Raw genomic sequence first — 104,139 nt, forward strand, 5'->3', positions numbered from 1 at the left:
GGTCGATGCTGCGTGCACGGGGAAACACGGGTGTTGGCTGCGTGCACGGGTGTTTGCACGGGTGTTGTCTGCGTGCACGGAGTTTGGACACGGGTGTTGGCTGTGTGCACGGGTGACCTTTTTGGATCCGCACGGGTGTTAGCTGTGTTCACGGCTATTTCAGTTTTTTTGATTTCAAATTTTAGTCGTAACATTTATAATTTTCCAGGTCTTATCAGTCACAACAGGTTTTTCGACCGGTTTCTGACACATTTTTCGTGTGCCATAATCTACTCATAGAAATAGTTACAGATGCTTTGTTTTACGACTCAGAGGTTTTCTACGCGGCTCGATGCAAGTGTGAATGGTGTCGGTTGTATGCTTCATAAGCGGGCCAGCGGCCACAAAGTATGACAGAAATTCTTACTTGGCTATATTACACAGGAATGGCGTTACCTTAATACAAAAATCTTCATGGAAAAAATCTTTACAGAGATTCTCACGTCTTCGAATCTTCTTACGGTGACTTTCAAGTACTTCGTGGGACTGCACTAACAAGTACTTCTATAGATATTAACTGGTAACATAGTACTCTGTAATTGCTATGTACAGCAAATTTCGCAGTACGTGCGGTAGGTATTTTCGTTGAGAAATTGTGGGTTAAGTGAGTAGGTTTCCTAAGTAGTAATTATGTAAAAAATTTCTAACAAAATTATATAATTAAATTTAAATTAAACAATTTAAATAATTTCCCGCGCACGCAGCCAACGCCCGTGCAGGAATCCCGTGCCCCCAGCCAACACCCGTTCACAAACTCCGTGTACCCAGCCAACACCCGTGCGGACTCAAAAATATCACCCGTGCACGCAGCCAAAACCCGTGTTTACCCGTGCACGCAGCCATAATGTTATTTTAATATGCTGTTTGGCCACGCCCTTTGAGCCTTTGCAGATGAAATTATTTTTTAAGCAAACCAGGATAACACTTTACCAGGACAACCAAACAAGAAAAACAGCAAGACGCCTGTTCGTAAGAGTCTTACGGTAAGACTCCGTTACGTTTTATGATTCAGCTCTCCAGTTGTTTCAGGCTGGGTTTTTTATCGTTTCGTGCGATGCAGCTTTAACGGCGCTAAAACTAAGAGCCAGTTGGCAGTGCGCCCGACCGAAAGAATTCTTAATTTCTTCTCTTTTGCCAAATGAACCGTTTTGTCTATCGTGCGCCTCTACTAACGGCCAGTTTTAAGCTGATCCTGTTTAGGTAAGTTTAGGCCGCAATTACTGAGCGTCGCGGTTATCGCCGGTTTTATTGCTAAGGAACCGAGCAGTGGGTCGACAAACGATTCGATCGCATACACGGGCTCATTTGATTTTTTATGCGATAGCTACGCAGCCTACGCAGCGAAACCTGAAACCTCGACAGCAATGTTATAACACGAGCGTGTCCAGAACTGAGCTTTCATCATCTATGGTTAGTTGGTTACTGTTCATTGCTATTATTAATTTTGACCTTTCTACATAACAATTTGCTTGAAAAATGCTCGAATAAAGTGCAATGCTCACTGCTGCCGCAGTTTTTCAAATATACAGAAAGTTAATAATTATTAATAAATAAACTGTTAACGAAATAAACTCTCCAGTAGCCAGAAAATGCACTTTACAGATATACTGTATAACGTTGAAAGCTTTACGGGAAAATTTCGCCGACGCAAGGAAAATCCGAATGCATTAGCAATTGGATATCAATCTGTCTCTTCACAGACGTACAGTAGGCACCGTGATGGTACAATTTAAAACGACAACCTTCTAAGCTAGAAAACAGGAAAAACTTTCACCCCAACAACACGCAGAGGTTTCAAAAGTGCGTAATGAATCCTGTAATTACGTAAAGTATGGAATACGGTACTGAACTGATGTGCCTGTATCGTATAATAATTGTCAAAAATTACTGCACATACCGCAGTACGTTTCGGAAGGCCTGTGGATCGAGATCGTCTACCCGCAATGGAATATCCTGCTGGTTGTTAGACTGGGTCAGAAGATCCTTGAAGACGGTGCTCCCGAATGACAGGATGCATCTGGACAACGCCATTTTATCAATAAATATGCGGTTAGAAGACCAAAAGTAAACAATATTGAACTACGCACAAGTAAAATAACATCAGCAAAATTAAGAAAAATTATTTGGCAGTAAATTTGTAGGTACGAGGCAAGTAAATGAAAATGAAACGAGGTACAGTCGTAGTTTTAATTATAAGCGCTTACGGTATTTTTAATGTAAATACAGTACTCATTGCCATTTATTCTGCACAGTGAAAAATTACTTCAATTTTTTTACTCTGAAACTGATTTCTTTATTAATATAGGAACTTGCCTGTGGGCGAGAATTTTTCGGCTCTCTCCTCGGTGAGCCCGACAAGAACGACATCCGCCAGTACACCGGTCTCTACGGCGTACGCCAATCGGTCCGCCACACATGTTGCCTTCTTTATCCAGTTATCTTCCACTGGTTCGTCGTGGTGCTCTTCACTGCATGACGGCTGGCTTAAAGGGGATGGGACCTCGTTCTCGGGGGTTGTCTGGACAAAATAAGAGTTCGAAGAACTTAATAACAGAATATAACTGTATAAGTACTGCAAAAGGTCACTCCCGATACAAAAATCAGCGCGCAGTGTAAAATCCCGACGACAACTTAATTTCACTTCACGCGTAAGAAGAAAGCGGTTTTCCCACGCTTTTTCGCGTGAGTACTAAACAACAAAAATAATAAAAAACCCAGATTTGTGCTGTTATCAAGAACTAGAAGTGTATTACAAAATGCAAGCTGCGCAGTGCGCACACCTAGCTTCAACATCGAGAAAAAATTTAACCGAGTTTAAAGTTTCAAAAGCACGCGTTTATCTGCTCCGTGACCACTCAACAGACACAATCGTCATTAATGATTAATAATTAATATGATAAATTCCTTGAAAGCTGGTAGATACTAGGTCTTTTTTATGGCTTCGGGCATTGGATAGCATTCCTGTACTCCATCTTACTTATAATATTATAGTCAAAACAAAATTTAAAAAACGAACAAACAAAATTCCCGAATGCTTCGATAACTGCAAGTTGCAATGATCAATTATACACTGCCTAGCATGCACGCAGGTGTGCGAGCAGTTCTGGGTTCTTCCGATCTCTGCACCTTATTATCAGCACGACTAAAACTGAAATGGCCTTCGCAGGTTAGCCGATTTATGATCCATGTTGTCACCATACCTCATGAGATTCGGGTGAGTCAGGCCCATCCATGGTCGTATCGATAGGAATGTGATGAACTCTCAACAAAAAATTAATATACTGAACAACAATAAACGATTATCAATCCTTTGAATTTACTGCGCTGACGGCAGTAATAGCGCTGGATATCAATTTCGAATTCGAAATACTGTAAGTACAGTACTTTTAGGCTAAACGTTTTAGCCGTGCAGCTGCGGAGTGGTGCGTAGCGGTGCGGATTCGAAATTTCAAAATGACGATGACGGCTAATAAGTGCTACGAGTGCAAAAACTACGGTACATTAACTCGTCAGTAGCGCAGGATGCGGCAATTATCTTAACTTACAGGAGATGCAGCTGCCTACTTAAACATGACAAATAATTTTCGCTGGCTTTCTGCACCTCATACTAAATTTTTTGAATATTTTATTCTCGATAGTTAGCTTACATATTTAAATAGTTGGCAATAAGTAAACAACATTTTAATGTACTGTAAACACGCTGCATACCGGTATTTATATACAGAATAATCATTTCGCTAAAAGAATTCATCCATGCAGTTATAAAAAAGTTAAAAAAGGGTAATTGTTTACTGAAATTATGAATCGCTGCGGTAATGAATGTCATCGGTACATGTGCGTTGGACGTTGGACGTACTCATAATTATCTTACAAATTGGAACCGTCAACAGGTTATTGATATTTCGCCCACGTTCTGTAAGAACAAGGATGTACCAGTGAAACCAACGGAGATGACGCAGACTGATCAGGTGTTGAATACCTGACGGTTTATTTGCAACAATGAAATTATGACTTTATAACTGTAGCCCTGTTTCTACAGTTCGAGGGATTCATTGGAAGTATACTCGTATGTCTAAACTCTAAAGCAAATCGTCTGCCAAATAAGTATGCAGTACAAGCGCATCCTCCCACCGTCAAGCAGTGATCAAGCAGCGGCGATTCAACGGCTATCAAATGAACCATTACCATTACCAGTTTCCGGCTAGCACTGGAATTTTATGATGGACTTTTGGAGCGCTTACATAACGTTTGTGCGTACTGCATCGTCGTTTAAGTTTATATTACACCATGGTTCGCTAATTATTAACTTGCTGACATAGTACCAGTACATACTAGCAGTGCTTACTAAAAAATGTGCGAAAAACTCAGTAAATGTTTTTGATAAGTCCTTAACAAGCCTTCTGTCCAGTAGCAGAAAATCAGTTCGATGCCTTCGCAATGCATTTTAACTAACGCAAAAGACAACATGAATAGTTAACGAAAGATAGCGATATTTACGCTAGTCACAAACACTGGATTTACTCAAAATAAAACATCGAATAGCCATTTGCCGACCAACTGTGCATTCTACGATACTTGTTTGAATCCCAGTCACGTAGCGCATCAAACACCGTACAGCCGTAAAACTTGTAAATCTTTACCGGAAAGCGCATTATAGCGGCTGCCATAAACCATCCGCGGTGGCACCCACAAGGTTGGGCCACCAGGATCCCGGCTTGGCGCGGGAGCAGGCGTACCGTACAGTTTGCCGGGCAGGTTTCCTTCGCACCTTTCTGTACATATAATTTTCGCGACGAGCGGTATCAGTTCCAGATACAGGACCGTCGCGTGCCGCTTCTCTTGTATAGTTTCTAACTGTTGAATTATCTGGTCGGTCGGCCGCGTAGCCATCATGACCTTTTTCGCTCCCGCTCGTCGTATCGTACTCAGTGCGGCACTGGTCAGTGCGCATGTACTGATTCTCGCTGTCGATTGGATAGACTTTTTCGTCAACGGTACCGCGGACTATCCAAGTGCCTGTGCGCGGCTCAAGTACAATCCTGTCTTATTTGTCGTTACCACGACCTTCTCCGAGATGACCACGACAATCGCTTTGGCGCATTTGCTGGTGTTTCTTTACTTTTATGGGAAGCAGCGGTCACTGTACCGGATATTACACTTCAATGCCGGTAGCGATCTCCCCTCCACCGTTCCACGTGGCCGTCACGGCGGGCGGACGCAGCTGCTGGCGTTGGGTCCGACCGGCGTCCTGCTGGCCGTCATGCTGGTGCTGGCTCTCCGGCCTGTCGTGGCTAATATCTTCACTGCCACCACGGTGCGGTACGCTTATGTCACGCTACCCAAGGTGCTGATGGAGGCGTGGTATGCGGTGATGTTGGCCATGAACTCCGCCATCGTCACTCTCAGCTTTATTGCCATAACGACCATCGTCTGCAATTTCAACCGGGCCGCGCAAGAGATCCTCGATGGGCTGAACAGCTTGTCCCCGCGTCTTTCCCTCTTATCTGTCGCGGAATTATTACCTCTGGTCAGCCAGTTTGAAATGCAACTGGAAACATTAGGTAAATTCGGTTCTCTGTGCGCTTCGAATAATTCGATTTTTTGTGTTCGGCATTGAAATAAAAAAAATTTGAAAAGGTTTAAAATTAATTAAAAACTTATTTCAAAATATACTTGTTTATAATAAAATGATAATTCAATTCTTTTGAAAATGACAAATTGGTAAGCATGTTTTGAATAATACGAAATTATTAACGATGAATTACGGAAGAAACTATTAATAAGAAATCCATAAATTAAATTTGTAAATCAACGATAATTATTGATTGAAAAATGATGAATCAATTCTTTTGAAAATGATAAATCGGTAAACACGTTTCGACTATTACGAAATTATTAATGATAAATTACAGCAGAAATTATTAATGATAAATTAATCTGTATGGCTGAAAGAAAATCGATTCAGCGAAAACAAACGTATATAATGTATATATATATCTTGATAGAGGTATTGCTTTAACGCCATATTTACCAGAAATTTGTCGTACAAATATTATGAAAAACCATAAAATTAATGACCTTTGAAATCTCTGATTGCATGTTTTTGCTTCGATTTGAGTTACACTCCGAAACATTTCAACAACGCATTGAAACTGCTTTCTACTTGATCCCTTACGTTAGGCGGCATCCATGAAGACATGGAGACATCGGTCGGACTGCCGTTGCTTCTGATCAGCGCGTCGACCTTCTATTCACTAACCTCCACGGTAGCCCAAATGATGGTGGAGACGGACACTCCGCGTCATCCATTATTTTGGGCCTATTTCGGTGCGCATAATTTATTGCACTTGAGCATGATGATTACCCTTATCGTACTGGTGGACCGAGCGACAAACAAGGTATTTTCCTGCCCATGAAGGCTTTAATTTTTTAGATAATACCTAATTGCCGTACGTCGGAATGAAGATGTGATCGAGTTCTGTCGTAGAAATCTCTAAATAATGCAGTGTAGGACTAAAAGTTTAAAACGAGCTCGAAGTTAGTGCCGGCGATTCTTGCGCACTGGCGCTCCTTTTGCACATTAACTGCTGATTTTACTGTTAATTTTTCAACCGCGAACCGATTGGCCAATTTTCATGATCCAGCTGTTTAAGATAAAAAGTGCGGTGTACATTTACATAATATCTTGGCAATTTTTATTCATAACACTTTGCGCTTTGTTTGAAACGTTCGAACCGCGAGAAAGCAAGAAGTTGCTGATTAGTACCGTAATACGCTAATCCAGTTGTTACAATAAAAAAAATTATAAGAGCCACGCCCCTTTCAGTAGCTGCCATCATCCTCGGCCCATCCCACGCCGCGATCGCGGAGCGTACAGTCCATTGTCATCGTAGGCCATGTGGCGGGCGGAGTTCAGGGTGGGACGGGGGTACTGATAGTAGGCCGGATGCGGTTGGTCGTACAGCCAGTTGGCGTCATCTTCGCCGTAGTAATTGCCCATTACGCCTGCGTTATGGACCATAACTGTCACGCACAAGGCTAATAATGCTGTCCACAGAAACTTAGTCATGGCTTATAATGTCTAGTGATATCGATAAATGACAGAACGTCACTGCCAACACTGAAACACTGAAATCGTGGAACACTGGAATTGACCTTTACGATCTCTTATCGTACACGCGTGCGCTACAAGACGAACTGCAAGAATGATTATGATTTTATCATAATTCGAGTTTCAACACACTAACAGCAAAAACCATAAAAAAATTTGGACTAGGTTGCCACGCGAACAATGTTCTATGTAGCATTGCTAGAATTTAATGCAGGAATAATATTGGAGGAAACAGAGATGAATTATAAAAACTATAATAATATTGTAGGAATAGAGAAGAATTATAAGAATTATAAGAATTATAAGAATTATAAGAATTATAAAATTATAAAATTATAAAAATTATAAGAATTATAAAATTATAAGAATTATAAGAATTATAAGAATTATAAAATTATAAGAATTATAAGAATTATAAAATTATAAGAATTATAAGAATTATAAGAATTATAAGAATTATAAGAATTATAAGAATTATAAGAATTATAAGAATTATAAGAATTATAAGAATTATAAGAATTATAAGAATTATAAGAATTATAAGAATTATAAGAATTATAAGAATTATAAGAATTATAAGAAGAATGTATTGCCCTGTCTCCGTAGCGGCATCCGATTTCTTAATAAATAGTAATATTCTTGTAATACGTACAAAAATCAGGGTCAGCTTAATTGCGTCTCCTCTGTTTTCCGTAGAACAACAACATTGCAAAGATTTCCCGCCGGTTGTTGGGTGACTGTATTAGACTGCGGCAGGAAGAGGTTCACAAGCCGACCCAGACAACGGAGGACGAACCGATGGCTACCGGACAGGTACCGTACACAATAATGATCTGGGACTGGCACAACCAAACTGGCTAGTGCAACCGTACACGTGCGCGGTCAATTTAATGCCGAATGTGCGACTCGCACATCTACTATTTTCAGGCTACATTGTACGTACCAGAATCTTTCTTTACTCAATACTATAGAAAATACTTGACTGTACTCGCACAGTAGATCGTTCGCCGGGCGAACTTCGCCCGCTCGTGTTTGTAGATGTTGTGTAACTCGCTTGTGTTTTAGTTTCTCATGATTCATGTAGAAAGTGTGAATAATTTGTTGCTAATAGCGCGAATAAATATAGCGGGGCGTAGATCGTTTGCTATAAAGCACTCTGCTAAGCCCAGCATTTTGTTCCTAACCAGTACTGGCGACGACAGTGCCGAGTGACGGCATATGCGCACTAGATGCGTTCGCGATGCGCTGTTTGTTGAATTTTGTTACGATATTTTTAACCGCGGAATTGTAAGCTGATTTCGAGTTTTTTGGTCTTATATTGCGTCTGATACACTAGTTAATTTGACATTTATTCTTATGTCGTACAGAGCACAAGTTCGACAACGGATAAGAGCGTTGCCGCCACCGGAGTGCCGTCGCGCAAAGGTCTACCTTCCGTTATGAAAAGAGTGGTGACCGCCGCCAAGTCGCATTGCCACATGGAGTTTTATGCTTTCCGTATGGTCAGCGTGGAACGCGTAATGATCATTACGGTAAGATCAGTTCAAAGTGCCGATGCGATGCACTACTGAACGACATGTAATTTGATGATGTAAATCACAATTTATACTCGCACAGCGTACTTAGAACTCGTACTACGTTGTAAAATGTCATAGCATTCATTTTACTGCTTAATGATTTTAAAAATTAGCTGATAAAGTTTTCCGGCCTCGTTTGACTCATCTAAGAAGCATAAAAAAGCTCGTATAGAAAGCGAACGCATACTTTCGTAGTTTTGCGCAGTTGGTCTAATGGTCCATATGATGGTTTGACGGAACGTCTTAATTAATTTTACGCAGCACTGCTGCCACAATGAAATGTGACAGATCATACGCAAAACGCAGTGATTTAACGATAGTGCATTTGCAGGTTCTCGGTCTGGTTGCGCTGGCTGCCTTATTTTTTTGGGATCGCAGGGAAGGGTTCGCAGGAGGAGGATGTCCGGCGTTGACCGGAAACCAGACAGGAGTTCAGGCCAACAGCACGGCAACCATGGATGTATAACATGATTAATTTATTCTTTACACCTTTTACAACGCATTTGATGTGGATTCACCGGAGCACTCCCATGACAGTCCCATCAATGTTTTTTGGAATTACTAACGGGCTTCTTCAGTAGAATTATTTTTCATTTTTAGCATTCCTGGCAGTATTGAGCTTGCATATATATTGGCACAAAACGTTACACATAAACTGGAATTTTAAATCAGCGCGCCTGTGTTAAACAAATACCATGCTTTTTTATTGGCCTTTGTAATTACTTGTGATATGTGACATGGATGTGGTGTGTCTCATGCATCTACAGACACTCAGCAAAATTAAAGCTGGCTACTTAAAAAAAGTATTTAACTGCTTTTTACTGTCGGATAAAGGAAATGTTTCTGCACATTGTAAGGCAGCTTTTTGCACCAAAAATGAGCATATGCTTGTACGACGTACTTTAAAAGATCTGGTGATCGTTCAACGTAATCCTTTTCGAAACCGTATCAGGAATCCCATCATTTAGAACAAGATACGGTGAAACTGTAAAAAATATAATTGTTTGAAATTGTGTTAGTAATAAGATCAACGGCTGCTCCATCGTTTTTTTAATGTCAGAGGGAAGTGCAAATATGCCTTCTCTGTGTCAAGTTAGCACTGTGCCCGTATTATCGTCTTTCCCACTACTCGTACGTCATACATGTACAACTGCATGGCTGCTACGGAAAGCCGTGTATCATCGCCCGAAGACAAGGTAGCCATGCTTGTAAAACGGTGAACTTAATAATGTTATCTGTACTGAACAGTATACATGACACCGATGGTGCTAAGCGGTATGTCCGCCAAAGCGACGGTAAGACCACGTGAAGTACTATGTTATGTTTTCATGCACTTGTGATTTGGCACGGCGTGCCCGGCACTCTGCGGCTTCTCCTGGCAACCATAAATTTTGCGGTTTTATCAGTGGACTTTTTATGGCTAATCATACCAGCTGTATGCGGATAAGCCTCGAAATTTAATTAAAAAATATGCTAAGCTTGCGCTTGCCTGATGCTGAGTGGCACAATGCCTCATTGTTCGTTTGTCTTATTAGTAGCACGGTCACCGACAGTGATATTCGTTCTCAGTGCAGTGCCACAGCTGAATGGTGTTTTAGGTATTCCCGACAAAATTTCGGAGCGGATTACGCTGAGTGATGATCAGCCATATACTATCAAATCACTCTTGTATCCAGCAAAGTATCCCACTGGTACGGAGTATGTGTATTCGATCGACGCTCCCGGCCATGCCATTAAAGTAAGCACGGATACCGGTATATACCGTACACGTCTGCCATGCAACATGTGCAGTTGCTATCAACGTCATATTGTACGTTGACAATAGGCGCTGTAAAATTTGTTAGTACTCTGCCGAGTAGAGCAAGCTATGCTCGCCGTTTTTAATAAATCACGAGTTTCTTCATGTTTCTTCTTATCTGAAACTGAATAAAACTTCGAAAGTAAATCCCAGACTTTTAAAGCTCAGTTTTTTCTAAGTAAAACCGGTCTGGTACAAGTACTAAAGAAACAGCCACTAGCCTGATGAAAAATGCACCTTCTTCTGAACCGATTTTTGCACGAGACACCCGGTTAAACGCATATAAGGTTGTCTAAGTTTCCTAACAATTGGACAACTAAAATGCCGCAACAAAAATCTTATCTAGATAAGTTTTTCTTGAAACTCACTGATAAAATCGCGTAAACGTGAGATGCGTTGCAACCTGTACGCAATCTAAAGTTTTCACAATTCTGGGTGAATTGTCACATGCTTTAAAGCCTAATTAAAGGTTTACAAGTTTACAAGAACTGTTTACATTTACGTAAGTAACTCCGGGTTTACGGGAGTTATTCAGTCAGTGTTCCACTTCAGATCGAATCGAGGGAATTTTTGTTTGGATCACGTTGGCCCAACAAAACTTCACAGAACGGCTGCCTGGGAGAGCGACTACAAATCTGGGATGCCAGGCGTATGTTGCAGTGCTTCATACTACGAGTAGTACGACAATCGCAGTTTCAGAGGCACTGACAAGCTTATTTGCAGTGCCGGCATCACCTATTGCATACGGTTGCGGTGCGGATCGAGTAGACATTCTATCGTACAGCGATGTTATGGTAAGTAGTTAGGTTCTGGCAGACCCGTTGTGTAGGAGAAATCATTTTGCGAACTTTCAGCAAGATACCCATACCAGGGCGACCTGCAATCTACGATGTCCATTAAGCTTTAAAGCTTCCTTGCATTATCCGGCTGTGAGAGTATCACTTCTGCAACTCGGCGAACTTTTGATTGCAGTTTATCGAAGTAGTTCGCGGTGCCTGGTACGGGACCGAAGATAAATTCCAGCTACAATTAATCCGTAGGTCATGTTCAGCCACTAAAGGTGTCTGTTGCGGTGAACATACAGCTGAGACAGCGGCTAAGCTGCAGGTGTTCCATGCGGTCGGGCCACACCCCATCTCTGCCCCTCAGACAAGACCAATCAGTCTTGCATCACAAGAGAACAGATCTGCGACGGTAACCGCCAGATTAATTGTATTACACTTGATACTGTTGTCTGCAGTATTATATTTATACAGTCAAATTTTTATTTATTCAACCATAATTATCATATAACACAATTTGTCTGATGAGTTGCAAACGGATGTTATTGATTTAGCTGCCTTTAGGTGTGACGAATTGTCCGGAAGGCGAGGACGAGATCTGCAGTATGGACTGTGGCCATCATGCTGGAATCACTGACAGCAGGGAGAACCTGCGCATTTATGGTGGTACACCGGTAAAGGTTTTAAAACCATACTAATCAGCTTTGTTCCATCGCTGTTTACCGGTATCCGAAGACAATCTTTATGTGCAGGTTCGACCGAACAGCTGGCCTTGGCAGGTACAAATCGATAGTCCGTATTCACGGTGCGGAGGCACTCTGGTAAGCAGGCGTATCCCCTGCACGTCAGTTGTTCGTCAATGCGTTCATTCGCAACTGAATTAAAATATTTTGTAATGGGTGGAGCCGGGAGCGATAACAGCAGAATGATTTGTTGCATTCGAATTTATGGGCCGTTTTAAGGGAAAAGCCACTCTATATGAGAGAATGTCCAAGTTAGGACACCAGTGGTTCACTGGTTCTGAACCTATAGAACCACCCCAGAACCAGCTACACACGCACTTGCCGGCACGCTGTCACGCTACCACTCTACCCCGTGAACCAGGTGAACCTATAGAACCACATAGAACCACCATTGAACCACCACAGAACCTAGTGCACACGCACTTGCCCGGCACGCCTTAACGCTCTCTCTCTACCATTTTTACCACTTTGAGCCTTGCTGACTAAAAATAAAAAGGAATTTTAGGATCTTCTATTTTGGGACGAAGTTTAATCCGCCCGGTGGGGCATCGTGAATTGGATTACATTTTGAAAATTGTCAAAAGCTTTTTTTAATTTTTTCAGTTTTTGATTTTACTCATATTAATAGTGTGGATAGTGCTATATTCCTCTCAAATTGACACATACGTCACTGAGTATGATACAATCTATTCTACTACGTATAATAGGTTTTTTGTCATCCGGTAAAAAAATCCTTTAAAGTGAGTACCTGAAAACGTTCGAGGAAATCTAAGCGCGCAGATCTACCGTACGATGCCGCCCATCGCGCTTCTTAGTTAATTGTACCGCTTACCCTTTCTAAGCTAAATTTGTGCAAAACCCAGGGCTTTGCCTGCGCTACGCAGAGTAAAATGCGCAGAACAACTGTTGTATCCTAGCACAGCAGTAAAATTTGTGAAACGAACTTTTATTGTTGTGCGAGTTTAGATGTCTAATGAAGTGGCACCATCAACAGGATAAACTAGGAAAATCTTTAAAAAATACAAAACTTAAACAGAGCAATTTGCATAATACGTGTGTCTTTATTACCTGTGGTACAACGGTTATGCAACAGCTTAAAGCAACATAATTTTACAACATCAAAATTTCATTAAACTTTTCTGCTCCTTCCATCGTTCCCAAAACTGATGCAGCGTTTCCCCGTTGTATCACTAGTGGAAGTCTTTGACGCAGGAATTCGTGGGAACGTCATTCGCCTGTGTGTTGCTCCAGGCCCAGTTCTTTAATGATGGCAATAGCTGACGGTCCCCATGGGCCCATTGTTTCGAAAGCAGTTGGAGAAAAAAGTATCTGCCGTTTAAGTACGAGTATCTGCCGTTTAAGTACGAGTACAACCGAGACTTCTGTTCTTTTTTCCACCGCAGCCGCACCTCCGTGAGTTGCCGTATTCTTAATGTGGGAAGGCGCAAAAGTATCTAAGCAAGTGACATCCCACGCTAACCACAACCCTCTCTGCCAGGCAAAAGTTGTGCAACCGTCAGGGCGTCGTTCAGACGTGCGCGACGTGGCTCGAGCTTTGCCGGAATCCCAGCTGAAACACACGCGCAACAAACGATGTCGTGTAATGCACCATGTCGCGGGAGTCTACCAGCAGAGAACGCGCAAGACAGACCATGGTGTCCGTATTTGTCTACATCCTTGGCACTTCATGCAATCGTGGGGTTCAGATATTGCAACTCCAAGTCTCAGACCGACGGAGATTTTTTGAGTATCATGATCAAGGAGGTTGCCAATATGGGCGGAGGGCAATGCATTTAACCAGATGCCGGCTTCCTGTGTTGACTGGGCAAGAAGGCGGGCCTTATTAATTTCGTCGTCGCGGTAAATCTCCATCAGCTTGGACAAAGATATGTTACACATTGGAATGTCCCAGGTCTTGTGTTGCTTGCGGAAATTAGGTTGAGGCAGTCCAGATTGTCGAGCGTTTTCCTTCCATAACTCCAGAGGGCCTGTGAGGTCGACGGTCGCATGACCAGGTGGTAATAAGGATACCATATCGGATACGGAGAAAACCGAAGCCAGAAAGCCGGAAGCGCTAATTCCTCCGACCGACGTATCCCAATACCGCCTTTGCAAACGGGAAGGCTAGCCCTGTCGCCAACACGGGTAGTCATCATGAGCGGTTCTGACGTTACACAGCGTATGGAAACAGGAGCGTAACTTTTCATCTATCTCGTACAGTTTTTCTGGATACTTCCACGCGTTACAGCATCGTAACATGTATATCACTTTTGGCGCGCCAAGACAATACCTGAGCAGGTACAACGCATGGTGACGTGGAAGCAGTTGAAGTCGCTCGCACATTCTTGTCAGTATTGCAGCTTTTTCAATAAGCGATGGCCTAATCGCGTCATCCAGCACGGGTGCTCCGAGCAGCGTCAAAGTAGAGCTTGATATAACACGCAGCTGGGGGTGTCTTACATTAAACTCAGCAATCACATTCTGTTGATTGCATTCTGTCCCTCAGCAGACAAATAACTCACACACACTTGGCAATGTTGACATCCAGCCCAATAGAGCGTGCCTCTGCAATAATCCGATCAAGTTGTCCAGCACACTAGCGAGAACCGCCTAACGTCCCGTCATCCAGAAACCATGCGTTGAGCTTAGTGGTGAGAGTGATCCCCAAAAGGCGCAGAACTAGGCAGAACAATAATGGCCCCAGTGGATCTCCCTGCTGTACACCTTTGACATAGGCAGATTTACGGTATTATATGAAGTGGCACTATCCATAGGATAAACTAGGAAAATCCTTAAAAAATATACTGTTAATCTGTCTATGTCAAAACTACCGGACACTGCCTGTACGAAATATGGCCACCGAACTGCCCAGTGATCGCCCAGTGTGTTTTGTGCATGTGATCGAACAACGGCTCAACGTAAATCGTACAAAAATTCAGCTGGTAAGAAATTCTGCCAAAGAACGGCCGTTCGTCTTATATCTGTAGATATACTTGCCGAACGCTCGTCTTATAAATGTACGAGTTACAATACTTACGAATAATGTACGAGTTATAATACTCGTACTTGCCTAATATCAAAGTTTTCGAACAGGCAAGCTTTCGAATGCTTTTTCAATATGGCCGGGTAAGAACTGATAACCTATCTCACTATTTTAATCGTAATTAAAATCTGTAGATGAGGAAGCTGTCTGAAAAAAATGCGGCTAAACAGCACCTTTTTGGCTCAAGAAACTTTGTGATGGATTTGCAACAAAGCTATCCATGCAGAGAATTTAAGTACTCCCAAAATATTAAGGTAGTCTGTTTTTGAGACGGTTATCAAACGAGCAGCAGGGTATAAGATGTACGTTAGTGCCTGCTGAGTATTTGTTTAACGTTTTCTTTGTCATTCCTTTAGAGATTCCGGTAAAGGTAAAAATCCGTACCAGTACGCCGCAAATTTTAGCATTATTTCTGCACCATAGTGCAAGCTAAGTACGATAATTGTCGTCGTCATTTTTGCGCCATAAAAAACATTGCGTACCAGACGATCTGCGTACTTCAGGGCTGCTACATGTCCACAGAGCACCAAAATATAAGACTTACACCACCTAGTAGGATAAAATGTGCAGTATTTTAATAAATTTTTTATTTTCCGGTAAGTATTACTGTTTTTATGTAATTACCATCTAAAGTAAGTATGGGAGAACGTTTGATGACGTGCACGCGCACATCAAAATGCCGCCCATCGCGCACCAGAGATACAAATCTTCTTTAGCGGATATGCTGCATCGCATGGTTATCAGTTGGCAGATCATATCCGCGTGATTCAGTGCGAGCCGAAGCGAAGTCAGCTCTATCATCTGAGCCCTGAACGGCATAATTTTTGTTTCTGGTTTGCAGAACCAGAAAAATTGCAGAACCAGAAAAATTTTCAGATTTAAAAATCCAGAAAATAATAATAACGTGTCGGCGCCCTATGTAAAACGAAAATGGAACGAATAAAAATTATTTTTTTGTAACTAACGCAGCTGCCGTACAGGCAGGCCAGCGCTCAGGATCGAAGTGAAGATCCGTATCTCAGGTGCGCGCTGGGCGGCATTTTTGATGTGCGCGCGTAGACGTCATCGAACGTTCTCCCATACTTACTTTAGATGATAATTACAAAAAAATAGTAATACTTACCGTAAACTAAAAAATTTATTAAAATACTGCACATTTTATTCTACTAGGTGGTGCAAGTCTTATATTTTGATGAATAAGCGCTGATTTCAATGGTCAAGTGGGCTTCAAAATACTGCATTAACAAAGCATTACAGTACTTTGGAGGTAAACAATACTTTAAAAGTATTGTAATCAAAAAACTGTAAATGCGGTGACCCGTCATTTCGTCGACGAAAATCTGTTTACCCTCACTTCGCCGAAAAGGCAGAATGTCGACCGACCACAAAGTTGATCCAACGCTTAGCTAAACCATCTTTGTTTTCTGATTTTTCATAGGCTTTCTTAGGTTTCTTAGTTTTCTTAGGTTTTCCTGAGTTTGGTTGGATTTTTAACCGTCATCCGCAAGACCGTCAAGCGTCAAGCGTCAAGCGCATGTAGCCGGCAGGAAAGTGGACAGGTTAGACGCTGTAAAAAAAGTTTGCACAGTGCGACAGGCAGCTGTGATTAACAACAACTCTCATCAGTTCAAACCTGAGAGGCGCTCAGGCGGTAACTGCGTTAGTGAGTGATCTGTGATAGTGGGACAGCGTGAGTGTCAGCGTGCCGGCAAGTGATTGTACACTCGCTTCTGTTGTGGTTCAGTGGTGGTTCTATGTGGTTCTATAGGTTCACCTGGTTCACGGGGTAGAGTGGTAGTGCGACAGCGTGCCGGCAAGTGAGTGTGTGCTTGGTTCTGTGGTGGTTCAGTGGTGGTTCTATAGGTTCACCTGGTTCACGGGGTAGAGTGGTAGTGTGACAGTGTGCCGGCAAGTGAGTGTGTGCTTGGTTCTGTGGTGGTTCAATGGTGGTTCTATGTGGTTCTATAGGTTCACCTGGTTCACGGGGTAGAGTGGTAGTGTGACAGCGTGCGGGTAACTGCGTGTGTGCTTACGGGTGGACTTATGGTTCTACGATGGTTCAGTGTGGGTTCTAGGTGGTTCTATTGGTATCGCTTCTCATTCTGTTGGTGCGTTGTAAACACTGTTTTGGTTTTATTGGTTCAGAACCAAGTGAACCACTTGTGTCCTGGTCTATGGGTTCATTCCCATAGAACCACTAACTTGGACATTCTATGCTCTATATACTCTTACTTAACACAGGAGGAAAATAGTTCACAGTGTTATCAATGTACTCATTAGTATCCAGTACAAATATATAGTAAAAACAAACCATTTTTATTTCAGATAGCTCCACGATGGATTCTCACGGCAGCGCACTGCATATCTCTATATGTAACAAACCGAACGGCGCTTTTAGAGTACGTAACCAAGAACAGGCCCGTCGCTATACTCCTGTACAGTTTTCAAAAACATACTCTTTCCACATTTGTCATCGTACATGCATTCCGATTCAACTTATAATGTGCAAAGGCACCGCCGACATTTTGCCGGGGGCAACTAGTCGCAAGACATTTGGTTGCCGACGATTCGCCGCACGGGGCATTACATCTACCAGAAGAATGGTTCAATGGTTAACGAAAATAACCAGAACATCCACGAAAACAAAGGAAAATTAGAAACCAAAGATTACAACAAATTAATCACAACTACAAGGTAGTATAAGAAAACAGGAGAAAACATAAGAAAGCATAAGAAGCGTAACAAAAGATTAGAAACATATGCAAACCTAAGAAACAGCTTAAGAAAACTTACAAACATTTATGAAAAACCTAAGAACAAAGCAAAACAAGAACCATGGAAAGCCTGAAAAATCTATGATAACTCAGCGCGTAGAATTCATTTGCGTTGAATTGTAGTACGATTCGAAAGTTCCAAAACGACCAGATGTCGCGCGTCAAAATGTCTCAATTAAGCAATATGTTCCTAGGCGAAAAGTCATGTCCCGCGGCGAAACGTCTTTACGACGAAAAATCGCGCGTCGAATTTTAGTACGGCGAAATGTCATACTCCAGTTGAATGGTGCGCTGCGTTGCCGTGTATAATGAGCTGGTTGCCGGTTGCGCAGCTGAATGAGCGAATGGGATAAGAAACAGGAATTAAGCGGGTTACGCGATCACCGGTCATTGTAGCGATGTCTTAAATGAATGGGTAACCCAATCGTTCAGAAATTTCCTGATACTGCTTGGTTTGTAAAAAGGACATGACAGTAGTCCCTATAAAGCCCCGTAAAACGTCTAAAACGCAAGTTCCTTTCTTCTCAGAAGCGGAAGTCTACAGCACGTAACCATAACACTCATGCCACACCGCTGTGGAAAAGTGCCAAACGCCACGGTTATTGCGGTACAGAAAGTATTCCTGCCTCCACAATGGGAAACACCAACGGCGGAATCGTTATACTTTGATGCGGCTCTTTTACTCCTGTTTTCCGTGAGTTAATTATTTAAAAAAACTGATGGATCAGTGTGATCCACTTGATAGACCAAAACTTTGCAAGCTAGAACTATAATATCAGGTGCTATATTATAATGTAATTTGCATCTTTTCTGAAGGATGTTGACCTGTCAACCGTTCAGCCAATATGTCTGCCACGTTCGGATATGGTGATGCATGTTGGAGATAGGTGTTATGCAGCTGGATGCGGTCGCACCGGAAACCCAGACGGGCCATCCGAGCTACTGCAGCTGGCCATGACCATACTGGATATTGGTTGTGGCTCCGCACTCTGTCCGGACACCTTGTACGCCGGCCAAAACGTTAGTGGCACTGGAAAAAGCGTGTATGGTTTACCGCTGATTAATGACGTTAGGCGAGTTATGTGGAAAACATATTCTGCGGTTGCAGCTGTTCCGGGGACAGTGGAGGACCTTTAGCGTGTAATAAAAATGGTAAATGCCAGCATTTTTCCTAATTTGTGCTTTAAAACACGAAGGAAAACCAAAATTTTGTAAGCTTTCCCGTCAATCCTCTTCGAGCGTAAAGATCTGCAAACGAAAAGCGAAAGTAATCAAATGCTCATGTCCATGTGCTTTTGCATTGTACGCTACTCGTTTCAAGGGGATGACTTTCGTTGTCGCTTTTTGTAACTACTAACTACTCGTAGCAAATCTGTTTTTGGCTAATTACTCCACATAGTCGGCTTTTTAACCAGGAAACGATCAATGGACTCTATTTGGAGTAGCTTCTTTCATAACAGGGTAAGAGTACCGATAATATTCCATGGAAAATTTCTAGTCAAGAGGAATTCCAAATTTTTTAGAGAATGTGGCATCGCTGTGACCGGCTATCAAGCAGTAGAAAGACTCATGCCCTTCATTATGGACACAGTGTACTCGCAAGATTTCTACGGCTGGCTTCCAAATCGCACCGTACCAAGAAAAGCAACGATTGGCCAGGAGGACGCTATTCCAAGTGCGACACAGGCAGAAGATGAGAAGCCATTGCCGTTGCGCGTGCAAGTATCCGTGCAGTCGACAGCGTCTAAAAAATGCGGCGGTTTGCTGTGGCAAAGGATACGAATTTGGTTGCTGATGTTTCTTTTGAAGCCGACAGAAACTTTATGACATACTCCAGGATAGCACAATTTAAAATAAAAAGAAACAAATAAGAACAAATGATACAAAATATAAGAAATGCTGAACCACTGACTAGAGATACTTGTATTTGTAGAAACTTTCAATGTCAGAAATAAAGGGCTATTGAGTCGCCTTGACAAGTGTCAGAATCGCTTGGCTAATAAAAATAGACACCCATGCGTACACGTAAGTAGTTGCGAACGGGAAGCGTTGCTAACTTGCTGGAAAGGGTTTGCGGAATTACGACGTACTTAAAATTGCACCGGTAGCACTGCATTCTTCCGTGCTTATAAATCGAACGAGCGTCAGAACCTGCTCTACGAATTTTCAACATTGACATTTAATACGAGATTACTGTACAATAAACTGAATTTGGTACTTACTACTTTGTTATGTATGTATCAGAGTTGCCCCATTTCCATTTTCGAATGGAGATGAATTTTTGAATTATGGATGGAAATGGATGGAAAAATTAGCGAAATGGACAAAAATGGGAAAAGGCCAAATGGGAGAGAAAAAACGGAAAGGGGAATGGGTATGGGAAACTCTGAAATGGGGCAACTCTGGACTATGTATTAGTTTATAGACTGACGCGTAAGTGGTTGTCCCGTAAGCTGACACGTTAGTTGTTTATTTTTGTAGCAGTAAAGAAATCAAATCAGGCAGGAGAAATGCTGAAATTAAGATAAAAAATGAGTTAAAAACGGACCTAAATCCACCAAAACAGCTGACATACCTAAAAATAACTAACATACAGTAACTATTTCCGTTTATACGATAACTTTGACATAAAGATATTCAAAACGGATATTGCACCTTTTGCATTAATCTAGATACCGGGCAATCTAGATATTTGGTTATCGGTACTCGTATTGGTTTTTTGCATAGTGCGAATTCTCATAATCATCTTTGTGACATTATTATTAATAATTATAAAATCCATCTGCACTGCACAGTACGTAAGTTTACTAAGCATTACAGTGACCTTTAAATGCTAAGCAATCACAGTACGACATAAGTTGTAAAGCCGACTGCATAATAACACTTGGTAAATAAACTGTCAGTCTTTTGTTGTACACAGAATCAATTTGAAATAATCCTCTAACGTGCGATACTATGAATTCTGTAACCATGTTTTCTCTCCTCACTAATTATTCGGCGTATTGCACTAAAACACATTACTCGTTCTATTAGCAATCTTTGGGCAGTATTCCTTCTTCCTGTACCAAATCCACTAACCCTGGCAGTAAAGCATTATTTTACCATTGTTATACGGCCACAGTGACATCATATATTTGTATTATGCCCCGAAGAACTGTCGTATTATTTGTGTCAATAATTGCGCTCTGTACTGAGCTGGATTTGCATTCTGTCCATGCTATTAACCTACCACGCCTTCGTTTCGCAGGAGACGATTCCGACGACTTGGTCATGATTCCTAAGGCAGACGACTCGGGCATAACTATTATGTCTTTCGAGCCTTGCTGGGTCTATCGCGATGCATATTTCACTGATGGAACCTTTCGTGATAGAGTAATCACAAGTACGTAGCAGATATTTTTTTTGCGCAAAATAAAAAACAAGGTCTACGAAGGCTTTCTCCGAAGCTGTCCATGTTTATTTTCCAACAGACGGGGGAGTGTGTGTACCCGACAGCAACCTTTCGACTTTCTGCGAAAATTATTATGGACTGAATCATACTAAATCCAACATAAAATGCGAAGCCTGTAATGTCCGTACACAGTCGTGCTGTTTTCGCACCAGAACCGACATAGAACTGCCGAGAATTTTCATGAGGAGTTCTCTTGAAGGTATGCTAACGTGCGCGTCTTAGTAAACCGAGTAATCTTTAAAGTTTAATAAAAGGTCAAATTACCACGAGTGCATCATAATTCATAATAATTGCTTGAGTGCCAAAGTGTAAAGCGTGAAATGCTTAAGAAGCCACAAATCCTCGTTTTTATGTGGTTACATAAGCCGTTGGTGCTTATTCAGAGCCACCGGAGAGATGTTGTGTATCTAAGCCCCCCTCGACCACTCCGCCCCCACCAGCCTCAACAACGCCCCGAACCCCGGTAACGGAGCCTCCTAACGCTACCACCACCACGATAACGCCCCCTCCATGGACGCCTACAGTGACTACTGCTGCCACGACGCCAACGCCACCGAACGCGTCGTCGACTGGAACGACCACAACTTCTACGCCACCTTTAAACACATCAACCACCACGATTCCAACGACGACCAGTGGGACACTTACTCCACCAACAAGGTCGTCGACGACATCATGGTGGCCAACGACCACTCCTCCCTCGCCAAATACGACCCTGACACCGCCGAACCCTCCAACCAACTCGACAACGACGCCACCATCACCACCGCCACCACCACCTGCACCGTGTAATACGACCTCTACCACCACTTCGACCCCGCCTAACACCACGACAACTGCAACCCCGCCACCCGTGACGGTACCAACGGGCTCGACCACGCCGTCGTTACCATCCACAACCGGGACGGGGACATATCCGCCCCCGGGTCAAACAACTACACCGTCGATTCCAAGTACCACGGGAACGGAAACATATCCCCCACCCATCGACACCACAACACCGCCGACTCCGCCTACCACCGGAACGGGGACATATCCTCCACCCATCAACACCACGACACCACCTGTTCCACCTACCACCGAAACGGAAACGTATCCGCCACCTAGCCGCACTATGACACCGTCGACTCCAAGTACCACTGGAACAGAGACATCTCAGCCACCTGGCAAAACTACCACGCCGTGGCTACCACCCACTACCGGAACGGGAACATATCCACCACCCATGAACACGACGACACCCTCGATTCCATCTACCACCGAGACGGGGACGTATCCGCCACTTTTTAACACTACCACACCACCGACCCCATCTACAACCGGAACCGGGACATATCCGCCACCAAGCGATACAACCACACCGTCGTTACCACCAACCACCGGGACGGGGACATATCCACCACCGAGCAATTCAACCACACCATCGACTACAACTACCACTTCAACGACATCAAAGACTACAACGCCCCCGTCGTCAACCACCACCGGGTCGGTACCACCTCCTTCGTTAACTCCATCCATTCCGCCACCAACGGTAACTTTAACCCCAACCACGACCGCCCGTCTTACCACCTCCACCAATATTCCTCCGCCATTCACCACACCGAACACCACCGTCCCACCCTGTGATGACAGCGTCCCTAGCCCTCCCTTGCCGCTGTATCCGCGATGTGGTGTCACACTGGACCCAACATACGCCGCCCCCGACTGCTTTCTTGTTGACATCGGCTTCTATGTGACACCTTCCTGTAATCCCTTCGAAGCCCAGCGCTGGACTAGGAACGGAAACAGCCACGTCGGCGTTATAATCAACGAAACCGCTGTCTTGACAGTCGCCAGTGGTTTGTAAGTAGCACTTTTTGTAATCTTGTTTGAAGCGAATGCAGCATGGGGTATACTGTGCATACTGTGCTATGTATGCTGTGTTGTGTGCGCTTATAGCAGCATACTGTGCTATAAGCGGTATGACCTTTGTGGAAATTTAAAATTTTATACTGCGCACTGGATAAACCTAACATCCTCGAACCTTACATTAATCAGGAAAAGATAAAGCAGAATACGCTTTAACCGAATATATGACTAGTTCTAACCTTTGGCTATTTTTGCCGCCACTTTTCGGATACATTTTTTATACACCTTGCGTTTGGGCTTTTCTGCATTATGTTGACTCAGATTTTGTCGATCGTTACAAGGTCGTCCACCGACCGCTCGACGTCAAAGCGAAACCTAAAGAAACCTAAAAACCTAAGAAAACCTAAGAAATCTAAGAAAACATAAGATAAATAAGAAACCTTAAGAGTATCTGGAATACCTAACAAAACTAACACGGATTAGCAGAGCGCTTGATCCGCCTTCGTGGCGGGACGATATCGTATTTGATTCACTTAGTGTCAATCGCTTTACTTCATTTTCGAAACCGAAATGGCGAATCATCTTATGTGTTTGCGCTAAATCGAACTAAATGAAGTTAAACTGGATAAAATTTTATACAGACGGGATCCCAAAACCCGCAGAGCTATGGCCAACATCGCGGTTCGGGCCACCTCCGGCTCAGCGGAAATAGAGGCCCAGTACATTCTGGCCAAGCGGATGTTCTTCCAGGACGACCACCTCCGCGCCACCAACCGCTACCCGAACCGTCTTTTCGTCCTCCTGGAACTGGAGCAGCCCATCAACATGGAGCGCGCCTGTCCGGTGTGTTTCTCCGATCGGCGTCAGGATAAGCCGCTCTCGGACAGCAATTCCTACGAGAACCGCGCCTATCTCGGAGAGTGTACGATGTACGGACGCTACAAGGTGCCCTGGAGCTGGCTGTTAACAGCGAAGGGGCTGCAGTTTGGGCCTGTGGGGTACCGGCTGCTCCTTGGGATATCCGGACCTGCACCGAGACCCATACGGATTTTCACAAAAGGATCACCCACGCTACCTGCATGGACCCTCGCTAACGGGATTCTGTGCCGTTGGACCTACACAGGCGCCGTTTTGTCTCGTAAGTACAACATCTATGGCTGCTTGATGTGTTTTTTTATACTGATTGATTTTTTTATTTTTAGGCGGACACGGGAGTACCATTGTAAGTAACAGTTATAGCACCTCCACCTTACGATATACATAATTATAAAAACCGAAAGAAATTCGAAATAGTCCAAACAAATTTATAAAAAAAAACAAAACAGTAAAGAAGGTTAGAAAAAATGAACAGCTTACTTGCAAACTGGACAGAGATGGCATGTCGCTACTCGCTACGTTATCAAAATTTAAACAGAAAACCTGTACATAGAAATGATAGAATAAATTTTACAGGGCTTATTACACAAATAATTGCAGATGCATTATGTAATCCTTGCACTACGAAAACCTAAATAATTGCTTTTTTGATGTTTTGAAGAGAAAGCAAAGTACGGAGCAATAATCGAAGATGTAATCGACGCGCCCACTCCGCTGGATCCAGACGGTGACCGACGGCAATGCCAAATATACGTATTTCCCAAGGAACTGTACTTGTGGACTGCGTAATAAAGGCCGACTTCATGCTGACACATTTGACAATCTACGGTATGCTACGGCAAGAGGAGATAATTATTTTGTCTGTTAATAAAGTAACTGAGGCAAGCAGTTTATGTTTGGCTGGCTGCTGTTGTTACCCAGCTGGAGTTGTAAATTGTGGGGTCCATGTCGAAACGCCGGCGGAATTTTTGTAACTTTTTGAATTCCTTCACAGTGCAATCTTCAAAAAATTTTGCAAGAAAAGGTGTCTTCAAAGATTTGATGGTTCCGCACCCATTACGCGCACTTATGTATCTGTACTGTGACTACTGTCCACTGTATCTGTGACCACACAAAATTTCCGCCGGCGTTTTGGCATTGGCCAAATTTGGCCAGACCGCGCCAAATTTAATCGTATGCACTGCCGCAAGGTGATACTCCAGGCGGGTGACGGCAGCAAATACAGAGACTATCTGCGTCAGCCACTGACAACCCCGAACATAAACAATGCAATCTTGAATAATTTCTGTAGCTTGTTTTGCAGAATGTGGCGCGATATCACCCTGTTTATCACCCCACCCACGCAACGACAACACGTCCCAGTTTAGGTGGACTGGAAATCGCTTGGGCATGCCAGGGCTAAACGCCTTCGGCAGAGTGTGTCTTCGGGTATGCCTTTGAGCCACAGGGTCTCGTCGCAACCTTGAACTACTACAGGGTGTTTCTGAGGCGGACGGTTCGTCGGTTTCGTTATCGATTATTTTTATGGACCGCACGCGTTTGCAGAGTGTTCTGAATCAGACGGTTCTGCCGAAATTTTCCTTGAAGGCGATTGTTATTGCCGGAAGGTCCTTTCGAGCCGGGCGCTTTGCGGAAGTACGGCTTTTACATTTTACCTGTAGGCAGGCAATTTTGCTCGAACGTGGATTGCGCGGTTTGGTTTTCTCGGCGTGTTTTCGAGCTGGACTTTTTCCCATGGAGCTGTTTTCAGCCAGTCGCTTTTGCCGGTTGGATGTTTTCAGCCGGTCGCTTTTGCTAATGTTGGGCTGGAAATTGGACGTTTCGTAGAAAATGCGCTCCACTCTAGGTAAACGATATGTATTAATACGATACGATTATTGATGGTGCAATATATGTAGGTACTTCGTGCAGCGTTCGCAGGTTTTGAAATCTGTGTTTTTCGTACTTTCTTCTACAGGATATTGATTATCGACCGTTTCCCACCACTTTTCAAAAGCGAACTACTGTACGGTTCCCTTTCCATTCCACTGTAATGTGATCATCCTATTCCTACCGGCTGCAAGCCAGGAAAATCATTCGCTTTTTTTCATTGAAATGTTTTAGCACTATTCATAATATTTTAGAGTATTAAATATTTTTTATACAGATGGTTGAAGATTAACCCTCCAGCGGGCGGTACCCGAAGGAGCGCGAGTATCCTATTGAAAATCGGGATTTCCCGATGAAAAAATTCAATTAAGAAAGGGAATTTTTTGTGAGCTTGTGCTGACCATAGGTCAGCGGTGGTGACTATGTCGCCTTCTAAACGCCAATGCCCATGGACGGTCTACAACATAAAAGCGTTTAATTCTGTAATAGCTAGGCAAACAGGAATTAAGTAAAACCAATAACTTCATTAAATAGCACAAAAGCAGTACTTTAAGACAAAAGTGTAAAAGCGGTCAACAAGCTGACCACTGGTCAGCAAAAAATTAAAAACGTCTAAAACCCGTTTTTATGTGTTTTGACCACTGCTACAGATGGAATACTGAAAACAGACGATGCTAACGATGTTTCTTCCTAAAACTTTCAGTATACTCTCATATGACACTGTATGAAGCATTATTTTTGAAGTTAAACATTACATTTTGTCGCTTTTTTACTGGCTGCATTGTCCGCGCTTCACGTTCCCCGGATGTGACCGTAGGTGCCAATGTCAAAAAAGGTGCGCGGAAGGTCCAGCTGCAGTGGTCGTTAGCGCCAAATCAGATATTAAAGGTCACTACCACTTTTTGGAACGCGTTTGCGGTCGGAAGTAACTAGTAATGCTGCCGCTAAGGTCAACATCATCAACGTGCCCGCTTCACTGTGTATTTACGTACTGTAGTTTGCAACCGCCCGAAACTGATCAAAACTCAGAACACATGTTTCTTCAAAGCTGCGCAGCGCTCTCCCTTAGCTTGCCCAAGCGATGCATTGATGTGTGCAAACGCGGCAAAGCGCACGGTGTTGTGCTGCCATTTCACAGTGTTATTGCAATGGCGGTAGAATTACAGTCAGGACGATTTCCCTAAATGTTTTGTTTTCCGGAAGCCGACCGGCCGGGGTGTTGATTAGCAACAGCGTTTTTCGCCCGCTTCCGGTAAAGGGAACCGTGTGGTATGTAGATGTTTTGCATCTGAACCGACACTAACTTATTCCGCCTATGTAACAAGAAGAATCTGTCGAAAGTGCACCCGCCCGTGTATTCGAAACCCTTCATGCGCAATGGCGTTTAGCAAGCAACATGTGTTTTTGACGGACAATGGCCATGTAATCTTTGACTTTCAGATACCATGGTGGACATTTCTAAATAAAGCATTATCAATTGTACCTTTCTGATTTATTTCAAATTTATCGAATCATTAGCTAGAAAGTTATTGGCCAAGTCCTCGAAGAGCTCAAACCAGTCAAAATACGCGATTTTTGCGCACCTGTAGTTTTTAAATAACTTGAGACACAGGTCCAAATAATGTTTTTATTGCTGCTTTAAAGTCACTTATTGCTTATTACGTCATGGGATAACGAATAACTGTTGGCGATCGCTGGGGAAAAAATCCCAAATCCCTTGTCGCCTCCAGAACGCCAATGCCCGTCAACGGGTTAAGTACTTAGCTAAGTGTGGACAGCTGCTAAAACGTTGCTTAGAAAGTACGTGGTCTAGTCAACTGTTGTCTACACGCCTGTCATGTACCGTAATTATCGAATTTGTGGCTCCCCCGCAATAAGAGCCCCCCCCCTGTAATAAGCCCCCTCCCAAACCCTGTTTGAAAAATAAGGCCACCCCGAAATTACGCCCCAGGGGCCGTTAATAAATGTCAAGCGCTGCAAAATGATAGGTGTACTGTAAATGCTTTATAAAAATTGTTTTGATTGTGAGCAAACATGAAACGGACATCAACATAATGCGATATTCGTTGGCAAAAAGTTTTCTAGGAACCTGTTGTTGGGAAGGCTGCGCTGCGGTGTATATCGGTAACTAGTGCGTTCAATTTCACTAGAACAGGATGCGCAATTGTTTGAAATATAATGCCCCTCCCAAAATATACCGTTCGAAAAATAATACCACCCCCCGAAATTGCGCCCCCTCCCCGAAATTGCGCCCCCTCCGCCATAGCCTTCGAACTATTTGTACCCCAGGGCCACAAATTCGATAATTACGGTATCTAATTTTTTTCCGGTACACAGAATGTTGAAACTTTAGCTCGGGCGAATTCATATTATGGCTGAATGTTGTGGTTGTCTGTTAAAATGTTTGAAAAAGTAGTGTGTTCTCGAGGCGGCTTAGTAGAATTTTGCAAAAAATGGTGGACATCTTGAAAACTGTCCGTAGTTTTCAAGGCCACTTGATTATAAACGAAAATGCCGATACCTCCCCGAAAACCTAACTTTCAATCCCGGACCCGAAGTGTGACCGAGCCCATAGGGTAGTCGATTACGTTTTAAAGTCTGCTGGCTGCACTGTAGAGCTGCGCTAGTACAGTACTGTGATAACCGGAATACTCTTTGACGGTTTTAAAATTAAAAAAATCACATCAGTTGTTTTCCTATTGATGTGGGAGTTTCAAAAAGATGTTTCCTGTTCCGTGTGGATACGGTGCCACTTGGTAATTCGGTAACTCTCGACTCCAAACCATCAACTTGCACTACACCTGTTTTACCGACTCACTAATGTCGGTGAGCCCAAGCATGATATATAAAACTTAAGCAAAAGGTCATGGCAAAATACAGCAAAGGGTTAGAGTTTGTCATCATGTACACGGTAGAAAGATGTTGCATATACGTGATTCCCTAATTAAAGTAAAGTTTAGGTGAAGGCTCCAAATATACCACCATTAACCACCTTTGGCTCCTAATACCACCTTTGATACCACCTTTTGCACACCACTTTGACTCCGCATACCACGATTCTGTCGGGCGGTCGCCTGGCGTGTCTTTTTAAGGGAAGTGGGCCGGTACATGGCACCAAATTCGTGTACGTGCACAAAAATTTTCGCTTTCTCGCACTCCTAAACACATTTTTGTTTCGGTTTATGACGTTTTGTAGACAGAAGATTTGTATACATACACTGGTGTGGAAACCGTTTGTGCGCGCAACATTCGGTTCGGAGTTATGGCTGTTAGATAATTCCAAAAAGTTTAAATGCGTGTAGGTGTACCAAAAGTCTCATTATGGACCGATCTCCCCCAAGTTTTGCACCTAAATGCTAATAACCATGAAGATCGTTTTTACACCGATCCAGACTTCCATGATTTTTTCAAATTTTAAAATAAATTTTAAAACTTTTGAAATTCATTTTAAAATTTGAAAAACATGATAGAACAGTGGATCGGTGTAAAAACGTTCTTCGTGGTTATGTGCATTTACGGGCAAAATTTGAAGGAAATCGGTCCATAATGAAACTTTTGGTTCACCTGAACGCATTTAAATTTCTTGGAATTTTCTAACAGCCGTAACTCCCGAACCGGATGTTGCGCGCACAAGCGGTTTTCACGCCAGTGTATACAGAATTTACAGATCTTCTGGCCACATAATATCATAAACCGAAACAAAAAGTGTTTGGGGGTGCGCGAAAGTAGAAGTTTTCGTGAATGTACACGAATTTGGTACCATGTACCGGCCCACTTCCCTTAATTGAAGCAATTCCTTTTGTTACAAAAATACTCAGGCAGAGCAAAATATTATGGGCAAAAGATCATCCGAGTAGTAGTGTGTTTATTAGTTATACGACAAGTAAAGAATCAGGCAGAGCAGAAAAGTAGAAATGGAAGTAATTAATGTGTGCGTGTAGCATAAATCAAGCCGGTATAAATAGGCAAAAGTGGAACCGATGACAAAGTCTAAGTGAGTAAGTACATTAATCATACAGAGAAAAGTCCATTACGTAACATTTTTTTTAAAGCATTCTAAAATCCATTTCCTTATACATTGGCCGGTATACGATACGACGTCTCTGCCGGACTTCGTTTATAAAAAAGGTCATACGAGAATGCCGCAGCAAACAGTCCGCAGTCAACAACATTTTTTGATTTTGCACATTCTCCTATCGGACTTATTATTTTTATTAAAAATTTAAAAAAAATTAGGGTAGTACGCGGAGTCAAAAGTGGTGTGCAAAAGGTGGTATTAGGAGCCAACGGTTGTATGCGGAGCCTTCAAGTAAAGTTTTGCCTAGTAGAATCGAAGTAGTCCAAAGGCGATGGCCGACCGTCCAGGAACCCACTTTTTAAAAAGCGTTTCAGTTGGTGTTCGATTGAGAATTACTCTAGAACATTCACTATGAGGTGCTGTTTGGCAGCAGCAACACTTCGATATTTTGAGACGGGCCAGCTTTTTTTGGAAGTCATACAGTGAAATGTATTCAGTACGAAAAACACCCAAAATGCATACCAAAAATTCGTTTTGACTCTCAATCCAAACAGCAAAGCTAGAAATAAAATCAATATCAGTGCGAACTACGAAGTATCAATAATATGTCTGCCAGCCTTTGTCCAGCTCTTGGCCGATAATGTTTGAATGATATTTGAAAGATTTAATAACATTAGTTATATTACCATCGACGTTAACAACCACAGTGGTACGCTAAACATCAAAGGATACCCACACTCCCTTGATGCTGCCGACTGCATGGCAACCTGCGTGCGCATTGGCACCGGGATCACCGGATTTTGGTTCAAAGCCTGTACCACATCTGAGGGGTGCATTTGACCAGCCGCCAAACTCATTGGCACGGTGCGATTCCGGAGCCAGCCGTGAAAGTTTTGTGAGTACACTGTATTCGTGATGAACTGCAGGAGCATTACTACCGGTTGGTAACCGGATAGTGCATTGCCACATTGCCTAAATAATTCAAATTAAGTTTTGCTGGCAGACTTTAGTAATTACTAATTAAATAGTAATTAAGCATCCATACCCCGTCCCATATGAAAGAACTCCAAACAGGGCCCACTGATCGCGCCCTGAAACGAAAACGCTGGATGCCGTCTACGTGCTGCTTGCCTCATACCAGTAAACAACAAAACGAGAACTTCGCAAAGTCATCAGGCTTGCAAGTGGTAGTAGATATTTCAGCGCTAACTGGAAGTATAGCAGGGCACAGAAAATTTTAATTACCATCTCTTCTTCCTTTTCGACACGCCAAAGGTCCACCACTATCTCCAAAACAACTGCAAGCCCACAGTTTTTGCAGAAACACCTAGCCAAATGGCATTTCGCCTTACGTGCTCTTTCCATTAACGGCGCCACTATCTTTTTCCCCGGCGAGAATTCTGTCTGGACAGAGAGCGGATCTGCAACCAAAATCCTTGATGGGCATGGCTAGCTGCATTAGCTCAGAAGCCCCATCCGGGGTCCCGGTGCGACCGCAACCAGCTGCGTAGCATACATCTCCGATGTTTAGCACCATATCCGGACGTGGCAAACAGATTGGCTGGACAGTTGAAAATTCGATGTCCTTAAGAGCCGGGGACGATGGTTTAGATATGGTCATATGGACGACTTCGTACACGGTAAATTTTTCGCAGCATGTTTTTTGCATTTATCCGCAGTATCCCACCATATCCTACGGTATGCTCTACGTATCCCTTATGTATCTTCACAGTTTTTGTCAATTTTTTGTTTGTTGCTGTATCCTACCGTATCTCTGCACTATCCTTTACGTATACCAGATGCACACCGCTAATTAACCTCAGACACCTAAATAACATATGAATACCTAAGAAAAATACGGGGATACATGGAGGATGGAGGATATACGTAGGATACTGTGGGGGTGCTGTGGGAGAAGCTAGTTAAAAAGAAAGCTCACATCAACAATATTCGCAATTTGTGCAAAACATTAGGTGATTTTTGGACGAGCATCATCTTCAAAAACCATAGTATCCCACCGTATTCTACAGTATCCTCTAGTACGTATCCTTGTGTATCCTGCTGAATACAGCTTCAGGGGCTATTAGTAACTGCAGTATCCCATTGTATCTCACGGTCAGCACATCCTTACTGTATCCGTCGAGTATTTTTCAAGTAAGTATCTGGATAATGTTCTTCGGTTTCCTAGTGGAATACATTTGTGATGCACAAAGGATACTACAGAAAATACGGTGGGATGCGGCAGCGATCAAAAACACTTAGAAAATTTGTAGGATACAGAAGGATACAGTGGGATACGGTGGCATACTGTGGATACAAGCCAAAACACATCCCCGAACAAAACTTGACTTGTATTAGCCGTGCTATAGGTGTAAGTTTAGCCCGTTAACAAAACTGTCCGGCACGTGGCACCAATTTGCCGTGCATTTATAGAGAATATAATATAAAATATAATATAATGTAAATAATGTAATGTAATAATGTAAATATAATGTAAAGAAATTAGTTTTGTGTGATAATAATATTATTATACGATACTGATTCCTTTACCCCGGTCATTTTTCTGAAACGAATATTTCTGTTGCAGTGGATGCCTAGTTTTGAGCTTACGGAAAACAGAAGCAAAAGAGCAGCATCGTAGTACATCGAGTCATACGAGCGCGTTTCCCATTGTGGAGGAAGGAATATTTTCTGTACCATAATAATCGTTGCATTTGATGCTCTGTGGCATTGGTGTGGCATCAACCATACTTCTAACTCATGTAGACTTCCGCTTCTGAAAAGATACGTGCTCATAGGTAAGCGACGAAAATGGTGAGATTTTGCATGACATCCGGCAAACGTTTTGGTTATTCAGCCCATCGGAATGCCCGGGATAAAAAATGTCAAGGCGGTTGGCAAAAACTACCGCAGAAATCGGACAGCATTAAGTAACCACCTACTCAAGAAGCGCCGTCCGATTTTTTACATATTGAGATACGCAATGCGCTGCCGTGAGAACCCAGCGTGGAGCTATCTAAAATCAAAGCAATAAATGCAATAATCACATTAAAAAGGCGGTCGAAGGTTTCGAGCTTGGAACTTGATATGGGTACTGGAGCATAGCTTCGCCTTGTTCTACGCTCTCTTTAGAACACCGCATTCACTTTCCACTAACCAAGGTTCCCCCGCAAGAGCCGTATCCATAGACTTGTACCTGCCAAGGCCAACTGTTTGGCTGCGCCTAACAACAACGAACGTTTTTTGGATTGCGCTAGTCGAACATGCCACAATAAAGACGACTGTTTTTACTGTCATTGCCGGGACCTACTGTATACAGTAAGTATACAGTATACAATAGGTCCTGCTGTTGTGCACTGAAGCCTGTACAAGTACCTAAGATAAATCTGACCTTATTCCCATCTTTCCCAGCCCGTCTGTTTTCCCTCCCTCCGGCTCAGACTGATTATGCAACAGCTACCAAAGTTAATTTCGCATCCAAACCGGTTTACGATCCCTGTGATCTATTTTTTGCGTAAAGAACAGCGAGAATACAGGTTCATGGGTTACAGTAAGCTCCATACCACGGCCTGCTCTTTACGCGTTACGTGCATTTGGCACGCTGGTGCAGGTCTAACACTGATACTGTAAGTATCGTATAAATGTATTCATCCTAAATCGAAGCAATTATCAATCCAGTTAATTTTTCATAATAATTCAAAATTATTATTATAATCATATTTATCATTGAGATAATTACAAATTAGTGTAATTCGAATCTGTGTGCACTCTAAGCGCCGCCAGATAAGTACTTACTACTTTAGTACCTTTACCTTTCCGCAAGAAATTACTAATCACCTGGCTTGTACCGATTTCTCGGTTATAACGGTTGAGCTGCTATAATCGGCAAGTGCAAGAGGGAAACGGAGTCGACCGCTAATGAATGAAAATCTAATTCATTGATGTACCTCAGTGCCGCCATAGATGCGTAGGTTCTCGTTGCTGTCTATAATTCCCGTATGATGGCCACAGTCCACGCTGCAGATTTCGTCTTCGCCTTCCGGACACTGTGCCACACCTTTCAAAACAGAAGTCATAATTATTCCAATAGCCAACAGTAATTACGCGTTAAAAATAGTTGCTGAAGTGAGGTTCAACGTGGGCATACTTACCGTCACATAGCTGTTCCCTCGCAATGCATGATAGCTTGCTCTTATCAGAAGGACAAGCTACTGGTGTTGCCCGGCCACATGGCACACCTAAAGTTTTGTTTCAATTTTCTTTGTAGGTGGAGCGCTACATCAGCTGGATATCTGCGATTAGAGAAAGTGGTCGCGCACGTACGAGTTAACCATAACTGGAATTTATTCTCGGTCCCTTGAGACGATCCGGAAACTGCTTCGATGAACTACAGGTACGAGCAAGATTCAACCAATTAGAAACGTGCCACAAGCGTCGAGGGGTATTTGTTATCATGTATTTCTACTGAAATTTATAAATGTAAGACACACAAGTTTAATGTAAAACACTTGCGGTTTCAGCAACGATGCAGCGATGGCAGCGGGATAGCGCAATAGCGTAAAGTTTGTCAAATGAACTTAGTGATTTTATGTAATGCAAGTTCCAAGCTAGCTGTTCAAGCAACCATTGCAATGCTGAATGCTAATAAGTAATACGTAATACACCAGTACAGAAACAATCAGACAAGTTTCAATTCGCGTTCGTATTTCGAGTGCTGTACTTACAACCGAATCACTGTATGATAGGATATCGAATCTGTCTTCTCCACAGGCGTATGCAATGGGTGTAGCCGGAACTGCAAATTAAATTACACTGATTACAGTGTATCCTGTGACGCACAACTACAATAATTGTCGTATAAACCTTGTAGCAATGGCTGAGGCAGCCCTGCCGTGAGTGCCGTCAGCCGGGTGAACTATGACGTGCATATGTACTCGTACGTGCATATGTATACTCATCCTTAATTACTTTGAAATCGCGATAGCAATACCAAGGCCTAATTCCGGCTAAACAAAATCAACATTTTCAACTGTGCAAATCACGGAAACGCTATTTTTCTCGTTAAATTGCTCCGGCATAGTACGTATCCAGTTTCAGCTCAGTACTTCGAAGCACGACCCATCATTTGCACTGTCGCAACGTCATACTCCAGCCGGGTGGCGGCAACAAGCACAGGGATTGCTTGCTCTATTCACTGGCGGTCACGCGTATATTCCGTACATACATTTAGTATCCCAAATGTTTATTCGTTCTCCCAAGCAACCATCCAGTAAAGTTCTATTCGCCTTACGTACTCCAAACGAAAAGTCTTTAGACTGCATCTGGAATGGAAAAGCGCTCTTCAGCACACGTGAATTAAGCAGCAAGGCGGGCCGCTTATGTAATCGATTTTGACCAAATAGCTCTCCGTTAACTTTGCCAAGTTCTTAACATTTCGTTCAAACTGTAAAAAGAAATAATGCTAACAAAATTTAAATTTTGATGCCGAAATGCTTGAAGCCTGCAGAAACGACGGCCAGGGTGGCAAGTCAGTATCTGGTGATACCGTAGCACCCTCAGGGTGCTACGGTATCACCAGATACTGACTCAAGATTCAGAGACGAGTAGCAGCCATCTTAGACCATGAACCATCCAAGCCAAGCAAATTCATCAATTACATATACTGCGAACCTTAATGGCCCCACCGGATGCATAAATCGAATAAACATACGTTGTGCCAGTAGGAAACTTTGCTGGATACAGCAGGGACTCAAGGATATATGGCTGATCATCGTTCAGCGTAATCCTGTCCGAAACCTTGTCTGGGATATTATTCCCTATAGCAGCATGATGTTCTGACATTGTTCCGAGCAGGAAAAGCAATGTGTACAATTGTAATAGCAAAAGACGAACGAATGCCGAGCCATTTGTTTCCGTTCTATATCAGGCGTATGCTCAAAATTTAATGTGCACATTCTCACAAGTATACCAGGGAAATTATTATCTTATCTTCCAAAACGCCATAATAACAAATGCTTCAGGGTTGCTATGAGAAGCCGTCACGTGCAAAACTTACACGATCATTTCAGCGCCTCAGAAGATGGCTCCAGTCAGCAACCCGCAAAACCGCACGGCCAGAAAAACACCCCGTAAAATCGGAAAATTTAATCCCTAACGTCCCAGAAATTTCGAAACGAATTGTAAGAGGGCACCGCGGCATTTGGCCGAGACCAACTGGTGCAGCTTGCAGGACATTTAGTCGCAGACATTTCGCCGTGGGTTATCTCGCCACGCGACGTTTCGTTTTTGCAGGAGACATTTCGCCGGTATGTCATAGCGCAGTGACACATTTCGCCTCGAGGCCTTCTCGACGAAGAGACTTATATCGGATAAATTTTTAAAACAGTCAAAAAACCCAAGAAAACGAAGAGAGATATGTATGAAACCCAGAAATCCAAACAATTGAAAGTGGCCTGCAGCTGCCACACAGAAATGTGCCTCTACGCGGCCACAACCAAAATGATCTTTATTGTGAAATGAAAAGAAACAATAAAGGCACGATGCCCGAACAAATGCTCTATATCCCGGAAGGGAAATACGACGGCAAAGACCACCACAAAGGCGAGACTGGGACAAATCTGGAATTTATTCCAGATTTGGAAGCGTGCAAAAAACCAACTGAAAATGCAAAGCCTATCAAACACGGCAGAATCGGTGCTGCCCCAAAGCCCAAACGTAACCACACCATCCTGGGCGGTGGCACCGATCGCCTAGCATGCCACGGGGCGGAACGGCCGAGGCCCCCCGAGGCTGCCACAAATCGCAAAACAAAACAGTGAGCAACATTATGAGCAAAATGCGACCGAATCGGCGGCATATACTATGGTTAACAATCACAAAAATTCAGAAAAAATAGCGGAAATTATGAGATCCATTCCAACATGATGCGTTCCATTCCGGAGGCTTGCTTTATCCTCCAATGACGACTTTATTCAGCAGCTTCATCCGCACTCGCATCCGGCAGCATGTCAACGTCAGCGTCAGCGCCGGTAGTGTCAGGAGCGGTTTCGGCTGCGGCGACTGCGTTCAAAGCATCGCCAAGTACCTCAGAAAGTGCTGGTCGCACCGGCAACTCTTCCACTGTCTCGTGGAATACATCGGCTTCATCGCCTTGCGGCGCAATCGGCTTTTCTGGCGATCTACCCGTCCAGGCAGGTAATCGTTCCGGATTTTCATATCGAATATAAAACATATATTCGGGATCGGTCATCTGTCTCAACGTCTTCTTTCTCAACTCAACGAGCATGGTTTCCACATACTCATTGGACGACGGCTCAACATGATCTTGATACGACTGTGTCGTAACATAAAAGTCACGTTCGGCTTTATTCATACGGGACAACGGCAATTTCGCAAGTTCCCTCTCGTCGAAGGTCTCACAGGTCGGCGGGTACACAAGCACTGTCTCTACTTGTGTCGGCTGCGTAGTAACTGCTGATTGTTGTTCAACATTAGCTGCAACAATCGGTTCGGCTGGCGCGGGAACAGTCGGCAATTGCTGTTTCCGCACATGATCTACAACATTCGGCTAGTCATTAATTTTATTGCCATTATTGGCCGGCAATCGCAAAGTATTTTACCTTGCTTATCGGTATTCGTACCAGATGATTTCACAGTCGTTGTATTCAACGACGACGGCGCAGACGAAAACTTCGCCATTGGCAAATTCGGCTTTACCACGGGAATAATAATCGGCTGTGTAAGGGGAGGAAGCTTGACAGGCTGTTTCCCGCCCATCACTCCCAACTGCGGCGATGCAGGATCACCTGCCGACTGTTTATTCCGATTATTTCGGAATTTCTGTTCCGGCTGTACAGTTTTGCTTCCTGTAGGAGCATCTGGCGAATCGGGCAAAGGGCGCTTTTTGTATAGCTGGCCCTTATCGAACTGCGTCTTGCGATCACCGTATCGCTTCATACGGGTATTAATGTCATCGTAAAAACGATCGACTTCGTCAGTGTCCATCTCGACATGACCGGCGGCAGCTAGAGTGTCTTTCAACAACTCTGCTTCTTGCTGTTCAGTAAGCGGCTTCCCCAGTAGCTCAATCAAGTCTTTCAGCTGGGAATATTCGGCTCGTTCCTTACTTTGATAAATCGACTTGTGCGCACTATGACTGCCAAGTAACGCGGCAGCAATACTCATAGCGGCAAATTTCGGCCCGGTATTGTAGGGAATTGACTCCCAGGCAATACTCCGTTCGTTTAATTCCTGATTCAGGAAATGAGCGACTTTACAAAAGAAGAAAAACTTCGCGGGATCGGCTTGTGGCAGTATAAACTGCATTAGGAACTTTTCAGTTACCGGATCGCCATAAATCTTGAATTGAGAAATAATCTCAATGTCAACGGCTGTGATCGGCATATACAGCTGCTTTTTATCCAGCACGGTACGTAAATTATTTCGGCGGGTTGACGCGTAAGTGATTATCTCTAACGAACGCGACAAATCGACTGTGGAGTAGTCAAACTCCATCATCCGGTCTCTCAATCCGGTTTTTTCCAACAACGCGACGGCATTATATATCATTTTCTTCAAATACAACATTTCCGGCGCATTTGTCTTGCCTATATCGGCAACGGTAGCTAACTTGTGTACATAAATACCCAAGTCGCTAGTATACTGCGTCACATCGCGCAGAATCCTATTAGGATCGATAGTCGGCTGGCGTGGTCGTCGAACACCACGATTATCGCGAGAATTACTCTCGCGCGGCGGCGGTTGCTGAGATTCAGCCGGCTGATCATTCTGTGGTTTACTCGGCTCGTTGCGCTGCTGATAGCCAGCAGAACGGATATTCGACTGGTTTCCACGCTGTCTGCCACGTTTCTGCAAATCAGCGGACTTTTTAGTATCATACATCGACAAGTCTCTCCCGGCAACCACTATATTCTTGCCAGAATGAGAGTGATTTTCAGACGGCTCTAACGTATATTCAATACGGTGTCGAGCACCAAACACAGATCGGCTACTGTCCGTAGAAGACGGCTCTTTAATCGACGTATTAGAGTCGTCGATAGACAAACTACCTACTTGTTTCGACAGTCCGACACGCGCGTCTGGCTGTACACGCGACGTGCTGGGTTGCGGTTCGAGTTTACGCTGCTGTGATGCAGCTCGGCTGGGATACTGCTGTTGTGCAGTATTTCCTCGGTACCCACGCTCATGCAGCCAAGGATCAGAAGTCCCTGCACTGCTAGCACTACTCGGCGCCTGCTGTAAAAGCAGTGTATTAAACGGCTGTGTTATACATAATCGACGAGCAGGAATTATTGGACTATTTACCTGTTCGTTCTGCTGTCGGTAATATTGATATTGCGGCTGGTTAAAAGCCACATCGGCTTGCTGCTGGTACTGCGCATATTGCGCCGGCTGCTGGTACTGTTGATACTGCATCTGTGGATACTGCAGCATCTGCGACTGGTTGACGGGATTCACGGGATATCCCTGCGGCATATTTTCATTTAAATTTAAAACGTCTATTTCCCATTGACTGGGATTACTATCGGAACGATTTAAAGGAATACATTCCCAAGTACTTAGGGAGCAACTCTCAGACTCAGAATCGGAACTAATTACCTGGTTCATCGGCGTCTGCACTTGTGCAGGGTAACTGATCGGTAACTGCATCGGCACAGCATAATTAGGCTGCGGCGGCAAATCGGCAGGCAGTGGCATATCACACCACTGTGGTTCACGAGCGGCTATGAGTTTCCTGGCGGCGTCGTTCATCCTGATACGCAGCCAAGGTTTGGCTTGGAATACCGGCTCGAAATGCGTTTCACCGAGTGTGACATACGCATCCAGGTTGCAGTTCAGGACTTCGTTAACCAATCGGCTCACGACGGTGTCCTTCTCCTGTTCGCTGTACAGTTTATCTCCGAAGAGACAATCGGCGCACTTTCGGCGGTTAGTGTTGTAACGGCAGCGATAACACTGCGTCGGCTCCATGTTGTCTACAACAATTACACTAGTTAATTTTTTAGATTTATTCGACACTAAGTTCGGCTATTTTATTCAATTAATCGGCATTTTATCACTCAATTATGAGCGACAAGGTACGAACCACAATTTAGTGGGGACATCATAGCGGCTTTGAAATATTAACATAATAGCGGCTTTGAAATGTTAACATACTAGCGGCTTTGAAATATGCGAGAGGCACAGACCACAATTAAACGGGGAAATAATACGGCTTAATTATTCTACAGCTTAATAGTAACTATTTAATTACTATCGTAAATCGGCTATGAATTATCAATAAATTTATCGGCGTAAATCGGCTATGAATTATCAATAAATTTATCGGCGTGATGGACCGGGTGCATCTGCTGGATTAATTCGCCAAGTGATGCCCCGTTCCGGATCATTAACGGAATTATACGCGGGTTGAATACCAACCTTTGCCTACAACACAGTAAGCCTGATGAATTGTACGGCATATTAATTACATGAATAATTCGAAAATTATTTCAGTAATTAATCGGTACGACTAATCACTAATAATTTCAAGATTGGTAGTGAAAGATCTCTCCAGATTAGACGGCTACAGTAAATATTTCCGACAAGCGGTATGGACCACACAATTGGTAGAGGATTTATTCGGCGAGAGAACATGGACCTCATGATAGTGGGGATATAATCGGCGAATTATCGTACATGTACGTATCCGTTTTATTACGGCGTACACATGTAATTTCAATTAGTCGACTTTTTTCTTAATATTTTTTACGGTTAATAGTTTCGGCAACCTCGCTTTCGGGTTCCCAATGATCATCGTCATTGACGACTTCAACATTATCTTCGACGGTATTGACATGCTTCAACGGCTTCTACGGTATCGGCTGGAATGAACGGTTCAGCTTTATTCACATTTAACCCATTTTCGGCAGATTTCGGCAAGAGATCGTAGTAGTTATTCCTTTACGATCCTCTTCGGTTGTATTAAAACGTTTGAGACGCTCGCAATTGACGATGCGAGTTTCTCCCAGCTTATCTTTATTTTCGATTTCAACGGCATTGGTATACGGGAAGCCAGTAACTTCCCATCTACCTCGAATTTATCTCGAAAAGATTCGGTTTCACCCTTCTTCTTCTCTCGCTTTAGAAGAACTAGTTCACCGATCTGATAATCGTCTTCTCGACGTTTCTTATTAAAACGTTCGGCCGTTTTAATAAATTCCTCTCTCATGTAGATTTCGGCTAGCTCATGCGCTCGCGCTAAATTATGGCGAAATTCGTCCATGTATTCAGCTATCGACGCATGTTCGGCTGGTATATTGGTCTTAGTGACCGTATCGGCTGGAATAACTTGTTCACGCCCGTACAACATATAGTACGGCGACATATGAATAGTTTTATTCTGAACTCGGTTCTTAGCGGCTAGCCTTTAGTAAGCCATACATGGCTCGGGTTCGGCTAGCGAAGTCCTTGACGAACTTACGGTAGTAATTACATAAACCGAGGAAAGATCGAAGATCTTTCTCAGTTTGCGGCTTCGGATATTGTTGAATCGCGGAGATTTTCTCCGGATCGGTTTTGATTCCGGCTTTAGACACTATGTGTCAAGGAAGTGCAACTCGGTTTCACCGACACGGCACTTGCTCGGCTTAAGCGTGAAGCCGACCTTAACAAGGCATTCACACATTAGTCGGATTTTACGAATCAAATCGTCGAAATCCTTGGCGGCTACAATGATATCGTCTAAGTACGCAAAGATGTTCTCATTGCGTACCCCAAGAGCCTTATTCATGGTCTCTTGGAATGTTGCCGGCCCATTACACACGCCGAAAGGCATGCGTAAAAATTCGAAAAGACCGTCCTGCGTGATGAACGCAGTCTTTTCAATCGAGTCTTCGGCCATTTGTATCTGCCAGAACCCGGCATTACAATCGACGCCTACATAATATTCATTATCGGCTACGGATTGAAGCAATTCATCCGGTGACGGCAAAGGGTAGTTATTCTTTTTCGTTGCGTCGTTCAACTTTATATAGTTGACGCAGAAACGCGTGCCGATAGTACCGTCTGGATTCTTCTTAGAAGCCAGCACAACTGGGAAACACCAGTTGCTATTTGATCGGCGAATAATACCTTTTTCGAGCATTTCTTTAACATGCTCTTCGATTATCTCCCGACCTCGCCAAGAGGTACGGTGCGGCTTACATTTAATCGGCGGGGAATCACCCGTATCGATATGGTGCTTTACAATTGTAACGTCACCAAAAGGTCGGCGTTTAGTAGCGAATAGATCCGGATATTCAAGGAATACTTCCTTAATCTTCGCTATTTGTTCGGCTGTCAGCTTAGAGTTAATCTTAAGCGTATCGACGGCTTCTCGGATTTCCTGTTGCTCTTCCGGTGTTCGTTCGGCTAGTTTGACGGAATTAATACAGATCTCATCATCTTCTATCTCTTCGTACGGTTCGAGATACCCGATGAATTGACCTTTCTTGATCGACTTTCGGCTATTATGGAAATTGAACAATCCCAGTTCAAATTTCCCATTAGCGGGTCTTACGACACCTTCGATCGGCTTAATATGCCTCTCCATGTAAACATGTGGGCTCGGCAAGAACATAAACTTATCGGTCGAAAATTCTTCAGTTGGATCGAATCGTGCTACTACTGCAGCCATATTTATACCAGGATTGATTAGAATTTTATCGGTAGCGAACACCTTAATCGATTGGAGGCGTGGGCTACGAGAAGTAGATTCAATAGTAGGCGACTCAGAAAATTCCCAAGTCTTATCAATAGCTGTGGGATCAGTTGACTGATCAGGTTCAGCTGATTCCCTATTAATCGGCGTAGATTCAGTATTAACTACCGGCTCTACATTTGCAATGATTAGATTAGACGCGTCAAAGGATTGAATACTGGATAGAGTTTCGTTTAGGTCTGGTACTTTATTAGCTACAGTATCGGCATGATTCGGCTCGTTTGATTCGACATTCGCATTATTACATGCGACATCGTCGTTCGGTTGCAATCTACATTCTATAGTCGGCTCGTCTTTATTAAACTCCATTACGGACGCCATTGGGTGAAAATGTGCCCGAGGCGCTCGGTTAGCTTTAGTTATGCCTTCCGTTTCGGGAGGCATATTATTCAACTTATATTTCGGCTTTAATCGGTAGGGCAGCTTGACAGCTGACTCAGGTTTTAGTTGAATCATGCCTTCTAAGTCGGCTCGCAAAACATATGGTACGTTAAATTTGAAGTACTCAAATGCTTCCTTCAACTTCTCTTGTTTCTCTAACATCAAGAGATACTCGGCTGTGAAGGCAGAATCTAGGTTATTCGCAATTTGTTCGGCTTCCTTAGGACTAATGCCTGAAATCGGCGTACTGTCGTCTCCTAAGACAAGAATATCTTGTCGGGTTTTATGGAACAATTTCGTCAGTTCTTGTACTTCGGATACAAAAACTTGATACTCTTGCCATAACTTAGCAAACGACTTTCTCGGCGGCGGTAGTTTAATTTTCCTTTTGCTCGTGGCTTTTGCCACGGGTATCGGAACAATTTCGGCTTTAGGGTCGGCTCTTTAGGAATATCAATAGCATTAATAGTTGGTTCCGATGCCACGGGTATCGGAACAATTTGTTCAATAGTATTCGGCTTTATAGATTCAACAACTGTTGGTTCGACTACAATAGTGTGGATCCTACGGATCCATTGTAATTCATTATTACGGACACCATAGTTGGCACCGGCCAAGAAGTCCTGACCTAATAGCACTTTAGTGTCGTCGACAGTCGGCTTAATATAGAAAGAATGGTTGATTAGTTCGCCAAATACTTTTACAGGTACCGTGCAGTAGTGGGTTACTAAAAATCCGCACATACCACCGATTCCTCTAATGTTTAGCGGCTTAACTAACGGTAGTTTTTCTAGTTTTAATTCGTCGACGAACTCATTCGAGATGAGTGACGTCTCGGCTCCAGTATCGATCATAACCATAACGGTTGTGCCTACAATGCGTGCCCACACCATTAACGGTGGCGCCCGCTTCGGCTCTTTAGTTGAATCGACTTTAGAATCATCAATATTGATTTCGTTTATAATCGGCTCATTTAGTTCGGTCGGTTCGGTGATTCGGATACCACTAATAGTTATTATTTCAGTAGTATCCGGCATTTCACCAGGCAACCGGGGAGTACTGCCGGAAGTTACTCCCCGTTGTCGTTTTCCTGGCTACTTGCTGATGTCGCGTATTCATTTTGGTTCGGCGGCGGTGAACGTGACGTCGGCCTTGGACCGATCGGTCGGCCTTGGCCTTGGACACGCGGCTGTGAATTATTACGGGAACGGCTGCCATTAGGCGTGCTCGTTCCACTACCGGTTTGGCTTCGGCTCCGGAAATCCCGGGCATATCGGCGACCTCCGGTTACCGGGTCGTGATACGACAAATAGATTGGGTTTTCGGCTCGGGGCACGTCTTTAAACTGACATGCCTCAAAGTAGTGCCCGCAGACATCGCACTGCTGGCAGTACTCGACTACTCGACCATTTCTCATTTCCTTCTCCAAACGTGGGGCCCGATTAGTATTCTCGGGAATACGCCCGGCGTTCTCGGCCCACAGCTGGGAACGGTTCGACTGTTGATTATTGTTGTTATTGCCGGCTGGCCTAACATTGCTGTTATTAGCATTACTTGCCGGCCTAATATTACCAGTATCGTTGCCATTATTGGCTGATCGGTTTGGTCGGCGATTCCCCCCATTGATAGGGCGCGGCGCGCTAGCAGCTGCTGCCGCATAACTCGCCGGCTTCGGCTGGGTCTGTACCGTTCGAACGGTCACAGAGTCGGCATCTTGGTTCTTACGTTTACTGCCGACCGGAATCACATACTTTTCGGGATTACTCGCCGTCAAGTAGCGAATCTTCTCTAGAAATTCTTCCGGCGTACGAGGGTCCATGCCCACGATTTTGTCATGCAAAGTTGCATGCGGCTTAATGCCCTTCATTAGAAAGGTCACGAATTGATCCGGCGTACCGGCATACCCGGCCTTATCTCTCAGCGTCATCATCGCCTGAAAGAAACTCTCAAGCGATTCCTGACCTGGTCGGTACATTCGGTTCGTGAGTTCGGACAACGCATTTACAGAGCGTCTGGTATCTCCGAACCGCGCAACCAATTGGTTACGCCACTCCCGGTACGTAGTCGGCGTATTTGGGGACGTGAGCAGGCCGTTGTACCAGATAACCGCCTCATCCTTCAGGCAGTAGGCCAGTTCGGCTATCTTACGCTCATCGCTTACCCATCGGTTTTCTTTTGCGGCTTGCTCGAACTTGATAAGGAAACTATCAATATCTTCCTTACTGCCATTATACGACGGCCTAGGAACTGGCTGTCGTATGGCATCGGCTAGATCGGCTTTCCTTAACGGACTATTGGTTCGGCTCGTTCGTTTACTTAATTTACGCAGTTCTTCCCGCAGGGCTTCACAAATTGCCTCTGCCTCCTTATGGGAAACCTGCTGTCGGCTGATATGTTCTACTGTCGGGGCCGGCTCCATGCGGGAGTGCATGGTTTCGGGCTGGCCAGCGCGCATCCGCGTAGGCGGCCGTTCTTCATAATCAATTTGGTTTTCGGCGGCAGCTATCATCTGCTGGTGCGTTGCCAACAGGCGGTTGTACTTTTCGGCTAATATGTTAAATTCCGACCGGTATCTCTCACTCGACTCTTGCAGCGTAGAGATCGAGGCGAGTCGGTCGTTCGACTCTGTACTCAACTTCCCGTTCTCTTGTATAGCTTCAAGATATTGATTACGGAAGTTGGTCGACGAATCCTTTTCGGATTTTAGTTCGGCTTTTAGCTGTTTAATTATATTATCTCGTTCGACGACTTTGGCTCCAAGCCCTACAGCGGCTTTATTCGCCTGATTATGGGCTCCCTTGGCAGTCCGTAACTGCTCATTTAAATTGTCTTGGTCGGCGGTCATATCGCAAATCGTTTGGTTACGCTTTGCGATAAGCTGTTCGGCTTTATCAAGTCGAACTCTGAGATCCGAAACTTGATTTTGCAGTTCTACTACTGTATCAGTAGCCTGCATTAAAAGGCTCATACGCGGCCCTTTTTCTGATGTCGGCTGAGTCGGCGGGAATTTTAGAACCGGCGTCAAGTCCTTCCCTAAAACCTTATCAATAAGGCTCGGGCTGGAGTGCGCCTTCGGCATCAACGGTACTACCGTTGTCGGCTCGTCCTCATCCTCATCCGAGGAGTCGGTCGACTCTTTAGACCCCGGTTCGCCAATGTTAATCAGCGATACCGACGATTCAGTCGACGTTGTCGACTCTGTTACACTGTCGACCCTTTCTACACTCGGTTGTGTTTCGACTTCAATCATAGCCTCGTTTAGATCCTTAGGGACCATCGGCGAGGCCGGCTGTTCTACCGCTTCAGGTACCGGTAGATCGGCTAATGGTGCTCTTTTCGGCTTTCTTTTATTGGTTTGTAGTACTTGATGTACTACTTCTTCACCACCGGCTACAATTTGTTTCGCTTTCCCGCGAGTAACATTGCGGGTTGCGTTATCATTAGTTTCTGTATTTTTCGGCTGATTTCGAATTAATCGATCGGCAGTTCGTAAAAGATTATTAGCGAACTGCTTCGCTTTATTCACTGGTGTTCGCTCCATATCGGCGATATTATTGAAATGCAACCGGTAATTATAACGATTATACTCTAATAACTGATACGGCAAATTTAGAGGTAACTCACTTTCAACTTCCCACGAATGGGTCGGCGAAAAATCGACCAAATCGCAAAACGATTTTCGATTTAAATGAAAAGAGTATAAACGGTAAATTGCGGCGGTCGTTATTGTAATTAATACTTGATGACACTACTGACACCCTATACTTCTGACTGGTACAATCGGCACTCCATAGATCTCAATATTTCAGTTATTGAAATAATTCAATAAGTGAACGGCGATTAATCAAGTCAATAGTAATTATAGACTAATTACTCGGTAACTTTCGGCTTTTGCATTCAATCAGTCTCCAGTTGGGAGGCTGATGAACCTTCTACACTATCCGGCTAATCGGGCCTAGATGGCCTTTGAAATTTCGAGATTAAATCTACAATGTAGATTCGGCTAATACAGTGGAAATATGGGTTATTAAATCCCAATATTTTCACTGAAACTATTCGGTGGAAATTTATTCGCGGTTCATCGCAATTTCAATGGTTAATCGGCTAATGTATGATTTACAGATTTGCTGTAATATCGATTTCAAAACTACACGGTGATCGCTCGACTTTAATTACAGTAAGCACTGTAATATCGATATGCACGATAACGGAAATTATGGTTCGACACGGAAAGGCGAACTTCCGTATTTTGGCAGTTTTATCGGCAATATTTTACGGATAAATTCTTATAAATTTATCCCTAAAAAAGTATATTTCGGCTTTAATTACTGCGGCGAGAATTACAGATAAACTGTAATCCTGATTGTGCAAAACGAATAATATCCGTTACATAGCATGGGAAAGTAGTTTCCATGTTTCGACAAAGAAATACGGCGTAATTCCTTCGATAAATTCTCACGAATCTATCTCAATAATTATAGTAAACAAATTCGTAAAAACGAAGATGATCGGCTACAGCTTTTAGCTGAATTTCGACTTAATTTCCTAATGGAAATTAACGGCAATATCGCTTTTTTGCGATTAAATTGGATGAATGCGGTAACTCCGTATTTCGGCAAGAATTTTCGAAAATTCTACAACCTTCCTTGCGGAAAATTGTACGGCTAAATAGGTCTGAAAACCTAATTTATTTCTGCGATAAAGCAGAACGGCCTACTGTGGCAGGATTCACGAAGAACTCACCACAACACGGTAGAAAACGACGATAAAGTACAGTAGCTTCTAGAGCTACTGTACACGGTGAAATTTTAAATAATTCTAGAGCGTATGTCTCTAGAATTACTCGGAAAAATTCTAGAAAGATTCTAGAGATATTCTAGAGTCTTTAAATGATCGAAAGCGACAGTAAATTGCGAAAACGACATAAATAAATCGACCGTGAAATGTTGACACATTCACGGTAAACGGCGATTAAATACGGTAGCTTTTAACAGCTCCCGTTCGATGATAGAATTATAAAACTCTAGAGAAAACCTCTAGAGTTATCGGCAAAAGTTTCTAGAATGATTCTAGAGTTTATCGGCTGATAGTTTGCTATTGCAAACACGGCTTACCTGCACTGACACGACGTGACGAGTACGGCGCGGTGCTTTCGGTGCTTGCTTGCTTTCCGACGGTCGTCTGGAATGCAGAATCTCGAGTCCGCCTTGCTGCTCCCTTGCAGAAGAATGGCCAATGTGTGGTCGTTCCTCCGATGTGTAGAGGAGTCAGCTATCGGTTGATGGCGAAGGAAAATCAGCTCCGGTCCTCCGCGATGTGTCGGTTGACGTTGCTGATGCCTTCCGGGTTTTTGGTACGGCTCAACTCCACACTGCGCTGTAGTGAGAGTGCGGAATCCGGTTGACCGTACAGGAAAATCGGCAAGTGCGCGCAGTTAATGACGCAAACACGGTGGCAATTTCAAATTAAATTGAAATAATCGGCTAAATGCGGCGCGCAAGGCAAAATGCCTGCCGACCGTAAAAGAAAATCCACTAGTCAGTACAGGGATACGGGAATCGAACTAGCATCTCCACCATGAAAGTGGCCTGCAGCTGCCACACAGAAATGTGCCTCTACGCGGCCACAACCAAAATGATCTTTATTGTGAAATGAAAAGAAACAATAAAGGCACGATGCCCGAACAAATGCTCTATATCCCGGAAGGGAAATACGACGGCAAAGACCACCACAAAGGCGAGACTGGGACAAATCTGGAATTTATTCCAGATTTGGAAGCGTGCAAAAAACCAACTGAAAATGCAAAGCCTATCAAACACGGCAGAATCGGTGCTGCCCCAAAGCCCAAACGTAACCACACCATCCTGGGCGGTGGCACCGATCGCCTAGCACAATCTACGACCCCAAACTTGTAAGTAAACTAACCACGGTCCCGTCACTGGCTCTAAATTCAGAAAAATTTCATATATTGCGTTTTTTAGAATGAGGTATATTGGAATAATAAGCGTGAAAAATTATTCTTTATATAATTCTCTTTACAATTATTCTAATTATTTATCTCAGTCGTATTATTACAGTCATCTTTTTAACTTTGAAATTCTACAACTAGCTGGAGACTCAAACGTAAAAAAGGGCTTATCAAAGGGCTTATCAAAACTTTTTTGAAACCATTTACCACTTATGGCCAATCTATATACGATTTAATCTATCTATTTAATCTCGTATCGCATAAACAATTTTTCAAAAATTGTATTCGCCGAAAAGGTTAAATCGTGAATTAAGAGATAATTGTCTTGGAATAAAGACGTAGCGATACAGACGTAGCGATACGTAGCGATCTATAGATACCGGCGGTGCTATAGATTCATTACCAATTTACCGCTACCTCCACTTGTTGTAGCAGTTAAGGAAATTATTGTTAAATTAACGTTCTAATTTAACATGGTCTCATATTATTATCGATGTTGCGTTTATTCCATAAATTATTATTTCTAATATTTTTATTTAGGTTTTTTAAGAATTATTAGTGCGGGGCCGATGTGACAAAAAAGTCCCATTTTCTTGGACATAGAGGACCTTCGCTTCGTTTGTGTCGATTACATTTTGAACGGTAAGATAGTATGAATATAAAGACAATAAAGACATAAAGTGACTGTTTGCAGTTTCAATTTTCAATCGAATTTTTGGATTTTTCGAAGGCGTGGACTATGTTCATCCATAAACTTAAATTCTTTAAATACTTCGGAAATATAAAATAAGCACAACATGCAGTTCTGACTTTTGAGGGAAATTATCGACGGGCTCGAAGTTTACTGTACTTACTGCAATGTCAGTAAACAGATTAATCGATGACGCAATGCGCAATTAACTAACTTTGCGCAGTTAACTAACTTTGATACAGTAACTTAAAAAAATTCTGGAAACGTATGCGATACCAAAAATATTTTCCCAAGATCAAATACTCAATACTTTGACATGTGCCTAAATTTTTTAGTAACATTCGAAACCGAACGTTTGAGTCTCCAATTATTTGTAAAATGTCAAAGTTAAAAAGATGCAAATAATGCGATTAAAATAAAGAATTGTTGCGCGAGTATATAGCGCAAGCGTGTTCTGTGGGTCATGAGCAGCATGCATCATGAATCACATACATATTCATCATCATAACGGGCGTGCTTTAAATGGATACAGTTGCGGATGCGGTTGAATGCGGTTGGTTGTTGTGGTTGATTGCAGGATAGTTTGTTGTTGTGAGCAAGTCAAAGGTTGTGGTTTGACGATAACAAGCAAATGATTGAGCGTGAAGAAAGGAATGAATCATTGTGTAAACCAATAGTGTGTCTTTGTTGTCTGCAATGTTTTATCTCTCGTAACATGTATTAAGTGCCTGGCTAAAAAAAGTAGTGTGCGATGAAGTTGTCAAATGATTTAGTACATCTCCATCCAGCCTCGGAACAACTTCTCTTGGAATATCTGCCTTTATCTTTGCATGCCATTTTGTTAGCATTCGAGTTGTTGTCTGCTAATCTGCATTAAAGGTCATCGGGTCGGATCAGCCGCTGTTGTTTATCGTTGTAGTTAGTGGTAGAGAAAGGTCATATCCACCGAGTCGATCAGCACCTTTAGTTACGCGACATGGAGGGCATGTGTGCGTAGCAAGTAAAGGTAGCTGAAGGTGTGGAGCTGCGAGGGAAGGTCAAGTTCAGTAGTGGTGAGGTTATAACCACTGCAAGTGTTTCAGAGTGAGCTGATGTGCTGTTAGCAGCAGTGAGTGCACTGCTGCAAGTGACAATGTATTAGTAGTGGTGAGTGCAATACCACTACGAGTGCTAATTGTGCGGCGACAGTGAGAGTTATTCTGGTGCTATATTTGCTGATTGATATTGTGCCATTGTGGACGCTGTGAGACGAGCGACGAGTGCGGATTGTGAAAGGTCACAAGTGTCGCTTACAGCAAGCCACACGTTGTATGAGCGAGTGGGAGAGCGATATCAAGTGTGTTGGAGCGGAAGCGGGTGCAGGTGGCCGACAACTAACGGGAGCAACATAACGGCCTTCCTCTGTAAGTCGTATGGCAACTTATCATTTTTGCTTTCTCTTCGTGGGTCCTTTTGTTCATGACATAGTTTAAACAGGATAAGTTAATAACGATTTGCAGTTGCTTTCAGTTTGTTTTTTTAAAATAAAGTTTGTGTCAAAAAATAGTCATTTCGTTGACTTCGGATGAATGTTTGTTATTAACTGGTTAATCATGAAAATTGATCTTATGATTAAGTTGACCTTAGAAGATAGTCCTAATATTACTAGAATCGTAAATCATCAGCTTACTGTAAGGGATTTCGATCATTTTAACAGTGTGTGCTCTAGATTGTTTGCGAATTTTCCCTGTATTCTTTCGATTTCTTTTGCATGTAAAATATACGGCGTATATGGTGAGACCCGCTTGGAGGGAAATATTTATAAGCAGGACCAGCAGAGTAGAAACAGTAATACTTAAGTACGTATTTAGGTACATTTCGATGCCGTCTTTTCATACCATTAATTTTCGAAAAAAACTGAATTAACTCTTAAATATCTCGATTTGTAGAATAATTAAGTTTTTTATCTGCGCAAGTCAAAAGTCCTGCTGACGTACCAGAAAGAGCGAATATGTAAATCGTCGTAACCGATCGTTTTAACATGCCCCTTTAAAATGCGATTCTTGAATTTTTTGTTGCTGATGTTAAAAAAATCTCTGATTGCATAAATTTAAGTTTAAAAAAGTGCTTGTACGTAAGATGGCAGGAATTCGCCTTAGAGATTTACCAGTATTTGGTGGACAGTCCACTGAATCTGCAGAAGATTTTAGGGACAGGTTTGACAGAATTAAGAACTATTTTTCGTGGAGCGATGAACAGTCTTTGGTGCATTTCGGTTTGTGCTTGACAAATGCTGCCTTAAAATGGTTCAAGAACAGCGAATCCAAACTTAAAAAATTTTGCGACGCAAAGCAGGAATTTTTAAAAATCTTCGGTAGAAATCTGTTAGACTTAGATGTCAGTAATTCATGTCAAAAAATTCCGTTGTTGACGAACCCTTGACGTACGTATACGTTGTTCGGATTACAATGCTGCAACCCATGTCAGCGCTGGAGAAGAAGAAAAGGTCAGAATTCTTTTCCAAAATTTGCCGATGCAGCTCAAAGCAGATATGATACAAAATCGTCCCAAAACAGTCGAGTCATTTACTGAAAGGTTGCACGAAATTCGCAAGAAGTGTCAATATCTAACGGCTGACAGAGATGAGCCAGACGATGGTAAAATTTTTCCACTTTCTAAAATGTTTTGACTGATTGCCGTAAGTTTTCAGTAAGTGTTTAACTTCATTTGGTTCCAAAAAAAATGTTTGAATAGAACAAAACCTATTATTAATCCCAATAGATACTAATAAATAAATATCAGTCTAATTATGAATCAACCTACTTATGCAGTCACCGTTATTTTGAGGACGGTTAAAATTATAGGTACACTGCTGAAACCAGAGAGTAAACTGTGTCTGTACTTCTTAGCGCTGTAAATAGTACAACTGTTTTGCCTAATTCAAACACTTTTGCTGCTTTGAGTCAAAGTATTTTCTACGTAGACGTTTTAAGAAGTGCGTTTCACTGAATCAGCAGTTGCTTGTGGTCAACGGAATTGTTGTCAAAATTTATTAAAACAATAACAATTATTAATTAAATTTTTGCACATCGTGTCCAAAAAATTAAAAGGTATTGCTCCATTCGCCATCCTGAAGAAAATGTGCATTTTGAACCGTACCGCTGCAGTAAACAAAATCTTTGACAGCGTATCAGCCGTCTGGGAGGACTTTGTGGCAACGAATTACAATTTATTTTTTGAATAGCGGAATCCTTTCGGGAATTTAGTAGAATACTTTCGAGTTGTGCAACGAAGTTGTAAAGAGAAATAAATGAAGAGGTTGAAAGAGAAAGATGAATAAATGGGTCAATATTTTGAGCACACTTTTATTGTTGTTCCAGCTTGCGCAAGCACTGTCGCTTGGATAACAACATATCAAAAAATTTGAGAACATTTTCACATCGTTTTTTTAAGATATCATCATGTTTTGGTACCTTTTGTCTGCTCAGGTAAAATATCCACCATGCGTTGTGTCTTACACTAGAACGCTTTAATAACATGAATGGCAATTACTTATGCACTGGGACGCCTCTGCATATGTTCGGGTTATTCATGAAAAAATCGGCAGACAATTTTCCACAACAAATATTCTTGTGTGCAAGCTTGCCGGCAGCCCACTCAAGAAAATTGTTTCATAGCGGCAGTAGAAAAATTAAAAAAAAAAGAAGAGAAGAATTTGGTGCTCAGGGTTCAGATTACAGTACATTAGTATATAAATTCCAAAATATTGTCGCTCATTCGGCTAAAAGATCCTATCTTATTACGCAGTAAAAAAAAGCGATTCAAAATCAGCGTATGGATTATTTCTAAATTCTGTATGAAAACACCAGTTCGCAAATTTGGTGCACTGCAATAAAAAAAAAAGCGCAAAGTAATTAGCGGAAATTGGAAATTGAAAAAATCATGTTCATTAAATTGCACGTAGTCGGGACCACGATTTGTTTTTTTCTGATCGGATAATTATCTGATAAAATGCGGCATTTCTTTGTACGTTTACGTTGGTTGCGTTGTGCTCGTTTATTTAGGCTTTAGCTATTGAAGGTAAAATATTGTTGCATAATTTTCTGACCATCGAAACGTTTAAAACAGAGAAGCTAAAAATATTAATAGCTACCTTTCATCGCTGCCATCACCCATTAAAGCTCAATGCACTAGTTGCATATGATTCCTCATGTATGCTTGATTTCTATTGTCGCACCCGAACCACACCCCATTGTTAAGTACGCTCTAAATCATATCATATTGCTCTGCGCTTATTAACGTAAAATATTGGTCTCAATATTCAGTACATCGGCAGCACTTGACTTTCCTTTTTCACTTTCTTCCTGTTACTTGCTGGTCAAGATGCAATAAAAATGCAAAATAAAATCTACTTTCCGCCGTAATACTTTTATATGCTTTCATAAGCTTTACGCTGCATTAAATATATTATATTTTTATATAATCAGTGTTTGAATAATTGTCTACCTCAGCTGTACAGTTGTTAGTAATGGGAATTATCGGGATCTGTATTATTACTGAATTTTGTAGAGTACAACGTGCAATATTCACTACGTAAACTCGTATCTTTATTTTCATACAATCCTACCGTCCAAAACGTAATCAATTTTGTTTTTTATGGATTCGTCAAAGTGTGGTCATCAAACTTCGTCTTAAAAAAATCAATATTTTCCTGACCAACTTATCCTGAATTTTAATTTTTTTTAAAAAACGTTCTGGTCAGAAAATTGTAGGAGTTGGTTCTAAGTATGGCGAAACGCAAGTGCAGTACCAAGAATACTTTACCATTGTGAAGCACCGTATGTAAAAAGTACATACGGTACTGTAACCATGGATATAGATCTGTAAGTACACTTTGGTCAGTACAGCAGTTAGGGTAATGTGGATTTTTATGTAGTTCAAATTCTAAACAACCGGACGACTGCCGGAACAGTCTATAAATTAAAACCTGACCTTTCCAATACAAACGTGCCGAGCGGGAAAGCGCGAGGCTTACCTTGTACTAACAATCATTATGCTTATGATACTCGTACAGATTGCGCAATGCGCAAATGATACTCGTACCAATAATAAGTCTAGGAAATATTAGTTCTCAGTGTGAAGGTCTAGTAATGGTGTAATTATTATGTGAGTAGGTGAATGTTATACTTGCGTGTGAGGTACTTTGTAGAAGAACTTGTCAGCGGAACAGCCTACGCCAACGGGAAAGCCGGCTAACAAGATTCTGCACAGTCCGCGGTTTAAACGTTTCATTCAGCAGCGCCCTAGCCGGAAGAAGCTGCACAGCTGTTTTGTCGCACCAGCGCACAGCCAACTAGCGAGACCAGACGGAAGGAGTATCTACAGGCGGTGCCAGCGGAAGTAGTGCTGCTGCGGTGTCCACGTCTAGTGCGAGTTGCAGCACTAAAGAGACGTGAGCCAGTGCAAGTAACAGCAAGCGCGGGATATTGAGTGCCGTGATTGGTTCGAGTAAGAGCGCTGATAAAACTTGACTTGTGCGAGTGCTGGTGCAGGTGCGGTATCCTTTAAAATTGTTTGAGTGGTGATGCTGGAGCATGCAATGCAGGTAACAGCATTGCGAGTGCTTGTGCGAGTGTTGGCATGAGCGAGCGTGAATTCAGTGCAAGTGTTAGCACTGAGAGTGTCCGTGCGAGTTGTGGTATGGGCCAGGTGAAGTCCTGTGCGAGTCAGTGCACAGTAGCGTGTGTGTCCGGCGTGAGTGATAGCGCGGACGAGAGGAGACCCTGTGCGAGTCAGTGTACAGCGGTAGATGTGTCCGGCGTGAGTCATGGCGCGGGCAAGTTGGTTTATGGTGGCAGTTGTGACACTGGAAAGTCGATATCCAGTGCGAGCGGTGGTTTTGCGGAGATGATGCCGGTCAGTACGAGTACCAACACTGGCGAGTGCAGTGTCAGTGCTGCTGGTGGTACTGGCAAGTATGGTGTCAGAGTGCATGGTGAACATGGAGGAAATACTGTCAGTACGAGTGCCGGCATTGGAGAGTGCCATACCAATGCGAGTGGCGGTACTGGCGAGAATGGCAACAGTATGAATGGTGTCGGTGGGCGGAAAAGTGTCAATGCAAATGTGGGTATTGGCGAGTGTGCGTGTGTGGAGAATACAGATGCAGAGTACATTGCCAAACATGACGGAATGTTGCGAACGTGTGAAGAAGTGTTAGCCGGATACGTACAGCAAATGGGAGACGCGTTGCCATTTCCGGACGAATTCACGTGGATGGCAGCGGAGTTAGCCAGAACTAGAGTGCAGCTACGGACATTAGTGCCACACGGTGCTCGTTTTACGGTGGAATCTCCGGCGGAAGTGCGGTATGGCCGTCATGTCGTATACGATATGGATTACTTCATGTTCGGCCAGTACCTCTACTACAGTGGCGACGACGGCGCGATGCGGTACGAGAACGAATACGGCTTTGTGTATAAGGAGTGCAGCGCACGGAAGGAGTTGGTGTTAACTGGTGAACATCCGCGGTTCTTCAATCCATTTAAGTTTTTCCTGGAGGACGAAGTTAGGGATGCGCGCGGGATGCGGTTATATCAGAGTACGTTACCTGAATTGCGCATCCAGCATATCATGTGGAGTAATGGAACGGCGAAAGCGAGTGTCACCGAATGAAGCGCCCGATTACAGCGGCATAATGGAAACGCTCGATTTTGCGGATCGGTTAGCACAGGCGGAAGCGGAGTCAGAAGTCGTGAACGAAGACGAAGAAGATGCCGGTTACCACGAGACGTCGGCAGAGTCCAGTGCTGATGCGGTGCCAATGCAGTCCACACCGGTAGAGGAGATGGACACAGATTCGGTGGATGCCGTACCGGAAGGGGGCAAGTGCCATCCGAGTTGAGGGATGGTGGTCACCTTCTGGGACGGTCGGACTCGAGTGTCTGGACGGATTGCGGAGGGCGATTGAGTGTTAAAGCGACCCATGACGAGGACGTCATGATCCATAGGAGAGGCGTGTTGCGCGAGTATATAGCGCAAGCGTGTTCTGTGGGTCATGAGCAGCATGCATCATGAATCACATACATATTCATCATCATAACGGGCGTGCTTTAAATGGATACAGTTGCGGATGCGGTTGAATGCGGTTGGTTGTTGTGGTTGATTGCAGGATAGTTTGTTGTTGTGAGCAAGTCAAAGGTTGTGGTTTGACGATAACAAGCAAATGATTGAGCGTGAAGAAAGGAATGAATCATTGTGTAAACCAATAGTGTGTCTTTGTTGTCTGCAATGTTTTATCTCTCGTAACATGTATTAAGTGCCTGGCTAAAAAAGTAGTGTGCGATGAAGTTGTCAAATGATTTAGTACATCTCCATCCAGCCTCGGAACAACTTCTCTTGGAATATCTGCCTTTATCTTTGCATGCCATTTTGTTAGCATTCGAGTTGTTGTCTGCTAATCTGCATTAAAGGTCATCGGGTCGGATCAGCCGCTGTTGTTTATCGTTGTAGTTAGTGGTAGAGAAAGGTCATATCCACCGAGTCGATCAGCACCTTTAGTTACGCGACAGAATCTTAAGAATTTTAATCTTAATTCTTAATTGATTTTATGAATAAATAAAGGTGACGTGAAAAGTTGTAAGTTTGTAACCTTGCCGCGGTAATATCAGTAAGTACATAATTTGTGCAGTAAAACGTTAAATTTGTTAATGCTAAGCAATATCAATACGGGTAAACTCTTGGGAAACAATTAAATAAGTACTAAGTTTCAATACTGTACTTACTGCAGTTTTAGGTGTTACAGTAGTGTTTCGCTTTAAAAAAATTAACTGAAATATCTCCTTGCGATGTTCTGAACTTGGTAATAACTAATTTTTAAAACGAATGCTAACACGCTTTGCACTAGGAAAATGGTCCATAGAATCAGCTTTGTTAGCCATTTTTAAACTCTACAGATGTCTTTTTGTATCTTTTGCCTGTACAACGAACGGCAACTGTTAGCTCTATGATATTCCGCCATTGCTACGGGCACTAAAACTGACTGTATTATGAGCCGAAGAACTGTCGTACTGATTCTGTCGCTAATTACGTACTACAATGATCACTCCGCCCATGCTTTAAAACTACCACGGCTTCGTTTTGAGAAAGACGGCTTGTCTACCAATTTGGATATTACTGAGTTTAAGTACTGTTGGGTATATCGCGATGAGTACTTCCCTAATGGAGTCCTTCGTGACAGGGCCATTATAGGTAAGCATGTTATGATGTCTTCACCGCGTAACAGTATGGAGCGAAGTTTGTGTTGTGACCTTTCTAATAAGGACGAAGTAAGTCATTTCTAATGAGTTTTAACACACAGATGGAGGCCTTGGCCTATGCATGAACGACACTGTACTTGAGGCTGAATGTAAAAGTCTTGGACTGAACCATACCAAAGTCGATGTAAAATGTGACATTTGTAATATTCGTTCGGAATCGTGCTGCTATGGCAAAAGCATCCACAGAGCATTTCCCGGAGGGAATTTCATGCGCCGCGATATCGACAGTACGTAAACGTCTGGCACAATACTTAATACAACAATGTGAATGTAAAACTTTCGATAGGTCGCAAAATACTTAAACAAGACTTGCGTAAACAGACAAAGTAAGAAGAAGTAACTGGAAATCCACTTGTATGGTTTTTTACTGTGCTGTCTGTGTAGAATTGCAACCGCCCACGAGTTGCTGCATATCGCCGCCGTCGTCTCCGCCACCGCCCACTTGCCCTCCGCCACCCACTTGCCCGCCCACTCCCCCAACTCACCCTCCAGAGACCTCCACCTACGAAACCAAAACCACACCACCAGCTGAAGACACCACGCCGCCATATATAGACACGCCACCGACTAGATCTTCTTTCGGAACGACCACATCTAAACCACCGTCTAGCGTATCGACCACCACGAATCCGACAACGACCAGTGGGACACTCACTCCACCAACAAGGTCATCGACTACATCATGGTGGCCCACCACCACTCCACCCACGCCAAACACAACCCTGACGCCGCCGAACCCTCCAACCAACACGACGACGACGCCACCATCACCACCGCCGCCACCACCTCCACCGTGTAATACGACCTCGACCACCACGTCGACCACACCAAACATCACGACAACTGCCACCCCGCCACCCATGACGGTACCTACGGGTTCGACCACTCCCTGGCTACCACCCACAACCGGGACCGGTACATACCCACCACCTAGCCGTACTTCAACACCGTCAATTCCAAGTACCACCGAAACGGAAACGTATCCGCCACCTTTTAACACCACCACACCACCGACCCCATCTACTACCGGAACCGGGACATATCCGCCACCGAGCAATACAACCACACCGTCGTTACCATCGACCACCGGAACGGGGACGTATCCGCCACCTAGCAGCATCAACACACAGTCGACTACAACTACCACTGGAACGCCACCTAAGACCACAACGCCCCCGTCGCCAACTACCACCGGGTCGGCACCACCTCCCTCCTCAACGCAATCCATCCCCCCACCAACGGTCACTTTGACCCCAACCACGAGCACACGTATTACCACCTCCACCGATGTTCCTCCGCCAACCACTACACCGAACAGCACCGCCCCGCCGTGCAATGACACCGTCCCGAACCCTCCCTTGCCGCTGTATCCGAGATGTGGTACTACACTGGACCCAGCTGATGCAACACCCCACTGCTTTCTCGTCGATATCGGCTTCTATTTGTCCTGCGCTCCGCCCTTGGCTCAGCGCTGGATCACGTACTCGGACAGCCATGTTGGCGTGATTATCAACGATACCGTCGTGTAAACGGTTGCCAGTGGTTTGTAAGTCCACAACTGACTAAGCTGAATTGCTATCGTAAAAACGATAAGTAGCGTTTTCGATATCGGCTTTTGACGCTAAGTACATTCGTTAACGACAAATTAACCAGTGACAGCTTCCGCTTTCTACGCTATGCGGTGACAGAAAGTGAGTGATACTGAGTATGCCCCGTCCCGGTCCGTAAGCGTACCGACTGCCCCATGGGATAATCGTGTACCGATAAGCACACGGAACTCACGAAACCGGTTCGTCCGCGGCACTTGCACGGTCCGTCGGTCCTGGGATTGTGTGCTAGAGGACCAACGCGGGCACCGGTTTGTCTGGTGAGTTAAGTGCTTCTTCGTTGTCGTATTACGTAGATCTTTTTCGTGTACTAATTTGTAGGCAGGGGAGCGCCACTGTGAGTGACAATAATATTGCAATCCTACTACATCATGAATGAATAATAAGCTTGTGATAATTATAATTATAACATCACTACCGGTGGAGTAGTGATAAAGGAGACCAACTGATACAATGCGGTTAACAGCGTTTATTTTACTCCAGGTGAAAATAGATACTTTTATGATTTTATCCATGTACATAATCACGTACAATTTGTTTTATTGGGCATAGTCGAATTAATGAATTGTTTGCAACGTACGAGTAGAATGTGCCGCGATAACGCAACGGCCACAGCGCGGTAGGCTGGTCTACAGTGCAAGTCGATTCGGCATGCTACGCCAGCTGCTGTAAGCTCACATCGATGACCATAATCAATTCATACTTTGTAAACTGCGATTGCGTAAATGGTGTTTTGTACACAAAAATTTAAATAATTGTTTTTTCATGGTTTGCAAATAATAAAGCAAATTACGGAGCAATTATCGAAGATTATCGACACGCCCACCCTCTGTTGGATCCAGACGGTTACAGACGGCAATGCCACGTAGATTTCCCAAGGAACAGTGTGTCTGGTATGCCGTATGCGTAATAAAGACCGATTTCATGCTGATACATTTGACGACCTACGGCATGCTACAGCAGGAGTGGATAATGGTCTGTTAAGACTTAAGAGTAAAGAGATGAGATAAGCAGCTATGTTCTTGCTGGCTGTTATTACCCCGCTGGAATTTTACAGTAAATTGTGGCAAACCGCGCCAAAAATCATAAGTGCTGCCGCAAGGGTATACTCCAGGCGGGTGACGGCAGCAATTTCAGAGAATGCTTGCGTCAGCCACTGACAACCCCGCACAGTATAATTATGAAACACTTGTAATGCAGGCTTGAATAACTTCTGTAGCCTGTGGTGCAGAAGGTGGCGCGATATTATGCAACGGCAACACCCAGTTTAGTTGGACTGGTCGCTTGGACATGTCATAACCAAACCTGGGGTTGGGGTTGCCAACTGCGATGGCGAAAATGTTGTCCTGTATATAAAAATTTATGCATGTACAACTTGTTCGGTTAAATTTCTGACGAATCAATACAGCGAAATATATAAATTTATGTGTCACGCCAAACTGCACAATACGGCGCGCCAAGCCACACTGCTTAAACACGTAACATGCATTTGGCTGGCTGGTGGATCGGTGCACACCAGATAACAATGTGAATAAAATGACTGCATGGCGGAAGATGGCTAGAAAATGGTCGGTGTAGTAAGCGGCAATCTAACTGCGGAGCGCATTACTTAATTTGATGAACGTATTGAAGTGGCCATCGCTATAAGCGCAAAGTTCGCGCTGTCTGTACCTTTACGTAGGAAATTACCGGACAAGCTTGTACTTCTTTTTCTATTTTGCAGAAAAGAGAGATTACGGAGCAATTATCGAAGATGTTATCCACACGCCCACTCCCTGGATGCTAACAGTAACTGACCGGTAGTGCCATGTATATTTAAGGCTCTTCATAGGCATAGGTCACTGCAACCCTCTTCCGGCGCCTGTCCGAGCAATCCAATGGATCGGTTCCTATGGTACCGTGTCGGCGTGCATTAACACCCCCGGGTTTGACGGTTTCAATCGAAGAAAGGTAAGCCCGACGATGCCACTTTCCCTGCACCGGCTAACATTGTGCTTTAAAGTGACTTCTGCTACCAGATTGCATAATGGTGGTCCGGAAGGAAAAGCCCGAGCCGGACCTACCAGTCAATGACCTCCTTGTTTGCCGGTATACGCCGTTACGCAACAAATCAGCTACCTCTTCGTCTGCCTGTTCGGAGCAGCTCAACATACCACGTGCTTGTCTGGGTTCACTTTCCGATCGGCACCGGACCGTGTCTCTTTGAAATGCCGGTTACTAGCTGAGCCGCCCCTACACCGAAGAGTGGGAACCGTACAAGCGGCTTGGCACTACGTGTCTTGGTGGCTAGAAAGCAACAACGCGACGGGTTTTTTCACAAGCACCCAAGGGTGTCCGCTTGTGTGCCGATAGGCATACGGAAGTTGCGCAGCCAGTGCATCCAAGCTATCACGGGCCGTCACTTACAGGATTTTGTGTCGGTCCATCCTCATGAGTGCAACACTTTGGCTGACAGGACCATTAAGCCAGGGAACGGCCAGTGTACTGTAGGCAATAGGGTGCTTTTAAGCTGAGCATTCGAAGTTCGAGTCACACAGTTTCGGTTCGGTGCGCTTCTTACTGGCAACTTTTTAGCTTCAGATTTTCTGTTCGGTATGTTCTCGAGGCAGAAGTTTTCGCTGTCATGTGTTTTCAGGCCATACGCTTTTGTCGACTGTTACTGAACCGGACGTATTCCGAACCGTTCTTTTAAGGCAGCTTTTGGTGGAAGCAAGCCGTATTTGCCGAAGTATGGTATTGTATTGAGCTGCTGGAACGTGGATTGGCGCCACTTAGTTACGCCGACGTGTTCTTAACCCTCCAGCGGGCGGTACCCGAAGGAGCGCGAGTATCCTATTGAAAATCGGGATTTCCCGATGAAAAAATTCAATTAAGAAAGGGAATTTTTTGTGAGCTTGTGCTGGCCATAGGTCAGCGGTGGTGACTATGTCGCCTTCTAAACGCCAATGCCCATGGACGGTCTACAACATAAAAGCGTTTAATTCTGTAATAGCTAGGCAAACAGGAATTAAGTAAAACCAATAACTTCATTAAATAGCACAAAAGCAGTACTTTAAGACAAAAGTGTAAAAGTGGTCAACAAGCTGACCACTGGTCAGCAAAAAATAAAAAACGTCTAAAACCCGTTTTTATGTGTTTTGACCACTGCTACAGATGGAATACTGAAAACAGACGATGCTAACGATGTTTCTTCCTAAAACTTTCAGTATACTCTCATATGACACTGTATGAAGCATTATTTTTGAAGTTAAACATTACATTTTGTCGCTTTTTTACTGGCTGCATTGTCCGCGCTTCACGTTCCCCGGATGTGACCGTAGGTGCCAATGTCAAAAAAGGTGCGCGGAAGGTCCAGCTGCAGTGGTCGTTAGCGCCAAATCAGATATTAAAGGTCACTACCACTTTTTGGAACGCGTTTGCGGTCGGAAGTAACTAGTAATGCTGCCGCTAAGGTCAACATCATCAACGTGCCCGCTTCACTGTGTATTTACGTACTGTAGTTTGCAACCGCCCGAAACTGATCAAAACTCAGAACACATGTTTCTTCAAAGCTGCGCAGCGCTCTTCCTTAGCTTGCCCAAGCGATGCATTGATGTGTGCAAACGCGGCAAAGCGCACGGAGTTGTGCTGCCATTTCACAGTGTTATTGCAATGGCGGTAGAATTACAGTCAGGACGATTTCCCTAAATGTTTTGTTTTCCGGAAGCCGACCGGCCGGGGTGTTGATTAGCAACAGCGTTTTTTGCCCGCTTCCGGTAAAGGGAACCGTGTGGTATGTAGATGTTTTGCATCTGAACCGACACTAACTTATTCCGCCTATGTAACAAGAAGAATCTGTCGAAAGTGCACCCGCCCGTGTATTCGAAACCCTTCATGCGCAATGGCGTTTAGCAAGCAACATGTGTTTTTGACGGACAATGGCCATGTAATCTTTGACTTTCAGATACCATGGTGGACATTTCTAAATAAAGCATTATCAATTGTACCTTTCTGATTTATTTCAAATTTATCGAATCATTAGCTAGAAAGTTATTGGCCAAGGCCTCGAAGAGCTCAAACCATTCAAAATACGCGATTTTTGCGCACCTGTAGTTTTTAAATAACTTGAGACACAGGTCCAAATAATGTTTTTATTGCTGCTTTAAAGTCACTTATTGCTTATTACGTCATGGAATAACGAATAACTGTTGGCGATCGCTGGGGAAAAAATCCCAAATCCCTTGTCGCCTCCAGAACGCCAATGCCGGTCAACGGGTTAAGTGTGGCGCGCTTGTCGGATTAGTTGGTGTCTTTAGACTGGCGTATTTGGAGTGCTGCTGGAGGTCGGAAATTTTGTTGGAAATGCAATCTCAGTCTAAGCGGAGAAATTTAATTTTCTATAGACGTAGCCAATAAAAGTGGCGCTGCAATGTTGTCAACGCAGCGTCTACAGGCTCTTGAAAGCACCTTTTTTCCGTGTTTTCTTCGTTTCGGTTTAAGCAGAAACAAAAATCATGATTTTTACAACTTCGTTTCCTAAATTCCTGGGTGAAGTATTAAAAATGATCTGCAGCATTTCCGAGCTCGCGATTATCTCTCTGTCTGCTGAAGCCAACAAGAATTAAAACTGGAGACGCTGCCTCTAATTGGTGAATTAATTAGGGTTCATCTAACTAAATTGCATTACACAGTACAGATACGATACTTTGTCTCCTGTGTATTACTGTGCATTACCGTCATGCTTCAGACAGTTTTCTTTTACTCGTAGATCGCTTTAACTGCCACCGTTAACCCAGGAAAACCGGGTACTAGAAGAGATGACATACAGTTTTGAAAACTACAGGGACTACAGTTTGGGATAGAAAAATTCAGTTAAGAAAAAATATGTTTTTCGAAATTTTAGCGACCATAGGTCAAGCAGGAGATGACCATGTCGAACCAACACGCTTGGGAACCATGTTGCACCGACATGTTAGTGATGTTATACTGCCGTTTATAACATGCGACAGAAAACTCGCACAGAATATGCCAATAGCTCAAATGATAGGTCTAAACGAGTACTTGAACACAGTTGCAATGCAGTTGTTATCAAGATGACAAGTGATCAAGGTCAACGAAAAAATCTCAGTATGCACCAGTACTTAAATACTATTTCGATATTACGCAACAGTTGGTAACTCTACGGTTTGGGCAGCTGGTCACTGGGCTTATTGTTGACCACAGTCCTAATGACGTCTACAGTGGAAGTAATAGTATATCCGGCTGTGAAGCTGAACGGAATAACAGAGATAACGAGCTGCAAACGTAAATACTGTAGCCGCCTGTACAGGTTGGACGTCTAAGGCATTAAGGCTCCAGATCCAGCTAACTGGTAAATGCTGAATTAGAACGTACAAGTACATTATAGAGGCTCAAGTGCGCCAAATAAAGCTTCGCGCTGGTCCACCAATGGGCTCAGAAGCGAAAACAGTCGCTCTTCTTAAGTTTTGAAGTTGTGTGAAGTCTCTAATTGAAAGAAATTTCAAAACCCATTTTTGGCACTGAAAAACGTAGAACGGTAATTTTATTCCCATATTTTCGGAAACTGGTTGTCCGTTGATGCAAATTGTTATGGTTCGCCGCTTTTCTGATAACGGCACCTGCGGTCAAATCCAGGAAAATGCCACTGCGGGCAATACAGGCACCTAGGCGTGCCCGCACTGCAGCAAGTGTAGTGCTAAACTGTATAAAGAGTTCTTTGTACAGTACCATATTGAGACTGTAATAAAGGTTTTGGGAAGCAGTATGCTAGCATCGTTTCAGCTGTATTATATTTCTTTACCTGTAGGGTAGTAATGGTCAAAATACATGAAAACGGGTTTTGGTAGTTTTTAATTTTTGCTGACCAGTGGTCAATATGTTGACATCTTCTATGCTGATGTTCTAAAGCACTGTACCCTAACCCTGCACTTGAAAGAAATTTGTACAGTGCAGTCACACCCACTTGTACGAGCCCATTCACCATTCACAAACCTACGCGGCTTGCAGCTAGTGCGTTTTTAAACGTGAATTAAGGGCAGTCGATTGCCTCAACCATGTACGCCTGCAGCGGGCGGTTGTCAGGCGACAGCAAAATGCCGTTCGTTGCTGTAAAATTGGTCGCCTCGTCGTTATTTTCTCCATTGACTCCTGTGCTAAGCTCAAACACTTCCGCCTGGCTCATTTCTCAACAGAATTAATCGATATCTTAAAAAGTAGGCAAAAAATAAAGAAGATTTTTGAAACCAAATGAGGTGCTGTTAAAAGCGAGTAGGACAACACAGAGCTATTAGGGATTTCTCGTAGACAGCATTGAATGCGTGGTCAAGGTTCTACGCAGAGGTCCTATGCTATGTCTACGAAAACCTGAAATGGGAACACCTTGGCTTAATCGCCATTAATAAAATCTTGTTGGGTATCAAATAATGTCATAATTTTTTCTCTATCGTTGGAGATATCGGTTGCATGGTTTCATTTAGAAATGTGTGAAACACAAGTCGATGAGGTTACCGTATGAGTCTATGGGAGTCCTTCAAGTTTTATACTGTGATAACTTTGTCTGCTGAAAGCAACCGACCGAGTATAAAAGAAAAATATGGGACTTAGTCTAATTTGCTGTATTAAGTAGAACTTACAAAAAGCAAATTACTACTTTGGATAGCGTGCATTACGGTAATGCTCAAACAACAATACTACGGGTAGTGTTTTATTCGCTATGGTCACCGTCACCGTAAAACTCATAATTTTAAGTACCGGTATCTGTGCGTCAACCTCAAAATAGTTAGTGAAGTAAATTTGTAGGAAAATGCATAGCTGCGTTTTTCACATCACGTTAAAATTGCGTGATATCCTATGGAACTGCACATCTCTTTATCCACAGACACCGAGCAACAGTTTAGTAAAATTATTTGTTTCCAATGAGCAGCGTTACACCAAGTCGATCAACTAGCGGTAAGGTCCTTAATATTCTCAGAGTAGTCTGCCTATTGGCACAGCATGAGGGAGTCTGCCTATTGGCACAGTATGAGCCAGTAAAATTCGCTCAATAATAATCGAAACACTCAAAATCAGAACCGTACATCAAGTAAGCCAGACTTTGAATATATCAAGGTTGACAGCCAAACTTCTACCAAGATGCTAACGCGCAAACTGCGGAACGAACAGCCATATTTTGTGGATGCCGTCGACATGACCACTTGCGTGCGCACAGGTAGCGGCATTTGGTTCTCTTCATGAACTGCAGCTGGGGCGGCCGCGTCTTGACTAACTGCCGATCTTCTTGGCACGGTTCGATTTTTTAGCCAGCCGTGGAAACCTTGAGAGTGCACTGTATTCATAATGAACTCCATGAGTATTTCTACTGATTGATAACCGGACTGGGCGTTGCCACACTGCCTGAACAAGAAAATCAAGTTATTTGTATTGTAAAATACGTAGTTTTATATCACGCTTGTCGGTTTTACCCCGTCCCATACGAAAGAACTCCAAACTGGACCCATTGATCGTTTCCTAAAATAAAGGTTGCGGATGCAGTGATTCATACTGCAACGGTCATGCGGTCGGCTTACCAGCAAAACCAAAGAAGAGTTTACAACACCACTTATGGTTAGCTTGGCAGTGCTCATGCATAAGCGTATACGTAATTGTCACATACACAGGCATACACAAGAATGATGTTTTAAAGCGCGTGCATAATTGTTGCTCATGCTATCATGCATAAGCGCTGACAGCAATTTTGGCATTTGTAGAATTTACCAAAAAAACTGGCATTGGTCTCACCATTCTCGCCTTTTTTGCGGCAAGCTAAAGGTCCTCCACTGTCTCCAAAGCAACTGCAGCAAAAAAATTTGAAAATCCTAGCTCACTGGATTTCAACGACAGTATGACATACGTGCTCATTCCAGTTTTGCTGCCACCAGTGTTGTCCCCGGCAAGAACCCTGTCCGGGCAGAGTGCAGATTCGCAACGGAAATCCCTGACTGTCATGGTCAGCTGAAGCAGATCGACTGGGACACCTTTAGTTTCGGTGTAACCGCAACCAGCTGCGTAACACACTTCTTCGATGTTAAGTATCATATCCGGACGTGGCAGACAGATTGGCTGAACAGCTGACAGTTCAATATCCTACAGATGCGGTCTTAACGTTGAACGTGCGTACGCAAGATTGTTAAAACTAACAAATAGTCGTATTTAATACGACTATTTCAGCCCGGTAAAAATTGGTTTCATGTTTTCGCTGGCTCAGAACTTACGGAAAACAGAAGCAGAAGAGCCGCATCAAAATACAGCTTGTCGTACGATCGTGATTCCCATTGTGCTGGCAGGAATACCTTCTGTACCGTAAGTACCGTGGCATTTGTTACTCCTCCGCAACGATGTGGCATAAATTTCACGGCTAACTGATGTAAGCTTCCGCTTCTGCAAAGAAGGTGTAACCTTTTGCAAATTTTGCGTTTTAATTTGTTGGGCATTTTGTGGGGTGCGGCATTTGATTGTTTAGTAGATGCTAATTGGAAAACAAGGTGCTTAATAGTTAGGACAGGGTTGCTCCACTTGTTCTCTGTCCCAGTGTTTCCCCTACTAACCAGTTCTCATTAACTGTTGCCGTTGAAATTTTGTTACGAAAACTACGAGTAGGATCTGTCGCTAAATAATTCTGTTACGAGTGTGACCAGTAGAATTACCCGTGATGTGGTTTAGAGAGTATATTGTGGAATATGTAATTGTGCATGAATGACCCTTCTGTTTGTTCTAAGTATGTTTGTGGCGTTCATATATCCCGCGACAAATGTTCTCTCGGAAAAAATGTCGATTTTGAGTGCGGCGAAATGTCACACTTCCAGTCGTTCGGGTCCGGTTTTCTTCGCCTCTCGAGTTTCTACCGGGTGGCCGAACAAAATGGCCGTCTAATTTACCAAGGTGCCCTGGCTCGGTCTATTGTCTGATTGCCAATGGGTTAATTTTATTCGAAAGAGCAATCTGTAGGACGTACAAAATTTATGTTAAATAAACTTCAAGGTCTGATTTTACAGTAAATTGTTTTGGAGTTTTGAGTAAGTGGAGTTTGAGGATGTCCCGGAAACGAAAATTCTAGTTTCTGTTTTTTAGAACAAAAATTCCTGTTATTTATAGAAGTACATTACTGTGTGTCACATTACAATTTCTGGAAGATAAGTTGTTCCTTGGTTTTTTACTGCTAAGAGCTATGACTTTCTTGTGCCCGTGTCCGGCCAGGAAACGAGAGGGCTCAGGCCACGCACATGAAATTCTCGTGAAATGGGCAAGTAGCGATTTTGAAAACCAGTTCCTTATGAACACTTGGAGTAGTTTTTCAGATTAAACCCGTTTTTGCAAGGCCATTGTCTTAGCTCTTATGAACTCTTATCAACTAAACCGACATTTTTGGATGCGCCAGGTCGTGCAACAAAAAAAGTATAGCGAAAATGTATAAAAAAATCAGGTAACAAACTTGCGGCTTTTTCGAAAAGCACCGAAACAATTTAACTGTATAGCACATTTGGCGCAAGGACTATGTGAACAAACTTTTTTTAATGGAAAACGATGCCATTCTTTAGATAAAACAGTTGTAAAAATGTGAAAAGCTCGTACGGGAACGAAATGCCGCAAGATTCTGAATTCTGCGAGCTGGGACACGAGAAATTTTTACACGATTTTGGTTGGCCCCCTTGTTAGTGAGCGTGTCTCAATTTTTCAGAACAAATTTTGTTGTTTTCAATAGTGAATAAAATTCTCTATCGAATGAGTTTAAACTGTTAGCGATGTGGTTAACGGTTCGCGAGAAACAAGCCAAAAACGAAGACGGCCATTTTGTTCAGCCACCCGGTACTTCTAGATGTTCCCAGTCCAGTTTGTTAACACGTCTCGTGCAAAATTCGAAACGCTAATGCTTCGGCTTTGTCTTATTTTCTTGTGGACATGAAAAAAAATTTGGATGTTTGAAGGTGCAGCAACCACATACTGTTTCCGCCGTTATCGGCAGCGTGACCGGTATCAGGACCAGTTACAGAAGTGCAGTACCTTTACCAGTATCGCTCGAATCACCAAGGCTTTTGTATGAACGATTTCTCATTAAACTGTTTTCTACGAACGGTTTTGTTTATAAGGCCACCGTTAAACTGCCATAAAAGGTGGAAGCCAGAAAACTGCTGTAAACTCACTTACTCTAGAAACGCCGTTCGGTTTGTTACGTATTGAGCTATGCAGTGCGCTGCCGTGAGAACCCATCGAGGCGCTATCTAAAATCAAATAGCGCTGTGTTTAAAATAAGAGGTAGCATTTTTCAATGCTGTTTTGTATTGTAATATTACATACCGTATATCACACACCTAATTTCAAAAGTAGCCTGCTTAGAGATCGGCACCGCCTACTTTGTACACACGAAAATCAAGGGCGAAAAGTGTCCGTTATCACAATTTGGGCAATAATTTCCCAATAAAGTTTGACGGAGCAGATGAGAAGTGACAGGCACCCTTGACTTAAAAGTGGATTTGTATTACAGTATATAGTTACAGAACATAACTATAACTGATATTAAAGTTAACGAATGTACAAGTAAATTTAAACCTACCCTGTATTTTTTTCTAGAGGGTAGATGCAGAATACTCCACTTACCAGAGTACCTCCGCAAGCGGTGTATCCGTCGATCTGTACCTGCCAAGGCCAGCTGTTTGGCTGGACCTACCCATAACAAACGTTTCTTGATAGCGCTAAAACTAGCATGAGAGTTTTCTGTCCTTTACCGGAGTACCACCGTAAATGCGCAAGTTCTCGGTGCTATCAATGATCCCAGTATGATGGCCACAATCCATACTGCAGATCTCATCTTCCCCTTGTGGACACTGTGCCACACCTCATACAATTAAAATGAAAGGTTCAAAATTAATTCGATTCTCCCTTTAAAACAGACCCACTGCCATCAGTACCATGAGGTTTATCGCTAGGCTAAATTACCGTCACATAGATGTTCTTTTGCAATACAGGATCGATTGCTCTTATCGGAAGGACAAGCAAGTGGTGCTCCCCGTCCGCATGGCACACCTACATTCTTTGTATTGCATTCCAGATTGGAGTCAAGTTGGTAGTGCACATACGGGTCAATTCTAGTTGGAACCTATTTCCGGCTTCATGAGTCGATGCAGGAACTGTTTCGATAAACTACAAGCAATAGTCGGCTGTTCCGGTTACCAATATGCCAGCAGGCGCGATTTGGTCAGAGTGAGTCTCAATTTCGGAGCTAGGCTGATTACAGTACGGAAAACAGCTTCTCGTAGGGGATTCCCTGAACCGTATTTGTGGGCATGACCGCTTCCTACGGTGAGGAGCTCAGCAACCTCCCAAATCTGGCTTCGCTTCGAGATTGAGACCCACCCTTAGATTAGTACTGCCAAATGCATACATTATATACTGTATGTGCCGGTTTATAGGTGTATTGCAGTGTTTACGCCAGCGAGCACAGACTTCGCCACATAAAACGAAAGCTCTGACACGCCTCCAGCGTGTCAGAACTTTCTTAGTGCATTGCGCAGTGCTGTAGCAGGGCTTCGTGTCGTAAATACACATAGGTAATTGGGCATGCGCTACAGATAGCTCAAATCGAGATTTTTCTTAGTTGACTGCTCGGTAAAGTTCCCCGGATTTTGATTCTCTTGTACGCTTGATAGAGCAAACATTTTAGCATTTCTGGATTTCCTACGCCTTGGGTATATCTCAGTCAATCCGTACGTGATAAATCGCTTCAACTGTTATAGCCGCGAACGCTACGGTTAATTGAAAGGTGACAGATTATTTAAAACGGTTAGTTACAACGGCAAAAGCATCCTGGCAGCAAAGACAGGGTACTTAAATCTAAACCTACCCTAGGACAAACAAATTGAAAAGGCAAGAGCAAATGTAAACCCAACCGAATGTCTCTAGTGCACGTAAAGCGCGAATCATAAATCTGCGTTACGGTTACTGTACTTAAATAAATTCATTTATCAGGGAACGTTGACGTTTGAAACGATTGTCTTTCGACATTCTGAGGAAGATGTTTTCACAACGCGCTGTAAATTATTTTGACGATAACTCAGATTTTTGAGACAGTTTTCCCATCAATCGCGTAATATGTAACCGCGATTGCGGCCTTAAATCGCTAAATAACTGTGACGCGATATGTTTAAAGAGCCCGCTCGCTCGCATTACTTACAATTAAACCGCTGTACGACAGAATATCCAATCGGTCCCCGCCACAAGCGTATGCGAGGGGCGTAGCAGGAACTTCAATCAAGAAGGTTACACGATATCGTGGATGCGCAAACGCAATTGTCGCAAAAGTTACGTGTAACATACCTTTGGTATCCCAAATATTTAATCGCTCTCCCAAACAGCCATCCAGCAAAGTTCTATCTGGCTCTCGTGATCCGAACTGAAATTCCTTAGACTCTATCTGGATTAGCAAAAATTCATTTCGTGAAATGGTACCTATACTTCACAGTGGATGATACTGCACAGTGGATGATACTGCACTCTGTCCCATCTTATGGCTTTTGCGCGCTTAAGAGAAGTGACCTGGTGCATGGCACCAAATATTTGTGTGTGCACAAAAATATTTACTTTCGCGCATTCCTAATCGTGTTTTCGCTTTGTTTTATGACATTCTGCATCTAGCTGATTTGCAAACAGTTGTGCCAAACCGTTTATGCGTTCAACATCTGGTTCGAAAAGTTGCTTGTAAAAACAGGTGTGTCTTTTTATGCAAAATTCGAATGAGATCGATCCATAATGAGACTTTTGACATAGATGCATTTAAACATTATAGAGTTTTTCTACAACCATAAATCCTCAACCGGAAGCAGTTGCGCGCGTAAGCGGATTTCACGCCAATGGATGCAAACCATCTGGCTACACAATGCCATAAAACAATACAAATAGCTGTTTATCAGGTCGCATATCAGACATTTGAGAGCGAATGGTTCAAAGTGCGCAAAAAAGCCTTTGTTTCCTTTTCGACATCGTACAACTAAAATCTCAAGCATTATTGTTGAAGTAAACAATCACTGAAACTGTCGCGCGGTTCGGTTCGAGATCCGTTATCCATATGTTTAGGGTTCAGTTAAAAGAAGCCATCTTGTAATAAGTCGTCGGAAGTTTTAGAAATGATTTGGCTTATGTACAAATCACACCATCTTTTCTACAAGGGTAAATACAACAGAATTGGGTTTTCCAAGGTTGTTGCCTATTTGAGTTCTCAAGATTTTTTAAGGTTAAAATATGTACTTTCTTACTTGTGAACCAAACAAAACAACTGCCTTTTAACAAATCGCTATTGAGGACACTTCGTATGTTACCAGTCATTTGGACGTTAGTAACTGTTTTTGTAAAATTTTAATAGTCCCACGCGTGGTGGTGAGTCCCACGCGTTCGCTTCTATCGAAACCAGTTCGTATGCTAGCGCTGCGACACTGGTTTGTCGGTTTGTCAAAACGTACCTTAATGGCCTGACCAGTTGCATCGATTGCATAGACGTACTTCGTGGCAGCAGGAAACTCTGCTGGATACTGTAGCGATTGCAGAATATATGGCTGATTATCGCGCAGCGTAATCCGTTCTGAAACCTTGTCGGGAATAGTGTCAACTACGACAAGATACTGTGATATTGAAAGGATAACGAATACCACTGCGATAGATTGTGTTGGGAATAAAACCAACAAATGTTGCGCCATTTTTATTCACATCGTCACAACTTTCCACAGATGCGTGCACTCTGCGCCGTATTATTACCCCGTCTCCCGCAACGCCGAAGAGATGCACCGTATGGTTGCTACGAGAAGCGGTCGCGTATAAAAAGCCAGTAAGCAGCAAGCCGCATTTCAGCGCCTTACTGCACAACGCTATTGTGCTGCCGGCAAACCGTTGCAAAACGTACTCTGAAAAATTCGCCCGGAAAAACAAACCCAGGCAACGCAGAGGGTCAGAAAGTGACGGCACACAACCAACAAAGAAACACTTTTAGAAAACCCAATTGAAAAAAAAATGTCCGAGATATTATGTATTTGCAGTGTTTTACGGTCTGAGACTAAATCACGGTGTCCAGTTAACATATCTAATAATTTTGACGATAGATCAAAAACTTTTTCTAGTAAAAAACTGAAAAAAAATCTGAAATTTGGATATGGTTTCAGATTTTTTCGGCTTTTTAACTGTTTTATTTTCATTTTTTTTAAAGTTAGCTGGAGTCCAATACTGTACCCTTACCCTGCACTTGAAGGAAATTTATATGCTATGAGCGACACGGTGCTGTATAGCCGGATAAACTTTCAACCAATTTACGTTTAAAAACGCACTAGCGGCAAGCCGCGTATGTGAATGGTGAATGGGCTCGTACAAGTGCGTGTGACTGCTCTGTAAAAATTTCCTTCAAGTGCAGGGTTAGGGTACAGTAATCGAACAAACAGATATTCAAATTCAAAAGCCCGATTCGGCGCATACTTTCTCACTGCAGCAATGCGATATTCGTTCTCTTTAGAGATGTTTACCCAGAAAGAAAATGTGGATTTGTTATCCATAATTAGTTGCTCACGACACGATAGACTACAGTGAGTGGGTCTATTGGGATAGTGACGAAAATAACATTGCCCATGCCACTGCATTCTCAACCGTCAGTATGAAGTTTTGCTTGGATCCAATACCACTTGGACGATGGACATGCGAAGGGGCTCCCATTTCGCCTTCTTGTCAATTATGACGTGGATGTGCTACCTCGTGCATGTCACAGGGATAACTTATCCAGGATAAGTACTGATCTTATTGTTCTTAGGCTTTGTGCCTTGTGCATGGAGCTCTTTAATGCCCGTTTAGCCTTTATGCTACGGCAAATCTTAGACTTGGTGCATCTCGCGTCCGATCACTTCGGCAGCGTTATATTTCGGCCTTTCGGCCGCATGCGATCTCTTCAGCGAACGTTCATTTCGGCCGAGATTCATTTCTACCAGCACTCATTTCGGCGACCCTCAAGTTTTCTCAGATTTCGTTATGCTGCGTAGGCTTTCTTAGGCTTCTTAGGTTTTCTTAGGTTATTCTTAGGCTTCTTAGGTTTTTTCAGTTTCCTTAGGTTTCTTAGGTTTCTTGGCTTTATGTTTTCTTATGATAGGTCTTCTTATGGTTTATTTATTTTTCTTAGGTTTTCTTCGGTTATTCTTAGGTTGTAATAGGTATTCTTAGGTCATCCATAGGTTTTCGTAGGTTATTCTTAAGTTATTCTTAGGTTTTTCTTAGGTTACTGTATTCGAAAGGTTATGGGCCCTGGTCGCGTCCGATCACTTCGGCCGCGTTACATTTCGGCCGTGGCTCACTTCGGCCGACACTCAATTCGGCCAACGCTCATTTCGGCAACTGTGTAGACATTTCGGCCATCTTAGGTTTTTCTGGGTTTCCCACGTTTTTTGGGTTATCTAGGATTCTTAGGTTTATTAGGGTTTCATTGGTTTCTTGGTTTTCTGAGGTATTTCTTAGGTTTCTTAGGTTTCTTAGGTTTCTTAGGTTTCTTAGGTTTCTTAGGTTTCTTAGGTTTCTAAGGTTTTGGGTTTCTTAGGTTATCTTAGATTTGTTATCGTGTCTTAGGTTTTCATAGGTTTCCTTTGATTATTATTGTTGTCGTTGAAATTCTTAGGTTATCCTTAGGTGATTCATGATAATACAGAGATTTCTTTTTATTTTTTGTTTCTTGGTGTCTTACGGTTAGGCTTTCGGTACTTTTCCTGTTGGCTTCGTGACTTCGGGTCATCAAAGGGAGACATGATGGTGACCGTAACACTGGGAAAATTGCTCACGCATATTTTGTGCAAAATGATATGAACGCGACCGTTTGCTATCACTTTTTGATTCAACGGTTTCAAGTTTCCGACAAACTTATATCGAAAGTAACGTTTTCTTGTAAATCAAACCAAACTGAGCATCGGCCGAAATGTACTGTGGCCGAAGTTATCGGCAGCCGAAATAAATGACGCCGAAGTGAATCACGGCCGAAGTGAATGGCGGCCGAAAAACTTTGGCCGAAATGAGCGCGGCCGAAATAAAAACGATCGAAGTGATCGGTAGCCGTCGAAACTTAGTTACATCGAAAGTAACGTTTTCTTGCTCAATTTAGACTACAATAAGCGTCGGCCGAGATGAACGCGGCCGAAACGAAAACGTCCGAAACTTCTACACGTCCTTCTACACGAAGTGATCTTTCTACACGACCCATTAAAAAACAATGAAGAACAGGAATTGGACCAGGCGTAATGTAAAAGAACCGTTATTCCATGTTTACAAATTAAAATTTTAAATTCCATCATTTTCGATTTTGTTTTGATGACTTCAGACCAGTGAAAAATAAAAAACTCAAGTTGTGCGGTAAGCAGCTATTCTGGCAGTGCGTCAAAGGGGAGGGTTTAAGTGACCGGTGACCCCAAAATGACCGGTTTAAGTGACCGGTTTCATATTGTGGTCACCGGTCACTTAAACCGGCACCGCGACATTTCGCCGAGATAGCCTAGTCGCAGGACATTTGTTCGCATACATTTTGTCGTAAGGCCAAACCGCCACACGACGCTTCGTCGCGGGACATTTAATTGGAAGGACATCAGGCGGCGAGACATTATTTTCATGCCGATATCATTAAGATGCCGAGACACTTTGCCACATGAGAGCCCTAAAAAACTTAAGAAAGCAGGAAACCCAGAAACCTAAGAAACATAAAAGACCTAAATAACACCTAAAGATACATAACACCTTAAAAAACCTTAAAAATCTAAGAAACCAAAGAAACCTAAGAAACCAGAGAATACGTACATAAAAAACCTGGAAAACCTAGGCACATAAACAAACCTAGGATAACCTAGGTACATAAAAAACTTTGGAAAAATCCTGTAAACATGTGACAACTGAGCATGTCCAATCCGTTTGTGGTGAACTGTCCGTTATCAAATGTCTTGCGTCAAAATGTCGCAAAGGTTAAATGTCTCAAAGCAACATGCCCCAAACCCAAGTGTCCCGAAATCCAGATGTCGCGCGGCAAAATGTCTTCGTGGTGAAAAGTCGCGAGCCGAAATGCCACACTCCCAATTTTCCGGGTGCAATCAAACTTGTGCTTTAAGTGACCGAAATATGAGAAACAGCGATGTACTTCACAAAGCTGATGATTTGCTACCCGCAACAAATCTTTCGTAGTAATGCATAATATTGATTTATTCACAGTTCTCGGAAGCAGGTTTTAGGCTAGCAGATCTTCATTGCAGAGGAAATTTCGACATTTGATCACCTGCTTATGTCAGGTGCAATGGTGACATTTATTTAACGAAATGGTCTTTGCGAGAGAATAGACCGAATTTTGATTACACAATACATTTTTCCACACAACCGTATAATAAGTTACATATTATTAAAATAATCTTGCTTCAGCCTGAAAGCTAGTTTCAGCCTTCAGCTTCAGCCTGCCTTTAATATGTATCAGCATCTGCACCAGTAGGCAGTAAGAATTTCTACTTTGTACACCAGCCTTGCGCTTTGATACTTACATAATATTGCTACGAGTAATCTTGTAATAATGTTATGTAGTCGCAGGCTGGTTACTGGTTTATACTACGCTAAATAATACTAGTAGCTGTCATTAGTGAGTACTGAGTAGGAGTACGTACTTGCAACAATGTGGGAAGTTGCGTTTTGGAAACATGAACTGTCTGCACAGTCTACATTAAAGAATGATAATAATTATTAGTACTTAACCTTTTGATGCTAAGCAATATTAGTATAAGTAAGTTGCGATATTTAATTTCGAAGCCGTTACACTGTGGGATGTGCTGCTGTTGATGTTTTACTGTAAATAGAATCAACTTGAAATATCTCCCAACGTTTGCGATCTTATGAACTCCATCGTTTATTTCAACACGGCTTTTTCGACTTCTTGCAGTAGAAAATGATCCGTAGAGCGGTAGAGTCATTTAGTTGTCTTAGCCATTTGTGACCATTTTTACCCCTTCCTGTACGAACAGCGACGCTATCTCTGTGATTTTATTCCGCCATTGTAAAGGATATTAAAACTGGTGTATTATGAACCGCAGAACTGTTGTACTGATCGTGCTGCTAATTGCGTACTGTAGTACTCGAGACTCTTACTCCGTCCATGCTCTCAATTTGCCACGCCTTCGCTTCGGAAGAGATAGCTTTTCCACTGTTTTGGATATTACCGAGCCTAAATACTGCTGGGTGTATCGTGATGAGCATTTCCTTGATGGATCTTTTCGTGATAGGATCATCATAGGTATGATTTAAAGTCTTCTCCGCAAAACAACTGGATGAAAGTTTATGTGATGACCTTTGCGTACGACTTATTGTATTTTTGCGCGCAGATGGAGGCTTTGGCTTATGCATGAACGACACCGAGCTTGCGACTCGTTGTGCCAGTCTTGGACAGAACCACACCAAAGAAAATATAAAATGTGAAATCTGTGATGTTCGCTCGGAGTCGTGCTGCTATGGCAGACCCATTCTCTGGCCAAACACCCGCGAGAATTTCATGAGCTCTGCGTTAGACAGTACGTGACCGCTTTGCCACATTTACACTAACAAATTTATTTAAACTGAAAATTTTGAAAAGTCACAACTATAAATAACGTTAGAGTAAAAATCTTTAGATATAGGTAAAACATGCGCACAAGACGCAACTAGTATGGCTTCTTTACTGTGCTATTGGTCCAGAACTGGAACCGCCCACGAGCTGTTGCATATCGCCACCGTTCACACCGCCGCCACCCCCACCCCCGTCGCCGCCCACTGTTCCTCCGGAGCCTCCCACTCTTACCCCAAAAACCACCACCGAGAAAACTACAAGCACACCAACACCATTCACGGGCACTACAACCCCAACTCTAACCCCGACGCTAACTCCACCGACCACATCTTCGCCGGGAACGACCACCACATCCATAACGCCTCCGAGTACATCCACCACTACGAATTCAACAGCGACCACTGGGACATTCACTCCACCAATATGGTCGTCGACGACATCTTGGTGGCCCACGACCACTCCTCCCACGCCAAACACGACCCTGACAACGCCATACCCTCCAACCAACACGACTACAACGCCACCATCACCACCGCCACCACCGTGTAATACAACCTCTACCACCACTTCGCCTCCGCCCAACATTACCACAACAGCCACTCCACCACCCATTACCGTACCTACGGGCTCCACCACACCGTCGTTACCACCCACCACCGGGACGGGTACATACCCACCACCTAGCCGCTCTTCGACACCGTCGATTCAAGCACTACTGAAGCGGGACTTATCCACCCGCAACACGACCACACCGTCGTTGCCACCACCGGAACGGGGACATATCCTCCACCTGGCAAAACCGACACCGCCGCCTCTGGTACCACTGGAACGGGAACCTATCCGCCACCCATCTACAGCACGGCACCACCGGTTCCTCTACCACCGGAACGGGTACATATCCACCCCTAACAACACCATGACACCGCCAGCTCCAGTACCACCGGGACGGGAACCTATCCGCCACCCATCTACACCACGACACCACCGGTTCCTCTACCACCGGAACGGGACATATCCACCCCTAACAACACCATGACACCGCCAGCTCAAGTACCACCGGAGCGGAACGTATCCGCCACCCATTTACACCCGACACCACCGGTTCCTCTACCACGGGACGGGACATACCTGCCACCTAACAATGCCACCACACAGTCGACTACATCTACCACTGGAGCGCCACCTAAGACCATAACGCCCCCGTCACCAAGCCACCACCGAGACGGTGCCATCCCGTCGTCAACGCCGTCAATCCGCCACCAGCAGTAACCATAACCCCAACCACGACCACACGTATTACCACCTCCACCAATGTTCCTCCGCCAGCCACTACACCGAACACCACCGCCCCGCCCTGTGACGACAGTGTTCCTAATCCACCCTTGCCGCTGTATCCGAGATGCGGTGTCGTACTGGACCCGACATACGCCACCCCCGACTGCTTTCTTGTTGACATCGGCTTCTATGTGACACCTTCCTGTAATCCCTTCGAAGCCCAGCGCTGGAAGAGGAACGGAAACAGCCATGTCGGCGTAATAATCAACGACACCGCTGTATTAACGGTCGCCAGTGGTCTGTAAGTCCCACTTTTGTAATTTTGTTTGAAGCGAATACAGCACGAGGCGGATTAACACTGCTGAGCTCCAGTCTCGTCATACCGTTTGTGCAGGAGCGGTATGATTTTATCGATATACTTTGGGTAAACCGGACTTTTGACCCTATCGTAATAGCAATGATTCGGCCGAATCATTCCTAATTACGATAGGGTTCGAAAAATAAATAACCGATGCGTGATTATCAACGACACCGCTGTCTTGACGATTGTCAGTGGCTGCAGTTAAAAACTTTTAACCGATGACTAGTTCTGATCTAAAGTTATATTTTGCCGCGACCTTTCGGCTACAATTTTAGGCATCTTGTGGTTGAGCTTATCGGCACTATGTTGATTAAAATTCGACGTCGGCAGCTCGGCGTCGACGAGGGCTATAAAACCTAAGAAGTATAAGAAGACCTGAGAAAATCTAAGATTCTCTTAAAACCCTAAGAATCTAAGAAACCCTAGGCAAATTAAGGAAGGAAAGACCTAAGAAAACCACTACTTATGTAGTTGAACACTTGAACTGATTATTTCATACAGACGCGATCCCAAAACCCGCAAAGCTATGGCCAACATCGCGGTTCGCGCCACCTCCGGCTCAGCAGAAATAGAGGCCCAGTATATTCTGGCCAAGCGGATGTTCTTCCAGGACGATCACCTCCGCGCCACCAACCGCTACCCGAACCGTCTTTTCGTCCTCCTGGAACTGGAGCAACCTATCAACATGGAGCGCGCCTGTCCAGTGTGTTTCTCCGATCGGCGTCAGGATAAGCCGCTCTCGGACAGCAATTCCTACGATAACCGCGCCTATCTTGGAGAGTGTACGATGTACGGACGCTACAAGGTGCCTTGGAGCTGGCTGTTAACAGGGGAGGGCCTACAGTTGCGGCCTGTGGGTGTACCGGCGGCCCCTTGGGATATTCGGACCTGCACCGACACACATACGGATATTGCTCAAAAAGATCACCCGCGCTATCTGCGTGGACCGTCACTGACGGGTTTCTGTGCTGGTGGACCTACACAGGCGCCGTTTTGTCTTGTAAGTACAACATGTATGGCTTCCTGGTGTGTGTTTTTGTACTGATAGACTTTTGTATTTCTAGGCGGACACGGGAGCACCATTGTAACTTATTTGTAAGTAAGAATTATAGCAACTCACTTTACGACATATAAAAACCGAAAGAAATTCGAAATAGTCTAAACAAATTTATAAAAACAACAAAAAAATATTAAAGAAGGTAAGAGAACAGCTTGCTTGCAAACTGGATAGAGATGGCATGTCGCTACGTTATCAAAATTTTAACAGAGAAACCTGTAAACAGAGATGTTTTACAGGCTTATTCCCACAAATGATTGCAGATGCATTAAGTAAATCTTGCATTACGACAACCTCAATTAAGCTGTTGCACTGCAGAACGTGCCGGGATAACGCCACGCCTGCCAGCGCATTTAGCTAGTCTATCTGTACAAGTCGATTCGGCATGCTACGGTAAGCTCGTATTGAAGTCAACAATTAAGTTCGCTCTTTGTAAAGTGCGTTTGCGTAAATCGTGTCTGGTATATGAAAATTTAAATAATTGCTTTTCGTGGTTTGCAAATAATAAAGCAAATTACGGAGCAATTATCGAAGATGTTATCTACACACCCACCCTCCGCCGGATACCAACGGTGACCGATGGCAACGCCACGAGTATTCAAGAGAAACCGTGCATATGGTTGGCGTGGTGAACAGGGTAGGTCGCGCTGTGTCTGGTCGAACACTAGCGGTCGAAATTCGAAGTTAAAGTGTGTACAAATACTGGTAATAAAAATTTGCTTCGCAGAGTTTGCCTCTGTCGCCTCTAATCGGACATGTTCCTCCGCCGAACATGTCCGAATACCCTACCTAGTCGTATTGTGATAATGTCCTTGGTCCTCTTTTGCCATTTCACCCCCACGTTGGTAAGTTGCTGGACCCGTCACACAACCCAAGTCTAGCTGCATAGGTTACTGCAACCCGCCTTCCGGCACCCGTCCAAACAATCCAATGGATAGGACCCCATGGGAACCATGTCGGCGTGAATATTAGCGTCACCGAGTTTGACGGTTTCCATCGGAGAAAGGTAAGCCCGGCGATGCCACTTTCCCTGCACCGGCTAACATTGTAAAGTAACTTATGCGACCAGATTGTATAATAGAGGGCCAGAAGGAAAAGTCCGAGCCGGACCTACCCGTCAATGACCTCCTGATTGCCGGTAGACACCGTGACGCGCTAAACCAACTACCAATTTGTCTTCCTGTCTGAAGCAGCCCATCAACATACCACGTACTCGAACGGCACCGACTGTCTCTCCTGAAATGCCGGCTAGAATCAAACCGCCCCTACACTGGAGAGTGCAGAACCGTACAAGTGGCTCGGCACTACGTGTCATGGTGGCTAGAAAGTATAACGCGACGGGTTATTCCGCAAGCGCCAAGGGTGTCCGCTTGTGTTCCGATAAGCATACGGAAGCTGCTCAACCGGTGCATCAAGCTATCACGGGCCTTTACTTACAGGAATTTGTGTCGTTTGACCCTCATGAGGTGCAACACTTTGTCGGACAGGGCCTTTTAAGCCAGCCAGTTTTCAGTGTAGGCGCTAAAGTGCTTACGAGCTAAGCGGGTGTGCATTCAAGTTCCGAGTCAGATAGTTTCGGCTCGGTCCGCTTTTACTGGCACTTTTTAGCTACAGGATTTCCATTCGGTATGTTTTCGAGGCAGAAGTTTTCGCTGCCATGTGTTTCGGGCCTTTTGTCGAATGCTTCTCAGCCGGATGTTTTCCCGAAACGTTCCTGTTAGGTTACTGCTTTTGGTGGAAGCAAGCCCTTTTGTAGAAGCATGATACTGAACGTGGTTTGCAGCACCCAGTTATGCCGATATGTTCATGAAGCCAGATTCGTGCCAGATTAGTGCCTTGGCGCTCGTGCCAGATTGGAGCCTTTAGTCGGGCGTTTTTCGAGTGCGGCTGGAAGTCGGAAATTTTGTCGGATAGGCTTTCTCAGTCTAAGCGGGCGGAATTTAGTTGCTATAAATATGTACTATCGTGACCCTGCCCTACGGCACTCTGTTTTGGCTGTTCTCAATTTCTTGCGTACACTTTGAGTGCACGGAAATTTTTCAGGGACTCCGGAAACAAAATAAAAGTGATATGATGCAAGAGTTGATCACCTTCAGATGCCGGTATTGCTGCAGCCAGTATTATGCACTGTATATCAAGTGGCAAGCACAAAACTTTCGAGCAAAACTGGCACTATGTACGGTATTACACTATCTGTATATGTCTGCTGAAAAAACGATGACCTACAGTGTATGAATAATAAATGGTACAGATATGGAGAAATGTGGTCACTGCTCTGGTGGCATGGCTTCCGGGACTTTGTGGACGCAAACAGAAAATTTAACTAAAGCCTAGTTCCAAAGGCAGTGGGAATAGCGAAAAGATGGCGAGAGGTTGTTAGAATAGCCAAAATGCTGCGAGTCCACCTAAAATATATTAAATTCCGTGATTCGGTTGATGCCGAACATTACAATAATTGTCAGTTAACTCGATCGTTCGTGTGCATTGCCATTTGGCACCACAGTACCAATAATCTTCGTTCAGTAATATCAGAAACAGCCAAGACAAAAAAACCAGTTTTTAGATTTCTAAAAATAAGTACAAAATTCAGAGAAAGGCCGCAATGAAAGGGTATGGGATCGAACTGTCAAGAATGCAGTAAAACACTTCCATGCAGCGCAGCAATCTCTAGAAACAAGTTTCTTCTTGAGAGAAAGTGTTTTTTACTTTTCTCAAATGCACGTCCAGCGTTGTGCTACTTCAGCAAATCCGATCTGGCACCTCTCATGAACAAAAGTAAGCGTGGAAGCTGCCGCTACCGGCTGAATACATATGTACCGTACTTGGTTTTGATGCAATGTTTGTTCTACGTAATTCTCTATAGTAGGTTCACCCGCTTCATGGGGTAAAGTGGTAATGTCTTGGTATCAATGAAAACAAGTGAAAGCGCATTTGGTACGTTTCTGGTTCTGTGGTGGTTATGCGTGGGTTACCTGGTTCATAAGATAAGAGTGATAGCGTGACCACTCGTGCGCACGTGGGAATGTAAGAGTGCGGTTGATTCACTTGTCATGCTGTGTAATTGCTTAGGTTTATTACAGAGAATGACAATTCATAGCTTTAACAAAATCTGAAACAGTGACCTAACGTTCACTGTTTCAGAAAGTTGATAGGTTGTTACTGTTTCGGAAAGAAAGTTGTTCACTGTTTCAGAAAGGTGATTACTGTTTCCGAAAATCGATAGATTAACTTGTAATTGCTTAATTCTGTGGTTGGGGTTGTACAAAAGTAAGTTCAATTTATTCCGTTTAATTTGCGTATTTAATGATGCACGCTACAGTATGTATTCCAGACAGATGTAATTTGAAGGTAACCTTGAAACTTGGTTGGATCGTTCCCGGCATCGTGCCCGCACGATTCTGATCGGACGTATCCAAAAACAAAAGTCTTGATTTTGGCAATAGAGATCTCCAGACTGTGGGGAGGCCGCGCGTAGTATCGATCTTTTTCTTAATAAAGAAGCTTAACGGCGACATTCTCCCTCTTTCTTAAATTTAGGAGTAAAGTATGGCTTTTCTTACCTCAACATTTACTATCCAAGTATACCGAACTGAGGTACATTTGATCTTTCATCAAGTAATGGTGATTATCATTTTTTTTAAATATTGGAAGATATATACACCTGAGTAACACCTCGTTCACGCCAAGTTGGCGGTGCGTCATTTTAATTTTCTGCCGAATCGTGAGGCGCATGCTTTGCTTATCTTCTTAAAATTTTAGTGCAGTTTTCTTTCTGCGCATTTTGTTGAGCAAAAACGTTATCGATTTTCGGTAGCAGTGTCGCGAGAAACACCTTCCTACGCGAAGGCACCGATGGAACAAGTCATGGCAGTGCTGAAACACAATTTAATTCAGCCAGAAATTCAGGAAAGACTTTAGGCGCTTGAAATTAAGGTCAGTTTGGGGACCCCACGAAAGTGCTTCGTAAATAAGAACTAAAAGTCAACGGCTAGACCAGACCTGCAAAACGCCTAGGGAGCGAAATCGTTTTTTCGCCTAAACAAAGCGCTAGTGGAAAAAAGGGATGGTGTCAACTGAGAACTGTTTCAATGGAGGGTCGCGCGCCTATGGTGAGGAGTGTAGTGAAAAATTATCGCCCAACACCTTGTGAATTTGATTTTGTGGTGCGAGGTCAAGGAGGACTTCCACGGCTGTATGGTGACCTCGCGAAGGAGGTCGTCCTACAGTTTGGCCACGCCCACCGTTGTACCGGTGCCCTGACCCAGGAGTGACATCAAGTTAATGGTGTTCGGTGCACCCCAAAGGGCCATTGTATGGCCAAGTCAATAGTCTCAGCGTTCGTGGGCTGCGTCATAAACGGAAAATTAAAACGAATTTTATGTCGGAGGGAGGAAACCGGAATAGCTGGACTGCAGCGCATTTTTGAAGTGGTCTCCTCTAGTGGTAAAATTCCTGTAATTCTAAACAAGCACAAATCCTTGGAACCTCAGTTGCAAATGGTGTTGGATAGATTCATTGAAAACATAAAAGTAAATTTATAGACTAGTGGTTCGTGGGAATTTTTTAAATAGACACCGCCAACTTGGCGCGAACGAGGTGTATATGGAATGGACACCACATTTACCTGCAGCCAATACGGAAGTCACGCGTGTAGAACTGTGAAACCATCAAGCATAATATGTACTTCCGCGAGGTCTCTTCTCATAGCAACCATGCTTTTTTTATGGAAGAGTGCAAATGAAACGGTAAGTACAGTACCTTTGACTCGTAACACTCCGCACAATTCTGCTTGTCTCTAACCCTGGGTGCGGCAATGCCACAGCGTTTTGTGGTCTTATTACTCACGCACACAGTGATATTCAATGTCGTTACCGTGTCACCGTATCTTGTTATAAGTCATACTATTCCAGACAGGATTTCCGAACGTATTCAACTGAAAGATGATCAGCCGTATATTCTCAGATCACTACACTATCCAGCACGGTTTCCTATTGGCACGAAGTATATCTATTCGATTGATTCCTCTGGCCAACCAATCAAGGTATCTCTGTACACTAGGCACGTGGGATGAGCAAGTGGTTGAAGACGTTCTCCTACTCTGTATAAGGCTGCATTTGTAGCTAACGAGATGTGTGAGAACAGAATTACGGCATGAATATTTCTTTAGAATGTTTATTTTATCGACTGGAGCTTAGCGAAGGTGACGTATTTTGAGCAACTACTTTGACTGCCGATTCGGCAAGTAAAGCCGTTTAACGAATGTAACACGTAACGCTCGTGAGCTTTCACGTCAAGTTTGGCCTGTATTCCTATTAAAATAAATTTTCTGTCTAGTGTCATTTATGTTTCAAAAAATTTCCAAGCTGAACATTATAAACGACGAAAATTCAAAGACTTCCGGCGCTTGAAGCAATCACAACCGCCCGGTGTGGCAGCGCAGTGCAGTTTTCATCTTGCAAATTTTTGAAAATTCCCGTTTCTTTCCTTTTTGATTTTTCTCGCAAAAAAGTGTTTTTTCCTGTCTTCCGTCTGCTAAAGAAGGAAGAATAAGTATTGAGGAATCATTTTAACTTGAAAATTGCCCGACTGGAACTCGAATGGCGCAAAATCAGCCGATCTGCTTTTAGGGCACTGGGCAGTAAACGGGTGGCGTATGTTACCGATAGTGGCAGTATTGATTCTACAAAGTTTTTGAATAACTTCAAAATTAGCATTTCCGCATTCGACTTTAATTTTGTCAGGTGGGACACTTTTATGGCCGCTACAATGCCGACCAAACGTTGGTAACACGCCACGTTCAGGTCCGCGATGCGCTCCGGTTCGGGTTGGGCGTGGCTTAGGGAGACACGGTAGCAGGCTGTCTCAGCCTTTCCATTTTTCTCCCAGTAGAACGATTCCTCGGCGTACACACAGCGACCCGTGAAGTATAGGTATCCTTGCGATAAAACTCGGAAGCGTCCATATACAGTATGTAAGCCTTAGTGACACACAAACACAATCACATCTGCGCGACTAGCGCGCCAGCCGAAAACCAATTCCAAGACATTTGGAAAGCCAGAACCGCACATTGAGCAAAGTGCCGGTAGCATCGTTTCGATGTAACGTACACGATTTTTTGTAGGGTACAGTAAATTAACAGTCGAATTTGACAGCGGTGCAACTTCATCGGGCGAATGCGGTATAAACGGTCACCGTATGCCGTGGCTATTCTGCGTGGCTATTCCAACAATGGCTATTCTGCAGAAGTGCATTTGGGGCCAGTGACCGATGTACGGACAGCTGATTTTCCTTAACACTCGCACTACTCCATGTTCGATTGACGTTGCCTATTCCTAAAACAGCACGTATCTGGTTGGGGAAAACTTACGGTTCGGAAAACGTTCCGTAGTTTAACAGTCCTGCACTGCAACTATGCTTATTACTGCACAAAATCTTTACAATATTCTTCGATTGGCGTCGTTTTGATTCAGCAACATTTAGAAATAAATTTTGCAAAACAACTTCATCTGGTGAACGATATCTCCACAACTTCTTTTGAAAAGCGGCCCAATGGCTAAATTTACAAGATTGCGCAGCAAAATTATATAATCCCAACCAGATATCTCCACAACTTCTTTTGAAAAATGGCCCAATGGTCAAAGTTAGCTAAATTTATAAGTGCGCAAGCAAAATTGTATAATTGCAGCTTTGTAGAAATCACGACTGCCAATTTTTCGTTTGATTTTGAACCATTGATTCGGTATCCAGTGAGTAGATTAGAGCAGATGGAATGCTTTTTTTTAAAGCCTATTTTCTGAGAGATACGAAAAGTTAAAAAATATTTGGCCTACCCAAAATACTGCAGTCGGTTTTTGTTTTTAAGTCAGCCGCCGGTTCATCTGTATAGGCAGGCGCGGCGTTGTTTTCTGCATGCGTTTACTGTACTGTCGCTGCAGTCATCCAGAACCCGCAACAGCGAATGCATCTTCCTAATTATTTTTCTTTAAAAATTATCGGATAAATGGGTTACCCGAAGTGGTTTTGCATTAACTAGCACGTACAAAAACTTCACCAGTTTATTTTTCTATCTAGATTCAGTCAAAGGAATTTGTGTTCGGAATACGTTGGCCCAACAGAACCGTACTAGATGGATGCTTAGGCGAGCGACTTAATGTTTGGGATGCCAAGGGTGTGTACGCTTATTAAGACTTCATAGTTCATACTGCTAGAGTGCCCGCTAGAGTAACTAGTTATTTTGAAAGGCTTACCGTAAAATCCGAGATTAACGCTCCACCGAAATTAATGCCCCTTGCGGTTTTACGCGCCCCCTCCCGAAGCTCTTGAAAAATTAAAGGCCCAGGGCGTTAATATCGAAATTTACGGTATACTGTACCTGCTTGCAGTTCCAGCATCTCCTGTTGCTTATGCTTGTGGTGGAGGACGAGTGGATATTCTATCGTACAGCGACGCAGTGGTAAGCAAAGTCAGCAAGCACTTTCAAACTTTAAAATTTTCCCGGTATCAGGTTTTGTACTTGACATGTGAGCTAGTTAGTTCTTCGTTCTAAAACTTTTGTTAATGTTAAGCAACGTCTGCTGAGACTAAGTAAATAAACAAATATTGTTGTCTTTCCACCACATTTCGCTGATTAACGAATAATGGAAAATCGGAAACAAGGGAAACAGCTTTGCCAGGTATTTAGAACAGCTAATAAGTCCCAAAACAGATGGCTTTCCCCTGTGGCCGAAAACTCCGTTACGTGGGTTTCAGTGTGCTCGCTCTGCAGAAAACTGGACGAGCATATTCCTCTTTCTGCTGCAATGCATACACTTTCTGCCCTGCCTTCGTCAGCATCTTTCTATTTAACAAACGCACAACTGCGCGGTTGACCGCCGGCTGCCGTCTATTTGCCCGAAGAAAAGGGCGCAGAAACGCTTCAAATAAAAACTGTCACATGCAATATCGCATCAAGATTTCCGGTATTTTTAGAAGTCAACTTTATAAATGCTTCTCTCGTTCATAACGATTTAAATCTACAGTCTGTAACTTAGAATGTTGACTGTTAAAAGTGTCGTCGACATGCTACTTACAGTTTATTGAGGCGGTGCCCGGACCGTCATATGGGGCCGAAAGCAAATTCCAGTTAGAGCTGACCCGTAAGTGCGCAGCCAGTTTATCTGCAACTCTGGATATGCAGATGATGCATCGGCAAGGCCAACGGAAATGTCGTAGGTGTACCTTGTGGTCGGGCAACACCATTTCAGTGTCCTTCTGATAAGAGCAACCATTCGTGCATTGCAAAGGAGCACTTTTGTGACGGTAAGTCAGCCCGAGATGCGTCGCACTATCGTGCGACGTTGGTAGTTGGTACCTCTGAATATGTGTTGATGACTGAACAAAACGCTGTTTCGAAGAAAGCGCATACATTTGGTACCGAGCATTTTGCTGTTGAATAGCAGCAGCCGGGAACGTGATCAGCCAGCTGATACGTAGAACGCATTATTAAAAGATGTTCTGAAGCTAGGTTTCATAGCTGAACCGTTTTACTTACAATTGTTAAACATGGCCCTGAAGAGACACGACCATGCAGGTACGTGCCTGCATGGTCGTGTCTCTTTCATTACCTTTTCTTGCCATTTTAGTTCTTGCAATCGGTCATGCGTTGTTAAAATGAAAATAACCGTTAGATAGAAGAATATTTCAACATACATACGGTACATATGGGTATGGCGTAGGCCCCTGATGTTTTATACCCGGAGACTGAGGAAAATGAGAACTGTACTTACCCTTATTCACAAATCTCAACTGCTAGCCAAAGAAACGCTGAAGTGTACGTAATTGCACTGTTTAATTCTGAGGCTGTGACCTTTATTTATTTAATATTAGGTGTGGCACAATGTCCGGAGGGCGAAGACGAGATCTGCAGTATGGACTGCGGCCATCATAGTGGGATTATTGATAGCAACGAGAACCTGCGCATCTATGGTGGTACACCGGTAACGGATTTACGACCACTGCAATTACATATCTTAGCACCTGTTTGGCTATTGACACAAAACTATAATTTTGGATAGGTCCAGCCTAGTAGCTGGCCATGGCAGGTGCAGGTTGACAGTCAGTATTCAGCTTGCGGGGGAACCGTGGTAAGTAGTGGCATTAAGACCGAGAATGCTTAAGATAAAGAGGATTTTGTCAAGTTCTTGCTCCATATTGGTAGGCTTGCTGGCATTTCAGAGGCGAAACGTTGTAGAAGTAGAACTATTCCGTAAGCCTTTGCTTCGATCGAAACGTATGAGTGGCATTTGGTCACATTTTGGTGAAAGATAGTAGAATTACGATCGACCGTCGACTCCGGTTTTTTGTTCAGATGTGCCAACTGCGTTCGTGATGCTTCTGCTGTGCTTAACCTGCGCTCACAGCATCCATCCGCGAAGCTCTTCCTTTAGGTCTTTTTTCTCTATGTAATCACAGTTCCCGCAAGTGTCTACCATGAAATGCTGTAGCAAAAGTTCGAATCGTTGTGCAGATTTGCTGTTGGTCAAAAAACACTTTTCTTGCTTGGCAGTAGGGAAAAAAATAATATTAGCGTAAAACTTCTTTGGTTAACCCTCATAAAGAAAAATAAATAAATATTTTAAAATATTACTCTATTAATAAACGTGGAATTGTATTTTAGATAGCTCCGCGATGGATCCTCACGGCAGCGCATTGTATTTCTCAATACGTAACGAATCGTACGGCGTATTTAGAGTAGGTGCTTGTGCCCCAAGAAGCTATTGATAAAGAGTTCCATGGTATTTAGTGCGAGTGCCTTCGCAGTGACTTAAGCCACGGAGGGTGGTCTCAAATTCGAAGGGAATCTAGCCGTTTGCAGTGATTACATCTTAACATACGGTCCGCGAAGCCCCTCGCGAGGTGGAGTATATCTATATACGATTCGAATCTGAGACCACCCTTACAGTCACTGTTACTGTACGATTATGGAAGTTGGTGAGCAACTACTGTACTAGTGCAATATTTTATGTTTTGCGGTTAAGCACCGACTTGTGTGGTAACTCGCACTTGGGATGCCTGCCGCCGGACCGCCGCAGCGCAGTTAAATTCCGTTGCATGTGCTGATGTGCGTGCATAAACAATGAGTGAAGGTCAAAGGTTGATTCTGTAATGCAATATTAAAATCTCCCATTTTTCAACGAAGTAAATGAATTCTGTCAAGTGGCGCTGGCTAGGCGCGCACCGACCATCGACGGCGGAACAAAGCAAACCCGGATGAAGGCTTTAATGCCGAAATCTAACACACACCGCGCTTTGCGCGCGAGCCAAAAACCAACTGCCAAGATAACGGATCCTGCAGCCAGCACAGCTGTGCTGCAGGCCGTGAGAAAGCATGCAAATGCCCAGACAGGAAAAAAACCCAAAACCAACCAATGACAGAAGGGCTGAATCAAAAGCCCGCCCTGACAATTCCTTTCCTCATGTGGCATATTAAGCAATTTATTTTCTTAATGACCAATGGCTATCTCCACTGGCCATCTTTACTGGCTGTCACTGGATATTTAGCGATTATGTCGTGGGCATTTCTTTGCAGAAGCGGAAGTCTGCAACAAATAACAGTGAGATTCATGCCACACCGCTGCGGAGCGGGGTCAAATTCTACGGTGATTACGGTACAGAAAGTATTCCTGCCACCACTATGGGGAACACGGTCGGAAGACCCCTTGTACTTTGATGCGGCTCTTTTGCTTTTGTTTTCCGTGAGTTTCGACATAATTACATAGCTAGCTTATGCAGCAGTGATCCACTTATAGGAAATGGTTCGGTACTGTATCGATTTTGTTCACTTCGAACAAAATTTTCGTTCTACCGCATTTTGGAAATTTTTTTCGCAGCGTCGTAAGTCGTTCAGTAGCCGAATCATCGATTGCCGAATCCGATTGCCTTGAAACTTTGCAGCAAAAGGCACAGGATTATAAAGTCGAATGTGCATCAGGATCAACATTCACAACTTCACAGCATGCTTTTCAGTCTTTAAATGAGTTTAAGAAACTGTAGAACTCATTTTATTGTTCAGAAGAATGATATTGGTTCAGCTCGACGGTGTGGTTTGACTTTGTTACCGTCGCTAAAGTGTACAAATTCCTTGTCATTGGGATGTTATAAATCGCTATAGAAATTCTCCGAAGAGGGCCAAAGCGAAAGCTTTAGTGGGTGAAACTTGTATCATGTACCGGACCATTTCCATTATTGAGATTAATTATAGATTTTGCATTCCGTATAGCTGTACGTAGTCATTCGTAAAACGCTGATGTGATGTAAGTGCTATTTGCTTTGTGTTGTAATGTTTTTGAATGTGATGTTCAGTACTCTAGCCGATAATCAAAAACAATAAAAAAAAACATGTATCTCTTCTGTAGGATATTGAATTGTTAACAGTTCGGCCAATCTGTCTGCCCCGCTCGGCTATGGTGCTGAATATTGGAGACGTGTGTTACGCAGCTGGTTGCGGTCTGACCGAAACCAAAAGCGTATCTTCCCAGCTGATGCAGCTGGCCATGACAATAATTGATATTAGTTGCACCTCTGCACTCTGTCCGGACACATTGTACACTGGGCAAAACGTTAGCGGCACCGGAAAGAGCACGTATGGCGTAATTTGGATGGGCAAAATTTAAAATAGTAATGCTGCTGAGAACGGGATGTCGCTGTTGCAGTTGTTTCGGGGACAGCGGAGGACCTTTAGCGTGCCGGAAAAATGGAGAATTTGGTAGGAACATTATTGAGTCTCGATTTTATGAATACATAAGGTTTTATAAAATATGAATATATGAATATGAAGTATTATTAAGGCAATGATCAATAATACGTGCGGCCGGCCACCCCTCAGTCTGAAAAGTTCTCTACGAGTAGATCGTAGATCGGCCGTGGTCAAGAACTGCGTCATATGACTTTGTTTTCGTACAACACCAGGTTCTAAAATATTTATTACAAATGAGCGTCCCGGATTTCGTTGTCGGCACATTTACGCGATATTTTAAATTTCTAACCATACGGTATATTTCGGCTGTAGCCGTCCATTTCAAATACCGGGTGGCCCTACAAAATGCCGGTCTCCGCTTTTGCTTTGTTTCTCGACAACCACTTGTCGCAATGTAAAATTTTTAGACCCATTTAAATAGACAACTTTATAGATACCAGAAACATCAAAACATTTTACTGTTAATCGAGAGATCTTGTTAGCAGTCGAGCCAATTGAAATCGCGTCGAAATTTATGGAACGAACAGCTGGTTCCGCTGCTGATCATAGCTAAGTGGATGGACAGAATCAGGTCAGCTTTCGAAGCGCTGATATGAGAACTGGTTTCGAAAAGCGTGCGTGCAAACTTTACCAGGCGGCAGGCTTGGTTAAGCGGAGTTCCTATTCATCTCGTTCCTTTAACCACCACGTTCAGCAAAATGTCAGAGTTTTTTACAGGGAAAACAAATACTACTGGACTACTGCAATTTTATTATAGAAATGAAGAAATAGGAGTTTTTGTTCTGGGACGCCCTCATGCTCTACCCATTTTTTGAAATATTTATTTAAAACCTTAAACCTTTATTGACCTCTTTTTTAACTAAACTTTTATTTGTAGTAATTCTTGCTTTTCGAATGAAATTTAGCGTGGTGCCAAACAAACACTGGACAGACCCAGCGGACCTGGTTAAAACAGACCACCATAGTGGGGCCACCCGGTAGTGCAATTAAGTTTTATCCGGGATGTATGATTTTGTTGGGACCACTCTCCAAACGCTTGCTAGAGTCGCATTTGCAAATCTATGGCTTTGCACCACAAACTTGAATTTAGTGGCCGTTCCGTTCACAGCCTTTCAAAAAACGAAACAATAATGGCGAATATATATTTGTGGTACATACTATAGATAGAGTACGCGCTTGTAACGGACAGCAAGATCGATGGGTGGATGGTGGACGTTCAATGCAATCACATCCACCTTCCCGCCGTAGCCCGGCAGAAGCCGTCCAACATTCTGCCCGACTTCGCAGGAAAGTGGGTGCGATCTCATTGATCAGCCACCATCCACCAATTCACCTTGCTGCCGGTTACAGATGCAGCCTAAAGGAAAGGTGGACGACTCACTCACCTCCCTGCCGGTTACGCACGGTGTCTTCTTGAGCACAGCGCCAGCTCATCTCACTGTAGTGTCTGAGTAAAATTTCATGCACGAATCTGTAAGAAAAACGATGATTTCCAATGTCTGAGTAACGGAGGCAGCCAATCTACTGTTATAAATAGTTCAAAATAGAGAGCTACGGGAAAACTCAAAGTATAGAATTACTTAATTTTAGCCTCGGCTAACGTTTCGTGCTAATCTCAGTTAAACACTTCAAATTAACTTTGTTTGCAGAGACCGACCAATGGGCCTTATTTGGAGTGGAATCATTCGGGACGGGGTACAACAGGCGCCGAAAATAACTGTACAAAACATTTGTGACAAATTCGTAAGTATCATTATTTTTTCAGGGAGTGTGGCGACGCGCTGAGCGGGTATCAAGCCGTAGAAATGCTCATGCCGTTCATTATGAATACAGTGTACTCGCAAGGCTTCAGTGGCTGGCTGAGAAATCGTACCGTGCCAAACAGAGCCGCACTTGGCCAGGAGGCGTCCGTCCCGGCAACGGTACTAGTGGAAAATGAAAAGCCCCCACCGCTACGCACTCAGGTAGCCGCGCAGTCAGCGGCTTCCAGAGAAAATAGGAGAGTGTTATTGTTCTTCGTACAAGTTTGGATGTTTTTGTTGTTTGTATAAGATTAAAAAAATTCGATATTACGTTTCCAATCGGTATTAATCGTATTAAAGTGATATTCTCCTGTAATGATTAACGCAATATTATTCTGATCAATTACGGTATTGTAACGATAGAAAATCTTAGTACCGCCAGTTGGGATTGTTTATTGCTTTTCTACATCAGTTATTGGTTCATTCATTGCTTGTCTTCCTCATTAAGATCATGTGAATCAGCATCTCATTGTCTTACCGCTTTACCGCTACAATCTCGATGCTCTTAACTTTTACTTTGGCGCACTAGAATCATTCTTGGATTTGCTCCTTGCCAGCTAGCTAACCTTGCTTTTTGCCTTCTTGCCCTGTGTACTTGCTAATAAGAATCTTGCCGTGACTGCCGTGTCTTGCGTTTGTTGTTTGTAAACACTTCGAGATGAATCATCTCATCTCCCACACAGTAGTTGTGTAATTGCCACCTTACTTCCGGTCAGCATCGCTGCTGATCGTGCCAGCCTTTTGATTGTCAGTTAGCCTTAACAGCCGCTACATCGTGGTACGGTGGATTAACCATCCCACTAGAACAGCAGTTTAACCGGCTGCTGTTGCATGGCGCTCCTGGACTTCGGACCAGTTTAATTCTATCCGGCGCCGACTCGCTTGCCAAAATCTTACGCCCCACATTACCTAGACGGCTTTCCAAGGAAGTCAAGCGCCTCACCTGCACATCGCGTGCTTCCACCCACCACCAGAAAGTCTTCCTTGCCATTCATAAGGGACCGGAAATACCGGATTTCCTTAAAGATTACCGCATACCGCGATTATCAATGGGTAAGTTACTACCATGTTGCAGTTGGTGAAAACATAATTTCAATTTTGTCGGATTTGATTACTTATATTTCCACCTAAGCCGGCTAAAGTTATCGAAGCCGACGATCTTGTCGTTTTGCAGTCGCTAACTCAATTGTTGTTTTAACTTTCTCACATTACTGATATTAAAATTATACACACATTACATAAGTTTTCAGGATAAATATTATTTCTTTTGTAAATTACATACTTTCTCACGTGGCACACCCAATCTTGTTTTGTGCGTATCACAGTATAAGTACTGTATATGTTAGAGAATGAGCAGCTTACATTAGCCTGGCGCCAGTCAAATGGTTCTTTTCCACATTACCGAACATAAGGAAGAGAAATGTAGATTCCTTTCCCAAACATTAAAAGAATCGCTCCAGTAGATCCATGGCATCCGAGCCAGAATCTTTGACAGACCAGCTGAGCTATCTAACGAAAGCTCAACTGCTCGCAGTCAGCAAGCGTCTTGACCAAAACATTGCCCAGTCTAAGAAGAAAGGCCACTTCGTGAAAACATTAGCCGAATACATGACAACACATAAAATCCCTTTCTCCACAGTAGATCCTTCACCTCTACCACACCTTGTCAGACAGACAGATTCTCCCTCCCGCAGCTCATACGCGACAGCGCGCTCAGATTCACAGTTTCACGCGCAGCGTTCAACGCGCAACCAGAGCTGGCCGTCGGTCAGCCCAGAGAGGCCACAGAGCCAGAGAAGAACCCGCCGTCAGCGTTCAGATGGGCTGAGCCGGGGTACAGTACAGAGAATTCCCCGCTCACAGTCTCCGCTCCGTATACTCTTCCAGAGAGTATACAGGACAAGTTCAGTCACACCCAGCCGCAGCGAGGATGAGAGAAATATGCCACGCTCTCGACACGTGCTACACGTCTGAGCAGAGGCAGGCCGGCAGGGCAAATACAGACGAATTATTAAACTTATCGCTGATCGTAGCAGCTGAATGCATTCAGAGTGCAGCGCAGACCAAACCGGCTGCAGAGACAGTCCAATCTCCCAACATGTGCATTGACCACAGGGCAGACATTAAACACGAACCGGCAACAAACACAGAGAATAGGACGCAGATTAACAGTACACACCGAAATACGAGTACTTATACATTAAATGCGCCTGTACATAATAGTATTCCCGAACCGGCAAAATCACCAGCTGATCTGACAGATTTGTTGCGCACATTAACGATGAATAACAACAGTGCCAGACTACAGGCTAAGGACTTTAAAATTGAAATCTTTAACAACAAGCCCGATTATATTATCACAGATTTTTTCCAGCAGTTTGAGCGTGCCGCTGCAGCACTTAATTGGGACGCAGGTAGAAAATTACAGATGCTACTGAACTACTTAGGCGATATGCCTAGACGTTTGTTTGAGTCGTTATGGCAGAAAAACTCCCATTTACCATACGATGAATGGAAAGCACAGTTTACTAAGCGATTTTTACCTGAAGATTATGAGTTGACTAAGAGAATGGAACTGTCAAAAAAGGTGTATAAGAAAGGTGCCGATATTAATGCGTTTCTTGATGAAATGGAACTGTTATTTCAGCAGATAGATCCGCTAATGCCTGAAACATACAAAGTAGCTGAAATTCAGCGTGCAATAGCTGACTTGCCAGAGTACAAAAGATTTTTTGGCAACATCAAAAACACATACAGTTAGTGAGTTCCGCTCGATTTTGACCAGATTAACAATTGCGGATCGTCCGGCCGCAGGTACGGAGACAAACCCCATTGAGGTAAACTATATTACCGAAAATAAATTTCGCCCGTCGCGTGACCGCTCAAATAGCTACCAGCGCACAGATAGATCACGCAGCCGTGATGAGTACCGTCAAAACCGATATTATCAAGATCGATCTCGCAGCCGCAATCGGTATACTGGTGCAGACTACCGCGATAAACCACAGTCTGGCGAATTCCGTAGGCAGGCCAAGCCAGATCGGTACCGGTCGCCGGCGCCGCGCGCGCAAGAACGCAGCGGCCGCTTCAGCTCGACTGATCGCAGTGACCGCTTCCGGTCAAAAGATCGCTCAGACCGCAGCCGTTCACGAGATGATAGTAAACGTAGCTCAGGTCAGGATTACAAACGGATAGATAGAAAGTACATAGACTTCGACAGCTACCGGCTTCAGAATGGGAAATTATTTTGTCCACGTTGTGAGGATTTTACCCATTCTTACAAAGAGTGTGAGGATTCGCATCCTGATGATCGGTATAAAGTCGCACGAGTGTGCCCAGCAGACATTAAAGCACGAGTACAAGAGAAGTACGACGATTACATAAAGTACAATCTTGCGAAAAAAGGTAACGCGTACTGGCGTACTGACGAGGGAAAAGAATGAGACCTTACGGTAAAGGAGGTCCGTATGGTCGCCAATATGATCCTCCGTTTGTACTTAAGGAATCCGAAATTAATACATACAATGTCCAAATGCATAAAGATTCAATAAAGATATTACCTAGTCAGTCAAGCCCTTATGCGAACTTCAGCATGCCACAGACAGTAAGCCCCGTCTACGTCGAACTAAACATTAATAATCAAAAATTACCTGTTCTAATAGACACAGGTGCAGGTTGCAGCATAATATCGGAAGTTTTAGCAGTGCAGCTCAATTTAGATTTTCGGCCTTTTCATAACGATGCTCCTAAATTACGATTTGCTACCATTTCTGAAAAGTTCCAAGCTAAGAACACGTACTTCAGTGAAATTACTATTACATTCGAACATCGTACACTACAACATTATATATTCATAGTTTGTGACTTGCCATACGAGAACATTATTCTCGGTAACGATTTCCTTAAAGAGCACAATCTGTGGATAAACAGTTACACTGGAAAATTATACTTCGGAGTTGACAGTACAAAACAAAAAGTCAACAAATTGCTCAGTCGAGAACGTGTACTTTCCGATGTACAGGACATGATGTTCGCTGACACTTTCATACCGCGCACAAACTTTGTACAGCAATATCACTATCATCTAAAGAAAGCACATCGTCATCGTTTGCACGTTGAGCCCATAGCAGAAAAGGATGCCGAAGGTAGTAGCATCAGTTCGGACGTACATACAGTACCTCGTGAAGTAAGTGTTTCGAACATTATTACCGCAACCAATACATCATCACCGTTATTTGCGGGTGAACATGACGATAATACGAGTACAGTACAGAGTACAGACTCTCCCACGCCGTCACCGGCGCACGTCCCTTCCCCATTGCCCCTGGCACTCACACCTGTCGTGCCATCGGCGCACATCATGCCCCAGTGCAACCTGACTCTACTTCAAGCCCGTCGGCTAAGGAGGCGGTTTGCACCACTGAGTTCACGCAGTCGTTTGCAGCTCCGCTGCAATCTACTGCTACGGACACCCACACCGGCGCACACGAAAGGTCAGATTCATCGGCATTGCCTCGCGTGCCACCAGGGCCGCCACCGCTGGACACGGAAATGTCTTGCTCACCCGAATCAGTAAATGACATTACATGGGATCGAGCCGGCATAAAACTAGCATCTACCACAGTGTTGCCAGCAAAGCACGGCACGATATTGACACTTTCAGCGCCTGACATTTACAACGGAGACGTACTCGTATTGGGAAACAAATTACTATTACATAGTCATCTTGTAGCAGTTCCAAATAGTGTAGTACGCTCAGAGAACGGAAAAATTAACATACTAATAACTAACTTTTCTGATAAAGATATTAAACTCAAACGAGGTGTACTTATTGGTCATATGGAACCCGTAGATGCAGTAGCAGAAGTGCCGATAACAAAACTAGAATCGTCAGATATTGCCGCCATAGATAAAGATGAGCTGATGCAACACATTAAAACAATGAAGTTTCATTCAGGATTATCTACGGAAGAGCGAAATATATTAGTCAGATTATTTGTGAAATATCAAAAAGTGTTTCCTAGTAAGGACAGGCCGCTCGGTGATTGTGGCAACATTATGCACGAGATCGACACAGGAAGAAATCAGCCAGTGAAAAAACTTCCTTACCGCGTGTCCTATGCACAAAGAATACAAATCAATTCGCAAGTACAGGAAATGTTAGATCAAAACGTCATTCGCCCTTCCACATCTCCTTGGGCATGCCCAGTGTTACTTGTAAAACGTAAAGGGTCGACGAAGCCGCCCAGATTCTGTTGTGACTTGCGAGGTTTAAATGCTGTGACTAGCAGACCTTTATGGCCCCTTCAAGAATTGATGACGCAATATCATGTTTTGGAAATTCTAAATATTTTTCAAGTCTTGATTTTAATGCGGGTTTTGGCAAATCAGAATGGCTCCGAAAGACATACCGAAAACATCTTTTGTGACCATGGACGGTCAATTTGAGTTTTAAGAATGCCCTTTGGATTGTGCGGTGGTCCCGCCACATTCCAAAGAGCTATAGACTCCATATTAAGCCATTTAAAATGGCACGGAGTCATCTGTTACATAGATGATGTTTTAGTAGGCGGAGCAACTTTTACCGAACATTGCAAGTTGTTAGAAAAGTATTAGACGCTGTAAGCACAGCAGGTTTCACAATCTCCCTACAAAATGTGAGATCGGTTTCCCACAGATTAAGTTCTTAGGGCATATTATCAGTAGCACCGGCATACAACCGGATCCAGCTAAAATCAGCGCTATTTCCGCATTTCAAACACCAAAAACACCGAAAGAGATTAAATCGTTTATAGGTGCACTGAGTTACTATCGTCAATTCATTGACAATTTCTCTACATTATCCGCACCGCTTCTACATCTTACACGGAAAAATGTTTCTTTCATATGGACACCAAAAGAACAACAAGCTTTTGACCAGTTAAAAGAATGTTTGAGCCGTGCTCCAGTTTTGAAGCCGTTCGACCACAAATTAAATACACAAATCAAAACGGACGCCTCCGGCGTCGGAGTCGGTGCTATATTAGAACAGGAACATCCAGACGGTTGGCACACCGTCGCCTATGCGTCTAAAATGCTAGATAAACATCAAGCAAATTATCCAGTTTCTGAAAAAGAATTATATGCCATTGTTTTTGCCATTAAAAAATTCAAACATTATTTAGCAGGCAAACACTTCGTAGTAATATCAGACCATTCAGCTCTACAGTACTTGCTTAACCTAAAAGAACCTCAAGGAAGGTTAAATAGATGGTCACTACTTCTACAAGAATATGATTTTAAGATACAGTATCGTAAAGGACGTCTCCACCAAGACGCCGACCTGCTTAGCCGCAATCCCCACGAACCAGCAGATGATACCGACGATTGTGACATTCCATTGTACAGTACATGGTCAGAACCGGCGCACGCTCGATTAGTGTCAGAACAATCAGCCGACGATTTTATCTCAAAAATTAAAACATTACTTTCAGATACTACAGAGTACAGTCAAGCTCCGAAGCGTATGCAGAAATTAGCTGACAGCTTCCGCATAGTACACGGTGCGTTGCACAAGCTCAGATACCGCAAGGGACGACCACATTTTTGATTTGTATCCCTAACAATATGCGTGCAGAGATACTGTATGAGTGCCATGACTCCCCGGTTTCCGCACATGTAGGGTTTTCACGCACATGGAACACAGTGTCATCCCGCTTTTACTGGCCTCGTATGTTGCACTACGTGAAAATTATTGTGATGCGTGCACATCGTGCCAGCAGCGACACAGCATAAACATTCCACCTAGTGGTTATTTGCAGCAAATTAAGCAGTTCGGACTTTTAGAGTCTTGGTCGTTCGACCACGTAGGTCCGTTCCATGCATCGCCCGAAGGTCACAAGTACATAATAGTTGCAGTGGAAAATGTATCACGTTTCGTAGTCACAAAAACCGTACAGTCAACCGGTAAAGACGAAACTGCCCAATTTTTAGTTAATAACATCATATTACCTTATGGACCACCGCTGCATATTACTTCAGATCGAGGAGTCGCATACACAAGTCATATTATTCAAAAAATTAACGAAATTATGCAGATTGACCACCAGTACACTACTGCATTTCATCCGCAGTCCAATACATTAGCTGAGCGTTTTATGAGATTCTTAGCAGAAAAACTAACTATGTATATTAATGCCGAACAGAACAATTGGGCACATTATCTACCGTATATTACCTATGCGTACAACAATACTAAACATTCAACTACGCAGCAAACTCCACATTATCTACTCTTTGGTGTTGAATCGAGATTACCGATTGATACTGTATCAAAATTTTGCATCGACAACCTCTACCGAAATTACCATTAAACAGTACATAGAGGATATGCGACAAAAATGGAAACACGCCTTGGAATTCTCAAAAATATTAACGGATATTACTCATGAGAAGAACAGTCAAAATTATGACCACAAGAAGGTGGATATTTCTTTTAAAGTTGGCGATTCGGTTTACATTAAAGATGAAGTACGAGTAGTTGGTCGTACTGAGAAATTAACAAACAAATATAAAGGGCCGTACATTATCACACAAATATTAGAGAACGGCAATGTGCAGATTAAATACGATCACCCAACGTCAAAGCGAAGATCAACGGATACAGTACACATTTCAAAATTAAAATCTTATAGACAGTACGACGCTGATGTACAGAATAGTCGAAACGACTACGTCCAAAAATTAAGATCCCGGCACACTCATAACGCTAGCGCTAAGTAATCTGCTCACGTTAAAAGTGTACAATTAGATTATACTCGTTGGATGCGCTAGCCTATGTACACTTGCAGATTTAACATTAATCGCATTATAGATGCAACTAACGCTAGGTAATCTAGCGCATGCTAGCGCGAAGTAATCTGCTTACGTCAAAAGTGTACAAATAAATTATACTCGTTGGATGCGCTAGCCCTATGTACACTGCAGATTTACCATATTAACCGCATTGTAGATGCAACTACAGAAATGGACATTCCCATGGAAGATATTAACGCACCGCAAGCTGAAAGCAGCCGTCCACAGCAGCAACCCGCTCCGACAACCAGCGCAGCACCAGCGGACAAGATTAACGTGCAGCCCGACTACGCTGCTGCTCTACGTAAACCGGCAGACATCCAGTTGGCGACGACGCGTGCACCGCTCTTGGACACACCTGAAGATGCAGATGAGCTACAGTACACCGGTCAGAGCCTTCAGTATACTGGCTACCGTGGCCGTGGATCACGAAGAGGAGGACGTGGAAATTATCAGAACACCATGCCTCGACAACGCCGACAGCGCGAACAAAGCCCACAAGATCCCCGGATGATCAGATCCAGTACGTTAACCCTGGACCGCGCCAGAAGCTCACCACGTTCGACGACAAGGCAGAAATCCTTTCATTGGATTCAAAATTAAAACTCCGCATCATGACTACCGCGCACATATGGAAAACATCAATACAGCCATTGAGAATGGATCGGACATCATCAAAGACACAGCAGATCCGTATGAACGTGACATTAAAATCGCACAGAACCAGGTGTTATGCAACACATACACCTTCCTAGAGCGCCTTCGCCTCAATGTTGACCATGCCGATGAAGACAAATTCTCCTCCTTCCCTGTTCCCATGAGCAGCGTGTTAAGTCCACATTATTTTCAGTCCTGGCGTTTTGACAGATTTGCGTTATCACCGTGGATCCGCTATCCGGAGACGACGGAACATGGCGATACGAACACCGATGTGGATTCGTGTACCGCTACATTAAAACCCCACAACGTCATGGATTCGAGCAAGTTGAACAATACCCGCGCTACTTCAACCCGTACCGCTTCTTCACCACCGACTTTCCCTTTTATCGTGGTCAGATCAAATGGGACGGCAGCTACACCGCCGAAAGCCGTGCCGCAAAGATTAGAGCACAGTTACTTGAAGATGACCAGCTGTTCTACGCAATCGGAGACAACGGAGATCAGACGTTACCATTTGTGGAATTACCCGAAGTTGCCGTTGGAAAACATTAACCGCGATGTTGCTTCAATTATGACAGCATTTGGCGTTGAAGGATATACCGAAGAGGAAATTAACCAGTATCATTCACCTACCGTCCGGGACAAAGATAAAGAAATCTATGACCTACGACAGGAATTGGATCAGCTCCGTCAGCGAATGAACCGTATGCGCGATTCCGACCGGCGCACTCACTGAGCATCATACCGGAAAACGATCGCAGAATCCCGATCGTCTGCTTGAAAATTAACCTTCGCGTGGAAGATTAAACTTGGGATCCACCACGCCGTACAGTATTAGCATCAGCGTTATTCTCTATTTTTTCATTTTTAATTTCTTGATGAGACACGTATATCTCATCGCTACCGTCCGGGATGTAACGATAGAAAATCTTAGTACCGCCAGTTGGGATTGTTAATTGCTTTTCTACATCAGTTATTGGTTCATTCGTTCCTTGTCTTCCTCATTAAGATCATGTGATCAGCATCTCATTGTCTTACCGCTTTACCGCTACAATCTCGATGCTCTTAACTTTTACTTTGGCGCACTAGAATCATTCTTGGATTTGCTCCTTGCCAGCTAGCTAACCTTGCTTTTGCCTTCTTGCCCTGTGTACTTGCTAATAAGAATCTTGCCGTG

At 43.5% G+C, this 104,139-nt stretch overlaps 9 protein-coding genes and 1 long non-coding RNA gene across 22 annotated transcripts; 7 read left to right on the forward strand and 3 right to left on the reverse strand.

Moving 5' to 3' along the window:
• The first annotated feature begins 5,357 nt into the window (after nt 1-5,357).
• On the forward strand, nt 5,358-9,433 carry LOC129600751 (uncharacterized). The gene is made up of 5 exons (XM_055499320.1): nt 5,358-5,600; nt 6,220-6,437; nt 7,847-7,963; nt 8,518-8,682; nt 9,059-9,433. Exons 1-5 carry the CDS (start codon nt 5,390-5,392, stop codon nt 9,191-9,193), a joined length of 846 nt encoding a protein of 281 aa, XP_055355295.1. The 5' UTR covers nt 5,358-5,389; the 3' UTR covers nt 9,194-9,433.
• A 713-nt stretch (nt 9,434-10,146) lies between these two features.
• LOC129600753 (transmembrane protease serine 13-like) lies at nt 10,147-19,857 on the forward strand. Of its 3 annotated transcripts, none has more exons than XR_008692123.1 (13): nt 10,147-10,465; nt 11,078-11,174; nt 11,249-11,319; nt 11,498-11,561; nt 11,633-11,719; nt 11,872-11,981; nt 12,060-12,128; nt 17,419-17,492; nt 18,396-18,561; nt 18,684-18,887; nt 18,976-19,019; nt 19,283-19,328; nt 19,391-19,483. XR_008692123.1 is itself a non-coding variant. In XM_055499324.1 (13 exons), the coding sequence occupies exons 1-13, from the start codon at nt 10,220-10,222 to the stop codon at nt 19,692-19,694; spliced, it is 1,563 nt and encodes a 520-aa protein (XP_055355299.1). In that variant the 5' UTR covers nt 10,147-10,219; the 3' UTR covers nt 19,695-19,857. The 3 variants fall into 3 exon arrangements, 2 of the variants coding, with proteins under 2 accessions (XP_055355299.1, XP_055355297.1); XM_055499324.1 differs by having other exon boundaries at nt 12,060-12,086; nt 18,684-18,910; nt 19,391-19,857; XM_055499322.1 differs by having other exon boundaries at nt 18,684-18,910; nt 19,391-19,856.
• A 913-nt stretch (nt 19,858-20,770) lies between these two features.
• LOC129600747 (mucin-2-like) lies at nt 20,771-26,433 on the forward strand. Of its 4 annotated transcripts, none has more exons than XR_008692121.1 (9): nt 20,771-21,249; nt 21,338-21,517; nt 21,702-23,163; nt 23,811-24,307; nt 24,372-24,391; nt 24,707-24,873; nt 25,349-25,891; nt 26,003-26,050; nt 26,192-26,432. XR_008692121.1 is itself a non-coding variant. In XM_055499310.1 (6 exons), the coding sequence occupies exons 1-6, from the start codon at nt 21,009-21,011 to the stop codon at nt 24,728-24,730; spliced, it is 2,424 nt and encodes an 807-aa protein (XP_055355285.1). In that variant the 5' UTR covers nt 20,771-21,008; the 3' UTR covers nt 24,731-25,009. The 4 variants fall into 4 exon arrangements, 1 of the variants encoding a protein (XP_055355285.1); XR_008692122.1 differs by having other exon boundaries at nt 25,349-25,473; nt 25,591-25,891; nt 26,003-26,432; XR_008692120.1 differs by having other exon boundaries at nt 26,003-26,433.
• Nucleotides 25,075-35,936, reverse strand: LOC129600748 (transmembrane protease serine 6-like). 3 transcript variants are annotated; one of them, XM_055499311.1, is made up of 15 exons: nt 35,603-35,936; nt 35,157-35,253; nt 34,657-34,727; nt 34,256-34,319; nt 34,084-34,170; nt 33,880-33,989; nt 33,090-33,155; nt 32,875-32,948; nt 32,543-32,708; nt 31,285-31,517; nt 31,178-31,230; nt 30,978-31,023; nt 30,669-30,904; nt 30,455-30,491; nt 25,075-25,887 (listed from the first exon to the last, which is right to left on the reverse strand). In XM_055499311.1, coding segments are annotated over exons 1-15 (1,512 nt in total). In that variant the 5' UTR covers nt 35,774-35,936; the 3' UTR covers nt 25,075-25,886. The 3 variants fall into 3 exon arrangements, with proteins under 3 accessions (XP_055355286.1, XP_055355287.1, XP_055355288.1); XM_055499312.1 differs by lacking the exon at nt 25,075-25,887 and having other exon boundaries at nt 30,473-30,904; nt 35,643-35,780; XM_055499313.1 differs by lacking the exons at nt 25,075-25,887; nt 32,543-32,708; nt 32,875-32,948; nt 33,090-33,155 and having other exon boundaries at nt 30,473-30,904.
• Nucleotides 35,937-36,384: 448 nt separating this feature from the next.
• LOC129600746 (uncharacterized) lies at nt 36,385-48,958 on the reverse strand. The gene is made up of 6 exons (XM_055499309.1): nt 48,188-48,958; nt 39,551-39,927; nt 39,257-39,418; nt 39,005-39,187; nt 37,552-38,800; nt 36,385-37,486 (listed from the first exon to the last, which is right to left on the reverse strand). The coding sequence occupies exons 2-6, from the start codon at nt 39,920-39,922 to the stop codon at nt 36,900-36,902; spliced, it is 2,553 nt and encodes an 850-aa protein (XP_055355284.1). The 5' UTR covers nt 39,923-39,927; nt 48,188-48,958; the 3' UTR covers nt 36,385-36,899.
• Nucleotides 48,959-57,550: 8,592 nt separating this feature from the next.
• On the forward strand, nt 57,551-59,978 carry LOC129600758 (mucin-2-like). 3 transcript variants are annotated; one of them, XR_008692126.1, is made up of 5 exons: nt 57,551-57,961; nt 58,071-58,256; nt 58,414-59,575; nt 59,683-59,896; nt 59,958-59,978. XR_008692126.1 is itself a non-coding variant. In XM_055499327.1 (3 exons), exons 1-3 carry the CDS (start codon nt 57,760-57,762, stop codon nt 59,556-59,558), a joined length of 1,533 nt encoding a protein of 510 aa, XP_055355302.1. In that variant the 5' UTR covers nt 57,551-57,759; the 3' UTR covers nt 59,559-59,764. The 3 variants fall into 3 exon arrangements, 2 of the variants coding, with proteins under 2 accessions (XP_055355302.1, XP_055355303.1); XM_055499327.1 differs by lacking the exon at nt 59,958-59,978 and having other exon boundaries at nt 58,414-59,764; XM_055499328.1 differs by lacking the exons at nt 57,551-57,961; nt 59,958-59,978 and adding an exon at nt 58,316-58,355 and having other exon boundaries at nt 58,078-58,256; nt 58,414-59,764.
• Nucleotides 59,979-66,528: 6,550 nt separating this feature from the next.
• LOC129600750 (transmembrane protease serine 9-like) lies at nt 66,529-74,352 on the reverse strand. Of its 3 annotated transcripts, none has more exons than XM_055499318.1 (13): nt 73,121-74,352; nt 71,982-72,078; nt 71,839-71,909; nt 70,745-70,808; nt 70,605-70,691; nt 70,394-70,503; nt 70,266-70,331; nt 69,816-69,889; nt 67,886-68,051; nt 67,525-67,757; nt 67,413-67,465; nt 67,097-67,142; nt 66,529-67,028 (listed from the first exon to the last, which is right to left on the reverse strand). In XM_055499318.1, the coding sequence occupies exons 1-13, from the start codon at nt 73,352-73,354 to the stop codon at nt 66,701-66,703; spliced, it is 1,629 nt and encodes a 542-aa protein (XP_055355293.1). In that variant the 5' UTR covers nt 73,355-74,352; the 3' UTR covers nt 66,529-66,700. The 3 variants fall into 3 exon arrangements, with proteins under 3 accessions (XP_055355293.1, XP_055355292.1, XP_055355294.1); XM_055499317.1 differs by having other exon boundaries at nt 67,389-67,465; XM_055499319.1 differs by lacking the exons at nt 70,266-70,331; nt 70,394-70,503; nt 70,605-70,691; nt 70,745-70,808 and having other exon boundaries at nt 67,389-67,465.
• A 3,072-nt stretch (nt 74,353-77,424) lies between these two features.
• Nucleotides 77,425-80,638, forward strand: LOC129600759 (mucin-2-like). The gene is made up of 6 exons (XM_055499330.1): nt 77,425-77,931; nt 78,020-78,205; nt 78,369-79,057; nt 79,452-79,816; nt 80,378-80,579; nt 80,624-80,638. The coding sequence occupies exons 1-6, from the start codon at nt 77,721-77,723 to the stop codon at nt 80,636-80,638; spliced, it is 1,668 nt and encodes a 555-aa protein (XP_055355305.1). The 5' UTR covers nt 77,425-77,720.
• Nucleotides 80,639-80,704: 66 nt separating this feature from the next.
• On the forward strand, nt 80,705-81,348 carry LOC129600757 (uncharacterized). Its single transcript, XR_008692125.1, has 3 exons — nt 80,705-80,876; nt 80,941-80,971; nt 81,252-81,348. It is a non-coding gene; the product is annotated as an uncharacterized LOC129600757 (long non-coding RNA).
• A 4,371-nt stretch (nt 81,349-85,719) lies between these two features.
• LOC129600749 (chymotrypsin-like elastase family member 2A) lies at nt 85,720-95,088 on the forward strand. 2 transcript variants are annotated; one of them, XM_055499315.1, is made up of 13 exons: nt 85,720-85,974; nt 88,005-88,101; nt 88,316-88,386; nt 89,005-89,068; nt 89,145-89,231; nt 89,799-89,908; nt 89,987-90,055; nt 90,589-90,662; nt 91,501-91,666; nt 92,327-92,553; nt 92,624-92,676; nt 94,317-94,362; nt 94,433-95,088. In XM_055499315.1, exons 1-13 carry the CDS (start codon nt 85,747-85,749, stop codon nt 94,716-94,718), a joined length of 1,578 nt encoding a protein of 525 aa, XP_055355290.1. In that variant the 5' UTR covers nt 85,720-85,746; the 3' UTR covers nt 94,719-95,088. The 2 variants fall into 2 exon arrangements, with proteins under 2 accessions (XP_055355290.1, XP_055355291.1); XM_055499316.1 differs by having other exon boundaries at nt 94,317-94,410; nt 94,501-94,565.
• Nucleotides 95,089-104,139: the final 9,051 nt, after the last annotated feature.

The sequence above is a fragment of the Paramacrobiotus metropolitanus genome, unplaced genomic scaffold, assembly GCF_019649055.1.
Source record: "Paramacrobiotus metropolitanus isolate TYO unplaced genomic scaffold, Prichtersi_v1.0 Parri_scaffold0000194, whole genome shotgun sequence".
In the NCBI taxonomy this organism is placed as follows: Eukaryota; Metazoa; Tardigrada; class Eutardigrada; order Parachela; family Macrobiotidae; genus Paramacrobiotus; species Paramacrobiotus metropolitanus.

Excerpts from the sequence above, each read along its gene's own strand:
- LOC129600746 (XM_055499309.1), bottom strand. The coding sequence starts at position 39,922 with ATGGAGCCGACGCAGTGTTATCGCTGCCGTTACAACACTAACCGCCGA. Across the intron at positions 39,188-39,256 it reads ACCGACAGCAGAACGAACAG|CAGGCGCCGAGTAGTGCTAG; the intron begins GTAAATAGTCCA and ends CTGCTTTTACAG. Across the intron at positions 38,801-39,004 it reads GTGTCGGACTGTCGAAACAA|AAACGTGGCAGACAGCGTGG; the intron begins GTAGGTAGTTTG and ends GCTGATTTGCAG.
- LOC129600751 (XM_055499320.1), top strand. The coding sequence starts at position 5,390 with ATGGAGGCGTGGTATGCGGTGATGTTGGCCATGAACTCCGCCATCGTC. Across the intron at positions 6,438-7,846 it reads TGGACCGAGCGACAAACAAG|AACAACAACATTGCAAAGAT; the intron begins GTATTTTCCTGC and ends TGTTTTCCGTAG. Across the intron at positions 7,964-8,517 it reads AACCGATGGCTACCGGACAG|AGCACAAGTTCGACAACGGA; the intron begins GTACCGTACACA and ends TATGTCGTACAG.
- LOC129600750 (XM_055499317.1), bottom strand. The coding sequence starts at position 73,354 with ATGGCGCAACATTTGTTGGTTTTATTCCCAACACAATCTATCGCAGTG. Across the intron at positions 70,332-70,393 it reads GCATTTACGGTGGTACTCCG|GTCCAGCCAAACAGCTGGCC; the intron begins GTAAAGGACAGA and ends TGTTATGGGTAG. Across the intron at positions 68,052-69,815 it reads AACCGAACGGCGTTTCTAGA|AAGCGGAAGCTTACATCAGT; the intron begins GTAAGTGAGTTT and ends CCTTCTTTGCAG.
- LOC129600758 (XM_055499327.1), top strand. The coding sequence starts at position 57,760 with ATGAGCCGAAGAACTGTCGTACTGATTCTGTCGCTAATTACGTACTAC. Across the intron at positions 57,962-58,070 it reads TCGTGACAGGGCCATTATAG|ATGGAGGCCTTGGCCTATGC; the intron begins GTAAGCATGTTA and ends TTTAACACACAG. Across the intron at positions 58,257-58,413 it reads CATGCGCCGCGATATCGACA|AATTGCAACCGCCCACGAGT; the intron begins GTACGTAAACGT and ends CTGTCTGTGTAG.
- LOC129600748 (XM_055499311.1), bottom strand. The coding sequence starts at position 35,773 with ATGTCAGAACATCATGCTGCTATAGGGAATAATATCCCAGACAAGGTT. Across the intron at positions 34,171-34,255 it reads ATTCCAGTTATGGTTAACTC|GTGTGCCATGTGGCCGGGCA; the intron begins GTACGTGCGCGA and ends ACAAAACTTTAG. Across the intron at positions 31,518-32,542 it reads CTCTTTTGCTTCTGTTTTCC|GACATCGAATTTTCAACTGT; the intron begins GTAAGCTCAAAA and ends CCGGCTCTTAAG.
- LOC129600753 (XM_055499322.1), top strand. The coding sequence starts at position 10,220 with ATGCTGAGTGGCACAATGCCTCATTGTTCGTTTGTCTTATTAGTAGCA. Across the intron at positions 10,466-11,077 it reads CTCCCGGCCATGCCATTAAA|ATCGAATCGAGGGAATTTTT; the intron begins GTAAGCACGGAT and ends GTTCCACTTCAG. Across the intron at positions 11,320-11,497 it reads TATCGTACAGCGATGTTATG|TTTATCGAAGTAGTTCGCGG; the intron begins GTAAGTAGTTAG and ends TTTTGATTGCAG.
- LOC129600759 (XM_055499330.1), top strand. The coding sequence starts at position 77,721 with ATGAACCGCAGAACTGTTGTACTGATCGTGCTGCTAATTGCGTACTGT. Across the intron at positions 79,058-79,451 it reads AACCGACACCGCCGCCTCTG|CCACCACCGAGACGGTGCCA; the intron begins GTACCACTGGAA and ends CCCGTCACCAAG. Across the intron at positions 79,817-80,377 it reads TTAACGGTCGCCAGTGGTCT|ACGCGATCCCAAAACCCGCA; the intron begins GTAAGTCCCACT and ends TATTTCATACAG.
- LOC129600747 (XM_055499310.1), top strand. The coding sequence starts at position 21,009 with ATGCCCCGAAGAACTGTCGTATTATTTGTGTCAATAATTGCGCTCTGT. Across the intron at positions 21,518-21,701 it reads CATGAGGAGTTCTCTTGAAG|AGCCACCGGAGAGATGTTGT; the intron begins GTATGCTAACGT and ends GTGCTTATTCAG. Across the intron at positions 23,164-23,810 it reads TTGACAGTCGCCAGTGGTTT|ACGGGATCCCAAAACCCGCA; the intron begins GTAAGTAGCACT and ends AATTTTATACAG.
- LOC129600749 (XM_055499315.1), top strand. The coding sequence starts at position 85,747 with ATGCCACAGCGTTTTGTGGTCTTATTACTCACGCACACAGTGATATTC. Across the intron at positions 91,667-92,326 it reads CTCTTTTGCTTTTGTTTTCC|GATATTGAATTGTTAACAGT; the intron begins GTGAGTTTCGAC and ends TCTCTTCTGTAG. Across the intron at positions 92,554-92,623 it reads AGCGGCACCGGAAAGAGCAC|TTGTTTCGGGGACAGCGGAG; the intron begins GTATGGCGTAAT and ends TCGCTGTTGCAG.